This window comes from Oculina patagonica, chromosome 12 (genome assembly GCF_052425735.1).
Source record: "Oculina patagonica isolate OP01 chromosome 12, crgOcupat, whole genome shotgun sequence".
Taxonomy (NCBI): Eukaryota; Metazoa; Cnidaria; class Anthozoa; order Scleractinia; family Oculinidae; genus Oculina; species Oculina patagonica.
The window spans coordinates 29,929,745-30,041,725 of NC_135769.1; the positions used below are offsets into that span (position 1 = coordinate 29,929,745).

Below are 111,981 nucleotides of genomic sequence, written 5' to 3' on the forward strand. Positions count from 1 at the left end.
AAGCGCAGTCTCTCATATTTCTGGAAAGGGTTCAACGACTGTCCACTGCGTCGATTTAAAAACATAAACATTTGAAAAGGGCAAGCGTCGATTTAAAAACATAAACATTTGAAAAGGGCAAGCATCAAATTATCAACGTAATGTAATCGCACTGCTCAAGAGATGAATAGTAATCACGGATCACAAAAGTAGTTTCTTCTGTTGCATAGGCGGCGGAGCAGGGGGGCAGAGGGTCTGTAGCCCTCCCCCCCCCACAAACGAAAATTTTGGGGGGCTGAGCCCCCCACGTTTTGGTGCCGAAAATATCGCGAGAACAGCGTAAAATTGGTTTATCAAGATAGTTCGTCTCATGAGTGAGTTCAAACATCTTCAAAACTTCCTTGGAAGTCTTTGGGAAACTTCGTTTATCTTCGCAAAAATTCGGGAAATGATCGGAAAAGTTCGTATGGCCTTTGAACAACAATCGGAAAATCTTCGGAAATCTTTGATCTAGAAACTGCTAAAAAAAAAAGCAAAAACAGTTGCTAGAACGGAAAAATATGCATCAACCAAAGACCTGCCGAGCATTTTTGGGTCAGTCTTGAAGGTTTTTGTGGAAGGTGGGGGGGGGGGGCGGGGAGGGTCACCACCTCATATAGCTATATGGATATGTGCCTCTGGGATGGAGTCTCATTTTTGATGGCAGCAATTGAAAATGAAGAAATTGATTTCGTGGTTACTTTCTCTCTGGATCTCTCGAAGAAATGTGTGTACTAGACGTCACTCAAAGTGTTAAAAAGTCTGCCTATCTTCATTTCCGTCGTACTAGCCTTGCAAAGTTCAGGTATATTTGCTATATTTGAAGGTGTAGGTGGTGGTTGGGGGGGAGGGGCGTCATAGTTTTGGGGAGATTTGGAGGGGGGTCAGAGCTAATTTGCCTTTTCCAGTGCAATATTTCTCCTTGCGAGGCTCATTTTTCGCCCCCCCCCCCCCTCTCCTGATAATTATTGCACACTCCCTTAAGTTGTTTGTTCTACTCATTTTTGACCTTCCAGTTCTGTGATCAGTCCAGATTGTCCTAATATATTAGGACAACTGTGACGTCACGGAGCTATTGTTATCGACCAAAATGGCGGCCATTTGTACAAGTCGCCAAGAACAAAAGAAATCCTTTGTTTCCAGTCTCCAAAGAGTGTTAATCCGGGACTTTTTTGGCGTAACAGAGACATGAAGCGTCGGCGGCCATTTTGAGTGTTCGCTCGTTTGCGTTCTTCAAGTATTTCGACAGAAAACCGCGATTTATGACGCCATTTTCCTGTTCGTTGTTCAAGGTAAGTAAAATCTAACCTTTATTTTTGGCATTTACCCATTTTTTACTCAGCTGGTAGTATTTTTTTTTCGATTGAAGTGTTGTTAATGTGTCTTCATGCAAAAGTCTGAGGTAACAACCCTGATTTTTAGTAAACTCTTTTTGAAAATGTGCCAGTCTTAACGTAAATATATCCAGGCGACTGTATTTGTATGAAACATCGGCCATTTACGCGTTAGCAGCTGCTGTTCAGCAACAATTATGGAAATGACAGGAAATTATTTTGTGTATTGATAAAGGATATCTGAGGATATAGAAAACTTTCATGTTGCACAAATTGACCGGGTTGTAAACCTCATCTGCGGGGCATGCAACTGTATGTTAGAATTTCATCAGACAATTTGGTACTGGAAGGACTTGAAACGACCACAGGAAAAAGGAGTAGGCTGTATTATTTAGCTCATTTGGTTCATTCTTAAAAACTTCCACTTGTGTAAATTATATGGGTCTTTATATACCATGGCAAGTTCAAATGTGAACCAAATTGAATTTTGAAGAATGCATAATACAAACGAGATCAAGCACTCTTAAATTCTCACTTGTAAAACACCTATTTGCTTGTTGAGATATTCTTACAATGTTTATCTTTGGCCACTTATGGAAAGACATCACTCTTGAAAGGTTCATAAAATAATTTATTCCCCTTAACCACCTCCAAAACAACCATGGTCAGTCACTAAGAGTATGGAAAGTGGGATAAGCAACAGTCTTATCTGTTTATGGACCACTAGGCTCGAACATGCATTATACAGACTTGACTATCAGCTGTTCTGCCCTATCATCCTCTATTGCAATATTTGTACAAAATTGTTAAATTCTAATGTAGATGTATTTTATTTTTTGCAGGTCTGGCAGTTGCTAAATGGCAAAAAATTGATGCACATGTTCACTTAATGTAACATGAGAATAAATTTGATTTTTTCCTCTTAATCTGACTGATAGTTTTATGTTTTGTACAAGTTTCTGGGTAATGATCATTTCCAGCCCACACCTCTTTGCATTTGTGTGCCTTAGAAGGTTGAGTGTGTTGATTTGCAAAATATTTTTGTTTTGCATTTGTTTTGGTGGATATGTAAATGGTTCAAAGTACTATATTGTACCTCGTCAAGATAACCTGAGTACAACACAGCTAGATGCTGGACTGCAGATTGAATGTCCAGGTTCGAGCCCGGGCTAGTTTGTTTACTGCTAGGGTAACAGGGCTCAAAATAATTTTTGGATACTGACTGGTCATGTTGACCGGCCAAATCAATTTTTGCTCGGTCATGTCTCGTTTTTGACCGGTCAAAATATTGAGTATTTACTTTGAATCAATAGCCTATTCTGCCAAAAATTTCACCTCATAAGCTAAAACACTCGTTAAAGAGTATAAGGCTTAAGCTTTAATGTTTTGATCGCTAAAAATGTCATTTTATTATGTTCGCTTTTTGAATTTCCATTTCTTCTGCGTTCTACTCTACATAAAATAAAATGCTCAGTAGCCGTAATGTTATGTTACTCTGCATAGTTTTACATTAGTTAACGACTTACGGGTGGAGGCGATCTTGGTTGTAAGCACTTTACTGGTCTTTATTAATATGCTCGGACTCGTTGTTCATCGAGCTTCCTAAAAGATGCCCTCTTTTAAAAGTTCTCTTTCTTCAAGACTGCCAAGAGATTAACGAGAAAGCCGTGTACGTGACCGGTCAAAATGACTGCCGAATCAAAATTTTGTCCGGACAAGTCGTCATTTTGGCCGGACATTGTCCGTTGACCGGCCGTTATTTTGAGCCCTGGGTAACCTTCAATGGACTACTAAAAACACGCCTAGTCGCTAAATGCTACAGATCAGAAACCGGGATAAGCTCCAGTAGTATGGGCCACCTTTAACTTGGGTCAGAGCACACTTTACAGTCTTCACCTTACCTTGGAACACAACAAACCATCCAAGCAATTTGTTATCTATGGCATATTGGCTGCATGCAGTTGGGGGTAATATAAGACATGCCAAAAAAAACAATACTCACAATTTTTTAGTGCATATTTCAATGTCCACCAAATAGCATTCAGTTGATGTTGTAAAAAAGAAAGAAATCAGTGTATTGATACACTCATGATGAGCTATTGTATTGGATAAATATTTTCCCTTTATGCAAGACAATGTGTACAAAGAGAAAGTAATTTTTGTTGAAAATGGAGCACATGCATAACACTGCATTCACAAATGTATGGCCATATCTGTGCACCCTACTCTGCCTACTGAACATTGGCATTTTGAAAAAGCTACAAATAATTACTTTTAAAACAGATTCATCATTTATTTTATCATTTTTTTTACCAATGTAATGAGCCACAAATGCCAGAGAAAGGTTCGATTTTAGGTTCAACGATAAATGTACCCGGGAACTTCGTTAAGCTGACATGAGTGGGAAAATAAATTAACACGAGTAGAGCAATTTATTGTCGAACGTGCAAGATGTTTGATCCAATGGCAAACCAATACAAATCTGTTATTGTTACGGAACGAAAATATTTCACCTTTTTCCAGTAAAACAAATCCTGCAGCTGTAGTGGGAAATACGGGACAATATTACTTACCCGATTATTTGATTGCATTTCAATGATTGAAACAGTTTGATATCCGAAATGGGCTATCGATCGATCGGCGCGTGGTAGTTTTCTTGATGCTCCTCGCCCTCACGGGCAATGCTTAGTGTGATAATGTAGACTCGAGCACTGGCATTTTTAAAAGATTTCTTACAGAGAAAAAATGTATATTTGTATTCTGCAAATATACGTCAAGAATGCGGCATTATAACTCGGGAAACCGGCGCTAAGTTCTGCGTTCGTCGCCATTTTGAAAATCGAGGATTGTTTTGATACACGATCCGCGAATCAAAAGGCGGTTTCTGATTGGTCGAGAGACAAGTTGGCCGTGTCCTAATATATTAGGACAATCTGGACTGGTGATGGCGTGCAATTTTGTTTTGTGTTTTTTTAGTCCAAGGTGGGTTCACAAAATTGGGAGAAACTATGTCAAATTCATTTATTTTTGCTTACGAAATCATGTGCGAAATGTTTTCAACTTAGCTTTAGGCGTCACCAGAAGTATGGCGCGCCGTTTGTTTCAAAATTATTTTTGCTGGTGGAACACAATATTAGGTAATTTGTTAAGAAATATATTCAACCTTGACGTCATTTAACTGTTGTAATGGGAGAAATCTAGCCGTTATAAAGAATGCCTATACTTAAGTTTACTCCCGTGATGAAATAAATTCATCCTTGATGTCAATTTACTACCGCGATGAAATAAATTCATCCTTGATATCAATTTACTACCGTGATGAAATAAATTCATCCTTGATGTCAATTTACTACCGCGATGAAATAAATTCATCCTTGATATCAATTTACTACCGTGATGAAATAAATTCATCCTTGATATCAATTTACTACCGTGATGAAATAAATTCATCCTTGATGTCAATTTACTACCGCGATGAAATAAATTCATCCTTGATATCAATTTACTACCGTGATGAAATAAATTCATCCTTGATATCAATTTACTACCGTCATGAAATAAATTCATCCTTGATGTCAATTTACTACCGTGATGAAATAAATTCATCCTTGATATCAATTTACTACCGTGATGAAATAAATTCATCCTTGATATCAATTTACTACCGCGATGAAATAAATTCATCCTTGATATCAATTTACTACCGTGATGAAATAAATTCATCCTTGATATCAATTTACTACCGCGATGAAATAAATTCATCCTTGATATCAATTTACTACCGTGATGAAATAAATTCATCCTTGATATCAATTTACTACCGTGATGAAATAAATTCATCCTTGATATCAATTTACTACCGTGATGAAATAAATTCATCCTTGATGTCAATTTACTACCGTGATGAAAAAATTCATCCTTGATGTCAATTTACTACCGTGATGAAAAAATAGGGCCCCAATGGGTCCATGTGTTTTGCTGCTAGAGCAAAGTCTTAGGGAACATGTTGATGAAAGACAAGTGAGTCGAGATTGAAATCCAACGTCTTTTATTGTCTGTCACTTGTGTGCAGGTTAATAATTGCACTATATTGTAGTCACTTTGTGTTAATTCAATCCTGATAATTTTACTGATCAATGTTATGTTGAAATCAAAGACAGCAAACATAATTTAATTACTAGTAAGTTAACGTAATGTCTGACATGATTGTCTCTTTGATAAAAAACAGTAACTCTTAACATTATAAAAAAATCTCAATGAACTCAATGTGATTCTTTTAGTGGCGTTATCTCACTGGTTACCGTTAGTTGTATTTGGAATCATTGTCACAATGGTAGCGTTTTAACAACAACGAAAAAGACAGAATCTATTGACCTTATAAGAACTCAATGTGATATATTTATTAGTGACAAGACAGTGGTTCTTTAACCACTTTCACCCAAATTAAACACTGGAACAACTAACTCTTAACAAACTTGTTGTGTCACCCTGAGTTAAATATGCAAAATTCAGAAATTATAAATAATCGCACGCGCACCGGCGTACAACAACAGAAAGACGGCGTTGAACGTAACGCAAAGTTCATTTTGAAAGCGAAAGTTTACAAATAATTATTATCATTCGTCAGTCATCCCTTCACGCATGAACACTCGTCGAATTTCAGTGTCTTCACAACAAGATCGGAAGATCGATAAGGACCAATTTTTGATTCTGCGAAAGTTCGTTTTCTTAAAGTTTTAGAAATTTGTGAAGTTGGAGGATTCACTGAGGACTGCGTAGCCGAAGATGCAGTGGCTCGCTGGACATCAAATTCTATTTTTCACGGCGTTTAATTAATCTTCACAAAATAAACATGTGGCGCCAGCGCGTCTGGCAGTCAAAAATTCATTTTTCAAAAAACTTTCCCTTTCCAGCTATTTTAGCGGGGCTTATACTATAGTACCTACCTGTCAGTCGTAGAAAAGCTGAAATTTAAGGATGAACTGTTTATTAAATGAAGACCGTATTATTTTTTAATAACTAGTAAACAAACTGGTCGCCACGCATTTAAACACGAACTGACGAATGTTGCATCTGATGCAGTGAATCTGGTGAATGAGAACTTCCTTTAATATTTCTTTGTTTTCGACGGTGTGAACCACTGAATAAGTTTCTTTCCCATTGTGATGTTACTAGTATTAATTCGTTTCTAGCTGTCTTTTATATAGCTCGAATACAGCTACAATTAGCGGTGCAGCCTACCAGCATGGTATATTCCTTTCCAGCTGTCTTTGCGTGACAAGTTACACGTTCATACATTTTATTTTAAAATATGAAGTTCAGAGTTAATACAGTACTAGTATGCTGTAGACAGTGTAGACAAGGTGAGGGTAAGTTTATTTTCAAAGCGAAAGTTTACAAACTGTGCACTAACCGGTCCTTTGGAGAAAATATTTATGACCTTCGGCGAGGTTCCAAGTCTTCGCTCTTTTCGTAAATGATGAAAACTGCAGAATAATTTTCTCATAAAACTGGAGTGGTCGCGCCACAGTTTGTTTTCTTTCCCAATGCGATATACTTTTAAATCGGTTTTCTGTTTTCCAACGTGTCCAACGTGGTTTGCGTTCGAATACTTTGGCCCGTAACTTCGAATGCGATCAGCGCTACGGTTCATTGGTTTCGATTTTGTTTGTTCATGGATTTGATTGACATCGGTAGTTCAGATTTCTCCTCTGTTACGGCACTTACACCTTACGGCACTTACGGCACAAACTTCAGTGTGTTTTGCTTGCAGCCATTGCGGCTGCAGCAAAACACAATAAATTCATCCTTGATATCAATTTACTGCCGTGATGAAATAAATTCATCCTTGATATCAATTTACTACCGCGATGAAATAAATTCATCCTTGATATCAATTTACTACCGTGATGAAATAAATTCATCCTTGATATCAATTTACTACCGTGATGAAAAAATTCATGCTTGATATCAATTTACTACCGTGATGAAATAAATTCATCCTTGATATCAATTTACTACCGTGATGAAATAAATTCATCCTTGATATCAATTGATATACCGTACTCTAGTTTTCCGTCAAATTGATTCACGCAAAATTGAAAAGCACAGACATCTAATCTGGCATTAAATTCTGCTACAAATCCGATCACCTTCACGAAAAAGTAAACATTCAAATAAACACTTCCCGCAAAACCTCAACGCTCAACTGTCCAGAGTATTAAAAATAGCAAGATGAGGAATTATTTTAAGAAAACGTGACAGCCTTCTGGCGGCCATCTTTGGTCTTGTGTGGCGTTAACTCCGAAATTCAAAATGCTATATCTTACAGTCGGCAAATGCTATTTATTTTTGTATCCATATGGGAGGCGCGGTGACCAGGGCGTTCATACGCCCTGGCGGTGACCTATTGGTTAGCGCGCCGGCTGAACTCCAGATCTAACTGTCCGGGTTCGATCCCTGGCCAGGGTTGCTGTGTTGTGTTCTTTAGCAAGTCAATTTTTTCTCTCATAGCGCCTCTACCCACCCAGGTGTATAAATGGGTACCGGCGAAATAATGCTGGGGGGGAGAGGGGGGGAGAGGGGGAGAGGGGGGGAGAGGGGGGAGAGGGGGGGAGAGGGGGGGGAGAGGGGGGGACTGCGATGGACTAGCATTCTATCCAGGAGGGAGTAGAAATATTCTTAGCCGCTTAATGCTGTCGAAACCGGGATAAGCTGTGACAGTATGGGCCATTTGGCTCGAGGCTTCGCTTTTATTTATTTTTAGGATTGATTTCTTTTTAAAGAAATCAATCAAAATTGCGCATGCTTTCCAAATTTTGATTTAAAAATTTTTTGGTGGCATTTAGAAGTCCTTGTTGGCACAAGCGATCAGCGGTCTCCCCATTTATGCGGACCTCTGCGGAAGCAGCATCACACGATACTCGATTGTCGAGATGTTCGCTGTAAATGGTGATGTTTCTTCGGAATTCAGACCTCAAATCGCGGCTATGTTCTCTGAATACCAGTCTCGGAGTGTGTTTTGTCTGATTTTTGAAGAAAAACGGCTCTGAAACGGTGTTTAATGGGCTATTTAGTGCGAAATGTAGCCTTGGATTCAGGCTTTCGCTCGCTAACAAGGGACTCGATAGATGCCGTGGTGCTCAAGTTTTGAAGACAATACCTACCAATTTGCGGGAGTTATTGTGGGATTTAGCAATCTGGGGATTGTTTACCGTCTAACGTTGGACATAAACCGAGATGAGAAGCAGGTAGGCTGCATGTGTGTCAAAATCTGCTCGAGAGAGTTCGATTTCAATATAGGCGAAAAATCGAAAATGCTGGTACATCATGCTGATAAAAACGGTCACAACTTTTGAAATATTGAAAACGTACATGGGATTTTGCACATATTTGCAGATAAACGACTACTCTAGTCGGCTGTATAGGCTAGAAGTATCAGGTTGGTCCCAAAATTTAAAAAATAGCCTCTAAATCGAAGCCAATTTACAGCCTTCACTCGATGGCGATTAGTAGTGGTCATAATACGCTCGATTTTGCCTTTTCAGGAGAATTGAGAGGCAAATTGTGACTGTCTTGGAAATTTAGAAAGGTTTATGAGCAAGTTGATATAAAATTTGCGGCTAGATGATGCGAAATAAATACTTTACAGTGTTACGAAAAGTGCCTATTTTTCAATTTTCAAGACGTTGTGACGGGGGCTGACAAGGGAAAATATTTTATGGCTCCTAACGTAGCCTGCGTTGCACTATACCGGGGTTTTGTTCGTCTGCAACGCAGGCTACTCCTAACGCGGCCAGAATATCATTTCAAATCAAACCAAATCTGTTTTAGTTCTTACCTTGGTAAAGTCTTTCAGTTGACAGAGTTTCAGGCAAAATTATTTTTTATGCGAAATTGAGTGGGTGTTTCTTAGAAAGACGCCCTCTTAAACCGTCGTTTGCTCGAAATTGAACTAAAAGCCGGATTTTCATTGTAAAATGACAATTTAAAGATAGACTGACTTACAAAGGCCCTTTGGAAGTCAAGTTGTTTTAAATGTAGGAAACGTGAACGATAAGAAATTTATGAAAAGTTGAATGAGTCGCCCGCAACCTTGAATTCGCTTTCAATTTTGTTGTTTTATTTAAGTCTTATTGATGCATAAAAAACTTGCAGGTCGAATCTGTTTAGCCTTTCTTTTACTGCTCCTCGATGGGACGATGAAACTGTGTTAGTTTGCAAAGCCATTTTAAACTTTATTTCCACAAAATGTCTCGGTGAAACGCATCTCTGAATGTTATAAAACTATAGATTCGCCCGCTTTTAAAAGCGCAAATGAATATTAATTGTTTTTCTTACCGTGTAAAATCTTCATTACATATTTCGGTACAGTCTTTATCTTCTCCAACATCGCCTGGAATAGTAAATAATCCAAGTCCTTCTTTACGGTCAATTTAAAAGCGAAAAAGCGGCGACCATTCTTTTGACAACCGCACGCTATTTCGCTACTCACCTTCTACAACAGAATAGATAGTGAGCCAATCAGAGAACAGCATTCGTGATAGAACGCTAGTAGATTTATACTAAAACTCGATAGAAACACGGAACATGTTTTCTATTTCTTAAATACAAATATACTATTAATCAATACTAATTCCTCGCGAAGCGAGGCCGAAGGCCGAGCGTAGCGGGGTGTATAATTTTGTCCCTCAAAGGGATCAGGCGGAATGAAATCTCGTGTGGAGTTTACGGTCATATATATTTCTATATATATTTGTGAGCTTGGTGTGTGGCGGAAATGACGTCACACGGCCGCCGCGCGCTGGTGGCCTAATGGTAAGGCGTCGGACTTGAAATCAGATCTTCGGGACTAAGGCCGGTGGTTCGAATCCGGCTAGGTTTTTTTTTTTTTTTTTTTTCTTTTGTGGGTTCGAATCCTGAGCTTTTCATTTTTATCGTTTTTCTTTTCGGATTAAAATAACACTGATTTCACAATTCAATTAAAGGTCAACTTCAAAAAATCCACTCCTTATTTATAACCCCCCCCCCCCCCCCCTCCCCAACCCAGAGCTTCGCGAGGCCTTGCGAGTCACGTATTACTAGTTAATAAAAATTGAAGTAGTAAATCCATTAAACTAATCCTGTTTTCCATGAATGTCGTGTCTAACTTTACTTTTAAATTGATAAAAGGATTTTATCATCCTGAGATTACAGGGTAGGCTGTTCCAGAGAGTTGCACCACTGTAACTAAAGCTATTTTTCATAAAGTTAGTTCGTGGATGAGGTACAACCAGTTTGTTTTCGGAATCCCTTAGAGAATAGTGCATTCCATTACGTTTTAGAAATTTAGACGATAGGTATTCAGGAACCAAGCCATTTAAAGATTTATATACCATTAAGGCTTTCTGAATTTGACGCTGGGTACACAAATATTTCCAACCCAGTTGTCGTATTAGAGATGTTTCGCATAAGCCCACTCCATACGCTAATGATCCGCTATTAGTGGGTTTAGCAGAAATACCCAGGAGACTACCCTTTGCTTTGTTTAAAGGACATGAACAGAACTTTGTTGGGCAGATTGTTAAATTGTCGTTATAAAAAAACAACCTAGCAGTTGAAAACTAATGGCGCCATCCTAGGTGGTTTCTGCCAGTCAACTATCGCACAGAGGCATGTTGTGCAAAAGTAAAGTTGTGTGAACGTAAAAAAAGCGTAAGATGTTTTGAACGTATTTTTCATTAAAAGTTAACTGTGATTCCAGTGGGAATATGACAAAGAATTCGGAAATAAAGATGATTTTGTGTGAGGTTACACGAAACATGCATGAGCGCATACATAATCACGGTTCGCAAGAATTTTTTATTAAAGACTGCGAGTCATGGTCCAGCCGTTAGTTGTTGTTGTTGTTGTTGCTTTTCTTTTTTGCCCGTCGCATTTCTGCACAAAATAGAACGCTTTCATTGTCATTGACAAGAAAATGATCGTCTTGAACAAAAAACAACGGCTTGTGCATGTTCCTTTGCAATCAAAACTGGTCTCTTGGGTAATTCTACTAAATCCACTAATAGAAGATGATTAGCATAGAGTGGTCTTATGCGAAACATCTCTATTAGACCTTTGGCATCAGTATCATAACTAGGGGGGGGGGGACTACTAGAGGAAGTTAACACGCGAGCGGCGCGGTTCTGAAGCTTCTGTAGCCTGTCTGACAAAGTTTTACGGCAATTACCCCAGACAAGATTGCAGTAATCCAGAAACCCATAAGGGTTGAAACGTGTAACGTCCTATGATTCGCATTGTACAAAGCGTTCGCACATTCGTTTACACTAAGTACCATATTTGGGAAATCACGAAAATCACTAAGTACCATATTTGGATTAAATTCACAGCGCGCGCAAGCTCGCGCTCGATGGCGTAATCTTGTTTTTGAACAAGCTTGGTTAAATAAAGTTAAATTTGGTTAAATTCTCCTTTTCATCTTCATGAGGTAGTCTAAAGACCTTCGCTTCGATACACTTAATGAATTTCTTTAGTTTCTGTAAGACATTTACGGCGTTTAGGTCGAAATTCAAGCAACTAACCGCAAAACCAAAAATTATGTTGCGTGTGTCATTACGTGTATAAAGCATTCGCGTACAAATTCTTTGTGTTTCCAAATATGGTACTTAGCAAAATGAATATTCAAACGCTGTGTGCGCGCGTTACACGTTTCAACCCTTATGGGTTTCTGAGTAATCAAAATGAGGTTGAATTAGAGCATTGTATATATAAAGCAGTGTAGCTGGTGGAACAAAAGGCCTAACTCGTTTTATGGCACCAATCCCAGATGCAATCTTTTTAGACAATTTATTAATATGGGTTTGCCAAGTTAGGTTTTCGTCGATCAACACACCGAGCGATTTGACTGAGGATACACGATTTATTGGAACATTATTAATTGAGAGCTCAAGTGTATCTGGAAGGGTACTCAATCTTACAAAGGTTTTAATTATTTTCTTTTTTTGTTCACTGCAAATATATGCTGGAAACGGATGATAGAATACTTAGTTTTTTAAAAAGTGTTGAATTTAAAACAACCTAATCCAAATCTCAGTAAATTCATACTGACTCGAAATCGTCTTTATCTATCTACACAAATAGTAGCATTGTCTACTTTTGATTTTTTTCTTTATCGCTATCATGCTAATAGTATAATTTAAGATCTGGTTTTTTACTTTTAAGATTCCTATTAAAGACGCTTCATACCGGCATCGGTGATCTGCCGATTAGTGCGATTACCAGTCAAATCTAGTGAGGTAACTTGACAGGCTGATGATTGTAACGCTTGAGATAGACTAACAACACCGGCATTGGTGATCTTATTAAATTTCAGATTTAGTGAGGTTACTTGACAGGCTGATGATTGCAACGCTTGAGATAGACTGACAACACCGGCATCGGTGATCTGATTAAAACTCAGATTTAGTGAGGTTACTTGACAGGCTGATGATTGCAACGCTTGAGATAGACTGACAACACCGGCATCGGTGATCTGAATACGACTCAGTCCTAGTGAGGTTACTTGACAGGCTGATGATTGCAACGCTTGAGATAGACTGACAACACCGGCATCGGTGATCTGATTAAAATAGAGATCTAGTTTGGTTACTTGACAGGCTGATGATTGCAACGCTTGAGATAGACTGACAACACCGGCATCGGTGATCTGAATACGACTCAGTTCTAGTGAGGTTACTTGACAGGCTGATGATTGCAACGCTTGAGATAGACTGACAACACCGGCATCGGTGATCTGATTAAAACTCAGATTTAGTGAGGTTACTTGACAGGCTGATGTTTGTAACGCTTGAGCTAGACTGACAACACCGGCATCGGTGATCTGATTAAAACTCAGTTCTAGTGAGGTTACTTGACAGGCTGATGTTTGTAACGCTTGAGCTAGACTGACAACACCGGCATCGGTGATCTGATTTAAATATAGACTTAGTGAGGTTACTTGACAGGCTGATGATTGTAACGCTTGAGATAGACTGACAACACCGGCATCGGTGATCTGATTATCAGCCAGATTTAGTGAGGTTACTTGACAGGCTGATGATTGTAACGCTTGAGATAGACTGACAACACCGGCATCGGTGATCTGATTACCAGCCAGATTTAGTGAGGTTACTTGACAGGCTGATGATTGTAACGCTTGAGATAGACTGTCAACACCAACTGCAGTGATGCGAGTATTAATAAGTATCACTTTAGTTAATTTACTTGAAGCTAACCCTGTAATACAGCTGACACATTCATCATTCAATCGGCGACAACTAATCAGCTCCAGTTCGGTAACGGCACAGGAGTCTTTAGCCAATGAATTACAGATTCGTCTTATTTCAGACTGTGTTAGATTTGAATTGTTGATTTTTAATCTGCTAACAGTTATTGTCTGTTCAGAAAATTTTTGTTGTCTTGTGTTGGCTTCTTCATTCAATGCACTGAAGGCATCTAACAAAAATGATACAGCAATACCGTCCACATCAGCTGTCCTACTAAATTCAATTCCTCCTTTTCCATCAGAGTATTGACGGGGATGTTTCTTTATGATATTTTTAGCAAATTCTTTGTCTTCGTACTCACTGAGACATCTCAGTCTTTTGCTTCTGTTTCGTGGAGCTTGCAGTTTTTTAAGTAATTTATTCATCAATGGGTTGTCTTTGGTCTTTGATAGAATACCAGACATGAATTGGATAACCATTGAGGAAACACGTCGTGTGGAGGGAATCTCTTTTTTCTTCACAAACCAACGAGCCGCCAAATACTCCTGTAGTGTTAGGTGAGTGAAACAAAAATGTTTCGTCACTTCAGAAAAAGATTTCCTGAAAGGAGGACCGCAATGAAGAAGACCGCTTGCTCTTAGGCTTTCCACCTCTTCTAAACTAAACTTTTCCATTTCTTCTTCAACAAAAAGAAACCTTTTCTCCTGAAGTAATTGAGCTGCTAGCTCGGAAAGTTTGTCAAGCGTAACTTCGGAAGGAACTTCCTTTTTATTATGCTTCTTTACAAATCTGTTTACAACTTCATAATAGAGGTCACTTGTTTTGACGGGAAGAGCATCAAGGCTCATTGATTCCTTCAGCATATACTCCATGTAGCAGCACATCAGGAAACAGAGCACGGGAATATGTGCAAAGCTAACGAGTTCCTCATTCTTGGTGATGTGATCAAGTACAGCGTTCTTCATGTTTTCGTTTCCTTTGAAATACTTGCCAATGTACTCTTTGACTTGTTGTTCGGAAAATCCTGTAATTTCTACAAATCGATCAAAGTGAATTCTGTTCATCTTATCAGATTCATCGGGTCTTGACGTTGTCATAACAGCTGAACCTCTCAAAATCTTGCCTTTAATTAACTTGGCACAAAGTGCGGCTACTGGCATTTTCTCTTGCGCGTTATTCGGATACTGTTCATCCAAATCACTTGCAATGCAGTTTTGGTGTGAACTCTCATCAAACCCGTCAATGACAATCAAAACCTCCTCAGAATGATTTACCATGTATTCAAACAAAGATTCATCAATGCTCGAGTGGTCATCCAGTACTGAAGAACGGTTCAAGAGTTCTCTCAAAGTGAAAAGGTCATCTCCAAGTAAATTCAACTGACGGAAAGTCAGCAAGTATGCGAACTTAAAATCCGGGATTTCTACATTTGTTTGCACCTGAAATAACTTGTCGTCAGCCCAATCTCGAATTAACTTTTGGGAAAAAAGTGTTTTCCCAATGCCTGCTTTTCCAGTGAGAAGAATTGATTTCGGATTCTCTTTCTGATCAGTAGCGGGAATGAATATTTCTTGACAGTGCTTTACTCGATGAGTCTCACTCACTTGACCGTACCGACGAAGGCGTTTCTTTCTTCCCAGACCAAGGCCGTCCGCAACAGGCTTCCTTCCACGTTGTATGAGGAGATTGGTGAATATTTCATCTGTTCTCACACTAGAAATGGAGGGAGAGGCCATGAATTTGGTGTGAAATTCCGTTTGGCTTTTAATTGATGCCTTTAACGCGCTTGTGTAGGCAGTTACATCTGAAAAGCAAACAGGAAAAAGTCAGAATAATACTTTACAGTTAAGAAGTAGGTAATGTTATTATTCCGGGAAATAACAATTAAGTTGCAATAATTATATTACCTCTTCAAGATCGTCATATGATAAGGCTACTACTTGTGTTATGTGAAACCACATTGTATATACGGTAGTTGCTATTTGCGGTAGCGTGGCCGAGTCATGTTTATGGCGCTGGCCTGTAGTCCGGAGATCCCGGTCACTAGCTACCCTGCCCACCCTTGCACTAGCTCAATTTGTTCTCGACAGCCCTGAGAACTTCACAAGACGTGCCTGTTCCATTAATTTTTGATTTTATGGACGTAACTAAAGCAATCAGTTAACGTTAACTTTTTCAAAAGATTATTCCAAACTGTTTCGGTATTTCTGGCTTCAGGACATGTTTATAAAATTGGTTTTGTATTCAACCTCTCTTCTCCAGCCTGAGTTTATCTCCAGTATACACGGGAAAGGGAGAGTTCAGGGACTAAACTACGGCTTTGAGAAGTTGTGCCAAGCTACTTCTGATAAAGGCTCTAACCTCACACCTACGACCTCCTAAAATATGAAAACTAGCTCAAAGCTAAGTACACGCCCAACATTTGCAAAGGTGTGGGATATTTACTGTCGTTTGTCCTTTATTTGAGTGGCGTTGGATAATAATTATGTTACGCTGGGAAACTGTTCCACGGAAGGCCGTTAGTGATTTTCGTTGTGAAAACGTTTTATCGCTTGATTTGATTGTTTTGTTTCGGCTTCCTCAGATCAGCAGCAAAGAAATTTAAAACGTCCCGGTTGCAATGTGGTGAGTAGATTGTATGGTAAACTTCCATTTATGTTTTATTCTTTATTATGAACATATAACAATCGCTGTCATGTCCTTTTAAAATCATTTTATACATTTTAACGTTTTGAATATTGTACGCTTTTTAATCATTTATACTCCTAACCTTCAACAGTTGCTTTGCTTTCAGGATTGACGATTGATTCTTTCAAGTCATCAAACTTCCTTCCAAACTTCGCTTCGATTTCATCGAGTCTGTCCTTAATGCTGACCTCATCTTTTACCCACTGTTTTAGAAGCTCTTGGTAGTGTTCTTCAAAATCAGGGTCCATGCATTCATTCTTCAGATCATCAATAGCATCTTGGTAACATGCTCCTCCCAGTCTCACCAATGCATCTTGGATGTCCTGCCAGTATTGATTGAATGTTGCATCATCAACTGAGGCTTCGCTGGCATGACCGTAAACTGTGTTTCTGTAGCACTTGATGCGAACAATATCAGCTTCAAGGGTTGTGTCTGTCACAGATGGAAGACTTTCCCAACCAGTAGCCGGAGGAACAAGACCACAAATATTCCTTAGCAGGACCATGAGAAGAGTAATGTCAAAGTACTTTGATGAAACTGAAGATTTGATGGCAGGGTACAGTTTGCCCCATTGTAAAGGATTCAGGACTCTCTTCTTTCGAAGTGATTGCAATATGGCGTGTGCTGGAGGAGTTGACAAGACGGTGTCCAGGCTTCCAGGTGGACGCTTCTTGTCAAATGTCTCTCTCAGGACATGTGCTCCCACATCTACCAGAAGCCGACACAACCGGGCATAGTTGGTCGTTTCTTTAGTGGAATGAAATGTTGGAGCTGCAGAAGCCATGGATGATGAAGCCTATAGTCATCACAGAAAAACAATGGGTTAAGCTTTTAAAAAAGCTGGAAAGTAGAGAATTAACTCTAAGATAATTTTAAGTTCTGGTAAATGTCCAGGAATTTTCTTCTGAGCTTTAGCCCCAGAAAGGATTTAAGGGCCAGTCATGAGGTAAAGAAAAATTCTTTGAATACGTTTGGAATTTTAATGTCATTTTAGCGGTTTCTTGTGTTTGGGACTGCAAATGTGAGCTGATTTTTTAAAACGTGGTTTTGTAAAATTTACATTATCGGTGCGTAACTAGCGCCAGCTCCAGACAACGCAAATTCAAACGTTTGAATTGCCAATCGGCTTTCATATAAATAATTTAAAGAGCGACATAGACAATGTTAACAACGGAAATAAGGTATTGCAAGTCTGGATCCTACTGTTGTTGTTAGTTCATATTCCATGGCAAGAGTTCGAACTGCTGAGCCGGATAACATTTTGGTTAGCTGGTTTAAGGTCGCGGGGGAAACCTACAGCATGAATAGATTCATGAAGGGAAATTTTGCTTGACCTGCATCTTTTCAAACGCTTATTTCTCAGCTGTTATGCGTGCGATTAAGCTCAAATTTTACAAAGACATAAAGAAATGATGAAAGATTGTGAATGTCATCTTTTATTTGGTAGATTGCATTTAACGGCGATGTTATAGCCGCGTTAGTGCCAAATTGGGAAAAACATAATTTTGTGGCAGAGTTTGCGGAACGAGTAGGAGACAGCACACTGTGATCTTGTCAGAAACTAATCAGTCAATACCTCTAGGGTGTCATAACAGAAGCGGATTTTTTAATTTAAAGTTTGCCAGCAAGTTATGGCGGTTTAAGTGCGCAAATTAAAATTTAATGTCTTCTACCTCTTTCTAAAAGCGCTCTTTTAAAATTCCGCCTCTGTTATGACACACTACAGTATTCATAGTTTACCTATCTGCAGTGGCAAGTCATGAAGATCTGTATCCGTGCTGTATTCTCTGCCACAAAATTGTCGGAAAAGTCCAAACTTTGAGATTTCCGAAGGTGTTCCGACCTAAATACGATCATTTTGCCAAGGAGAGATGTAATTTAATATGGTAACAAGAAGCTTGAGAAGCTTGAGAAGCTTAAAATCGGGCGCTTAATAATTAGCTATCTGTTTTGACTTGAAAAGCAGGGTACAGTACAGTAAAAATCACTGGAAAAACAGCCTCTTAAACCTATTCAGGCCGGGGGGGGAGCTTTTGAGGCCCGCGCTGACTTTGGACGCTTATAACTTTTTCAAGATTCAACCAAACGCTGCCAAACTTTGCGCGTTTATCTAAAATTTATCTCGCAATAATTTGGTAGGATTAGTTATTGTGCCAGTAACTTGAAATCACCATGGCAACGTCATTTTGACAGGCTTGTTTCCCAAATTTGAATTTTTCGTGTTTCTATTTAATAATGAAAATCTGGAATGTTTTCAAGATTGCATTATTACTTAATGACATATGGTCTCAATTTATAAAAACATATTTCGCACAATATAAATAAACGATTGAACTAGACGTCTAGAAAATATAAATTTGTAACACTTAGCAAAGTGCAGCCTTTTCGCAATACTTAATAAAGGCGGGGTTTTTACCTGAAGAACAATTTTTCCAACGCTTTAGGTGGCTGACGCATTTCAGTATTTTCCAGCCCTTACACTAATCAGGCAACTACTATTGTCAAGAAAATGATCTCAACTTATTGACCAATGATTAGGTATTTGTTTCATACCATTACTGTAATAGCAACTGGTGAAGAATAGTAGTACTGACCCAAAGTATAAGGGCTGGAAAACACTGAAAACCATTTCAGCCGCGTTTCAAGGAATCCAAAAAAGCTTTACTCGTCCCATATATATTTGTTTTGCAATATTTTGTCTATTTTTGGACGATTTTGGGGGATGTCTGGGAGGCGATAGTTTTTCTCAAAGGATTAGTAAAATTTAGACAAATAAGAAATATTGGAGATTTAATGTGATTTTAAAATTTGAATTTGAAGTTAAAAATTGGTGGACGGACACCAAACAGTCTCCTGACAACCCGGAGTGCTCTTGCGAGGGGGTCAACTGTTTGGAGGTGTTTCCATTCTTTTCTTCAATCCCTTCTTTAAATCTCTTAAAGTTCCATTCAAATTCAGGTAGAACCCCACCTTAAGTTTTGTTCTTGTGAAAAAACAACAGAAGTCAAAGGTTGCGTGATATAACCAACCATGGATTTTAATTCTCCCTCCCTTTCCATCTCCTTAGCCTTTCATCCCCACCTGTCCCTCCCTTTCTACTCTCATTCAATTTAATGTTTGTTTACATTTCCTAACCAATTCAGTATCGTACTAACCTGTGCCAAGCAATCAGATAATAACAGAAATTTGCCTTAATTTTGATCTCCCATACCAAGACCTTAGAGTATAAACCGCTAATAAAACAAAACACACTTGATAATAATTCTCTGAGGTTATACACCTTGCAGTATGAAGTACTAACGAACTTGATAACAAACCCCATGTCGTACTAAGGATTTTTACTGATCAACATAGAAAATAAGTTCACAATGGTTTGTTCCCAAAACGTTTTTTACTGTACAGAGGGTCTGTATATTGACCGATAACTTGTATACCGTATTGAAAAATTCAGAACGAACCGACTTCTGCCCGCTACCATGATATCACGTTAAAAAATTAGCTCGTTCGAAACCGTAGCAAAATCGTTAGAGACAGACAAGATACAGCCGTTTACTGGCAGTCTTTGAAAATCCTGAATTTCGTCAAAATGAGCCAAAATAAAGTTTTAAAATTTCCTTTATCAATATGGTTCTTATCTTTTTATTCAATTCTATGAACTGCTTTTATGCAGTACTGTCCACAAAGATTTCAATTTCCTCAAAGTTTCGGGACAAATGGATACAAAATATTTCGTGCAGAATGCAATTTGATTAAGCGAATGTTTTCACGTCTATAAATACTCCAAGCAGTGAATGGAAAACCGTTTTGTTTTAATCGATGAGTACCACTTTCAAATAGTTAAAATGCATAAAAAATAACAATCAGATCAGAATACAGTAATTATTAATGTAAGGTCTCGCTATTATGTCTCGGCAGAGATACTTCTTTTTAGCTCATTCTCCAGAATGAGTAATAGAGTGCTACAGATGTTGACGGAAGTGTGCGTGTACAAAAATTGTGTGGACGGAAGTGATACAGATGTTGACGGAAGTGTGCGTGTACAAAAATTGTGTGGACGGAAGTGATACAGATGTTGACGGAAGTGTGCGTGTACAAAAACTGTGTGGACGGAAGTGATACAGATGTTGGCGGAAGTGTGCGTGTACAAAAATTGTGTGGACGGAAGTGATACAGATGTTGACGGAAGTCTGCGTGTACAAAAAATGTGTGGACGGAAGTTGTAGAACGGAAGTAATTTTATATGCTACCCCTGCCCCCTTAGTAACGCCAAAAATAATTTCAGTGAAGCTCCGATGCAAATGTGAAAAGAAAGGAAATCATTGTATAGTGTAATAAATAAATTAACATCAAATCACATTTCGGAACTTTTAAAAAGGGAAACGTGTATCACAAAGTCGAAATGTTGACAACCTGGGGGTTTATTTTATCATGTGCTGACACACGTAATCAAGGTTCATTTTAACGTGCGCTGTTACACGCAATGAAGTTCCGCCAGGCAGCCGGAAGTAAATTTAATACGCTACCCCTCTCCTATTGTTGAGATTCTACATCTACATCTACATCTACATTTAATTTGGTCGGTAAAAATCTAGAGATATCGCGCCAAGATTTGTTCATGGAACTTATTTTTAACTTTTACTATGGAGTTACGCTTGCCATATGACTCGTCTAAATAAACGTTTATAAAGCTCACTGATAAAAACACGACTTCCGAGCAGCACGTTTTTGTCTTCTGTAACGTCATCTCATTTCCCGTGACTCACGTCATCCGTTTCAGTACACGACGTGTTCGTGTGCATCTTTCTCTCAAATTTCATTCGCTGCTCAATCCATGAACAATGATTGTCACTGCCCGGTAGATGCGTGCTGACAGAAAGGTTATTCAAAACGCAATTCAGTAATTTAAAACGGTAACAAATATTCATTTCATTTCTTTTCACATGTGTATCTGAGCTTCGTGGAAGATGTGAACTATTTACACACTATCCAACCAGAAGAAAGCTCGTAACCACAATGTCCACACGTTTTAGCAGTAAAAACATGTTCTTCAAATATCGAAATTATATTTGTCAAGAAGACGAAAAGCTTTGCAGTTTAATTACACAATAGAAATACCAAACGACTGCGATCCTTCTAAGATCGATTAAAACGATGTATTGGTGAAAAATATTGTGAACAGTGCGAAAGCCCTTTCCGTGTTTAATTGTTGAACAGTGCGAAAGCCCTTTCCGTGTTTAATTGTTAACAATTAAACACTGCTTTCGCACTGTTCAGAATATTTACATAACGGTTATGTAAATATTCTAGCTTTTCTGTCTATGTTGTTGTTGACTTTGTACATTTTCCATCAATAATAGCGCTAAGAAGAGCAAACAAGACAGGATGTCTTCGGATGTCTCGTGTTTGCTGACACGGAAGGGTAAAGGAATGTGCATGCATGCAAAAAACTTGACTGTTTCGCAATTCCTCCCCGCGTAATACTGATTCTCGACCTAGGATCTTCTCTTCTTATCATTTATATCTTTATTATGCTTATCGTACCGCGATCCGGAAACGAAATACTATTTCTTTTTTAAATAACTGCTTGTGGACTTTTACGTAGCGGGGAATGGGGCCATGTAAAATTACTTCCGGCTGCCTCAATGGACTTGATCGCTTGTGTCAGCGCGTGTTAAAATACGTGAAAATACGTTTAGGGTCCCTAAGGTCTAAACAGCTCGGCAACTTGATTCACGTTGCACCATTTTTAGAAGTTGTGAAATTGTGATTTCATTTCTTTTCACATGCGTATCTCATTTTGACTTTACAGGGGACTGTACTTGACTTAAGTAGACTGTACCAGTACATTTTCATTACCCACCACCACTCCCAAACCCTACCCCCCCCCCCCCCCCGAAAAAGGCAGAAGAATGAGCTGGCTCTAAGTGCCCTTTGATTGCAAGTTCAAATGTATGCAAATTTCGTGTAAAATGTAATTTGATTCCATTGTCTTGTTTACAAAGTCTTTCTTAAGAAAGTTGTATTTTCGTGAATAAAACCCATTGGCCTGTTTTGTTTTCCTGATCATGTTTGTCTGTGATTTTTACAAAACATGTGGTCTTTTTTTTCGGAACTTTAAGTTGTACAAAAATTCCTATTTTGAACACAGATGTCACTTCCGGAATTTCTCATCTAAAATTCAATTGGTATTTAATTAACAATTAGACTACGAGCCCAAGTTTTCTATGAGCAAATAGTCAACGAGGCGCAGCCGAGTTGACTATCGCTCATAGAAAACGAGGGCGAGTAGTCTAATTGTTTTAGTAGAAACTCTAAAGGATTGCAGTCCAAAACCTACAATATTGTGCACTTTGAAGACAAAAATCAAGAAAATTTACCGCTTAAAGAGCTACGCGAGCGCGCGACTGTTTTCTATCGGCGAATAGAAAACAGTGAGAGAACCAATCAGATTCGCGGATTTCCATTAGAACACAGCTGAGTTTCTACTAATTATAATTATTCGAAGTTTTCATTTTCGAGTCATCTTTTCATTCGATAGCTTTACTGATCTCGTAAAAAATTCCATTCAAGCTCACACCAATACTGTACATTGCCAATGTTTTGCTGACGTCTTAAGAAGTGTCTTACTAACGTCACTAGTCAAATCTAAAATATATCCAAACCATGTGGTGCAAACATTCTACTCTTTGTGACAGGCGACTTTGACGCCCAACTGTGCGGAAATGAAAATCGACATACTTCTTGCTAAATATATAAAAAATAGTTTTAAAGTGGAGTCCGCCTCAAAAAAATGTACCGCCAGATCACACTGCTATTTGTAGAAACCAGCAAAGCGTCTAGTTTCAAGTTTCCCACAAAAACATTGCGTGACATGAATGACGTTACACCTTTTGTTTACAAAAATAGCTTCAACTTGTCAAAGCAACTACAGTTTCACAATGGTGATTATTAGTACTTTGCCCCTTAAGCTGTTTTCTCTGTTCTCCCGCCGAAGCAAAGAAGAGAATTAGATTGCAGATTAGCCCAAAAGTCGACCCAGTGTTCCTACAACGATTTACTGTCAAAACTGAAATGAAACCGATTGGCCCAGGCTATCCCCGTCATTTTTAGCTGACAGGAGACTATCGTCTAGGACGACCAAAGGGTAAACTATAAATCGGCCACGCCCGATTAATTATATTCCACGCTTTTACGGTAAGAACAATGCGTTTTGAAAAAGGACACGATTGTTTATGCCGAATATTTTTGTGATTACACTGAGTTGCAGAAATATTCAAATTTAAATGAAAATAAGCTCAAAGACTTCCTACAATCTATATGAACGTATATCGCTAAGTGTTGTTTTAAATTGGTTTAAATATCAAAGAAACGGGGATTTTTTTTTACAAATCACGCGCACGTGCCCATATTTTTGTCCAGTCATAAATATCTCGTATGGTTGTCGATATCAGTCGTTGTACTTCGTGCATACGCTTTAAATAAATGCATAATGATAAGCCTAAGGTGTCCCCCGCGACCTTAAGCAAAGGATGAAGGTATTAGCCAGGGGCACGCACATGAAAACGCGCGAGATGGGAGAAAAATAATAAGCACCAATTTTTCTCCACGCGCGCAATCTTTCCAAGCGCGCTAAAAAACTCTAGCCCATACAAACTCTTGCGCCAGCTTCCAAGGATAGTTCAAATCGAAACTTATCAACATTCATAAATCAAAATTATATTATTAGAATAGAACGATTGAAGTCCAAATGCGTTCGTCGATCGAAGACAATCGAAGATCAAAGCAAAACAATATTGTGTGCCATTGCGTGCCATTTCCGAACGCAATCTAACAGCCCTAGAATGATGTCAAAAAACAGAGCAACTCCTGCCTGACCTACACTCCACAAACAGCACACATATATGAAATGCACTTGTTTGAACGGTACCGTTGATTATTTATTCAACTAAACTATGTACTACTGAATTAATTGCTTCGTCGTTTCCGGACATTTTACATGAATTCGACTGTGTTCGGTGAATAACACAATCACGCCATTTACTTCGACAAGGTTCGCTAAAACTCGTTCAGTTTCAAACGCTGGTTCGACTTTGTTCGAAATCTGTTGTCAGGAGCGCTCTCGTTTTAATTTCTAATACACTTTCTTGTTCATTATTTGTCAATTCTACATGCATGCATGGCTGCGACTCTTGCTCAAAATGAATATAAATCGACGATTAATTTTGTGATCATTTTAAAAAGTTCCGCAAAGACAAGGAACATGACACGATTAAATAAGGAAAAAGTGATCTCGCCTATTTTCTCAATGAGAGCTGTTCAAGGTGGAACAGAAAAATACTTGAAGTCTTACCTTTATATAGCTGACTTAAAGCTTCAAGTTGAACACTTCTTCTCTCCGAGATATGTTAATCCAGCTTAAGATTGGTTCGTTTTCGTCCAAGTCAAGGGGGAAATTCAATTCAATCGTTAGATATCAAGAAGATTCAAATTTAGATCATTCGTAGCAAACAGATAAACAGATGAAGGTAGCTTCTACAAACAACTGATTGAAATTTAATTTAAGGTGTGGTATTCACTAATATATATTCTACTTTCGCTTTCGAAAGTGTATCGAAGTGAAACCGCTATTGTGTCCCGCTTTCAGTGCTTTTTGTCCTTTTGCTAAATGTAAACTCAAGATATAATTAACATCTCAGAACTAGTACATAGGCTACTTTTTAATATCTAAGGTAAATCGTGGAAAGCTATTCCATTTAATAGCGAGACTGTTCGACAGTTACTGAGTTTTTTGTTCGTTTCTTTCTTTTGATACTTGCAAAAGACTGAAGATCTTTGGCGCGGAACGCGACTGAAATTAATCGACCGTGAACAAATCTGCGTCATTTATCTTTGTTAAGAATAATTTCTCTTTCACTTGACAAAAGCGTAATGCTGGCGGGATCAACATTCTCGTATGTTTGGAACATTTGTGTATTGTGGTTACCATGGATAATGTAAGCGCGTGTCGCGAATTTCGCGCGATACACGCGAGCGAACAAGTCAAGGGTATAATGCGTCTCGGGAACACTACATGCATGACTCCGTGATTTGCTTCGTGCTTTGTTTACAGTACTGCATTCTTTTGAAGAGACGTATTGCCTGAACTGATCTATCGTGGAATCGATTGCTTTTGGCCTGGGACTTGTCCCTCTGGCCCCAGACAGTACTTTCCATGTCGTCAGGGCCCCCGGGGGGGGGGGGTACTCAAAAAAGTTTGATACGGGGAGGCTCCGCCCCAAGTTCTAACCTCTTACCCTTTTATATACCATTTTTGGCAGAAATTGTACCCCTTTCGCATACCTTTAACTGAAAAAAGGTACCCCTTTCGTATACCTAAGAGACATGGGGGGGACTTAAAATAGGACATTTCCTGTCATTTTTATGTAGCGCTTAATAAATTATAATAATACAGCCAAAAAATGCGTCTGTTCGAAATATTTTAATTAAAGGCCCTTTTAAATAGCCAAATGACAGATTTCCATACCCTTTCATATACTTTAACTCGTGAAATCCCTACCCTTTTATATACCTGAAGCCTGAAAAAGGTACCCCTTTCGGGCGGAGCCTCCCCGTATAGGCCATTATAGGGAGTACCCCCCCCCCCCGGGTCAGGGCCCTTCTGATCGGAGTACGAGTACGAGATTGAGTACGAATACGGCTTTTCAAACCTAGTGCTTATGCTTTCGATTATCACATTTCGCAGCAATCTTGTACCAATAGTCTTCTTTTCAACTGGTTAGCAACAAGGAGGAGTGAGGGCTCTGGGAACGTAACTGGACTGAAATTCGAAAATTCGTACTCGTACTCGTACTCTGATCTGAAGGTCCCTACTCTTTCTTTTTTAGCGATCTTTATTTAGTCAAAGTCTGATGTAGGCTAGCAACCTAAGAATGAAGTGGGTGTGGTTGCTATCGATCTCTCCAAGGCCTTCGACTGCATTTGCCACAATCTACTGCTAGCAAAGTTAAAAGCGTATGGCTTACAAGAACCAGCCCTACAACTTTTAAGATCATTTTTGCATGACCGTAAACAAAGGGTAATATGCAATAATACGTGCTCTAGTTGGTCACTTTTACAGTGCGGCGTCCCGCAGGGAAGTCTCCTTAGCCCCTTACTGTTTAACATCTTTATGAACGACATGAACGAATCTGTTTCCGTCTCTTCCCTCCGCCTCTACGCGGATGATACAACCGAATATGTGGCGGACGAAAGTCCTCTTGTGCTTCAACACATCTAAAATCAAGACATGGAAAAACTATCTACCTGGCTTAACTACAACTATCTTCAAGCCAACAGGGACAAGACACAAGCGATGATTCTTGGGAATTCAACATACAATTACGATTTGGAGTTTGATGGCACTTTAATCGATCAAGAACATTTAAAGATCCTTGGAGTATGTCTGGACAATAGGTTATCTTTCAAAGAACACACAAATGTAATGCTGAAAAGAGTATACGCTAAGATTGCCGCACTTCGTCGCCTCAAGCCCTTAGTGCCCACAGATACTTTATTACTTTTATACAGGAGCTTTGTAATGCCGCATTTTGAGTATTGTAATTCTTTACTGATTGGTATAGGTAAAACGCTCAACAAAAAAATGGAAGACGCTAACTACTACGGTCCGCGAACAGTAATGAACACGGGGAAAACTTCTAAACTTCTAATTATGAGTCATTACTCAAACTGCTGGGCATGAGAACGCTAGAACATAGACGTATTGAACAATATTTAATAATATTTTTTAAGTGTTTTAAAGAAAATGGCCCACGCTATATCAACAACTTGTTCAAGTCCCGGGTCACGCCATACAATCTGAGAAGCAGCGGGCTAAACGTAGAACAATGCCCCTACAATAGTAGATTCCTCCACGGCTCGTATTCGTATATCATCTCCAGAATTTGGAATCAGTTACCGCCGGCAGCAAAAAATGCAGCAAACGTTCCGGCTTTTATCAATCATCTCAATACAACAAACTTTGGTGGCTGCCAATGCAGTTCTTGTTTTAAACGATTCTGTTATAGACATGTTGTATTTTTATCGTTTTTAACATTGTATTTTTAACGCATATTTTCAAGATTTTAATAGTATAATAATATTGTATTTTTTAATATATAGTTTTTAAATCTTTTTTAACATGTATGTCAAACACTTTTATCATGCGCCTCTGGCTCGGGAGACTGGGCAACCACTCCCCGTGCTTTTGACGTAAAATAAATTACCCTTACCTTTTACCTTACTTTAGGATGTGAAAGGCCATTTTTTTATTACTATCATGCTTAAAATTAACGACATTAAATTAATTGGATACCATTGTCTCATTTGCGCAGAGCCAGTTAGTAGAGGGAGACCGATCAAAATAATGTCAATAAACAAATTTTACATATTTCTCATAGTACTAGTTGGGACATTTCGTCTAAATATCTGTCGGCCACTACTAACAGCTTATAACAATAACAGTGATCAACAACCGAACAAAACAGCGATATTAAAATTCTCTGATAGGAAGCGTACTATACCAGCGCCGGTACTATAAGCTGCATGCCTCCTGACTTGTTAACTTATCTACCCGCCAGTAAATAAAAAAGTGCACCATGAACATCAGTAGGCAGTCTCCTAACGTCTCAGGTTTTGGCGCTTGTGTCTATTTTTTACACGCAGTTTGGAATTCTCGATAGACGATTACAGAAGGTTAGGTACGGACTGCTTCCAGGCACGAGCTAATTCGTGTTCTTTGACTTCCGCACTCAATTTCGAATTCGTGATGGCATACACTTGCACATCATTGACGGCACGCTTTGCATGCTTTCAAAGCGTGGAGCTCATGATCTCATGTTTTTAGTGACATTCTACGTAACGATTTCTCGCATATTCACGCATCACATTTGTTCTTTTTATTTGACGTAGTTCACTTCTTCTCTCGTATCACATGCTCGTTTTTGCGCCAAACTGAACTCGCTTCACTGAACTTCTACTAATCTAGTACCCAGTTGTTACCTCACTTGAAGAGTGAGAAGAGCTGGGTATAAGTTTGGTTTTTACTTACTCGCATTCCCGCATCACGCGCTGAGCTTTGTGAGTAGTACTGGTACTGGTTTTTACGAGCGACGACGTCGGAGTCGTAATCAGAAGCACAGTGAGTTACTTTCTAGTGAAAACTAAACCGACGTGTCGTAAGCAGGGTTTCCAATCTATTCCGCTCCTTACTCCTTCGCTTATGATCTAGTAAAAACAAGATTCTGGAGTTGCGAGCAGAAAGGAATCCCTTAGAGGTCGGCTACTGGTCTGTTCCTGTTCAACTGGAAGCTGTGTTCATAGCTTACAGAGCTTACGCTAACGCAGGTGGATTTCCGCTAGCCGATAACTTAAACCTGGGGGGGACTTCTTATAATGGCCTATACGCGGAGGCTCCATCCTAAATACGTACCTTTTTAACGTTTTAGGTATAGAAAGAGGGTAGCGATTTCACAAGCTGAAGTATATAAATGGTAGAGAAATCTGTCACTTAAGTATTTATAAGGGCCTTTCACTAAAATATTTCAAGGGTTTAGGAAAGGGATGCAGTGTTCTTAAGTAGGTAGGCAAAACCTAGATATACCAAAATTATATGAAAGGGGTACCTTTTCTATCAAAACCGTAAATGAATTAAAGGGTAAGGGGTTGGAACGCGCGGGCGGGGTGGGACTTCCCAGTAGAAAACTTTGTTGAGTAGCCCCTACCCCATCCTCCGCACTCGCCCAGGAACTTAAAAAAAAGAGCTCAGTTGTTCAATTCAAAGAGTGGATATCGTATCCACCGGAAAAATCACTATCCAGTGGGTAAGTGTTGACAAAATACGCCACACTATCCACTGGATAGTGATTTATCTGGGACCAGTTGTTCGAATGGAGAATAACTCTATCCTCTGGATGGATCGCTATCCAGTCGATAGTAAACAATAGCCTGAAAGGATGATTTTTGACTAGTTTATTCCTGTCAAAGCCTTACAACTGATTTTCTCGCGCGCGTTGCTCGGAGGTGAATAGTTAACAATTATCCTGCGAAATCGTGCGGAATATCGCCTGATACTTAGCCGACGAGGCCGTAGGCCGAGTTGGCTAAAATCAGACGATATTCCGCAAGATTAAGCAGGATAATTGTTTTTCTTTGCCTCGTGTTGTCTCCGAAATCCTCTGTACGGCTTGCGCTCACAGGTAAATTCCCTGGTTATTTTTCAGCACTTTAAATAACCAGCTACTTTCCAGCTTCTATATACCAGTGCTGGGTGGCACAACATTGCACTGGCAAATTGTTCCCTTTGTAAAAACTGCCTATTCAAATAAAGAAAGTCCGAAAGTGCTTCCTGGTTTGAGAATGAGAATGAGCCTTGTTCGTAAAACATCAATTGGTACTTTCAAACATGCTCTCAGTAATTGTGTGGCAGGTTTTTCATTTGTCCAATGAGCGCGCACGGAAATTATTCGGTGGGTTATATAACGTGCAGTAATCCAGAAACATTCCTATTAAAGCAGCTATGCAGTCTGGTATATTATGTTCAGGTATTCTCCGTCAAGACCAGTCTGGATTACAATCTTCGAGATATTTCTTTAAAATCACCTTAATCAAGTGCAACATGCCAAGTTATGAAATGCTTATTGAAACACTCTTGAAAACGAAACTCAACTGACACGTTAAGGCCGAATACTGGTGTTTTCCTGCTCAACTGGGAGTTCATTTGGGAAAGCAGCTGTTTTGAGTAAATAAACCCCTTCAGGCGGCTGGCATATGAGGATAATGCCCGAGGCTGAAAGATTGTCGAAAAATGAACAGTCGGCCGAGAAGCGAAGCTTCGAGGGCAACTGTGAAATTTTTTGAGGATAATCTTTCAGCCAAGGTTATTATCCTCCAATAAACCAGCGAGCCAGAAAGGGGTTTATTTATTTTGTAACCCTCCAATTTATTTCTACAACGCGCTTTATCGCCAGTAAATGTAACTGTGGTTGAAACAATGATTTAATGATGGTTAACGTGATTTTTTAACTCTGTGATTTCATCAAAAGTTATAATTGAATAAGATGTCTTCATTCGTTTGTTTTGTGCTTGCCTACAAAATCGGGCGACGGATATCAAATCGGACGAGGTATTATTCGCTGATACCCGTCGTCCGATTTTGTACCACGTGATGCGTTTTTTCCAATGAGCGCGCGCAAAAAAAAATGAGTGGGTTATAAGTTAAATTAGTATATACACACTCAGTGATCTTGGTGTTTCAAGCAATCTGATTGGTTCGCTATCTCGAGCTAATGAGCATTATTCACTCCCTACGGAGTGAATAATGCTTGATCCAAACTGAAACAAAATGGCCGGCGTAAACTCGCGTTTCGCCGGCGTTTCTGAATCCCAAATACTAAGAATACAAGAAGATGCTGAACCAGAAAAGACAAAAAAAGGCTAAGAAATTTGGCCTGATGGTTTTCAAAGTAAGAGAAGACTACATATTTCGCAATTTGCAGCACAATGTCCACACAACTCGAGTACTAAAACGATAAACAATTGCTTACCGTCAAGTCGCTCTTCGCCCGGCATCGGCAGAAATGAATACCGCAGATTTATCGGCAGCAACATCAAGTGTTATTCAACCAAGATCCTCCACGAATATTCAGGAAAACGTCTTTGTGCAAGAAAACATCCAGTTTTCACCACAGTTCTGCACACATTCAGTATAATCCAAACTTTCAAGTGGATCCTTCGCCAATACAACTGCTCTTTCAATTTTCAATTCAAGTGAACTTCAAAAGCTTTGATTCAACGGTCAAAATGTTTTGCAAGCAGGTTTTTGATTCAGATTGCAGGTTTGAGTGGTGTTAAAGGACCATTTTGCTAGATTGTGACGAGGATTTTATCGAAGATTAACTAGATTTGCCATGTTTGAAGATTAATTCTGTAAACTGTTTCGCGCATGTCGGTTAGTGCCGCTTGTATGTACGTTTTCCACGCATGAATTGAGAGGTCAATTAAATCGACTTTAAATGGTTTCCTTCTGAAAACTTTGAGATCGCTTGCTGTTGAGATCACTTCGTGTGTATATACTAAAACAATTATTCTTTGAAATCTCGGTGAATAGCGGCAGAATATTCACCTCGATTTCAAAGAATAATTGTTAAATAGCCTACATAGCTAACGCTTACACAGATGGATAACTTTGCCCTCGGAAGTACAAGCAAATTCATACCCCCAACCGTAGTACAAAGGGGCAGAGGGTGGATGAAATCCCCAAGGCTTTCGTTCTATTAATGCACAGCGAAATTATTTTGCACTGAGTAAAAAGCCCATTTACTCAGTGCAAAGTAATTTAAAAATTATTCTACAAGATGACATAATTACTGCAAGCGATGAACGAACAACAACTGCAAGTTTCAGTATCATAGAGTAAATCCTCTTCTCAAAATTACGAAAAAACCTAAACCTCACCCCCTGTACGTCTGAGTTGTATAAAGAGGAAAAAACGATATCTACCGAGTAAATTGCTATCCAGAAGATAACTGTTCACAAAAATTAAGCGCACTATCCACTGGATAGTCATTTATCCGGCGAATAGCATTATCCATCCTTTCAACAACTGGACATACAGTCCCCTGTGTCTTCGCTGATATACATAGACTTCTGGTCTTTATTTAAAAACACCCAAATTAGAGGGGGGCCGTGTTCTTGGTAAAGTCTGCTAAGTGGAGATTGAACTCTTAGTTGATTTAAAGTGTTAGAAAATAACGCGGGGATTTCCTTACGAGCATTATCCCTTCTTTGCCCTCCGATTTCCTCTCTACGGCTTTCACACAGAGGGAAATTCCTGGGTTATTTTCCAGAACTTTAAATTACCTTAGAATATAGAGTTAATTTTCTTCTTTCCAGCTTCTAAAACCAGTGCTGGGTGGCACAACATTGCACTCGCAGTTGTACCCTTTGTAAAGACTGTCTAGTTAAATATAAGGAAAGTCCGAAAGTGCCTACCGGTTTGAGAATGAGAAGGGAGCCTTGCTCGTAAAACGTCAATTTGTTTTTTCAAACAGTCATGCTCTAGGTAAATGTACGGCCCTGTCAGTTATCTTACAGGTCTTTCAGATCTTGTTTTATTCTAAGAAAGCAAAAAAACACGCAAGCACATTTCCTCAGTTTTAATTTATATTGGCGAAAGAAACAGCAAGTCACATCGAATGTTGGAAAATAAATTATTGTCAATCGCCTTCGCTCGTAAGTTTGTGATCGTAATCAAATTAAAGTTTTATTGTTATTTATTCTTAAAAATTCAGTACAGAGCACAATCAATGCTTGGAGAAAATTGGTCAATTCAAGACTTTTTAAAAAGAAGCTCTGCTGATGTATATTAGCTTCTTGCAGGTTTCAGCGGAATCCTGATTTATCGAGCCTACAAATGGAGACAAAAATTGGTTCGAAAAAATGGGGAGTTTAAGAAATCTGGGCCTGGGAGGGAGGGGGGGGGGGGCATTGCCGTTTTCGACTAAGAAATAAAATACGAGTAATCGGGAGTTTCGGAAAATCGACGGCTCAGTAAATCGAGATTCCGCTGTATTTTAATTATATTGCCAGGATTGACAATCTATTTTATTTCTACTGAAATACCCCTCCCCAGCCCCACCCCGGTAAAACAGCTTTTTATCCTGAATCAAGATGAAACAACTATTTATTACAAAATAATTTTTTCTCGAGACGAAAGACAAAACATGCTTTATATCTTTATTGGAATCTAGGAAAACCTCAGTCATTATATTTAACAACTACGAGGGTCAATTAATGTTTATTTACAAGGTTAAAATAGTTTCCTATTTTGTTTTGTTCACTCCAAACAATGCTAAAAACGGATGATAGAATACTTAGTTTTAAAGTGTTTAATTTAAAATAATCTAATCCAAATCTATCCATCTTCACAAATAGTAGCATTGTCTTCTTTGACTTTTTTCTATATCGCTATCATGCTAATAGTATAATAAAAGATCTGGTTTTTTAATTTCAAGATTTTCAAGACGCTTTCTGCCGGCATTGGTGATCTTTGCATTACTACTCAGACTTAACGACGTTACTTGACAGGCTGGTGATTGCAACGCTTGAGATAGACTGGCAACACCAGCATCGGTGATCTGATTACCAGTTAGATAAAGTAAGGTTACTTGAGAGGCTGATGATTGTAACGTTTGAGACAAACTTTTAACACCGGCATCGGTGATCTGATTATAATTCAGATAAAGTGAGGTTACTTGACAGGCTGATGACCGTAACGCTTGAGATAGATTGTCGACACCAACATCGGTGATCTGATTACCATGCAGATATAGAAAGTTTACTTGACAGGCTGATGATTGTAACGCTTCAGATAGAGTTACAACACCAGCATCGGTAATCTGATTAAAACCAAGATTTAGTGATGTAATTTGACAGGCAGATGACTTTAAAGCTTCAGATAGATTGACAACACCGGCATCAGTAATGTGATTATAACTCAGATCTAGTTTGGTCACTCGACAGGTTGATGACTGTAACGCTTGAGATAGGCTAACAACACTGGCATTGGTAATCTGATTGCCAATCAGGAGTAGCTCGGTTAATTTACTAAAAACTAATTCTGTGATGCAATCAACACATCCAACATCCAATCGACAATAAGACAGTTTCAATTCGGTAACGGTACAGGCGTCTTTCTCCAATGAATTACAGATTCGTCTTACTCCAGTCCGTGTTAGAACTGAACTGAGTATGATTTTCAACCTTTTAACAATAAAGGCCTGTTCAGAAAATGTTTGATATCTTGTATCGGCTTCTTCATTCAATGTACTGAAGGCATCTAACAGAAATGACACAGCATTACAGTCCAAATCAGTTAACTTTTTAAATTCAATTTCCCCTTTGCCATCAGAGTATTGACAAGGATGTTTCTTTATGATATTTTTAGCGAATTCTTTGTCTTCGTACTCAGTAAGACACTTCGCTTTTAGAAGAATGTCTTTGCTTGCGTTTGAAGATGGCAGTGCTTCAAGTAAGTTTTCCATCAGTTTGTTGTCTTTTTCTTTCGATAGAATACCACTCATGAATTGCATAACCAGCGGGTGCACACTTTCTGTGGGGGGTATTTCTTTTCTCTTCACAAACCAACGAGCCGCCAAGTACTCCTGTAGTGTAAGGTGAGTGAAACAAAAATGTTTCGTCACTTGCGAAAGAGATTTCCAGTAAAGAGGACCAGAATGAAGAAGACCGCTTGCTCTCAGGTTTTCAACTTCTTCTAAACTAAACACTTTCATGTCTTCTTTAACAAAAAGAAACCTTTTCTCCAGAAGCAGTTGAGCTGCTAGCTCAGAAAGTTTATCAAGCGTAACTTCGGAAGGAATTTCCTTTTTATTATGGTCCAGTACAAATCTTTTTAGAACTTCAAAATAGAGGTCACTTGTTTTGACGGGAAGAGCATCAGTGCTCATTGATTCTTTTAGCTTATACTCCATGTAGGAACACATCAGAAAACAGAGCACGGGAATATGTGCAAAGCTCACGAGATTCTCATTCTTGGTGATGTGATCAAGTACAGCGTTTTTCATGTTTTCTTTTTCTTTAAAATACTTTCCAATGTATTCTTTCACCTGATGTTCGGAATATCCTGTAATTTCTACATATCGATCAAAGTGAATTCTGTTCAGCTTGTCAGATTCGTCGGGTCTTGAAGTTGTCATAACAACTGAGCGTCTTAAAATCTTGCCTTTAATTAGCTTGGCACACAAAGCGGCTACTGGCATTTTCTCTTGAGCGCTATTCGGATACCGTTGATCCAAATTACTAGCGATGTAATCTTGTTGTGAACTCTCGTCATACCCGTCAATGACAATCAAAACCTCCTCAGAATGATTCTCGATGTATTTAAACAATGATTCATCAATGTTTGAACGTTCATCCAGCACTGAAGAACGGTTCAAGAGTTCTCTCAGAGTGAAAAGGTCATCTCCAAGTAAATTTAGCTGACGGAAAGTCAGCAAGTATGCGAACTTAAAATCAGGGATTTCTACATTTGTTTGGGCCTGAAATAATTTGTTGTCAGCCCAATCTCGAAATAACTTTTGGGAAAACAATGTTTTCCCAATCCCTGCTTTTCCAGTGAGAAGAATTGATTTGGGATTCTCTTTCCGATCAGTAGTAGGGATGAATATTTCTTGACAGTGCTTGACTTGCTGAGTTTCACTTACTTGACTGTACTTACGAAGGCGTTCCTTTCTTTCCATATCCAGATCGTCCGAAACGGGCTTTCTCCCACGTTGTATGAGAAGATTAGTGAATATTTCATCTGTTCTCACACTAGAAATGGTGGAGGAGGCCACTAATTTACTCTGGAACTCCGTTTGGCTTTTAATTGATGCCTTTAACTTGCTTGTGTAGGCAGTTACATCTGAAAAAGAAACAGAAAGCAGCATGTACACTTTTAGAAAAATATTTTAATATGTACGATAACCAACGTAGTGGCTTTTGTTTGTCAAAATACCTGTTTGTGCTTCTCCATTTTGCTTAAACAGAGCTCCAAGAAATACAAAAAAACAAGGAGTTTCGACTATTAAAATTTTCCCGCCAAGCTTCAGACTGAGCTCTTTGACGTCACGCATACATTACCAGCTCCAAGATAGCGGCGTTCAGTTGTCGAGTTTTGGGAAAGATTACGTAGGGTTATAGTGAACATTGGAGGCTGAAATTTTGGTGAATAACATATCGTTGTGTAAACGTTTTACTGGCGTAAAGAAAATAAATGGCCATTCTGGAGTGAACTTCTCCTTAAAGCCTGCCGCACACTAGAGCAACTAGCTGAGCTAACCGCCTCGCGTGCCCGTTTGCTCAGCAGATTTCTCTCGTGTGCGGACATTTTTCGTGAGAATTTTGCCTCGCGAGGCCTTGAGGAAAATATCTATCGTGTTTGATATTTTTTGCCTCGAGAGGCAAAATCCTCAACGTGTGCGGGCGACGTGAGCAACTTGCTCAGCCAGAAATATCAACTGACCAATAAACACACGCAGAATGCTCACGTGATTCAACATGGCGGCTTCCAAATCAAACTTGCTAAGCACTTTCCTCACTGTCTGCGGTGAAATGTGCAGTGAGTAAATGGCTGAGCAAACAGGCACGTGAGGCGAATAGCTCAGCTAGTCGCTCTAGTGTGCGGCAGGCTTTAAGTAACACTCAGGAAAGGTTTGCGTGAGTCACACGGTTTGCATGAGCTGTATTTCGGTATTTACCAGCCCTTACACTTAAGTGGGATAGTACAGGTAACAACTTATGTCAAGAAAATAATCACAAATTGTTGGCCAATGATTGGGCATTTGTTTCATATTATTACTATAAAAGCAAATAATGAAGAATTGTGGTACTGACCCAAAGCAAAAGGGCTGGGAAACACTGAAAACCGCTACCAGTCAACTTAAACGGAAATATCACGTTCGTGTATCAAGAAATTCAAAAACGCTTCACTCATCTATTTCCATATATCTATATTTTGCGTTTTTTTTTTAATTTTTTGGGTGATTTTTGGAGATTTTTGGAAGGCCGATAGTTTTTCTCAATGGATTACTAAAATCTAGTCAAATAATAAATATTGGAGCAATGCGTATATATGGAGGGGGGATGGAACCCCTCCCCAGGGTTTTCGTTCTTTTAAGGCACAGTGAGATTTTTTTGCATTGTGTAGAAAACCCGTAGCTTTCTACGCTCATGATGACATAATTTTTGTTGGCTGTGGCGTTATTAGAGTCGCCATCTTGGATCCGCCATCTTGGATTTCACCATTTAGCGCCCTTCTTTCAATAAGCACCCCCTTCCAAATAAGCGCCCTCCCCCTTCCAATGTGTTTTTGTCAATAAGCGCCCTCATTCTTATAAGTGCCCCCATTCTAATAAGCGACCCCTATTGTGGATAACTGCCCCTACTGAAGTCATTGAGGTCGAATAGATAAACGAATGAACATTTACCGTACTCCTGACATGTATATATCAACTGATAAAATGAACGATTCTTTTAAAAAGTAGCTGAACTTTCAACAATTTGCTACTGTTACAGTTTCTGTTATTGTTAGTTATCTTAATATTTATTTAAGTTTTGTTTTGAAAGAAAAATTAAATAAGCGCCCTGTCCCGGGTGGCAAAACGAAGAGAAAACTCGCCCCACTTGGCAAACTGCCCCTTGGTCTCGGAGATCGGTAAAAGTAAATAAATCTGAAAAATTGACAGAAAATTACAGTCCTTTAATAAACGCCGGGCCCCGATTAAACGCCGGCTTCAAATACACGCCGGGTCCACCAAGCCAAGTTTGAAATAAACGCCAGGGGCGTTTAATTGAGAATCCCCGTTTAGCAGGACGTTTGCCTAGGTGAGGCTAGGGTTTTGAGAGAAAAACGAGAGTTATATTGTACATTTACACCCCGTAACTTAAATGCACATTATTTTACAATTGTGGACGTGGTCAGTCACGTGACCACTTAGAGCTGAGCCAATCATTGGAAAGTTTCATTTCCTATATAAACAAACAAAAAGAAGCAACGTTTTTGAGGAAAAGAACAAATCACGAAGAAATGACCAAAACGTTGCATGAAAACAAGAACCATGCCTTAATTCAGGTGAGGACCGTTTTAAGGGCCTTTTGGCCCCAGCGATAAAGAAAAATGTTAAAAACGACGACAATTTTTTTCCAGACTTGCTTGTTATAATAACGTTGTCATGGCAACGTCAAATATCATGGAGACATGGTTGACATATTAAAATTTCTGCAAGGGATGAATGGACAGCTACGGAAAGTTTCAGCATTGTAGAGTAAATCCTCTCTTTACAATGTCGAACAGAACACATGGGGGTGGCATCCACCTCCACCCTCTTGTACGTCCGAAGGTTAATTAACATTTTCAACGTTGTGCTATCACATCATATTTGTACTTCTTACCTTCAACACCTGTTTGTCCTGTTTTGCTTTCAGGATTGATGATTGACTGTCTCAAGGCATCCAACTTTTGTTCGATTTCATCCAACTTTTCCTTAATGCTGACCTCGTCTTTTACCCACTGTTTAAGAAGCTCTTGGTAGTGTTCCTCGAAATCAGGGTCCATGCATTCATTCTTCAGATCATCAATAGCTTCTTGGTAACATGCTCCTCCCAGTCTCACCAATGCATCTTGGATGTCCTGCCAGTATTGATTGAATGTTGCGTCATCAACTGAGGCTTCGCTAACATGACTGTAAACTGTGTTTCTGTAACACTTGATGCGAACAATGTCAGCTTCAGAAGTTAAGTCTCTCGCTGCCGGAAGATCATCCCAACCAGTAACTGGAGGAACAAGACCACAAATATTCCTTAGCAGGACCATCAGTAGAGTGATGTCAAAGTTCTTTGATGAAACTGAAGATTTGACGGCAGGATACAGTTTACTCCATTGTAAAGGATTCAACACTTTTTTCTTGAGCGATAACAACACAGCATGAACTTGGGGACTTGACAAAACGCTTTCCAGGCTCCCTAGTGGACGCTTCTTGTCAAATACTTCTCGCAAGACAGTTGCACCCACATCTACCAGAAGCCGACACAACCGGGCATAGTTGGTCGTTTCTTTAGTGGAATGAAATGTTGGAGCTGCGGAAGCCATGGTTAATGTCGCCTAAAATAATTACATACAAAATATCGTTTTATCGTTTATATTGAAAAACGAAGTGAAGTTAATTAATTAAATTCATGTGCAACGTGATAAAGGGATGAAAATATTTATATTTATTTGTGTTCAGCGGGTTTTTTTGTGCCCGGGATCGAACGCGATTTTTTTTCTTTTTAACAATTAGACTACGAGCCCGAGTTTTCTATGAGCCAATAGTCGACGAGGCGCAGCCGAGTTAGCTATCGCTCAAAGAAAACGAGGGCGAGATGTGTAATTGTTTTAGTGGGAAATCTAAACATTGCAGTCCAAAACCTTCAATTTTATGTACTTTTTAGCAAAGATAAAGAAAAATTGTCCATTTGACGCGCCATTGTTTTTGTTTCACGCGAGTAAACGCGCGCGACGTGACAGAAAGGGTCAGCTTATATTTATTTTCCTACTCGCGCACTCTTTTACGCACTTGTCCGGCCCAGCATAATATAGAACGAGTCGTTTACTAAAGTAAGTAAAATTAAAATACTTGGAAGTCTATTCAGTGTGTACGTTCGGTGATCGATGACAATCGAAGCCAAACAATATTTTCAAACACAATCCGACAGAATTAAAAAAAAAAAACACACACACACACACACACACACACGCCAGAACGAATCCTGAAAAGTTCTACATTCCAAAAACTGCACAGAGTTTTGTTTACCACGCGCATGTGGCATTGCACTTGTCTTGAACGTTACCGTTGGTCATTTCTTCAAAATGAGCAATGTGCTAGCTACTCAATTTTTTGCGCTCTCGTTTCTTGACATTTTATATGAATTCGATTGTATTCAGCAAAGAATCCAATCACGCGATTTTCTTCGACGGGGTTTGATAAAATTCGTTCAATCTCAAACGGTCTCTCGATTTTGTTTGAAATCAGTAGTCAGGAGCGCTCTGGTTTGGAATTCACAGATACTTTCCTGTTCACTATTTGTTTACTTTACATGCATGCACGCTTTTGCTTCTCGCTCAAATTAAGCGAATATATAAAGCCAAGGATTATTTCCAAGGCATTTAAAAACGTTCCGCAACGACAAGGAACATGCCACTATTAAACAAAGGAAAAGTGATATTGCCTCTTTCGTAAATAAAAGTTTGTTCAAAGCGAAACTAGAAATACTTGTAGTCTTACCTTAAATGGCTGACTTTAAACTTAAAGTTAAAAACTTTCGGCTCTCCGAGATGTGTTAATCCAGCTAAAGATATTTCCTTTTTTGTCCAAGTCAAGAGACAAATTCTATTCAATAGCTAGTTATCAAGAAGAAGTTCATTGATAGCAAGCAGATAAACAGATGAAGGTAGATTCCATACACTGCCACAAACTGATATAAACCTTTATAAACCTTATTTGAGGTGTGGTATTCACTAATATATACATATAATTAGGCTTCGGTTTCGAAAATGCAACGAACTGTAACTGCTATTGTACTCCGCTTTCAATGATTTGTGTCATTATGCTAAATATAAAACAAACAAGATATAATTAAACGTCTGAGAAAAAGTATAGAGACTACTTTTTAGTAGCTAAGGTAAAACGTGAAAGGCTCCTCCATTTAAAAGCGACACTGTTCAACGTTTACTGAGATTTTCTTCGCTTTTCTTTCAGCTGATACGTGTAGACTAAAATTTATCGACCGTCAACAAAACTGTGTCAGCAGAAGCGTGATGCTGGCGTGATCTCGTGATATTTATGTAATGCGGTTACCATGGAAATCGCGGTAGCATGTCACGAATCGCGCACGATACACACGAGTGGACAAATCACAAGGATGCGTGGGAACACAGAAACAGTGACTCGTTCTGAGTTGTCCTCTTGCTTTTTTTGGCTACTTATTACTCGGACAGCGGAAACGATTGTTGTTTTTTTTTTTTTCAAGTCTAATCAGTGGTCTTTCGAACTTGGGGAAATCGGGTCACTATGCGGACTAGCCAATCAAAGAGAGGCAGGGAGGGAGAGCGTGAACGTGACTACCTCTCGTAAAAATGTTGACCATTGACTTTGGAAACAAGAAAAGAAAATGGCTTACTACCTGTTCGAGATCATCCATGGCAGCATCAACATTTCGCTCCTATCCTCTTCCATCAAGAGTTAAACAGAGAGATCTCTTATGACCTCTTATATAGATTACGTTTGTTCCCATTCTCCCAGCGGAAAAACAGGGATACCCCTCTCACTTATGTAGAGCACAGTTGTTTCCATTCTTCAGGCGAAAAATAGGGATACCCCTCATAGTTATATAGAGCACAGCTGTTCCCATTCTCCCTCCATGGACAAAAAAGGATGCCCCATTTAGCACTTACGTAGACCAGGTGGTTCCTTGTCTCGCGTCTTGAAAAGGGATACCCCTCTGACTTATGTAGGCTGCAGTTTAGTGTCACAGGAGGGATACCCCTCTTGCTCTTATGTAAACCTCGTATCGACTTCCCACGCCACGCTCCGATTGGTAAATAATTTTTACGTCATCGAGTTAAGGGGGGGATACCCCCTATCCCCCAATTCTTAACGGCGAAGAAAAATTTGGTCACGCAATTATTAAGGTTAGGCCATGAACTCACTCCTTCTAGGGCTTTCCACAAGTTGCTCGAGATTTCCCAAAAAGTTGCCCGTAATTTCTCAAAAAGTTGCTCAAAAGTTGCTCCAAAAATTCAAAAAAGTTGCTTCTGATAATAAAAGTTGCTCGAAAGTTGCTCCAAAAAATCCAAAACGCTGCTTCTAATCAAGAGAATTTCTCTAAATATATGCTAATTTCCCTTTTTTGGTAAGATTTCTAAGCAGTTTAACAGCAAATTAAGTATATAAATAACATATTAAAGGGGAAAGTTTGTTTAATAGCAAGAATTCCTTTAACTGAGAAAAATCGTGAAGATATCAATGAGTCATGTTTGCTGACGAGTTTTGTAATGTTTTAATGCAAAATGAGCCGAAAGTTGAAATGTCTTCGGATGCTCCTCGGCAAACTTCGTAAATCTTCGGAAACGTTCGTATTACCTTTGAACAACACTCGGATAATCTTCGGAGATCTTCGGTTTTGAAATTGCTCAAAATGCAACAAGTTGCTCGAAAGGAAAAAAGTTGCTCGAAGTGGAAAAAGTTGCTCGAATCACGAAAAGTTGCCAAAAAGTTGCCGAGCAACTTGTGGAAAGCCCTAACTCCTTCACGCTCAAGATCACACAACACGTAACGTATTTTAATCAAAGTACATTTACAAAATTAAAATCACGTCAATATTTCACTAAGCGTAATCACATGTTCGCCGGAAATTGAACTTCTACATGCACTTTCGCAGACACTCGGTCCCAGGTCCCATCAACTACTAACCCAAAACGTGTGATATCATTCTGTCCTTTTTCCGCTTGTTTTTTACTACGAAGACTTTGATTGATCCGTTCCTTGTTCTTTGCGTAATATTGTCTCCATCGTTCATTGATCCGTTACCTGTTTTTTTCAGAGTATTTTCTTTGGTAACCGCTGATACGTTCCTTGTTCTTTTTACGATATGCTCTCTGGTTCCTGTTGATTTGTTCGCGCTTTGTTTCCAGACGGGCTTTGATAATCTCAGCATTCTCTGTACGCCATTGTTTTGCCGCGCTAGGATTCGCTCCCTGTTCTCTGCGTTATATCTTTTGTGGTAAGCCCTTCTACACAAGGTCTTCTCGCCCCCTTCTGGTAAATGATTGGAGCAATTTATCCTACAATCACGTTGTCTTATTGGCTGACACTTCCACCTCTTCTTCGTCATCATCCGATTCGTCGGAGAGTAACTTCTTTCTCATGACTCTGTTTAACAGGAATTTCCGTTTTGCCGCCGCTGACTCAGCTGCTTCGTTAAAATCCATGTCGTCTTCGTCAATAAAGCGTTGAAGAGTTTTCATGACTTTACGGTGTAGTGCGTCGCGTTTGATACGATGGGTCCATTTTAGACGCTCTAAGAAGGCCTTCCGAAGCCTTCTTTTACTCAGAGGTAATAGAGCATTGAAAGCGGCATTCTCGGCATAGTCTTCGGTTTTACTCTTGTCGAGACACCGTTTGACTTCTTCCATGTACGATTCTTTGAGATCTTCCCCCACTTTTTTACGTAACGGATCCCACGGATCATAGTCTGGGTCATTGTCCTCTACTTCCTCTTCCTCTTCTGAGCTGCTACTATTCTTTCCTTCTTCTTCTTTTTTTCTTTTTTTTTTTTCAGGTTCCTCTTCAGGATCCTCTTCCTCTTCATTTTCTTCATCGCTTCTACCTTCTTGCTCGGTGTCAAAAATATCTGGTGAGTGATCAGCTTTTTTCTTTTTTTCTCGTCAATGTTTCATCCAAGACAGCGTGCCTCAACTGAGCTGGAGTCGTTTGAAGTGATTTCTAATGTACAGTTTTTTCAGCAGTTAAGCCTCCTTCACCTTTCCTCGATACCAGCGTGGGTATCCTTCGTGCGTCAACAGGTGTCTTAACACCCGTCTCCTGTCATCACTGGCTGGGTGCAGGCCAAGTACCCGATAGGTCGTTCCGCCACTTTCTGATATACTGTCATTATGTCTGGCCAGAAGGTGGGAAAAACTTGAAGCAGTAAATTCCGCATAGCTAGTTGGTCGCGTGGATTCTTGAAGGTTATGATGTAATGGACATTCCTGGAAATACTTTTGGCGTATTTACCTGGTGGGAACATGTCTTGACATAAAAACAGGACGGTGATATTTTTATGGTGTGCGTGTTTAGTGCTCAAATCCAACAACTCCTTATCTTCACTCCCCTCTGTAATGAGATCATCCAACACAAGGAATCCACCGTTTGGAAACCACTTTTTCAATTGGGAGTTTGAAGGAACCCCTTCGCGAAATTGTACCCCAGCCTCTTGCATGTCTCTGAATCCATCTTGCCAGACCCCGTAACAGTAATGAATGGTCTCAGGGGGTGTACTAAACAACTCTGAGTGATCCAAAAGTAACGACCCGATAAAGTACGTCTTTCCGCAGCCAGAGGGACCCACGTGAGGGACCCAGAAGGACCGCAGCCAGAGGGACCCATTATAACCAGATATAAGTCGCACTATAGCAGCGCCGGTACTGATAAGCAGCAAGCCTCCTGCGATTCCTGGAATTGGAACAGACATGCTGCATCTACCCGCTAGTAAATAGGAAATTAAACAGCTAGGAGTCCATAACGTCTCCAGTCTTCGCGCGCGGAATTTCTTTTCTCGCTCGTTTTGGACTTGTCGCTCGTCGATTACAGGAGATAAGGTACGTACTGCTTGCTGATATTAACAGGCACGAGTTCGTTCGTGTTCTTCCGCACTCAATCAGTTCGTGATGGCATACACTTAAACATTATTGACGGCAAGCGTTCTATTCATTCAGGATGGTTAGAGGGTGGGTGGGTGGGGCTCATGATCCCCCACCCCCCCCCCCCCCCGTCAAGTCCCTGTGGAGTTAAATGAGACTCGCATATTCCGGCATCACAAAAACTCTTTTCCTTTGACGCATTTCACTTCTTTTCTCGTATCACATGCTCGTTTTTGTCCCAAGCTGAACTCGCTGCAATGAAGTCGTACTAGTACCCAGTCGTTAACTCACTTGAAGAATGAGAGGATCTGGGTACAAGATGGCTTGTTTACTAACTTACCTTATTACATTAAATTTTCGCGACACGTTAATTTCGCGAATTTCGCGATTTCAAAAAATCGCGAAATTAAAGTGAAGCGAACAATAAATGTCGCGAACATAACATGACGCGAAAATTAAGTGACTCACATTATGTCAATAATCAAGAAAGAATAAGATAAGTACCACGGAAGGAAGGAATTTTCAATGTAAATGGATTTTGTGTCAGTTGCCTCGATAACAGTAACTCATGCACGTACAAGAATGACCTATTTGTAGACATTGTGAGAACTGCTCTGTTGTTGCTATTGCCGAGATTAAGCATCGCCCTTGCGTTTTTGTTAATCCTTTGATGAAGTCGTTTTATTTATTTCAAGAGCATGTTTAATCATATTGCCAAGGAAAAGTAAATTGTGTCTTACGTAAAAACGCGAAATTAATTTGATTAAAAATACAAAATTTTCGCAAAATCGCGAAATTAATGTGTCGCGAAATATGCGCACCTCAAAATCGCGAAATTAATGTGTCGCGAAAATTTCATGTAATAAGGTACATTCCCATATCACTCGCTGTGTTTAGTCACACTGACCATGAATATATTCACAAAGCAAAATATTAATAGGGTGTTATTTTAAAAAGCGATGTATCATAAACGTTTGAAAGCTGATTCCGCTAAAATATTTACAGGGATATTGGGAAATAACGGGGGTAATGGAAGCGCAAAAGGATCGTTTTTTATTGAATGAATCGCGCTTTGTGGCAATGCTATCAGCCATTAAGTTAACTTTTTTAAAAACGTAGTTTTGTGTTCAAGTTTTCTGCTCGAGAAGACCACACAAAAAACGCGATTTTACCACTCAGTGATCAGTTAAAATCTCTTTGTGTCATATTTGACTCGGATTTTTTTAATTTCAAATTTCATGGAGAGTTATAAGCTTTTACAGGCGAAAAACTTATCATTATAGAATTCTAAGTCTTCAGTCTTTTCTACTAATTAAAGCTTATTTAAATATTTGGCGTCCACTATGACAATCTACACTGCACATTGTTTACCTCCCTTTTGTGTCAACTCGTGAAATTTTCTATCCGCGCTGAATTCTTGGACACAAAATTGCTTTTTTCTACTCTTCCGAAGGCTTCCCGAGCAAACAATAAGGAAAAAAGTAAGTTTGGAAATTTGGTTAGCGAAAACAAGATTGTCGGCGTCGCAAGCACTCGGAGGGCTCAGTCTAGAACTAGCATCGTGATTGGGTTGTTCTTTCGCTTCTGCTTGCAATGCGACTCCAACAATCTTGTTTCCAGTAGATCATAAGCAACGGAATAACAAGCGGAATCGAAAGAAAATGGGAATGTTCCGATTCTACGGACTCCGATTCCGTCGAGCTTATGACTCCTCTTACGACTCCGATTTTCGATTTTACTAGATCGTAAGCGCTCTTACGACTCCAACTCTTTTGCTTGTCGCTAGTGAACTGAAACCAACCTTAAAAAAAGCTAGCGGACTACTTACTACAGACTTCAAAGTAATGGTTTGAGAATGTGAAGGCAGGCCCGTATGGAGGGAGGGAGGGGTGCGATGGGTGCGTCAACACCCCCCACGAGCCTTGGAAGTCCGCGCATTATGGTCCTTTGGGTTGAAGATCCACCATTTGCAGATTCATGTGGTATATTTTGGACCAAATTGTGTGATTTTAGGTTTATTTCAACGATACATTTTACTTAATGTCCTTCATAGTCGAACCGTTCGAAGTTTCCTCAGGCGCTACCAAAAAGAGAGGATACTGGGTACTTGTTGGGCTTGGAAGCACCTTAGAAGATCGAAGCTTGCCAAAGTGCTAAAAGATCAACAAACCGACTCTGGCTGATTTATGTAATTACCATTTGACACTTAAAGGAAGAAACCTATCTTTTTCCCGTCTTCCTACTATGAAGTGCCGTCACTGTTAGCTAAATAAATTGTAAATTACGTCACCCCTAAGGTTCTGTTTCGAAAAATATGATTTGAATTTAAAAATGAACTAGAACTATTGTCGATGTCACCTTCACTTTTACCAGCCTTTTTTTCCTAACAAACGGTCTTCAAAACGCACGAAATGCTGTCTCAGATAAGCTATGTTTTCCAAATTTCCTGGGGGAGGATACCCCCAGAGCCCTCTACGTTATCGCGCCTGCGGCGCTCACGATTTCGCGCCGAAGGCGCTCAGACGCACCCCCATGCAATATCCTGGTTACGGGCCTGGAAGGGAGCCTTTTTCTTAAAACTTCAATTTGGATGCTGTATAAACTGTATTTTCAGTAAGTTTGTGATAGATTTGTCGTAATCAAATTGAAGTTTTATTGTCATTTATTCTTAAAAATTCAGTACAAAACACAATCAATGTGTGGAGAAAACCGGTCAATTGAAGACGTTTTAAAAAGGATCTCTGCTGCGTATTAGCTTCTCGCAAGTTTCAGTGGAATCCTGATTTATCGAGCCTCCAATGGACACAAAAATTAATTTGAAAAATCAGAGAGTTCAAGAAACGGGGTGGAAGGGGGGGGGGGGGGGTGGAATTGCAGTGTACGACTGAGAAAGGAAACGACTTTTGTTTCGAGTACTCGGCAGTTTCGAACAATCGAGGTTCGATAACTTGGGATTCCACTGTACTTTATATTGCCAAGATTGACAAATTTCTTTATTTATACTTAAAAAACCCCTGACCAACCAACTCCCCAGAAAAGCAGCCTTTAATCAATCAATATGGAAACAACTGTCTATTACAAAATGACTTTTTCTCGAGATAAAAGTAAAAGATAGAACGTGCTTATCATTACGAAAATCTAGGAAAACCTTAGTCATAATTAAGTTTAACAACTACCAGAGCTAATCATTGTTTTTTTTACAAAGGTTTTTCTTTACCTTTTTTGTTCACTGCAAAAATATGCTATAAACGGATGATAGAATACTTAGGTTTAAAGAGTGGAATTAAAAAAAATAATAATAATCAAAATCGACCGATCTATATCCACGCTGACTCGTGAACGTCTTTATATATTTACATAATATTCACATTGCCAACTTTGAACATCTTTTTTATCACTATCATGCTAAAAGTATAATTTAAGATCTGGTTTTTCACTTTTAAGATTTCTGAGACGCTCCTTACCGGCATCGGCGATCTGCCGATTACCTCTCAAATCTAGTGAGGTTACTTGACAGGCTGATGATTGTAACGCTTGAGATAGACTGACAACACCGGCATCAGTGATCTGATTAAAACACAGATTTAGTGAGGTTACTTGACAGGCTGATGACTGCAACGCTTGAGATAGACTGACAACACCGGCATCAGTGATCTGATTAAAACACAGATTTAGTGAGGTTACTTGACAGGCTGATGATTGTAACGATTGAGATAGACTGACAACACCGACATCAGTGATCTGATTATATCTCAGATCTAGTGCGGATACTTGACAGGTTGATGATTGTAACGCTTGAGATAGACTGTCAACACCGGCATCAGTGATCTGATTATATCTCAGATCTAGTGCGGATACTTGACAGGTTGATGATTGTAACGCTTGAGATAGACTGTCAACACCGGCATCAGTGATCTGATTATCACACAGATTTAGTGAGGTTACTTGACAGGCTGATGATTGTAACGCTTGAGATAGACTGTCAACACCGGCATCGGTGATCTGATTATTATACAGTTCTAGTGAGGTTAATTGACAGGCTGATGATTGTAACGCTTGAGATAGACTGACAACACCGGCATCGGTGATCTGATGATTACTACCCAGATCTAGTGAGGTTAATTGACAGGCTGATGATTGTAACGCTTGAGATAGACTGTCAACACCGGCATCAGTGATCTGATTATCACACAGATTTAGTGAGGTTACTTGACAGGCTGATGATTGTAACGCTTGAGATAGACTGTCAACACCGGCATCGGTGATCTGATTATTATACAGTTCTAGTGAGGTTAATTGACAGGCTAATGATTGTAACGCTTGAGATAGACTGACAACACCGGCATCGGTGATCTGATTATTATACAGTTCTAGTGTGGTTAATTGATAGGCTGATGATTGTAACGCTTGAGATAGACTGAAAACACCGGCATCGGTGATCTGATGATTACTACCCAGATCTAGTGTGGTTAATTGATAGGCTGATGATTGTAACGCTTGAGATAGACTGACAACACCGGCATCAGTGATCTGAATATTATCCAGTTCTAGTGAGGTTAATTGACAGGCTGATGATTGTAACGCTTGAGATAGACTGTCAACACCGGCATCGGTGATCTGATTATTATACAGTTCTAGTGTGGTTAATTGATAGGCTGATGATTGTAACGCTTGAGATAGACTGAAAACACCGGCATCGGTGATCTGATGATTACTACCCAGATCTAGTGTGGTTAATTGATAGGCTGATGATTGTAACGCTTGAGATAGACTGACAACACCGGCATCAGTGATCTGAATATTATCCAGTTCTAGTGAGGTTAATTGACAGGCTGATGATTGTAACGCTTGAGATAGACTGACAACACCGGCATCGGTGATCTGATTACTACGCAGATCTAGAAAGGTCACTTGAGAGGTTGATGATTGTAACGCTTGAGAGAGGCTGGAAAGTACCGTCTTCAGTGATCATATTATTAAAAAGATTTAGTGAGGTTATTTGACAGACTGATGATTGTAACGCTTGAGATAAACTGGCAGCACCGCCATCGGAGATCTGATTACTACCCAGATCTAGTGAGGTTACTTTACAGGCTGATGATTGTAACGCTTGACTGAAAACACCGGCATCGGTGATCTCATTATCAGTCAGTTTTAATTCTGTCAATTTACTGGAAACTAATCCTCTAATACAATCAACGCATTTATCATTTATTTGACAATGAAACAGATCCAGTTCGGTAACGGCACAGAAGTCTTTCTCCAATGAATTACAGATTCGTCTTACTCCAGACTGTGTTAGTTCTGAAAAGATGATTCTCAACCTATCAACAACAGATGACTGTCCAGAAAAGGTTTCAAGTCTTGTCTCGGCTCTTTCTTCATTCAGTGCACTAATGACGTCTAACAATAACGAGACGGCAATGCAGTCCACATCAGTTAAGTTCTCAAAATAAATTTCTCCGATGTCAGTAACGTATTGACGGTGATATTTCTTTATGACACTTTTAGCGAATTATTTGTCTTCGTACTCAGTGAGACATTTCAGTCTTACAAGAATGTCTTTGTTTTCAAAGGAAGGTGGCAGTGCTTCAAGTAATTTTTCCATCAGTTCGCTGTCTTCCGCCCTTGATAGAATTCCTGACATAAATTGCATAACCAATGACGATACACTTTCTGTGGAGGGTATCTCTTTTCTCTTCACAAACCAACGAGCCGCTAAATACTCCTGCAGTGTAAGGTCAGTGAAACAAAAGTGTTTCGTCACTTGCGAAAAGGATTGCCTGAAAGGTGGACCACAATGAAGAAGACCGCTTGCTCTCAGGCTTTCAACCTCTTCTAAACTAAACTTTTCCATGTCTTCTTCAACAAAAAGAAATCTTTTCTCCAGAAGTAGTTGAGCTGCTAGCTCGGAAAGCTTGTCAAGCGTAACTTTGGGAGGAAATTTCTTTTTATTATGCTCCGTTACAAATCTGTTCACAACTTCATAATAGAGGTCACTTGTTTTGACGGGAAGAGCATCAATGCTCATTGATTCCTTCAGCATATACTCCATGTAGCAACACATCAGAAAACAGAGCACGGGAATATGTGCAAAGCTGACAAGTTCCTCATTCTTGGTGATGTGATCAAGTACAGCGTTCTTCATGTTCTCGTTTTCTTTGAAATACTTCCCAATGTACTCTTTGATTTGTTGTTCAGAAAATCCTGTAATTTCTACATATCGATCAAAGTGAATTCTGTTCATCTTATCAGACTCATCGGGTCTTGACATTGTCATAACAACTGAACCTCTCAAAATCTTGCCTTTAATTAACTTGGCACAAAGTGCGGATACTGGCATTTTTTCTTGAGCGTTATTCGGATACTGTTCATCCAAATCACTTGCGATATAATCTTGTTGTGAACTCAATCCCAATCCCTGCTTTTCCAGTGAGAAGAATTGATTTGGGATTCTTGCTCTGACTTGACTCAGGGATGAATATTTCTTGACAATGTTTGACTCGACGAGTTTAGCTCACTTGACCGTACTTACGAAGGTGTTCCTCTCTTCCCATTTCCAGGTCGTCTGCAACAGGCTTTCTTCCACGTTGTATGAGGAGATTAGTGAGTATCGCATCTGTTCTAACACTAGACATGTTGGCAGAAGTCATTAACTTGCTCTGGAATTCCGTTTGGCTTTTGATTGATGCCTTTAACGCGCATGAGTAGGCAGTTACATCTGAAAACAAACAGAAAGCAGCATTTACACAGTCGGAATACTACTTAAAACAGTTGATGAGTGTATGTTAGTTTTATTATGTAGGGAAAAAAAACAATTCAGTTACATCAACTGTATTACTATTATTATAATTATTTCTTTTTTCTAAGTTGTGTGTTTACACAGGGAGTCCTCGCATGAGCTATGAGGATAAATAAAAAAATCATTCTTACTTGTTATCGTCGCGTTGTTTTGCGTTTTATCAGCCATTTTGAATTTTTAATACTCGGTCAGCAGGTTCGAGGTCTGGAATCGAGAAAAGTGTGGGGTCTGGGACGTTCGAAACATTCGTAAATATTAGTTCTCGGGACGACATCCGATCAAGCTATGAGTGCTCTATAGTGACAATGGGTGAAACTCTCAGCTTTCATGGTTCCATCTTTCTGCCAGTTGGGGGTCACGGAAGTGGAATACCATCTTACAACGTGAAGTAAAAATGTAACTTGCGGAAGCGACAGCAATGCGTGCAAAATGGCCTAATATCTTCCCGAGTTGTCAAGTATAGTCTCAATACCACTTAAAACTCTAAATTTCTTTAAATCCTTACATATAGTTTGCTTAAATAACTTCGGTGACGGCCTTGAGTTGCGTAAAGTTTAAAAAAATTGAAAGAAACTACTGTAGTCAATCATGCTTTTGTTTAAAGGCATTCCTTTGGTCTGTCGGTTCAGTGCCGCCCTGTAGTTGGATATTAAGGTCGCGGGGGATACCTACGGTATGAATAAATTCATTAGGCGAAATTTTGCTTGACCTGCATCTTTAAAAACGCTTATTTCTCGGCCGTTATGGGTGCGATTAAGCTCACCTCACATTTTACAGAGACGTAAAGAAATGATGGAATATTATCAATGTCATCGTTTATTTGGAAGATTTCACTTGACAGCGGTAAAATAGCCTCGTAAGTGACAAAGTGGGAGAAACATGATTTTGTGGCAGAGTTTGTGGATCGATTAGGATACAGCACACTGTGATCTTGTCAATAACTGATCAGTCAACACCTCTAGTGTGTCATAACAGAAGCGGATTTTTTAATTTAAAGTTTGCCAGCAAGTTATGATGGTTTAAATGCGCAAATGTGAATTTAATGCTTTCTTTCTCTTCTAAAAGCGCTCTTTTAAAATTCCGCTTCTGTTATGACACACTACAGTATTCCTAGTTTGCCTCTCTGCAGTGGCAGGTCATGAAGTTCTATATCCGCGATAAATTCTCTGCCACAAAATTGTCGAAAAGTCCAAACTTTGAGATTTCCGAAGGTTTCCCGATCAAAACACGGTTTCCAAATGGTAATTTGGGTAGTTATATTCCACGCTTTTATGGTGAGAACAATGCGTTTTCAACATCAAATCACGCACGCGTGCTCATATTTGCCCCCGCAGGGTTTTGGCCCAGAGGCCAAAACCCGAGGAGGCACCTTAGGAGTCCCCGGGTGTATACATACAAGTATACAATATTTGTTGAAAAAAATGTGTTTGTAATGGGCGAAGCGTTCTCGATTTGACAAAACTAGGCGCGCACGGTCGTGACGGGTAATATTTTAGCAAGCGCGCACGGTGGTGTCGGGTACTTTCAACCACGAGGTCGCGTTTCGTCACCTTCGAGCTTCTACATCTTTCAGCAGCATTTCGTTTTCCGGTTTTGGTTTACGCGTGTTCACAGATTTGTTCGAGCGGTTTCTCTGCTTTAAGTGATATTTGAAGCAGTTGTTAGTAATACGTCGAAAGATTTCGAGCAATTGGTTTCGTATTCTTGGCTACGTGTGTTCCAAGAGCTGGCTCGAGCGTCAACGTTTGCTTTCGGGGGTTTGTATCGTATACGGATAATAAACAAGAGAACAGTGCGATTATGGCTAAATCGGAGAATAGTATACTCCGATTTAGGGGTAATATTCTCCGATTTACCACATGATGGTAACTGATTGCGGTTTAACTTACTGAACGACATTGTGACACAAGAGCGACTGAGTAAAACGGCTTGTAGACATAAATATATAGTAAGAATCATGAATCTTGTAACACATTGTAGCATTGTTATGATACTACATGGATACCCAATCAAAAAGTGTTATTTTTTAATGCAAACAAGGATTGAAAAATCAAAAGAATGCTCATGTGCCGCTTACCAGTTAGCAGTTTAATTTTAGATTGAATGCGTGACAAATCTTGTCACGTATTGTTAGTCAAAGTCCCCAATGGCGTGACAAACCTTGGCACGTATTATTATTTGAAGCGTTCAATGGCGTGACAAATCTTGTCACTTACTGTTATTCAAAGCGCTTAATGAGTCGGCTTGGCTTAATGAAAGGAGAAAAACTGCGGCGGCGGCTTTCGCTTCCTTTATCGCGTCAATATGTTTGTATTAAAATCGGGCTTTTTGATTCCTCCAGATTGCTTAAAAGATTAGAGGTTGGGTTTGTCACGTTCTGTCTCTTTTAAGTAACGAAATACTGAAACCTGAAGTTGACTGAAGATGAAGGATAAGGTATTGAGTTTTTCTCAGTTGAAATCACTGTTATTCGCTTTGGAGCATTTTCCGGAAAAGTTAAGATGGTCATTGATTGCAAAGTATGTTAGTGAAAGCAAGGTTGAAGACAAGACAACAATTCGTATCGGAGGATCACTAAAATCGAAAAGTGGAGAAGTAGAAGAGTTCAATCCAACACCAGAAGAATGTAAAACGGTATCTCAGTGGCTAACAAAGAATCATCCACAACTACTAGAAAGCTTCGATGAGAGTAAGCCCTTCTTTAAATCGTCGGAGAAAGATGCCTTTAAACCGATTGTTTTATTGCCGGGCAAATTAAAGTGCTGTGGCTCAAGCATTACTATACGCAACAGACCATCTTTTCCAGTAGTGTACACCAGTCATGGAACGAACGTAGCCGCATCATTTAATGGTAACTGCAAGACGTGCAGGAAGGTTTACTACTACAGCTATTTTGAAGATTGTCCCGTGTCAGAAGGCGACAGTAACAAGGACTCGAAAGATCAGCGGAGGGTGTATTATGACTTTTCACCCGACTCGAAATACTTCCAAGTGTCAAATAAAACCATGTTTGAGACGCATTTGGTGAAAAACATTGTTTACAACGTTGAAATTTGCGCAAGCGCATTCGAATCTCGTTCTGATGTATACAACTTTATGCATCGTGAATTGGACAAGGGTGTCTTGAGCAAACTGGAAAACTTTTCAAGAGTGAAAGGCAACAATGAAGACAATGTGTGGAAATTGAATGCAGATCGAGTGGAAGAGTGCTATTTTCTTTGGAAGACAATAAATCTTTTCAGAAACAATGGATCTCTTTATCTCTTTACTTGTTAAACGTGAAACAAGCTGATGTGGAGGGCAAACGGCGAAGTTTAGAAGAAGTTTGTCTGGAGTCATGGAGGTTGATATGTAATTCACCGAACAAGTGGATTCATCACAAGTGTGAAGTTCCTGGCTGTACTGAAGGTTACGTCAGTGTTGACGGCCTGGAGAAAGTACGTAGACCAATGTGTGCCGCGCCTAAAGAAAAACTTTATGTAAACAAGGGAGAAGGCAATTTTATCAAATGTTGCACCAATACACCCACTCTTGGAGGGAAATCGCAAAAAGCGTCTAAATTCTGCTGGGAGCATTTGCACCTTCAAGAAAATGATCGCGAGGAGGTGGATAAAACCGAAACTGACAGAGACGAAACCAAAAACAGGGACGAAGTAATTGGAAAAGTAGTTGAAAAGGAAGCGCACATTTATCCCATTTCAGCGGGATATATTGACCAGAAAGCTGTTGGAGACATCCCTGAACACGACGGATTAGATTGCGAGCAAGGCGGTTGTAAATCGAAAGAGAAGGTAAACCGATACATGGACCGCACTGCAGGACTGCTTACAGCGGTACGACCTTGCGGGATTATTGTAAAGGCACAGGAGATGTATACTTGTGAATCATGCACCCAAGTATATGCGTTTTTGTTGTTAACGTTCGGTAGGACAACAGACGATTTAATGAGACTGAAGTATGTGGGGTATGATAGAGCGTGTGATCTTCATCCCTTCTTGAGCAACCTCAGTAAGAAGGGAAATGTCGGTGCAAAAATTCTTTTAGATCATGTGAAGTTTTTAGTGGATATATTTCATGTGATGAAGCACAAAGAGCAGCGCTGTATGCCTCCGGACAATCCAAAGTGCCGCTATCATCCTCATCTGGAAACATTCAAAGAAATCAGAGGAACAAACACTGAATCCGCAGAACAGAGCAATCGCTTTCTTAACAGATTTAAACACATGTGCAAACGAATGGCTGAATTTAAGTTTAAAGCATTCATGTGGTTTGTGATCGAAACACATAATGAACTTATAGAGGAACGCTTAAAAGGCAAAGGAAAAATGAAATAATCTTTAAAGTGCAAGTACAAGAGGCACTTTATTCAAAGTGTTTTTTAGGCTATCATGTTGTAAAATAAGTTTAAAAGGTTCAAGTTCACTTTTACCGCGTAGATTCAAAGCCAAAGGAAAAATGAAGTAATGTTCAAAGCGCGAGCACAAGAGGCACTGTATTCAAAGTGTATTGTAGCTATAGGTTATCATGTTTAAAATAAAAGTTTAAAAGGTTCTAGTAGTTCACTTCATACCGCGTAAATTCGTAGAATAATTATAAGAATTATCAAATCGGAAAAATAGGTAGAATCGCGTAGAACTCGGGGAATCGAAAAAATCGGAGAATAACAATCGTATAATCGGAAAAATCGCACAATCGTGTAGAACTAGGAGAATCGGAAAAATCGGAGAATAACAATCGGAAGAATCGTATAATCGGAAAAATCGCACAATCGTGTAGAACTAGGAGAATCGGAAAAATCGGAGAATAACAATCGGAAGAATCGTATAATCGGAAAAATCGCACAATCGTGTAGAACTAAGAAGAATCGGAAGAATCGGAGAATAACAATCGGAAGAATCGTATAATCGGAAAAATCGGAGAATTGTGTAGAACTAAGAAGAATCGGAAGAATCGGAGAATAACAATCGGAAGAATCGTATAATCGGAAAAATCGGAGAATTGTGTAGAACTAAGAAGAATCGGAAGAATCGGAGAATAACAATCGGAAGAATCGTATAATCGGAAAAATCGGAGAATCGTGTAGAACACGGAGAATCGGAAAAATCGCAAAATAACAATCGGAAGAATTGTATAATCGGAAGAATCGGAGAATCGTGTAGAACACGTAGAATAAGAATAATCGGAGAATCGGAAGAATTGTACGTCACAATTCATATTTTACTATTCTCCGATTTAGCCATAATCGCACTCTTCTGGAGAATAAACAAGAATGTAATACAAGGTAATTCGTTTCGCTAACAAACTGTCAGATTATTTGATCCAAAGAGTGGGTTGAATAAGAATCAAAAATCGGTTTTCTCGAATCTTTGAACTGTGTCATATTTTGTTACTCGCGGAATTTTTAGGCTTTTTGGCCTGGAAATTATTGTTAGTATTAAAGTTATTTTGAATGTTATAAGCCAGGAAATAAGCTTGCGTGTTGTCACCACGAATAATGTGTTGTGTGTATTTCCGCTAGGTTAATATTTCCGCGCGCTAGGTAATATATTCGACTTGAACTTGTGAATTATATTTTCAGGATGCAACGATGTCACACAACAAGAAATTCCGCAGCAAACAATGTCATGAAGACAAAAGACTCCACTAATCCTAGATTATTGCTGTAAAACAAATTATAAAAAGGCGGGTAGCTTTATAGTAAGAACTATTACTAGTTTTAGGCAAATATCTTGTCGTAAAGTTGTCGATGTCAGTCGTTGCACTTCGTGAATACGCTTTAAATAAATGCATAATGATGAACCTAAGCTGTCCCCCGCGACCTTAAAAGCAGTGTTCAAATCTCAATAAACATTTTTGTAAATTTACACGTTCTGTAAAAAGTGTAACCTGAATTTTTCCATTCTCGTTGTTGTTTTGCATAGACCACAGGCGGCCCAAGCTCTCTATCAGATTACCTTTGGACGTGACTCTTACGAGCGGCGTTGTGTTACAAAGATTCGAATTATAAGGGTTTGTATGGGAAACAACGGTTTTGCTTTAAAAGTTAAAAAAAATGTATATTTTGTGAATAAAGTTGACTTACCCTGATTCGTTGTTTCATTCTTTGTTGTATTCCAGCTTCTCAGGTCGATTCAACGCGTTTTCGGCGAGTTATCGTTATTTATTTTAGCAGTGGAACACCTAAATAACGATAACTCGCCGAAAACGCGTTGAATCGACCTGAGAAGCTGGAATACAACAAAGAATGAAACAACGAATCAGGGTAAGTCAACTTTATTCACAAAATATACATTTTTTTTAACTTTTAAAGCAAAACCAATGTTTCCCATACAAACCCTTATAATTCAAATCTTTGTAACACAACACCGCTCGTAAGCAAGAGTCACGTCCAAAGGTTATCTGATAGAGAGCTTGGGCCGCCTGTGCATAGAACGTGCAGGCAGTGTTCAGCTAATTACGCCTTTTGTTTTGTGACCTTCTGATTTGCAATTCTCATTTCGGCTTAAGATGAGTTTGAGAAATGGCGGTGTCTTCCTCGACAAGTAAATTCAAACTAAGAGATCAGAATTAAAATGGTAGGAATAAAAAAAAATTCAATCTTGTCCGCGGCCAATTTGTTTCATTGGCAACGATGAACGTCGCCTAGGAAAAGGTTTAATTAGCAACCACCGTTCTGCACGTGCAATTGGGTTTTAAATCTTTGCATATTGCAAATCGCATCTGAGAACGAAATTAAATATTCAGTCATTATTCTAATTCCGAAACAAAAAGAAAAAACTTTCGGAATTGAAAAGCACCAATCAGAACAAACAATGTCATTTACTTCCGCCTTAAATCTGTCAATCAATGAATCGAAATTCTTACTTCCGTGACCCCCAACTGGCAGGAAGATGCAACCAAATCAAAGATTTTAAAACGACGCCAAAATATTGTATACCTTAGAAACAATTGGGTAAAATAAGCTCATGGATATCTAGTTCGACCATTCTCCTGTCGGCTGAGTAAGTATAGTAAAATTTAGACAGATATTTGGCTGCGAATTTTTGTGAAATTTGAGGGCTGTCATTTACAGTTTCACCCCTTGTCATAAACTGAGAGATACGAGCGGTTCCGAAGATTTCTCGGTTCCAGTCCTCGTTCAGGCTGAACGCGAATAATTTTTTCGGCTCAAGAACACCAACTTGCAGACCGCGTAAAAAGAAAAAAAAGACAGGACAAAAGCAGGTAAAGTTATATTTTTATTTATCCTCTTGACTGATGTGTGGGCCCCCTGTGTGTTTATCGGTTTGTATGAAGTTTTTGTCATGCAAATAAAACTACTTGTGGCGCTATGCGAAGAGGCATTGTATTCAATCCTTATTGGAGGCAGCGGGCCGAGTCAGGTTTAGGGCAGTGGACACTAGCTGGCCCGGCCCTAGCTGCCCTGTCCACCCTACGACTAGAGCTGGATTTGTTCTCGATAGTCCCAAGACAAGAGAAGATGTTGTAAGAGAAGATGTGCCCCTATGATAATTTTTTAATCTATCTATAGTTTCGCGCCATACTTTGGCAAGTTATGTTAAGCAACTTCCGACCTCGCTCCCACAACCGCGCAAACAAAAAAAACAAATGCAAATCCAAGCAGTAGCTTACGTTCCTCGAATTTACAAATCAGGTAGCATACTTAATTAAAGTCGCCTAGTTGCGGACTGGAGGAGAAAACTATTTTCAATAAATTATCTCAAGAAAAGACCTGTGTATGAGGGAACCATTCCCTTAGATAATCCTCTTTTCCGCGGGCGCGCTTTGTATTTTTTTGGGGGGGGGTAAAATTTGTTTCGCCCGTATGTGGAGATAAACTTAAGTCAACGCCAGGACTCGAGCCAGGACTCGAGCCAGAACTTGAGCTCAGGACATGAGCCCAGGACTCAAGTCAGAACTATTGTTGTCCTTGTTGCTGTGAAATTCACATGATTTATCACAATATATAGTAACAAACAAAAGCTAACCGCAAGCAAACCGAAATGAAAGCTAACCGTACACAAACTGGAGTAAAAGCCATACGGTCCTCTCATGGCGCTAACCGAAGCGCTGTAAGAATCCTGCCTCGAGTCGTGGCTTGAATTCTTAGCTCTAGTTCTGAGCTCGATTCCTAGCTCGAGGGTCTCAATGGGGTTGTGGCAATTACCGTTAATTTTTTTGGCTTTTTTATGACTAACGGTTAATTTATTTCTTTTTCAGTTAACGGAGTTGTTAAAAATTAATTTGTATTGGTATAAAACATATTTATACAAATTGAAGTTAATTTTCAACTTGTTAAAACAATGGAGATTATTCTTTAGGTCTAGGACCATTGAATTTTGAAGATATAGAGATACAGAGCAACAGTCAGAGCTGTCAAAACGTCTGTCAACTCGTGCCAAGACACATTCGGCAGACACTTCTAACACTTCCGGTTTGCCTAATTAAGAGTATCGGCCTTTCTAGGTAACAAGACACATAAAAGGCAGACCAAAAAGTCTTGACAAGAGATCTTGAGACCTTCATTTTAGTGGCTGGAATTTTTACGGTCAACCTTTTTTAAGGCTAACGGTTAAGTTTTTTTTTCAATTCTTACGCCTAACGGCTAACGTTTTGGCTGTTTTACAGCTAACGGCTAACCCCATTAAGACTCTCTAGCTCGAGTCCTAGCCGTCGAATCTTAGCTCGTGTCCTGACTCGGTATTTAAGAGTGCACCCGTTTGATTGCATATTTTGGAAACTAGCTCAAAGCACAACCCCTTTTATAGTGCATTTCCAATTTAAATTACAGAAAGTGTAGATGGGGTACAGCTCTAATCAGTAAAGAGCTTAAAAATAGACATTTAGTCATTAAACTATTTAAAAATGGATTTAGTCAGTAAACAGCCAAACGGCAGTTAATTTCTTAGATGTACTTCTTCAAAGCGCTGCAAATGGTGTCCTATTGCAAAGTAAATGATAAAACAAGGCAGCGGTTTTAAATTCTTTAAAATGGAATAAGTTCACGAACGGTACAATTTGTATTTCAGGAGCAGTGGCTTCTTCAGATGATTCTGGGTGCAGATCACAAAATGTTTGCAGTCACTGGCAGAGCTTGACAGGGCTTGTCTATTCTAGTGTCGTTCTCGCCAGACGAAACAGTCTCAGGGAGTTTCGGCTCAACGAAATCTACTGAAAAGCGAGACAGTTAAGGTTTTAGTCCAAACTTCGCACTGATTTACATTGCGCGTGGCCAGGCAAACGAAGAGTACAAATGTTTTCCTCCTTTCGCCCGTTATTTGTGCTCAACAAGCAGCTTCGTGCCCTGTGATGAGAAATTTTCCTCAGTTTAAAAACCTCCTAATTCAGTGTTCCACTTTATTACTCCTTGATGCTCAGAATCTGTTAAACGTCCCGGTGTGGTGACTGATTTGAGATGAAAACCTTCATGCATGTAAACTTTTATTAAAAAAATTCTAAATCAAAAATTATAATTTCTGACAATTACGAACACATTTTAAACTTTCGAACATTACCCCATTTAGATCATGTATACTTCTAACCTTCAACAGTTGTTTTTCTTTCAGGACTCACGATTGATTCTTTCAAGTCATCAAACTTCCTTCCAAACTTTTCTTGTCTTTCTGCGATTTCATCAAGTCTTTCCTTAATGCTGACTTCATCTTTTACCCACTGTTTAAGAAGCTCTTGGTAGTGCTCCTCAAAGTCAGGGTCCATGCATTCATTCTTCAGATCATCAATAGCATCTTGGTAACATGCTCCTCCCAGTCTCACCAATGCATCTTGGATGTCCTGCCAGTATTGACTGACTGTTACGTCATCAACTGAGGTTTCGCTGGCATGACCATAAACTGTGTTTCTGTAGCACTTAATGCGAACTACATCTGCTTCAAGGGTTGTGTCTGTCACAGATGGACGACTGTCCCAACCAGTAACTGGAGGAACAAGACCACAAATATTCCTTAACAGGACCATGAGAAGAGTGATGTCAAAGTACTTTGATGAAACTGAAGATTTGATGGCAGGATACAGTTTGCCCCATTGTAAAGGATTCAGGACTCTTTTCTTTCGAAGTGATTTCAGTATAGCGTGTGCTGGAGGAGTTGACAAGACGGTGTCCAGGCTTCCTGGTGGACGCTTCTTGTCAAATGTCTTTCTCAGGACACTAGCACCCACATCTACCAGAAGCCGACACAACCGGGCATAGTTGGTCGTTTCTTTAGTGGAATGAAATGTTGGAGCTGCAGAAGCCATGGATGATGAGGCCTATAGTGATCACAAAAATATAGATAAAGACATCTATAAAAATGAAAGAAAACGTAAACTTACGCATTTTACCACGTAAGTGGTAAACTGAAAAGGGCTGAAAGTAGAGACTTATTCATTACGATAGTAATTAAACCATGTATTTCCTTTTTCACTTTAGCCCTGGAAAGAAAGAAGAGGGGGGGGGGGGGGGGGAGGGCAGTTACGGGGCAAAGAAAATTTATTTAAACTCGTTCGGATTCTAATGCCAAAGACCGAGTTTATTCTTAACTTTTTAGCTTCCAGTATTGCAACTGCAATTGCACCTTACATATTAATTTACCAACAGTAGTAGCACTTTATAAACTAACGGTAAATCAGTATATATGTTGTAAACTGGCCAAATGGATTGCATGTTTTAGATGTCATTTCAGTGTTTTTTTGTGCTCGGAACTGCAAATGTGAGCTGATTTTGACGTGGTTTCGCAAAATTTAAATTACTGGTACGTAACTAGCGCCAGTTCCAAATCATGCAAATTCAACCTTTTGAATAACCATCGGTTAAAGACCGATCCAGACAAGCTTCGACAGTTTTAGTGATTTTGCCAAAGGAATAAAGAGCTCAAGAGCTCGACATGTTGAGCCGGAAAACATTAACGGTGGCTTTTGGTTAGCGGGTTTAAGCAGGCGTGAAAGTATATTAGCCGGGGGAACGCGCGAGGGAACTCGTGAGATGAGAGGAATCAATCAGCACCACCTTTTCTCCCCGCGCGCCATCTTTCCAAGCGGGCTCAAATAACTCGAACCCATATTTACTCCTGTACCAGCTTCCCAGGCAAGTTCAAAACGTGTTGTTTACTTATCAACGTTCGAAAATTAAAATTATATAAAACGACTGAAGTACAAATGAGTAAGGTGATCGAAGACAATCGAAGATCGTTGCAAAACAATATCATGCGACCGATTACATGCATTTTCCAAACGCTATCTGACAGCCTTAGAATAACTTCAAAAGAACAGATCAGCACCTGACTTACATTCCACTAACAGCACAAAATGTAACTTAGCAAGCACATGTGGTTTGCATCGTACTTGTTCAAACGTTACGTTTGATCGTTTCTTCAACTGAACTATATACTACTAAATAAATCGCTCCGTCGTTTCTGGACATTTTACATGAATTTGATTGTGTTCAGTAAAGAACCAATCACGCGATTTACTTCGACGGGGTTTGCTAAAATCCGTTCAAACTCAAACGATTGTTCGATTTTGTTTGAAATCTGTTGCCAGGAGCGCTCTGGTTTTGATTTTGCAGACACTTTCTTGTTCACTATTTGTCGACACTACATGCAGGCATGCTTTCGCTTCCTGCTCAAAGTGAATATAAAACCAACGACTAATTTTTAAGGCAGTTTAAAAAGTTCCGAAAAGAAAAGGAACATGACACTATTAAAGAAAGTATTGTAATGTTAGGCTAGCGCCTTAGGGTACCCCCATAGAGAACTATTTAGTCACGTGACACGTTGATGGTGCAATACCATGTGCTGAGTTATAGATTCGAGTTGTTGTGATTAAACAAAGTTATAACGCTGAGTTTATCGGAGAATTTATGGCGTTACATTGGTGACAGCGGTGAAGAAAACCCGAACATTACGGTAACCTGTAATCGATGGAACTATTTGGATGGTTTGTGCGACCGAATTTTGTCGATTTGTGAGGTTCTGCCTCGAGATTTTGCTGGTGTGTTTACTTGTGTGATTTCGTCCATTTGCAATGACGGAAAACTCAATTGTGGATTCAGGAGTCAAAGGTATGAATTGTTCAACGCCAGTTAACCCTTTTAAATCTGGAAACCCGTTTACACCTACGTCCGATTTATCTTTGGATCGATCAGTAAATTTAGAAAGCTCAAGTCGCCGAGTCCACTCTGCAAACCCGTTCGCATCAGAGAACCAGTTGAATAATTCAGGTACTTACTCTTCAAATCCGTTCGCGTCGTCAGAGAGCGAACCGAGTAATAACTCAGCTGATTTGTTTACAAATCGCCGAAAGTTTAGCAAACCTGTAAAGAATCCCGCAGATTATGATGGTACTCAGTCGCTACGAGATTATTTAAAGCACTTTGAGCGTTGTTCTGTTGTTAATGGTTGGAACGAAGATGAAGCTGCTGTATTCCTGGCCGCAAGTCTTCGCGGCGAAGCTCAAAAGGTGCTCAATGGCATGTCTGATAGCGATTGTAGAAATTACGCGAAGATTGTAGACAAGCTGGAACTTCGGTTCGGTGTTGAAAAACAACGCGAGTTGCACCAGGCACGTCTGCACAACCGTCGCCAGCAGGAAAACGAAAGTGTTCAAGCTCTTGCTGCAGATATTCGGAGTATGTCCAGTCTAGCTTACCAGGATTTGTCTCCTGATACCCAAGAGCGATTTGCCGTTCAGCATTTTATTGACGCTATCAAAGATCAAGATGACAGGCTTAGACTACGGAGGGATAAACCAAAAACTATGGACGAAGCCCTGACACTGGCCTGTGAACTGGAAGCATTTCGTCTTTTGGATGGTGATTGGCGAGGAAGCTCTTCAAAGGTTCGCTCAGTGGATGAAGTTGGAAAGAAGCCTGATTTGATGAGAGCCCAGTTGGACATGTTACGCTCTGACATTCAAATGCAACAACAGCGTCAGGAAACACAGCAAGTTGCTCTCCAAGAATTAGTCCAGCAGATTCAGCAACTTTCCCAGACTATGACCCTGAACACCTCTGGAAGCCCAAATGCTTGCACGTTATCCTAATCGAAATGGTCAATGCTGGGATTGCAAAGAATTTGGCCATTACCGTCGTAACTGCCCAAAAAGCAAGTCACAAGATAGAGTCAGTGCAGACTCGGGAAACGCGAGCAGGGTGTCACCCAAGGGCCCGGGGGATGCCTGAATAGGAATGATGTTGGCCCTACACTTGGACATGTGGTCACAGAAGAAGGCATTACTGCAGACCCTGGAAAGGTGGAACAAGTTCGTACGTGGCCCATTCCAGAGAACAGCACAGAGGTCAAAAGTTTCCTTGGACTTGCCTCGTATTACCGCCGGTTCATCCCTAATTTCGCAGCCGTAGCTCAACCACTGCATAAGCTAACAGAAGCGAAGACAGAGTTTGTTTGGACAGGGCAATGTCAGCTGGCCTTCGACAGCCTAAAAGGTTTACTTACGTCCTGTAGAGTCCTGGCCTATCCGACCAGAGAGGGGAAGTTTGTGTTAGACACCGACGCATCGGACCATGGAATTGGTGCAGTGTTATCACAGCTTCAGGACGGGGTGGAGAAACCTATTGCGTTTGCGAGCCGGACATTGTCTAAGTCTGAAAGGAACTATTGTGTGACTCGTCGTGAGCTATTGGCAATTGTTGAGTTTGTAAAGCAACATCGGCATTACTTACAGGGTGCAAGATTCTGCGTAAGAACTGACCATGCCCCTTTGCGTTCCGTCATTGGGGCAAAAGATCCCGAAGGGCAACTGGCACGTTGGATTGAATTCTTAAGTACCTTCGACTTTGATCCAATATCGATCAGAACAGCAACACCAGAATGCTGATGCGCTCTCCCGTCGACCTTGTGATGACCTTTGTAAGTGGTGTGTAGGTTGGAAGTCACAGAAGCAAGTGACTTTTGTTCACGTGGGTGTTCAGACTGATGTGCATGCCCCACACCAGGACAGTGAACAGCCTGCAAACTGTGGGGGTCCTGTTGGTGATCGTTGTGGGACCGTAAAGTTAGAACCAACGTGGACTTCCACCTTCTTGAGGGAGCAGCAGGAAGCAGATTCTGATCTCAAAGTCATTATTGGATGGAAGAAAGCCAGTGAAAGGAAACCATTGTGGGAGGATGTGTCACCTCAGAGTCGTGCGGTAAAGGCCTTGTGGGCACAATGGGACAGGCTGCTCTTCAGAAATGGTGTACTTTGTCGGAAATGGGAAAGTGACGCAGGAGATCAGACGACTAACCAGGTTGTCCTTCCAGAGAGTCTCCGACAGACTGCTTTTGAAGCTCATCATAGTCACACGACAGCTAGTCATCGCGGTGTACGAAAGACCATAGGTGCTCTTCAGTCTCGTTATTATTGGCCAGGACTTACTTCAGCAGTTCACTCACTGGTTACCAGGTGCCATGTCTGTGCTTCAAAGAAAACATGGGGAAAGAAACGTCGTGCTCCGTTGAAACAGTACGTGGTGGGAGCTCCCATGGAACGTATTGCGGTTGACATTCTTGGCCCACTGCCAGAAACTCCACGGAAGAACAAGTTCATACTGGTGGTTAGTGATTATTTCACTAAATGGACTGAAAGCTACCCAATACCAAACCAGGAGGCCACTACTGTTGCTGAGAAGTTAGTGGACGAGTTCATTTGTCGCTTCGGTGTACCCCGTCAACTTCATAGCGACCAAGGGACTAACTTTGAATCGAAGGTGTTTGCTGAAATTTGCAAGCTGTTAGACATTGAGAAGACTCGCACCACTCCACTGCATCCCCAATCTGATGGGCAGGTGGAACGTTTTAACCGGACTCTTGTTGAAATGCTGCGTGGAAAGATTAACGAGGACCAAAAGGACTGGGATCTTCAGCTTCCAGCTTGCATGATGGCATATCGAAGTGCTGTACACGAGTCGACAGGGGTTTCGCCTAATCTGTTAATGCTGGGTCGAGAACTGGAAGTTCCCTTGGATGCCATAACAGAGGCACCTCCTGATGCGTCGCCGCTCAAGATGGACTATGCCCAGGCTGTTCAAAAGAGGTTGGCCAGTGTACATGATTTGGCTAGGCGACATTTGAACAAGGCAGCCATGCACCAGAAGAGGAACTACGACAAACGACTCGCTGGAAGACCATTCAGTACTGGTGATTCTGTTTGGCTGCACAATGTGAAGAGAAAGAGAGGGAGAAACCCTAAACTTGACTGTCCTTGGGAGGGACCTTACCTGGTGATATCAGTGCTATCAGATGTTGTTTACTGAATCCAGAAGAGCAAGAAGGCAAAGCCAAAGGTTGTTCACTCAGACCGATTAAAGCCTTACCTTGGGCCTCCACTGGAGGGATGGATTACAGAAAGGCAGACAGAGTTATCGAATCAGCGAGAGGAGAGTAAAGAGGCATCGGATGTTGATTCTCCGGTTTTTGTCGAAGATAGACAGTCAGCTCCAGTTAGTGATGGAGAGGGAGTTGAGCTTGTTGAAACGGAGTCGACGTTGGGAGGAGAGGAAACTGGTGCTGCTCTGAGACCTGAGAATGACGATGCTACCCCGAGACTTCAGAGTGATTACAATGGGGGTGATAACCGTGACCAGCCTGATGATGTGAGGGAACCCGAACCTCAAGTGGAATTGCCAATGGCTAGTGCAGATAACAGTAATCCAGAGGATTTCAGTCGTCAAACCGTGGAGCCAACCGGACAAGTTGTACCTGAGGCAGATTCCAGTGCTCATGGAAGACCCTCAAGACAGCGGAAGCCACCAAATTGGTACGGGACTTGGGTGGCTGGTTAACTGATTTTTCCAGTGATGTTAACATGAAATGACTAAGAACTGATAGACTTTATGGAACAGATAAAGCAAATTGACAAGTTCAGGTGTTTTAATGTTTGCCTGAGAACTGTGGACATGACATGTTCATGAACAGTCGTTAGAGACTTTTAGTTTGTTGTGTTACATTCAAATTGCTTCAGAACACTCGGAAGTGACTTTCATAGTGGACACGCACTGCGACAGTGCTCATAAAGGGGGGAGTGGTGTAATGTTAGGCTAGCGCCTTAGGCTACCCCCCTAGAGAACTATTTAGTCACGTGACACGTTGATGGTGCAATACCATGTGCTGAGTTGTAGATTCGAGTTGTTGTGATTAAACAAAGTTATAACGCTGAGTTTATCGGAGAATGTATGGCGTTACAGTATGTGATCTCGCCTCTTACACTGTAAATAAAAAAATTGAAATTGTTCAAGGTGAGAAGCAACAATTGAAATCTTATCATAAATGGCTGACTTGGCGCTTTGTAAGTTCAAAACGTCTTCTCTCCGAGATATGTTAATCTTTTGGAATCGTCCGAATCAAGAGACAAATTCTATTCAATCGTAAGATATCAAGAAGAAGTTCAGTGCTAGCACACAGACAAATAGATTCCATACACAACTGATATAAACCTAATTTAAGGTGTGGTAGTCACTAATATATATTCTACTTTCGCTTTCCAAAGTGCATCGATGTTTAACCACTATATATATTGTACTCCGCTTTCAATAATTTTTGTCATTATGCTAAATTTGAATACACAATATATAATTAAACATCTGAGAACGAGTGTAGAGAATACTTTTCAATTTGACATCTCAAGTAAAACGTGGAAAACTTTTCCATATAACAGCGAAACTGTTGAACATTTACTGAGTGTTAAATTAGTTTTTTTTTCTGCTGATGAATGCTGATTTTTGCGCGGAACGCGTTCTGATATTAATCGACCATTAACAAACCTGCGTTATAAATCTTTAATTGAAAATAATTTCACTCTCGTTCAACAGAAGCTTGATGTTGGCGTGAACCACAAGCCTTCATATATTTGGAACATTATTTTGTTTAAGGTGGTTACCATGGATATAGTAGACGCAAGTGTTGAAGGCACAGGTGTAATAACTGATCACATTTGTTACAAAGCCACAAGTGTAATAAGGTTTGGTCACAATTTTTATAAATATTTCAAACATAGGCACAAATGTAGCTAAATATGAACGACACCTGTCATTGAAACTTGTGTTGTCAGTCACCATCGCTTTACATTTACACAATAATTATATTGTACTTTCAACAGCGTGTCACAAATTTCGCGCGAGCTACAACTAATAAGCAATTATTGGATGAGGTTGAGCATGATATCGTAAATTATCAAAACCGAGGTCTGTGTTATCTGCCGAAGCCGAAGGCTGAGGCAGATAACACAGACACGAGGTTTTGATAATTTAGCTATCATGCGAAAACCGAATTCAATAATTGTTTTATTATACGTTTTCAAACAATTTGCCATCACTTTTTCTAGCGCCGGCGAAAAACTTCGTCAGAACATTGGCCAAAGCGGTTTTATCTTGTGGTTCCTCCAGGTTCTTCTCCCTCAAATAATCATTCAGAATTTTTAAACTTGTTCTTGTTGTTCTCTTGGTGTTTTTAGAATCTTTATTCTCGATGAAAACTTTTTCAATTCCTCTTCGGAAACGGAGTCGAATCGCTCAGCCATATTTTTGAAAGTTTGACAGCACTACACGGACGAGGGGCTTCGAAACTATGCGGACTTTGAACTCGACATGATAACCCAATATCTGCTGCAGATATTGGGTTATCATGTCGAGTTCACATGCTACTGTATATTGACTGAATGCTCTCGACCAATCACATGTTTCAAAGTAATTCTGATGTATAATAATGGGTATTATTATACATTGTAGTCACTAGCTGTCTTCTCATTGGCTAAGAGCCTTCAGCTAATTCTGGGAATCTGCGCAACCTACAGATAAGTGAATAATCTGCTGCAGATTATTCACTTATCTGTAGGTTGCGCGCGCAATGCATGATTTCCAAGAGCAATGTGTCAGGCATCTGGCGACGAATGAAATTCATAGGTTGTCGATTCACTTCTTCAAACGAGAAATAGTTTGACCAAAGTTTAAAAATTGCTGGACAATAAAGTCTCGGAAAACACAAAATTACTAACAAAAATTGGGAAGGAACTATTCCACGATTTAGTAGGACGATTACTTACTTTTCCTGAAAAACAATGTATAATAAAACAATTATTAGATTCGGTTTATGTGATATTCGGAATAATCAAGGTCTCGGTAAGTGTTATCAGCCGAAGCCGAAGGCTTCGGCTGATAACACTTACCATTCCGGATATCACAAAAACCTCCTCCAATAATTGTTTATAATGTGTCGCGGGAACCGTTCATGTATGACACCTTGCTTCGCCTCGTGATTTGTTTACAGTACTGCATTCTTGAAAGAGACGTATTGCTCATTTGTTCGATCTGTTTGATCGTGGAATCAATTGCTTTTTACTCCAATTTGTCCCCAGAATTTGTCTCTCAGTTAAAGACATGTATTTGGGCTGGACTTAGTGTCCCTCCGACCACGGAAAGTTCCGTTCAGTTGTTCTCTCGTTTGTAGCGATTTTTATTAGTCAAGTTGTCGGTAGCTGCGATGCAGGTATATGTTTAGCAAACTTACTTTCAGTTGATATAATGCTTAACCGCAACAAATTAGTTGGATACTATTGTTTCAATCAAAAGATCAGACTTGACCCTTCTACTAGGTAAATTTTTCAATGACAAAAACAAATTCTCCTTACTGGTCTCACACCTATCTCGTAGTACAAGTTGGGAGAATTTGTCTAAATATCCGCCACTACAGTACAGTTTATTTGAGAACTGCCATATATTTTTTTTTACTTTAATGCTTCAGAAGACTAACACTACAGTACATTGCATTTTTATAACCCTACATACATTACATTACACAGTACATTATATTACACAAACATACCACATTACTTACGTTATACGTTACAAAAGTAATTACGGTACATGTTAAACACCAAATCTCCAAAAAAACTTCATAATTCCTCGCGAAGCGAGGCCGAAGGCCGAGCGTAGCGGGGTGTATAATTTGATCCCTCAAAGGGCTCAGGCGGGATGAAATCTCGTGTGGAGTTTACGGTCTATATATATATATATATATATATATATATATATATATATATATATATATATATTTGTGAGCTTGGTGTCTGGCGGAAATGACGTCACGCGGCCGCGCGCTGGTGGCCTAATGGTGTGAGGCGTCGAACTTGAAATCAGATCTTCTGGACTGAGGGCGGGGGTTCGAATCCGGCTAGGGGTTTTTTTTTTCTTTTTTTTTGTGGGTTCGAATACTGAGCCTTTCATTTTTATCGTTTTTCTTTTCGGATTAAAATAACACTGATTTCCACATAATACTCCCTCATTCCGCCTATTCAGGCTATAAACCTTTCATCGCCATCAGGGGCGCGCGGGCGGAGGGTTCGAATCCTCCTGCCGTTCGTTCTTCTTTTTTTACTGCAGTCAAATAAATGTCCAAAATGCGACTATCCAATAATTTGTCGATGATTTTGAAAATAGCCTGCGATTCCCAACGCTTTATACCTCTTTACGAACCAGAAAGAGCCGCCATCTTCAAAGCGGAGTAGACCCTGGGAACGAGGGTGTCGCGGCCATGCCCGTTACTAGGCAACAAAAACAAATCACCGGTTAAAATAATCCACTCCTTATTTATAACACCCCCCCCCCTCCCCAACCCAGAGCTTCGCGAGGCCCTGCGAGTCACGTATTACTAGTCTTATACATTATATTACAGAGAGTTGATAATTGGCTTCCACATTTCAACGTGAGTTTTCAGATTGTTATTTTTTAGGGCAATTGATCGCTCAATTGATTCAATGTATTTTATTTTTATGATAACATGTGGCAAAAGGGGTAGAATATTCTTGAGCCGGTTCACAATCACAATCTTTAGTTAACGTGGTCTGCACGCTTAGCTAAAAAAGCTAGTTTTCAGATGCGCCACGAAATAAAAATACAAAATAGAGAAAAAAAACTTCTTGGAAGTGTATGTTTACCAATAATAATAATATGATTTAGAAGGGTCCAATTAAGATTTTTTTGAGCTAGGCCGAAAATGATATCGCAATCATTTAAAAAATCAATATTTATGATCGCTAATGATAAAACAAAGTGACTGTTCGAGCGGTCCACAGATCTGATAAGTTTCAGACAGTGTGAAACAACATTCTTTTAAAAGAATGATTAAGGACTTTCAACTAAACATGCCACAGAAGTAGCAAACATAATGGCATTAATATTTCTACTGAAAGTCTGAAACAGCTCTAAAGAAAGTAAAATACTTATTAACTAAACAGACTGAAGGCTAACTTTAAGCGATCAGTCAACGGGAGTCGTGTTTTGCCTAACAGACATTTATTCAACAAGCAAGTCGGTCAGGTGCGTTCAATATCTCATTTGACCTTTTCATAATAATTTTCAAGCTTCCAGCGTTTATATCAACATTTTCGCGTTTTTCAAAATTTTTCGCGTTTTTGAACTTTTTTGGCGCTTTTAATTTTCAAGATTTTTCGACATCTTTCAAGATTTCTCACTCGAGCTCTTTTCTAGATTTCTCGCGTTTTTCAAGATTTCTTGCCTCTTTTTCAAGATTTCATGTTTTTTTTTTTCAAGATTTAAAGGTTTTTTTTCAAGATTTCATGTCACTTTTCAAGATATTTTAAACGCATGATACTCATCGTACACCGTATAAAAAGAGAAAAAAAATCTACACACTACATTTCTGTTCTGTCTTATCTAAATCACTATAAAATTATAAATTTTAGTACATTAGTAAACTTACTAGACATACACCTCTGCCTCAAAATCAATTTTCTCAACATTGAATCCCTTTTCTACCTGTACCATTACCATCCATAATTCAAGATCTGGTTTTACACTTTTAAGATTTTTTAGAATCTTCTTGCCGGCATTGGTGATCTGACTATAAGTCAGATGTAGTGATGTTACTTGACAGGTTAATGATTGTAACGCTTGAGATAGACTGGCAGCACTGGCATCGGTGATCTGATTACAACTCAGTTCTAGCGAGGTTACTCGACAGGCTGATGATTGTAACGCTTGAGATAGACTGACAACAGCGGCATCGGTGATCTGATTACAACCCAGTTCTAGCGAGGTTACTTGACAGGCTGATGATTGTAACGCTTGAGATAGACTGACAACACCGGCATCGGTTATCTGATTACCACTCAAATACAGTGAAGTTACTTGACAGGCTGATGATTGTAACGCTTGGGATAGACTGACAACACCGGAATCGGTAATCTGAGTACTATGCAGATCTAGTGAAGTTACTTGACAGGCTGATGATTGTAACGCTTGGGATAGACTGACAACACCGGAATCGGTAATCTGAGTACTACGCAGATCTAGTGAGGTTACTTGACAGGCTGATGATTGCAACGCTTGACACAGACTGTCTACACCGGCATCTGTGATCTCATTCTATTGATGTTACTTGACAGACTGATGATTGTAACGCTTGAGATAGACTGACAACACCGGCATCTGTGATTCCATTAACGCTCAGATTTAGTGAGGTTATTCGACAGGCTGATGACTGTAACGCTTGAGATAGACTGACAGCACCGGAATCGGTGATCCCATTAAGACTCAGATTTAGTGAGGTTACTTGACAGGCTGATGATTGTAACGCTTGAGATAGACTGTCAGCACCGACATCGGTGATGTGATTTATACTCAGAATAAGTTCAGTTAATTTACTTGAAACTAGTCCTCTAATGCAATCAACACATTCTCCATTTAATTGACAAAAAGACAGGTCCAGTTCGGTAACGGCACAGAAGTCTTTCTCCAACGAATTGCAGATTCGTCTTACTCCAGACTTTGTCAGATTTGAAAGGCCGATTTTCAACCCGTTAATAATAAATGGCTGATCAGAAAATGTTTGATGTCTTGTATCGGCTTCTTCGTCATTCAATGAGGTGAAGGCATCTAACAGAAATGATACGGCAATACAGTCCACATCAGTTAAGTTAACAAATTCGATTTTTCCTTTGCCATTAGAGTATCGGCGGCGATGTTTCTTTATGATATTTTTAGCGAATTTTTTGTCTTCATACTCAGTAAGACACTTCGCTCTAAGAAGGACTTCTTCCCTTTTGTCTGACGATGACAGTGCTTCAAGTAATTTCTTCATGAGTCCGTTGTCTTTTTCCTTCGATAGAATACCAGACATGAATTGCATGACCAGTGGGGATACACTTTGTGTGGAGGGTATCTTTTTTCTCTTCACAAACCAACGAGCGGCCAAATACTCCTGAAGTGTAAGGTGACTGAAACAAAAATGTTTCGACACTTGAGAAAAAGATTTCCTGAAAGGAGGACCACAATGAAGAAGACCGCTTGCTCTCAGGCTTTCAACTTCTTTTATACTGAACTTTTTCATGTCTTCTTTAACAAAAAGAAACTTTTTCTCTAGAAGCAGTTGAGCCGCTAGCTCAGAAAGTTTGTTAAGTGTAACATCGGAAGGAATTTTCTTTTTATTATGGTCCAGTAAGAATCTGTTTACAACTTCAAAATAGAGGTCACTTGTCTTGACGGGAAGGGCATCGGTGCACATTGATTCCGTAAGCATATACTCCATGTAGGAACACATCAGAAAACAGAGCACGGGAATATGCGCAAAGCTAACGAGCTCCTCATTTTTCGTGATGTGATCAAGTACAGCGCTTTTCATGCTTTCGTTTTCTTTGAAATACTTCCCAATGTACTCTTTGACCTGTTGTTCGGAAAATCCTGTAATTTCTACATATCGATCAAAGTGAATTCTGTTCATCTTATCAGATTCATCGGGTCTTGACGTTGTCATGACAACTGAGCCTCTCAAAATCTTGCCTTTAATTAACTTGGCACAAAGTGCGGCTACTGGCATTTTCTCTTGCGCGTTATTCGGATACTGTTCATCCAAATCACTTACGATGTAATCTTGTTGTGAACTCTCGTCAAACCCATCAATGACAATCAAAACCTCATCAGAATGATTAAAGATGTATTCAAACAAAGATTCATCAATGTTTGAGCGTTCATCCAGCACCGAAGAACGGTTCAAGAGTTCTCTCAGAGTGAAAAGATCATCTCCAAGTAAATTCAACTGACGGAAAGTCAGCAAGTATGCAAACTTAAAATCAGGGGTTTCTGCATTTGTTTGTGTCTGAATTAGTTTGTCGTCAGCCCAATCTCGCAGCAACTTTTGAGAAAACAGTGTTTTCCCAATGCCAGCTTTTCCAGTGAGAAGAATTGATTTGGGACTCTCTTGCCGATCTGTAGCAGGTAGGAAAATTTCTTGACAGTGCTTGACTCGATTACTTTCACTCACTTCACCGTACTGACGAAGGCGTTCCTCTCTCCTCATATCAAGGTCGGACGCAACAGGCTTTCTTCCACGTTGTATGAGAAGATCAGTGAAAATGTCATCTGTTTTCAAACCAGAAACTGTAGGAGAGGACATTAATTTGGTCTGGAACTCCGTGTGACTTTTGATTGATGCCTTTAGCGCGCTTGTGTAGGCAGTTACAGCTAAAAGGTAACACAGAAAACAGCATTTACAAAGTTAAAGTGATAATACATGATAACTAACTTTTTGTTAGATTTGTACTTTTTCAATAGGAAAGGGTGATGAGATGGTATGTATTTAAATTAGCAATTAATTTAGTTGATGTGATAAAGTTGACATAGGACAAACATATAGGGCAGTTATTTTAATGGGGTGGCGAGGGAAGGCTAGAAGGATTTGGTGGACATTCCCTGCAATATATAAGGGACGGACCATTACAAAAATGATAAGTGATGGGTGGATAAAATAGAAAAGAAATTCATGCAAGGGAAAATGCCAAAAAAAAATTCGTGCAAAGGGGAAGGCAAAGAAAAAAAAAATCATACAGAAGGAAAGTTCCTATAAATCATTAAACACCTGTCATGTTACACTTGATGAGATCAACGTTTTCGACGAAATATACCCCTACAGACTAGAATCTCCAGCGTTCAACTTCTAGTTTCATCAAAGCACATTACATTCAGCCTGGCCTCCCGACAAGCAAAACTTTTCTTTCCATACGCCGGTGGTTATAGAAATTCACTTTCAAGTCTTGCCTTCTGGCTATTGTACGGCCCGCTAGGAATCATTTGCGGCCCGCAAAGCGCGTGTTTTCAAGAGGGCGGTTTTCAATTTGGCCGCGTGCATTGATAATACTATGGTAACAGTACATGGCATTCTTAATATTTAAAAAAAAAAAAAAAAAAATATTGATCAAAGATGGTCTCTAAGGGACTGGTTAATAAGAGGGGGGCGGTCATGTAAATTTGATCTGCACATAGGGGTGGGACATCTTAGTACTGGTATTTATCAGTACAAATTGATAAATTTCTTGACGCGAGCAGTTTTTTATATTTCTAGAGATTTTAGAAGGCTCAAATATAAAAATTTCCCAGGGGAGCATGGACCCCGGACCACCTAAGATGGCTTGTGATCATAACATCGGTTTTGGTGGCCTCTTCCCAGCCGCCCCTTTTGCAATTGCTCCAGTCCACCCCGAGTATGTATTGACCAGCCCCTAAAGGATTAAATCAATGAATAACAACTTTTGATGGAAATATTTAAACTATTTAGCAAATAAATGAAGAAGCGTCAAAGTCAAAGAGGGAAGGGGGAGGGGTTCATTTATTTTCACTTTATCCAAGTCACCATTCCGTAAACAAAGCAACATCTGTCAAAAGCATGGTATAAAAAAAGAACACGACTAAATAAATCGAGCAGAGGGTTACACCTGCAAAAAACATTCCTGCACAAGCAATGGGCTTAAAAAAAATCATGCAAGCCGAGAATCCTCCGCCCGCCCCCCACCCCCATCACTTTTCTAATGGTCCGTCCTTAATGATCCCCCTCTTTTAATCAGAGTATTAGTCATTCACTAAAAGCACCACCCAATAAAGAGCTATGAATACCTCTATTCACCAAAGGAAGATCGTCAGTGGACATTCGACTGTATTTGCAACCAATTAGTTGGTGGGGTTTAGTTGATACTGTTTTTTATACCATGCCATAGAAAATACAGCCAATCAGAATACAGGAAAGCCGTTGTATATTCGACGGTATTCAACCCAACCCTCTCATCGTGCGCTGCGATTATATTCTCGACGAAATTTAGTAAGCGTATTTTCTATGGCATGGTATAAAAAAGTTACACAACACTTTTTTGTGGTATACTATGGAATATCCCACTTGTCACTTGTATTTTCTTGGTATACACACTCGCCTAAAGGCTCGTGTGTTTACCTAGAAAATGCAAGTGACTCGTGGGATATTCCATAGTATACCACTCGAAAGCGTTGCATAACTAGTATGTACGTTATATAAGAGGGGTGTCTGGGGGCATGCCACCGCCTCTCCACTTCCCCTTTTCCCAAACCAGAAAATTTTGACCTTCATTGTTCTCCTGCCTCAAAATGTAAAAAAACATATAGAGACTGAAAACTTCTTCCCCGGAGCCCTAGGTGTTCTTTCACTTTTATATTTATTAGCCTTCAGGTTTCAATTCTTGGTGCTAATCAGTTGGATTGGGGTCTCTGGGAAACGCGACCAGTTAGACGCCGTGCAAATTCTCCTTTTGTTCATGCGCAATACAATCATAGGTAGGCAGTGCGTAATACTTCTTACCTTCAACACCTGTTTTGCTTTCAGGAGTAACGATTGATTCTCTCAATGCATCCAACTTTTGTTCGATTTCATCAAGTCTTTCCTTAATGCTGACCTCATCTTTTACCCACTGTTTAAGAAGCTCTTGGTAATGCTCCTCAAAATCAGGGTCCATGCATTCATTCTTCAGATCATCAATAGCATCTTGATAACATGCTCCTCCCAGTCTCACCAATGCATCTTGGATGTCCTGCCAGTATTGATTGAATGTTGCGTCATCAACTGAGGCTTCGCTGGCATGACCGTAAACTGTGTTTCTGTAGCACTTGATGCGAACGATATCAGCTTCTAAAGTTAAATCTGTCGCTGCCGGAAGATTATTCCAACCAGTAACTGGAGGAGCAAGACCACAGATGTTCCGTAACAGGACCATGAGAAGAGTAATGTCAAAGTTCCTTGATGAAACTGAAGATTTGATGGCAGGATACAGTTTACCCCATTGTAAAGGATTCAACACTTTTTTCTTAAGCGATAACAACAGAGCATGAACTGGGGGACTTGACAAAACGGTGTCCAGACTTCCTGGTGGACGCTTCTTGTCAAATGTCTCTCTCAGGACACTTGCACCCACATCTACCAGAAGCCGACACAACCGGGCATAGTTGGTCGTTTCTTTGGTGGAATGAAATGTTGGAGCTGCGGCGGAAGTCATAACGATTCCTGAAAACACAAATGTATTTTCGGGTGTGAGCAGAAAATGAAAATGGTAATTTCCTCGCTCGCTCGTGTGCTTGCCTTCTCGTCAGAGCCCGAGAAACATATAAACGGATTACAGAATAAACACAGACGATCACTTTCGAAGGCATGAAGTTTTATATATTCATTCTCAACAAAACGTTTTTCATTCGATCAGCAATCAATCAATCCAACGCAATCGAACGAATAGTGTTAAAAATGAGCTAGCGCTCGCTGCGAGATATTTACTCGGCAGTTTATTTTACAAACCGTGAACGTGCGTTCCGTTGTAGCAAAGGTTGATCATTTCTTTTAACACTAATTGAAACAAATGATAATTAGAATAGCTAGAAACAACAACACTGCTGCCGTTTCATGCTCAAGATGATTTTTCAAGATTTTATAAAACGGGAAATAGCTCAAAACCGAGGAACGTATGCCTTAAACACAGTAAAACGTTCGCACTTTCTTTAGAAATGAAAGCTTACTCAAGACGAAATACAACAGTCTCTTCTTGAATGGTGGACATCGACGAGCAGTACTACAACTACTGAACGACCAGTAGCTACCAGTGTCGCTCCAAGTGTCGGTAATTGTAAAGGATACCAGTCAAATCACATGCAATCACGCGATCGACTTCAACTCGTTTCGTTATAATTAAAACATCACTATCGATCGATCGATCGAACGTTCGAACAACATACCACTATATGGTATGCATTAACTGCTTTGATTTAATTTCCTAGAAACAGCAACTTTTCTGTCCCTTCTTGCTCATTCAAGATTATTTTACAAAACGACCAAAACCGATAAGTTTGCTAAACAGCTCAAAAACGAGGAACGTGCCACGACTAAACCGACAACAAAAGTGTTCGACCCCCTTTAGTAAAGAAAATTTTACACTCAAAATGATCGAGATAACATGTCTTACCTTGAATGGTGGACTCAAAGCTCCACGATCGATGGGGGGAGTGAACGATCAGCTTGACGGAGCTTGCTTGGGCTTACACTCAATATCAAGTCGACAGAGCTTTGTTCATTTGTGGGAAAACGCGACTAGATCCAGAGAAACCAGGAGTATAAAGCGATTGTGTAAGCAGATTCCTTATTAAAGGTGTGGTATTCAAGAAATAGCGTCGCGCACAAATTATAAAAATAGATTTGGTCTCATGAGACCCCCCGCGTGACTCAGACAAACATTGCAGTCGGCCATAAGCGATTGTATGCGAGAGAGCGTCAATACGTGAAGAAAACAAGTGAAAAGTTAGGTAAATCGGAGTGTATGCTTTCTCAAAGGGTCAAGAATGGTTAGTACAAAGCACAGCTGTCATGGTGAGTGCAAAACCGACTCAAGGTATCCTGAACATTGGCCAAAATCGCTCTTAGAGCTGGAGGAATCGGGGAAGAAAGTCTTCATTCCATTCGGCTTACGGTACGAATTGCGAAACGAAACGGTACTTTACGAAATGGTACTTTGCGAAACGGTACTGAGGTAAAAATATTGTAAAAATATTGAATGGGGCAAATAAACATTGATTGCAAAACAGGTATAAGTCATGATAAGTCGACCCAGGTTTGTGTGAGGGATAGATGTGATGCCTGCTTTTGAATCGAAACTTGTCGTGTCGCAAGAATTTATTTTTGAACATGAATCAAAAATGCAAAACGTGAATGAAAGTAACATCAAAAATAAAAAATAAAGACGCCTGTAAAAGCACTACTCTCGCTTTAGTCATCCGAAAATGAAGAAAGCGAAATCTCTCTGCCGCCGAGGATTTCTTATCTTTATTATAGTGCATGAATGTACGCCGCCCGGCGCGCCAGGTTGTAAATAAAGGTCGCGATGGTCACGTTTGTCATGCTTTCTTGTAATGTGTAGTCATGAAAACGAATGGATTAAAAGTCTATTTTTTAACATGGCGAACGTTTATTAAGATCGAATAAAAGTTTCACAGAAGGTTCAGGAATTTTTGGCTTTTATTTGCGGGAAATGTGTTATCTTTCGGGCGACAAACGCCGACAACTGTGATAATGCAAATGACTGCTATACCGTTCAGCTACATTTTTGCTGATAAGAATTATTTCGAGCCGATCAAAATAGCTATTTACCGTCAATACTAAATTTGACGCTAGGTTCGTGATTAGTGTTTAGTAATACGATTTTTATGGCTCGATAGTAGTCCAGCCTTTATATATTCCGTAACATGTTTCACAATTTGGTCGTCACGAAGGGTTGTCGTTTTCCGCTTAATTTTAGCCCTCTGCACTTCAGCCATCGTTTTAACTGATCCACAGTGTAGTTCTCTGCTTCACTTTCAAATTTCGAGCCAGGAACGCCATCATCTTGCGTAAGAACGGCCAAAGACCAAAGCGAAGTGCTCGAGAGTGACATAATTTCTTCATATCGCTCGTGTAGTTTGTCTGAGTCAAGTGGGGGGTCTCAATTTTGGTGACGTCATTTGTGCGCAACGCTATTGAAGCTTTCAGCAAAAATAGGAAATGCAACCTTTTGCCCTCCAATCAATAAGTGACAACTGACGTCTCCAACATCTGAAAATTCCAGGTTTTATGCATCTAAGTAAAACTTCAGAAACTATTTTAAAACGGAAAGTGGTGCATGTTTTATACATTCTCTTCTAACTATATGGCTGTAGTCATGTCGAAGAAACATTGTCGTTGCACGCGTTACATTACCCGTGATCGCGTGACCATTCATTCCCATTTTAGGGTGAAATCTACTTAATGGCCTGATGATTGACGTATTAGTACAGATCTCGTGATTGGTCCATTACTCAGAAACGGACATCGCTTGCGCAAGGGACAATTCCCTTTGGAAGTTTCTAATGACCCAGGTCAATAAGGGACGACAATTCCCTGTCAGTATTTTGAAAGTGAAACGGGACAAATCCCTTACCTTAATGCTTGTCTACACAATGCGACGTGTTGCGCTAATAAACTCACCTTCCTAAATACGTCGCCAGATGACACAAGATTACACATGGCCTACACAAGTCATGTCAGTGATAAACGTACCAGCCCCCCGGGCGTACCAGTTTAGGAGAATAGATTCACACAAAGCCTGGATATTTACAAATGTTTTATTGCAGTCATTGATTACAAACCTACACGCGTTACACTGATCATGAGTTTTAGGAGTATTTTCTTTTCAGTTTCCTTTTTAAAATCACAGCTACTTTAAAAGTTTCACAAATATAGTCTTTGTAAACTAAACGAAAAAACTAAACTATTAGGCTGCCAAACAAAAACCTCTGAGGCAAGACAAAATAATTCATAATTGCGCAATATGAAAAATAATCCAAACAGACATTTTAACAAAACAAACCTGTTGGAAGTCTTCCATGCATTCTTAATTTAGACTCGTCACGCAATATTTCCTGTTAGGAAGGAATACTTGCGTGACGCGCCAAAGTAGGTCTGCATGTGAGGCTGTCCTATCAAGGGCTTGCTGAGATCAATTAACAAAACTAGAAATTAAGTTACTCGACAATTTCGCCAACATTTGAAATAAGCCATAGTGGAAGTACATCGGGTACAGCGGGTTGGAATATCCAATGTGACGGCTGATGTTCCATTTGTTACCAAAGCCCTAATAAGGGGTGGATGGTTGGAACGTCAACTCCACGGTTAATTTCTCTTGTTGGCAACACTTAGTTTAAAACAAGTTTAGAGTTGGAGGATAAGTTTCTTTTGAAACTAATTGCTGAATCCAATGTGTAACATTCGATACCAGTAAAGTCGAGTGTGATTAGTAAAACACCTAATCCATATTTTGATACAGAGACTAAAACGTCTCGAAAACTACACCCTTTGGGGTGGCACAAATATCTAGCACAGTACCACCCTCCCCCAAGACCTTATCTAATGCAATGAGAAATAAAATTGCTTGAATACTGTTACACTAAAAAGATTGTGATACAGGAGGCAAGATTCTATCCTCAAGGGGAGGAGGGGTCACATACCCCCTGTAGCTCCTACAGAATTACCCAGGGAATGATGTACCCTACTGACGTATACAAATCATTTACAATTCTTCCCCAGTTGTGTTCTTCTTCAACAGAACTCTGTTCAATTATATGACACGTCACAAAGTATTCTTCCTACAAGAGGCTTAATTTACCTTATTTCTTATATTAATTTCTTTGAAATCTACAGCTCACAAAATAATTTAAGCAAATTTTTTTCATCTACAATATATTAGCTTTCCTCATAAAATAATTTCAGCCATAATGCCGACGAATTTTTTACATGATCAATAAATCTCCTAAATTAAATATGAACTTAAAATCATAAACGATTTATGTACACGTAGACTACTATTGCTATTATTCCACTAAAACATGGCAATTGAATTAAATTGATTGAGCAACTACAGTATATCTTTTTTAACGAGGTTACACTGCTCTGTCAATCATGAATGTAACAGGTCTTTTTCAAGGGCTGGTCATGTGACCAGGTCAATGATGATTATGATGACGATGATGATGAGGACTACGATGATGATGATGATAATGATGATGATGATGACGATAATGATGATGATAATGACAGTAATCAGCAATGATTTGATTCCTGTACTGAAACCATTTTCTATCCAAATGAGACATAGCCACTCTGAGCCACATAAGAGACTCTCGTCTTTTTTGTCACACAATACACGGTGGTCTTTCTGATTCCTCACAAAAAGTTGCCTCTGTCACGCTGATTCTCTGTGAGTGTATCAATGTTACAAGTGACTCACATCTGGTGAATTACTTGTGACTATGGATTGTGTGTCAGGACCAGGACTATAAGGAAACAAAGCAAATCACAGTAAGATAAGAAAAATAAGACGAGTTAAGATTATAATAAAACTGTCAATTTGCTAAAAAAAAATTAGGCCACTTTCAAAAAGGTTTGTGCAACTCTAAACAGAAGTTCCGGTATAAAAGGGGGCCTGGCCTGGCCTGGCCATTCACACACCAATTTGACAGTCAGCTATCAATGCATAATCAGCTGACAAAAAACTCTGCATATTATTTGTGACAGCTAATGATAAAATGTGTTTTAGTTTTGCAAAGAATGAAAGACAGAAGAAAATCAGGGTGTGAAGACATTCAGTTTTCCAGCTTTCCCTTCGGGCAAGCTGTAGCCAGAATGTACTAGCCTAAAAGTCATTTTTACTGGCCCAAAAAAATCCTTAGAAGCGTGAATAATTTCCTCAAAAAATTTTCCCCAAAAACTTTTACTTGCCCATTGGGCAAGTGAAGAATAAAATCCACTAGCCTGGCTGCAAAATTCACCAGCTCCGGACTATCAGACATGCACTTCTTTGCACGCTAATTTTTTTTATCACTGACTGCTTACTTCTTTGTGTTGTTGCTTTCCCTTTCTTCCAAGCGAATGTTAGGAGGTGGGAGGGGTGGTGGGGGTGGAGGTGGTACCACTGGTGACCTGCTGGCCTGGGAGGTACTGTTGTTCCCATTTAAACCAGGGGAGTGGGGTGCTGTGGAGGTGACTGGTGTCCCGTCTTGGTTTTCTACAAAAAAAGGCAAATAAATAAACAGCAAGACTCAAGGTTTTCTAGAAGTGTCTTAAACCCTTTAAACTGACAATAAAAATTGAAAAAGAACTGACTCACTAGACATTACACTGAAGCCAAAATAAATTATTGAACAAATCATTTTATGTTATTTTGAAAATAAAATATGAAGAAAAATTAAAAATTAAAAAGAGCCTTCAATCAAAGACTAGTGGAACTTTGGCACTTCTTGTGGTTTAAACATAGCATGATTATGTTCCCAACTAGCAAAGAGTACATTACATAAAAGGACTGTCCTAGACTTTTAAAACTTGAACATTGATTTTTTTTTAAATGCAAACAAATGAAACATAGCAATCAGGGCAAAATGAGTCCATGTCAACTGAAAGAATCAACTTTTTCAATCCATGAACTAAAATAGTTTTTTTTTTAAGCTACATAATACCTGTCTGATTAACATTACCTGCAGATGATAAATGATTGGCTTCCACGTTGTTGACCAAATCAGTATAGTCTGGAGGAGGTAAATGCATGGCATCAGGTCCAGCACTTGAATAACGCTTTAACAACTTGTGGCTACTGCTGACCTCTAATGAAGGACGGGGATGCACTGCTCCAGCAGGCAGTGTGTGACTAACAGAGGGACTGCAAAAAATAAAAATAGTAAAATAAATAATATCGTAATTACCCGGTAATGCAATTTTAAGGAATATAAAATTAATATTTAATCTTCAATTTTGTGCCTAAACTCATAAACTTGAATAATGTGCACTTGCAGACCATGTCTGATCTTAGTTTTATCAGGGAAGATGTCAAAATTCATGCCGCTAACTTGGCCAGGCTGGTTAATATCGGGCTTATTTGAAGAGGTACTGGAAGGGTTAATTTCAATTAAGGGAATAGTGGGTCAAACTGGTTTTTCTTGTAGTTAACCTGTGTGTAAAACTGTATAAGGGAGCATTAATTTTGTTGCTAACATTTGGATATGTTATGGTTTAATTTTATATTTGGTTTAAAATTTTTCAAACCAGTTTGATTTTTATTTTCTTTTGTCTCCTATTCATTATCATAATCTGAAACAAAGGAAAATAAAAATCAAACTGGTTTGAAAAATTTTAAACCAAATAAAAAATTAAACCACAACAGATAGAGCGGTTTTCACTTGACTGTTGAAAGTTAATTGCGTTTGCTTTGGTTTTGCATTGCTACGCTTTGTGATTGGCTTAAAAATCTCGCGCCACTTTCTCAGCCAATCAGAACTAAAACCAAAACCAATCGTGACTCGCTCGCGCACGTTTTCCCGCGCTTCCTGCCGGCTACATGTATTTGCTTCGAGTTTTGATTGGTTCACTGGATTGTCTGTGTCCTTTGTGATTGGCCAGAGTTATTACTTTGGTTTTGGTTTTACGACACTCAATTGAAAACTGCTCTATAACTGAATCAGTACTTAGCCTGTCTGAAACTTACCCAGTTGAAACTGCCAGAACCTGCTCAGTATAAGCAGCTGGAAACCAGCCAGACCTAAAAAATTATTTAATGCAATTAACAAAGATCTAAACACATCAAGTTAAAATAGCAAAAACACCCACAATATTTTCACTTGGATAAATATAATTTTTAAAAAGCCCGGGCTGCTTAAGTACAATACATGTATGTATAATGTTATCTTCTTTTGCAGACCCTGTGGCCCCAAAAGAGAGCTCTGTGTCCATGTACATACTCGTAAGCTTTAAACTAACATGTACATAATTGAATGTGAATATTCCAAATGACGTTTGATTAAAGAAGAAATCGAAAAACGTTTCAAAAGAAAACTCAATGCTAGAACATGACGTTTCGGCGTCATTCTGTCGCCATTAATTATCAAATGCAAATTATAAAGTAATTGTTGTAAGTTTAGAATATATAGCAGTTTGAGTGTCAAAACATGAGAACAAATAATGTCAATTGATTAGATTTATTACGCATAGTTGGTCAACCAGGGTGCAAAGATAATAAATCAATTTGGAGCTAGCCTGCCGGGCAAGCTAGCGTGCACGTGCAACAAGAAGTCTCCTGAAATACTCAGTTACGCAAACCATAAACTTCATACAACGTACTTGCTAGTTTTCAAGTTTTCCCCATACTGCCATCCTGACACTACTTCACTGATTGGATGTATTAAATCTCCCTACAGGAGGAGAAAGTGAAAACACTGATAAATTTCAAATGTAAAGCACCATCACTTTTTTATATTGTGTTGTTCTGGAAAATAATATCCCTACCTCCCTGACAGGCAATTTTTTGGTTGTACCCACCCCTTTGGAAATATTTCCAGTTTTTACTAGCGTCATACTTTCCTGTAAAAAATTTGGCTTTTGAGACAACCCATGTGGGGTGTGTATGGATACTTTTTGGAACCACACATTGTAAGCAGGGCTGCAAATAACACTTGGTCATCGGACATTGGCCGACCAAAATTTGTTCATGTCTGACAAAATCCCAAGGGTGGTCAGACAAGATGTCCGGATAATTTTTTGATAGTAAATCATTTTACAGCAACAATGAATAAAATTCAACCTTTTGTTTTCAGTGATGTCTGACCACAATAATTTGTTTTGTTTTGTCCAACCAAGATGGTGTCTTAGTAGGGCATATGTTCTTTCAAGTGAAAAAAATTATTTGCAGCCCTGGTATAGAACCAATAATTAAAATAGGAAAATCTTTATTCAGTCACACATAATAACATAATCATAGCCCAAGAACTTTTGTATCATTTACCAACAACTATCTGTTAAACTATTTAAAACCGTTTATCGATTATTAAATCTTAATTGCACAATGCTCGAGAGTACATTCAACAACAAGTAGTAAACGGTACATACCACTTTAAAACTAAGCTGTGAAGTTTCAGCTGCCGTGTGCGCAAAATTTGCCTTTAGTTTCACTCTATCAAAAAAAACATACAGGTATTGAAAAATAATTTTACCATCTAACCACTAAGTAACAAGCATTTGGTTTTTAACAAAATGCATGTGCTGCAGTATAGCAAAATTGGGCAATTACACTGTTCTAATTTACATTTACATTTTAAAGATTTTTATAAAAAATTTAATTTACCGGTATATAATAATTATATTAATTATTTAATCTACCTTTCATTTGATGTCCCCAACTTTCCAGTCTCTGTATGCAATATGGAACCATTAACCTGATGAGGAAAAACAAAGGCAATAAATAAATATAATGTCATGCTGTATTGGATTTTTTTTTAATGGCCTTTCGGTTTATATGAAACCACTAATTATTACAACATTGTAGTCCTTTAAATATTGAGTAAACTTGCTTTTAAGCCTGGTGGCATTTCTTCTCCCCCTGGATGAATGCTGATCTATAACATGGTTACCTTAAGCATTTAATAGGGCTGCAACGATACATTTTTTCATAATACGATACATACCTCGATAAAAGCGCCACAATATGATACAAGATACGATACAACATTACATACTATTGACAAGTGCTATAATTTTACTAAATTCTGTTGGTAACCCAGTTTTTTTCCACTTTATCAGCATTATCATTTTGCTTGTGGGCACACAAGGCTGTGTCAGTCGACAACTAATTGTTCCATCTTTAATAATATGTGATCAGAAGTGATGCAGAATGGAACTTCCTAGTCCCTAAGTTTAGTAAATCACTATTGAGGGCTTTGACATGGGTTAAAGGCCATTGAAAACAATAATTTAAGAATGCCAATGAAGAATATTTTATTGTTTCACAATACTGCGATATTTTGTTCAAATACCGATATTCGTATCTTGACAAATAATATCGTGATTTACCGGTGCACCAGTGTATCGTTGCAGCCCTAGCATTTAATTTGCCACTAACCAGCTAATACTATAATGTACGGTCTGTGAGGCAGTGATCGAGAGGCACTGTACGTAAGAGTGAAACAAGTGGACTTGCGATATAAGGGTCACAGATTCAAATCCTTTACTGACCACTAGTTGAGGTTGTTCTTGGCAGATATTTTCCTTTTCTATTTTCTCTTAAGAACATTAAGTTATTATTTGTAATTATAATAGAAAATAATTACCGGAGAATCAGGGTCGCCTTTTCTTTTCACGTGCGAAAACCAAACTGGCAACTTTTCTCTCAGTATTTGTGCATTCTGCCAAAATAACACATTATTACAGATAAGTCAATTAAATTAATGACAAAACAGTAACAAAGACGTTTTAATTATTTTTTCTACACAGTACTTGAAACAAGCATGCCAAAAATTAATATCTCCTATTTTTTAACATAAAAATATATCCTATTTTTAAACAATATAAATAAATAATACATATATTGCACTTAATAAAAAACATAACAAACGTTACATGTAAAAATTGCTTAAACTTTATTGAATTATTAGATAGCCAGATTATACTTAAACCTTAATCTATTAATAAAACTATTTTTTTAAAAAAAATAGTTAAATATATGATATAACACTTTAATTCACTAAGTCACTTACATGTTCAGAAAATTCCATTGTGCTTTTAGAAACAATACTACATCTATCAAGAACAAAACAGTATCTTTTCCTTTCTTCTGCCATTGCCTAACAAAAAAGAAACTCAAGCATTAGAAACTGTGTGAACTCGGTAGTGACAGTGATTACCAGGTATAGACAATTTCTGATACAACTGTTCCAAGAGGTATACAAAACTGAAAAATTATCAAAGATGCTGTTTTGAAATTAATTTTAAATGATGATTTAAAATTATCAGTCATAACAAGTGTGCAATGATTGACGTCAAGTCAAAGCAATGACTGGCAGTACCTTTTTACAGCTTGTAAGTCTAAATTCTTGGAGTTCTTTCTTGTATGATTCCACCTGTTCTTCACACTGCAAAAAAGAAAATAAGCTGAAAATGTAAACTACATATTAATTAAAAACTGCAGCAAAATTGTCAACTTCAATTATTTGACTGTCATGCATGCATGGGAGATGCATGTGGATTGAGCAATCAGGGTTCAAGTGCTCGCCCATGGCAAGGCTGCGCTCTAAGAAAAATCACAAGGAGCCCAAAGGTTCCAAACTATGAGATCCAGGGTGCCCAGCAATATAAAGCTTATATGAAAGAAATAAGATTATCTGGTCGCCCAAAGAAAAAAGTTAGACGCCTGAGGCACCCGGGCACCCTTAGAGCACAGCCCTGCATGGTCACTGTGTTATGTTGTTGGTTAAGACACTCTGCTCAGCCTTATTAGCAAAAATGCTGAAATTATCAATAGTGTTAGTACCTGTTTCTCTTTTTCTTCATATTTCTCTGTTGGCTTTTTTCTTTGACTCTTTTTTCTGACCTTCAGCAATTCCCCCTTAGCTTTTTCTACCAACTGCAGCAAATAAGAAATATAGTATAATTTATTATTAATAATACATAAAAAAACAACATTGATCACAAGAGATTTTGTAATAAAAGCATATACATGCGAAAATAATAGTAAGCAGTTAACGTTTTGGCATCATCTTGACACCATTCTCAAGACCAAAAATTAAATAATTATGCGATTTTGTTAAAGAGTTTCTAAATTTGCATTTAGAAAACTGTCCGTGCAAAAGTATTCATCTAGGAATTTCTGCTTTATGCAAATTTAGAAACTCTTTAACAAAATCACATAATTATTTAATTTTATTTTGGTCTTGAGAATGGTGTCAAGATGATGCCAAAACATTGACTGCTTATGACTAATTTTGCATTATAATTATGCTTTAAAAAAACAACAACGATGACAATCACGGCTCTGCTAATAAAAAAATACCACTACCCCTATTGTTACTGAACCTCAGTCTGACAATAGCAACTTCTTTTCCATAGGAATAATTTAAAAACTGTTAACTTACATATAGAACATTTTCACACATATCTTTAACATTTCAAACTAACCTCAACTTTAGTTTTGTTCTCTTGGTTGTAGTTTTTCTGAAAAGACTAAAAGCAATAAATACATGACATTAATATTATTATAAATAATTTTTTCTTTGGAGATTTCACATACAGAGTGAAAAACCTTTGTACTTGTTACAAGGAACGACTTAGTATTACCACAATTAGGCATGCAGCTAAGATTTCCAACAGGCAAAATTTTCTTGATCAAAGGTGGAAAATTTTAGTCACATCGAAAGAAAGATCCATCCAGACATATGGTTGTGGTCCTTTAGCCAGAAAAATCAAGTCCTCAAATGTTAGGTTATTTTTTCTGCCTTCCTTTCGCCTATCATTTACATCCCTGCCACAACTCATTATTATAATTACACCAGTTGAGTGGTAATTAAGTAAAGCACCCTCCCCCCCCCCCCCAGTTTCAAATGTGTTTTTGATAATAAGTACCCAAGCAAGGGTACACTGTCAAAATCAATCATGGTTCCAACTGCTCACCTAATGCAGCATTACAAAAACAGCTGTGGTCTTCATCTATAATTATAAGTTCTTGAACTTCATCTAATTTTCTTATTAAGTGACACCGCAGCTATCAGCATTAAATAGATTAGTGAATTTCAAAATTTCCTTACATTCACTGTATATTTGCTATTTACCATTTCTCAATACGGAAATAACCAAACTGTGCTGAATTAGCACGCTGTCTCAAATAAGAGCCCTTCCTTGAAGTACCAAAGGTAGATTAAGTACCTGGGAGCTTAATCAAATTGTTATGGTAACATTGATTCTCTTTGTAAGATTTTTTAAGTTTAACTGAAGACTTCTAAATTTGACACAAAGTCCCCGGCGCCAAGATAAGTAAAGATCTAATGCTGTGGCATTCTGTTTTTTCAGTTTCATTTCAATTTTGCAGAGATAAAGTATGAATACAGTACATACCTTGACGTACAGGACATCTGACTCTGCAAGTCGCTCCAAAGGAGTTATTAAGTCATTCTGAAGGTACTTCAGCTAAGAGATACAAAAAGTACTTTTTGTACATGTATACTAATTACAAACAAAAAAGGCAACATGAAGAATTTCATAATGTCTATAACCAGACTGCCATTAGAAGGCCCCACTTATGCAATATCCTGAGTAACAGAAAACAATATTCTGAACTGGTGTGTGTAGGGTACCTGGACAAATTAAGCTGAATGAGGAAAAGCCATCCAGCCATGTACATAATCAGTAAGTCATTTGTGAGATGTGCAGTACATGTACACAATTCAGAATGTTTGTAACAGACATTTTGCTGTGAATGATTCAGTGATCATAGTAAATGAATGTGTTATAAAAAGTGCTTTTAATTAACATTAAAAAGTATTTTTTTAATGGATGGTATATATAATCATCAGCATAAAATGGTCAAGATTCAAGCTGTAATAACATACTATTAGTGTTATAAATAAAACAGTCACTTCGTTTGAAATATGTTTGCTCACCATACAGATAGCTTGAAATCCATAAATTATAGTCGCAAAAATTTAAATTTTACATTGATCATCATCTCAAATGGTACAAACTTTCATTAAAAAGGAAAAAGATACAGCAAGCATCACTTTCAGTTTTATTTTATGAATGCATTAAAAATATTTGGCTTTCTTATGTACACACTTTTTTCATTAGTGCAAAAAATATTTGGCTTTCTGTACACAAATAGTTTTTTAGTAGATATACATGTAGCTGGGGGTTTAATAAGAAGTTATTGTGAATGAAATCCACACCATATACATTCCACCCAACAAAACAAATACATAAACAAATGCATATTATTTTATGTTTCAACTGTGTTTTTGCAATAAGGTGTAAATTAAGGCCAAGTTGACAAGTTCATCAAAACAAGATCCCTGTTAAAGCCTGGGGTGGAAAGGATTACACAAAATTAATCTGACTAATAATCTCTTGAGCCTTTAAATCCAATTTTCACTCCAAGTTTACTTTTTTTCTTATCAAAAAAATGCATGATTGTATTCTGTCAGCTGTTAGCATGACCCAGTGACGTACTTTTTCTAGACAAACTCGCAAGCTGATTGGCTGCGCAAGAATGGTCTAATTTTTTTATAGACTGCCCTGGGAGTATGCGCAAGTAAACCAAAGCTATAATTAAAACCTCTTTCACTGAACTTTTTCATTGTTGAATAGATTGGTCTCTGGATTATGCTAAAAAAATTAGAAAGCTCAGCAATCTGAGTTTCTATCGGCTTTCGATAGTTGGTTTGGGGCTTTGCCCCTTGTCAACTATCAGCCAATGGAAATCCCAAGTTAATTCCCTTGCAGTGTAATGGTTGAATAGAAAACAATGAGAACCAATCAGATTTGTGGATTTCTAGTTGAACATGGCTGAGTAACTTATAATTTCTTTTATGGCCTGTAAATCCAGCAAGTCTTCAGTAGCTCAAAGATCAATTATGGAAGAGTATCCAACTTCTGTTGGGAGAGTTCAAGGATTTTTTTTTTTCGAGTACCAGTAGTTTTTGTGACTGACTGATTAACATTCTTGTTGCTAATTACATACCACATCAAGGTGCCTTGTTTCCATGTCTCTTTTTACAGCAACCAAGTCACTTATAGCATCTCCTGTGTACAGCAATTGGACAAAAATAAAACTAATGAGGAATGTATATATTGGCATGATGAGCAGTACTGTAATGTAAGGTTTTGATTCTTAGCCCGCTATACAACTGTAGACCCCAGAACATAAAAAGTTACATGTAGCATATAATTTGGCAAAGGAGCCAGTCACAATACTGTATTTTGAAATAGTGGATTAGAATGAGCAATAAGTTCCTACAGAGTGCTGACATAAATACAGGCAAGCGTTTACGTACGGATACCTCCAAATAAATACAGAACACTGAGCTATTATGGATGGTTCATCGGTCCAAGGGAAACCATAGTTCATATATCTACCTCTACAATACAGACGCCTTGCTGAACTTGCAGATAAGAACCTCTTAGTCAGTACAACAGTGCAAAGACAGTGGATTTTCCAGCTTGCCCTTTAGGCAAGCTGTAGCCAGGATGTACTAGCCATTTTTACTACCCCCCAAAAATTTTTACATATAAGCACCATGCTTATGATGCTTCCGTCACTGGATTAAGTCCACTAGCCTGAGGGCACTTAGTTAAACGCTGGAACGCTGGCACTATCTTCTTTGCACACTGCAGTATTGTGTCTTTTAAGACCTTTTAGTCCGAGATTTTATTATCTCAATCAATCTTAAGAGACATTTTTAGCTGTTTGCAGCAGGACATGCTTTGATGCATTCAAAACAACATTCTGGTCTAGCTTGCAGAGGAAAATATGTGGAATGAAAATCCTTTATTTTGCTTTCATTTCTAGGTAGAGATTTAAAATCCTCTACTTTGTCACTTTTTATAAAAATGCATGGCTCGAATATCAATCTTAACAATGGAACAAAAATTTAATATTAGCCAGTTCAGTAGTAGTGTAACATTAAACTGTCAAACTGTAACAATTTATATAATTTTATTTAAACCAGAATTTTTTTTTAATATTAAGTTTGCAACTTCAAGACAAATAGTGAACAATAACAGCCATATAGCCTGTATATTCGGTACATATGCTTAATGCTTATTTTGTAAAAAGCGTGTGGAATGGTAATATATTATTTATTCATTAGTCTTCAAATTCTTTGACACTATTAATTCCACCACAAAAGATGTCTTGCCTGAACACAGAATAATAACCTAGTAAATGAATATAAGCGGTACATACACATCGACGTAAAGACTTTTTTTCACACAAAAAGCTGATCGAATCAAAACTCTAATTTACTTCGACTGAACACTTCAGAATAAATAAGAAGCAATACAATTAGCTTAAATTTATTCATAGACTTGCTATCTCGAGAGGCACTCATGGCATAATTTGTATTGTTTTTCGGGATTCATCGTTACTAGGCATGTCTAATTGGTCTTTCATTTCAAAGAAAGGTTTTCATGTATCTTGAGAGTGTTTTTGTATCGTCGAATATGATCACTTCTATACACAAATGCCCAGGATTTAAGTTTACATGCCTTGTAAAGCTTTTTAATTCATTTAGTCACGACTGTCTCATAATGAACTCGTATGATTCAGGGCTTGAATATGTGCATTTATAGTGCTAAACGCTTGACTAAGTATTCCTCGTCCATACTCGATTGCCCAAGAGTTAAATTGCATTTTAACGCGCCTTGCTGGAATCTTCTGCACCGCGAACCCTCCATGCATTATAAGCTTTTCTAGTTTCCATCATAAATATAAACAAATCAAAGAAACTTCGGATTACAATAACCTTAAACACACGGACAATCTTTAAAAGCACTTGTAAAACACTGAAAATTTCTGGCTTACCAAGGGTAGAAGCAGTTCCTTTCGACTGAATCGCCATCTGCGACACTTTGGCCAGAGAATCGTAGAATGAAAATGCCATTTGCCGAACATCTGACAACAAGAAGATTCACCGGACATCGTAAGAAAGTAGGATGGAAATGCTAGCTAGCAATCGCTAAGAATAGAACTTAAAACCCCACTCTCTTGACTATTAAAATGGCACCAAGAAATGCTTACTTTGCAGTGATTTAAGGTAATTCTTGGCGTTTAAGGAGAGCTCTTTCAGAAGCGGTGATAGGTCGATGACATTCTGTGGTTGAGAGCAAACGGGACAGTCAATACAACTTCAAATTTGCCGAAGCGAAAGGGAACGATATTTGTCTTACTTGGTATGTCGATATCGTGATATCATGAAGCTGTTGTTCAGTTTTCGTCTCTAAATCCTTTAAGATATCCATTTTAGCGACCCAAACCTCAGGTGTTTTTCATAACAATTGCGAAAGTTTTGAGAGCTGCCGGCGGTGTCTCGCTTTCATGCAGTGAAAATTGCACGCCCAACCGGTCAGCAGCAGAAATTGTTGACCACTTAGAAAAACACCTCGCGGTATCTAATTACACCGGTTTGTTTGGACAAAACTTGACACAAACTCAACGGCGTAGAATTAAAATTTTCACAAGGATTTATGAGCTTAAATCGTCAACATTGTGATTGGACAACAACCGAAACTTTACTATTCAAAGTATAACAAAAAACTCTTACTAATTCGGCTTACTTTTTAACCCGCTAAATACATCCGTTATAAAAAGATTTTTTTTATATATCTGCAAAGGCCGTCGTAATTAATATTAGCCGATAAAGATCATAAGATTTGACAGATTTGAATTTAAATCAGCTGCCATAGTGTTATAGATGGAGGGCTTTTGTATGTCGAGAAAAAAGGTTGTCTTTTTGTTTATTCATTCAAACGCCAACGCAGTAAGGGGTGGATTCTTCCGAAAGGTCGTCAGGTGCACGAGTTAAAAGAAACACACGTCGTTTTAACTATTTTCAAGGTTATCGCTCTGTGTTTATCGAAGGCTTTATTAACACAAAAGCCTGCTGAACTTTTAAAGAAGTTAACATACAACTGATAAGCTAGAGTAGGTAAAAAAAGCGAAAACAAAAACCATGACATTGATTGGTTTAGTTGCCGGTTGACAGAGAGCACAGAGTCAAAACGACTGGATTCCTTTCTTTTTAAACAAACGCACAGAAGATAAAAATAAAAATTCAATGTAGGGGGGTTTCGAATTTAGAATAATAATTTTTAGTCCCTTGCGAACTCGACGTGATCATGAATTTTCCAGCATCGTGGTTTGTGACACTGATGTGCCGCAAGGCATTTTCAAGTCTCAGTACAACAAGTAAATTCGTAAAATATTCTTAAAATAAGACTCCAGATGCTCTTACCCATTATACAACAGCCACACTAGCTTCATTTACAGTTTAAACGCTTAGCTGTTTTTTTTTTTTTTTTATTGTTTCCATGGTTCCCTTTCGTTGAATTTCGACTCGAATAACTATAAGCCGTCACTGACAAGGTGCAAAAAGTAAAGTCGAGAAATATAACACAAACAGCGGTGATAAACATTATGAAAAATCGCATTTTTATAAACTTGACGTTTCGTATGCTAAGCTACATACATTTTCAAAAGTAAGACCGTAAAATTTTGGCAACTATTTATATATTGTAATGAAAGGGGTCTGGAACCGAGACTGAGACAATTGATCTTCAGCAGTAACTTAATATTTACATTTAGGTTAATAAAGTAACAACCTCTCAACCTCTCATGCTCTCACTGCCGACATTGGCATTTAAAGAAGGTTGTAGTTCATGAATGTATAAGGTCTCTTTAATCTTGCAGTGGAGGTCAGTTTTGCCTGACGCAAGGATTTCAAAATGATCCCATTTGATGTTATGGCCTGTGGTTTTTATGTGATCAGCAATAGCTGATGGATGGTCACATTTAGTGAGGGCCTTAAAGTGTTCAGTTTTTCTGTCATGCAATCGTCGTTTTGTTTTTCCAATGTAAACATCGTCACAGTCCCAGCAGCTAGCTTTGTAGATGACCTTAGATCGTTGAGAACGGTTGAGGCGGTCTTTGTACGGAAAGAAGGATTTGATGCGGCGTGTGTTCTGAAAAATGATCTTGAGGTTGACGAAAGAGTAGAAGTCGGATACACAGGATTTAAGGCGTTTAGTGATTTGGATGCTCGAAAGACCTAAGTAGGGTAACAGGAAATTTAAATAAGTGTTTTTGTTAAGTTACTGCTGAAGATCACTAATTGTCTTAGTCTCGGTTCCAGACCCCTTTCATTACAATATATAAATAGTTGCCAAAATTTTAACGGTCTTACTTTTGAAAATGTATGTAGCTTAGCATACGAAACGTCAAGTTTATAAAAATGCGATTTTTCATAATGTTTATCACCGCTGTTTGTGTTATATTTTTAATCAAGTTACGATGGCCTAAAACCAAGAGTCTATATGATAAAGTCGAGAAACTAGACAAAGGAAGGTCTTTTCCTTTTTAAGACCGTTAACTGACGAAGGCCATTAAAAAAACGTTCAGTTCTAACATGAAGAATATGCGAACTTTCCAGTCAGTAAGTGCAAGATGATTAAATGCCGGAACACTTCGGTAAAGCCCATACCCGCAGGCGGAACAAAAACATAGTAAAAGCAGGAGCCCATGTAAAAACCACTTCCTTTAATAGTTCATGTGTTGCTTATATGACTGGATGCCGGAATTCAGCTTAAAGAATCTCATTGGAGAATATACTGTTAAGTTTTTGGAGGTTTTTTAATGAAAAATTCTAGCATTGTAAATTCTTATCTACCGTTCAAAAATCGGATAAAATCACTCATGAACTTAGAGAAATGTTTCGGATTTCTCCTCGGAAATCTCCGGTAGTCATCGGACATCTTCGGTAGCCTTTAGAAATCTTCGGCAGTGTTTGGGAATATTCGGTAGTGCTTGGAAATCTTCCGAACTTATCGGAAATCGTCGGAAAATGGCCGAAAACGTCTTCATATACTAAACAAAAAAATATTGGCCTTTTTGGAGCGGTTTTTAATTCTTTTTGGAGAAAATTTTCTGTTACAGTTAATTTTTTACTGTTAATGTTGGAATGCCTGAAATTTTACTGTTTCATGTTACAGGGCCAAAAAATTAGTGTTCAGTGGTTTTAAGTTACCCCCATTCAGACACTCATGGAGGGGAAACGGGTCTTCATTCACATGACGAGGTAGACTTGCCCCAAGTCGCTTGTTTGTCTTTGCATCTATAGTTACTTGGACTAGCAAGTCTAATGACGAGGATGCTTGCTGAAAATTTTGGGGAAAAGAATCGCCCTTATAAACGGTTTTTATAGACCGTCCGAAATAGGGATTAAAAAAGGGCCGTCCGTATTATGGCTTTGGCGTCTGTATGTATGGCCTAGTCTTCTTCGGAGCCGTTTTTTGGCCGGGATGTCTCGCAGATGCAGAATAGATAGAGAAGCAGATGTCTCACGCTGGCAACGAGCCCCTGATGGGGGGGGGGGGGGGGACCGGGAGGTGCGTAATAGTTATCTCTACGATATTACTCAAATAATATTATACGAGAGGAAAGCGACGAGCCATATAAAGGCGGAGAGAGGCAACGAATTAGTTTAAATGGGTTTGTTGGGGAATTCTAAAAAATTTTCTGCGAGAGGCCCCATGCAAAAAACACATTAGACGTCAAAAAAATCGCCTGTTCCATCCCATGCCCAGCGTGCGGTATGTGGAAATTTACTTGGAGCCTCGAAAATATTGTTTTGTGAAGGGGCCCCGCATCAGCTAACAGTCATATAGTGACAAGGGAGGAAACTCTCAGCTTTCAAGGTCGAAGCTTTCTGCCAGTTAAGTAATTTTTTTTTTTTTTTTTTAATCAAATTTTTTTTTTTTTACAATCACTTCACAACTTTTTACAATTCCTTTACTCATTGATTACACTCCTAATGACAAAACTACAATAAGCTAACAGTTTTTACACGTTTACATTTTAGTGAATTCATACGTTTCCTACGTTCTAACTAGTTATTAATTAATTTCCACCTTTTTTTTCCTCAGTTTGATTTTTATCTATTTTTTATCAATAAGTACCATTTCATTGCCTTGCATAACATTTTCGTTACATAACATTTTTTAAACATAATTCATTACACTTTTAAAGAATCTTTTCCTCAAACATTTTCCATTTTTTCCTAAAAGACTTTATATTATTTGATTTGACAGAAATATACCTTTCGGTTTGATATTTATTTAATAAAATTCTCTCAAAGTGGCTGAAAATGTTTTTTTTACATCGGCAATCCACAGATAACTTTTCCTAAGATAGTATATTTTCAGATCCATCTCCTCTTAAGAACCCTAAAATAATCTCCCTATATTTAAGAGAGGCCTACGCAACTAATTTAAAATTTCCACTTCATCCAAAAAAAGGTCGAAAAATAAAGAAATTTTCTTTATAGTGATAAGAAGAATGGACATGTTTTTAATTAATTTATAATAAAAAATATTCACATCACACCCCGAATTTTTATCCTCAAGATTAAATTCTTCTCTCAACTTAGCATCTTTAAGAGAGATATAAATTCAATTTTCTCGTCGGGCGCGTAGACAAGGAGCTAAGACCGGTCCATACTAAAATAGATTCAACTCACCACAAAAATATTTAACAAAATTTATTAATATATCAAAAAATTTTTAGAAGACATTTCATATTTCATAAAATGTTTATATGGGTCTGACTTTTTTGACCACCATTCCATAGTTCTCGGTAAAAATAGATTAGACACATAGCACTGGATAAAAAATAACCCCCTTTGTCTACCAATAGATGATCAAGATATGACTTCCAAAATCCAGAGTACTCTGGGTCAACTATTTTTAACCAGCTTAGCCTTAAAGCTGTAATCATATTTTCATATCTAGCATTCTAAGGCCACCTTGGTCATAAGGAGCATATTGATATTCTAATAACCTTGTCGTTACCGTTCCACAAAAATCGGAAAACAGACTGTTGAATTCCTTTATGACATCGATAGGAGTACATAATACCGAACTAGGATAGATCATTATTGGTAATAAAAGTTTTTAATAATGCTTACTTTGCCGTGAATTGATAATCCTCTTGACTTCCATAAATTTATTTATTCTTAATTTTTCAGCCTCTGCTTAAAATTCTTTTCTACTAATATTTTACATATATGTAATATATATTCCTAAAATTTGACACATGTTTTCCACTTGACCCCCAGTGGTTCATTTTCACAATTATGAAGTGACCCAATCCACATTGCCTCTGTTTTAGTTACATTAAGTTTAAGTCCAGAAGCTTTCTCAAACCGTGCAAGCAATTCAAACAGAGCTCGCGCTGAATCCACATCCGATAGGACAGCGGTCGTGTCATCAGCAAATTGAAGTAACTTAGTTTCTAAACCGTTTATAGTTATTCCTTTAATATCTTCTTGGCTCCTTATAGCTATTGCCAGCGTTTCAACTGCAGTGACAAAAAGGTAGGGGGAAAGGGGATCCCCCTGCCTCACTCCACGTTCTATATTGAAATAGCGAGAGCTCAGGCCATTGTTTATAACGCAACTTTGCGCGTTGTTATAGAAAACATTCACCCATTTTCTAAAATTCGGTCCAAAATTAAATTTTTCTAAACATTTTTCAAGAAAATCCCATTCTAGACTGTCAAAAGCTTTTTCAAAATCAATAAATAATAAAATACCGGGTAGTTTCTTGACTTTCGTATATTCCATTATGTCTAAAATTGAACGTATATTTTCGCTAATATTAATATTTCTGCTTGGGATATATCCTGACTGATTATTGTGAATTAACCCAGGTAGGAGACGCTTCATTCTTTCAGCGATAACTTTCGAAGCTATTTTCGCATCGACGTTCAATAGGGAAATTGGCCTCCAGTTTTTTAGATCACAACAATCTTGATCCTTTTTTTCGATAAGTGTTATTACCGCCTGTCTTTGTGACGGGCTCATTCTTCCTTCAACAAAGGATTCATTAAAACTTTTAACTAAAGGATCGCCCACAAGTTCCCAAAAAGTCATATAAAATTCTACTGGTAGTCCATCATTTCCGGGTACCTTATTTAACGGAAAGGAGTTTAAGACTTTTTTACATTCTTCTATGCTTATTAATCCTTCACCGAGGTAAGAAGAGTCATTTGAGAGACCTGGTATAGGCAAGTCTTCAAGGTGAAAGTTTGGCTTATTACTTTCGGAACTGTCTCGTCTAGTTTTATAAAGATTTTCATAAAAAAGCGCGCTCCGCTTCTAATATCTCAAAAGGGTCTGTTGAGATGACTCCACTCAGGCGAAGGGTCACGAAATGGTATACCATCTTAAAACCGGAAGTAAAAATGTGACTTGCGGATGAGACAGCAATACATGCAAAATGGCCTAATAATCTAATATCCTAATATCCTTATATATATAGTTTGCGTAAAGTTGTAAAAACGACTTCGGCGGCGGCCTGGAATTGAAGAAAGCGTAAAGTTCAGTAAATTCCTGTAGCTGGATACTAAAAGCAACTTTTCAAATCCAAATAAAAATGCTGTAAAATTACACGTTCTGTAAAAGGTGTAGCCTCCTCCTCTTCCCCAGGTCCACGCGTATTTTTTTTCTGGGAACGAGAATGGTATAGCCTGTATTTATCCATATAACGTGCAGGCAGTGTTCAGCAAATTACGCCTTTTGTTCTGCAAACTTCTGATTTGCAATTCAATTCTTGTTTCGGCTTTATGGCGATAAGTTTGGGAAAAGGTGGTGTTTTCCTCGACAAGCAAATTCAAAATAATGGAATAGTAGGTATCAGGAGGGCTCCTGTAGGTATGTATTTAAAAAATAAACAAATCTTGCTCGCGGCCGAAGTATTTCATAGGCAACGAGAACGTCGCCTAGCAAAAGGTTTTATTAGCAGCCACCGTTCTACATGTGCATTTTGGTTTTCAAAGCGTTGCATATTTTACAAGTTTCATCTAAGAACGAAATTAAATATTCAGTCGATCATTCTATTTTCGAAACAAAATCCAAAAACTTCCGGAATTGAAAAGAACCTATCAACACAAACAGTGCCATTTACTTCTGCCTTTGTCAATCGATGAATCAATAAATATTTTTACTTCCGTGACCCTAAACTGGCAGAAACGTTCAACCAAATCAAAGGTTTTAAAACGACGCCAAAATATCGTATACCTTAGGAACATTTGGGCAAAATAAGCCGATGGATATCAATTTCAACCTTTCTCCTGTCTGCCAAGTAAGTATCGTAAAATACAGAACATAGGGTGCGTTTCTTTGGGAAAAATCCAAATCCGGATTCTTATCCAAAAACGGATTTTGCGTTTCTTTACCTATATCCGAAAATGGATTAATCTTGGATCAATGATCTGAAGAATCCACACTCGGAGTGGATACATCAGATCATACTGAATCCGGATTTTTAGGATTCATGATCCGTGCGTTTCTTTGGGAAAGGATTCGAAAAAAGTACCTTGGCCCAGCGGTCTTTGCTGTGAAAATGCAGGTTTGCTCTTTTAAACATTGTCATACGGTACTTCACATTTGATAAAATATAAAATTTTCATGTTAAAAGGAAACGGTTGCTCCATAGGTGAAGTGTCATTTTAAACTAGATAAGGTTTCTAGACGCCACCGTTGCCTACGGAAGTTGTATCATTTAGAGTCAGTTTCATGATCATCGCAAACATTCTTCGCTCTCTGATGCTTTCTCGCCACACTGTGCTTGAGGCTAAAGAAGAACTATTCGACTGTCGTTTTTTAAAGATTTAGTGAAATTATTATCTAGGATACAAATTTTTTTTTTTTTCGTGGAAGTGTGGTCAGGCAAAAACTGGGAGCAAAGTATCATGTGACGGATCAATGATCATTTTGGATTTTTCCAAAGAAACGCACCCTAGTTGTCTGTGAATTCATGTCAAATTTGAAGGCTGTCATTTAAGTTTCCTCCCTTGTCATAAACTAACTGCCTCGTCCCCAGGCGCCGATTGGCCGGACGTTGAGGCGGTAAGGCGGGAAAACAGGGAGCGCGGGGATTGATGGTTAGGGAGCGAGCGTCCGCATCAGGCCCAGAACGCCAAGCGAACCGTGCACGACCAAGGACGAGGACGCCTGGGGACGAGGCAGATAAACTAAGAGTTACGAGGGTTTCCGTAGATTTCTCGGTTCCAGTCTCCTCACTCCGGCTGACCGCCTATAAATTATTCGGCTCCAGACCACCAACTTGCAGACCGCGTATATAAAAGGAACAAAAACGCGACAAAAGCAGGTAAACTTCTATTTTTATTTATCCTCTTATCTGATGTGAGAGCTCCCTGTGGGTTTTGCTGTATAATCTTAGCGCTTAAAGGCTCAGAAAGTAAAATGTTTCCTTAAGTTGACTAAATATAATCATGTAAAGTAAAATTTTATTCTATGTGTGCACCAAATTAGAAGAAATGCTAAATCTCCTTGACACTTGAATAAAGTTGTTGATGATGACAATGACTTACTCGACTTAGCCTTTGCCCTGAGTAGGAGAAATGGGCCAGACGACGATGACGATGATGACGATGATGATGATGATGATGATGATGATTTAGTTAGTGCCTGGAGTTGGGGGAAAGGGTACCGTAAAATTCCGGTTATAAGCCCCTCTGCTTATAAGCCCCCCCCCCCCCGGTTATAAGCCCATCTACCTGGAAACAAAAAATACACCCGATTATAAGACCCCCCAGATATAAGCCCGCCTCTGCCGGATGAGAGTACTGAAAGGGGCTAAATGTTGCTTTATTATGCGTTTTTAACTAAAAAACGCATTTTGATCAACACTCCCGTGGCCCGTTTCGAGCCGTTTTTATTTAATTCCGCTTATAAGCCCTCCCGGATATAAGCCCCTCCACTTATAAGCCCACCCAAAAACCCTTATGAAGTTGTATAAGCCCAGGGCTTATAACTGGAATTTTACGCTATGGGAACTGGTGCCGAATAGCATGGTAAATGGGAACTTACGTCCACCTGCCGCCATCTCCACTCGCAAATACCATACAACACATAAAATTGTGCAGCAAATGGTGGAGCCTGAAAGTACTATGGCCCGGGGGGGGGGGGTACTCCCTATAATGGCCTATACGGAGAGGCTCCGCCCGAAAGGGTCGAAAGGGGTCCCTTTTTCAGCCTTCGGGTATATAAAAGGGTAGGGATTTCACAAGTTTAGGTATACGAAAGGGTATGGAAATCTGTCATTTAGGTTTTTGAAAGGGCCTTTTATTAAAATATTTCGAACAGATGCAATTTATGGCTGCATTATGTCAATTTATGAAGCGCTACTAGAAAATGAGAAGAAAACGTCATGTTTTAAGTCTATACCATGACTTTCAGGTATATGATAGGGGTACTTTTTTTCATTAAATTAAGGTATACGAAATGGGTACAATTTCTGTCAAAATGGTATATAAAAGGGGGTAAGAGCTCAGGGCGGAGCCTCCCCGTACAAAACTTCTTTGGGTACCCCCCCCCCCCCGGTACTATGGAAACTTGTGGACTATGGCAAAGTAACCTGTAACAGGTGTCCATAAAGTAGGATTTATATTTACTCCATAACCTTTTTCTACATATGAACCTTACTTCAGAAAAACTCAGCAAGATCCATGCTCTGTGTTTAATGTAGAATGCAAACTAAGTTAAAGTTCCTTGATTAAATGAAAAACATCATTTATGAGTATCTGCATAGTCATCGGCGAACTCATGTAAACTAATTTAAATTTAATTTTAATCACTGCCAAGTGCACATCTTACTCGATTACCAGGAGGGATTGCCCTCAACATTAACTGTTCCACAGTAGGTACATCGTTTCTCAGTGAGACAAAAGCAACAGATGAGACCAAGAGGGAAGAACAAAATGGCTAGGCAAATGCCCAGAACAGTGAACTCGTCTTGAAGTGCTTCTCTGTGGCAAGCCTGACAGATCCCTCGAGCATAAACATTCGTTGTTGGCACTGGTTGTACTGGAATGGGTTGGTATTCCGGTGGCGCCCCACCCTGGTAATCTAAACATGTTGACAACAACACAGCAAACAAATTTCAATAACCATAATTGTTTCTCTGTACAAGAGCATACAATTATGCATAATAAAATTATATAAATACAGTGGAACCCCGATTTTACGATATGGCAAGGGGACAGCAAAATCATATCGTTAAATGAAATCCCGATTTAACGATTTTGCGGCAAAGCAACTAACGTTGTATCGGGATATGGTTAATGATTAATTTCTCCTGCAGGTGCAATCAGTATATGATACCTGTACTGTATGTATTTTATTGAATTGCAATGGGCACATGAATCACAAAACATGCAACAACTGAAGGAACAAAGCAATAAAGGCATTGGCCGAGAAATCCCAGCGACGTTCACTTTTCATCACAAAAACCCGTCAAAGTTGAATAATAATTTTATAATTAAGCTAAGAGAACACAAGGAGTACAAGACTGAAAAGTGACTTAGAACCCTTACTATGACAAGCTGTTGACAGGAACACTTTGTCTTATGCCGTACGGAACAGAGGATTTCTGTAACTAAATAAAACTTTGTGCTAGGTGTTTTTCACTCTTTCACGGTATATGATATTAGTTATATCGCTGTTACAGGAAAATTGTATGCTTGGGTGAGTCTCACCCAAGCATACAATTTCCGTAACAGCGTATAATAATATGGAACTCTAGCGACCCTATAGCAACAGCAACTATAGCAACTATAGCAACTAGTAGTTGGGTCGCTATAGAGTTCCATCGTTTTACCGGGAATATCATTGAACTGAATATTGTTAAATCGGGATTCTGCTGTATACAATTTACTGTAACTTTTGCTGGGACACAGAATGTTGATCAGTAAATCGAAGATCGTAAAATCGGGGTTCCACTGTATATTTATAGCTTAGGTGACCAATTACAGCCATGCATCAATATATTTTGAATATTATTAGTTGCTGATGTTTAATGAATTTAATTGGGTGCTAACAAGTACTGAAAATGACTCGAATGGCTTCCTAATGCACTGGAATGGTTTCCTAATTTGCATTTGAATGAGTTCCTTTCTGAGATCCTTACTGACAGTGGAAGGTTTGAACAACAAACAGAATTTTCCCATACATTAACGCCATATTCATTATTTTTTTTTTTACGCAAAAGGACATTGTCTCTTTATCACAGGGACTTGGTTGTTGACTGTTATTGTTGATGAACAGATTAATAATCTTACTTGGCATGTATCCTGTACCAGGAGCATTTGTAATTGGAGGTGGACCCTGCTGATATCCCTGTTGGTAACCCTGTGGCCCTGTATTGACCGGGGCATATGGTGGAGGAGCTGACATCTTTTGATTCTACCTTCAATAAACATTACTGTTAAAACAAATACAGTAGAACCCCGCGGTAACTCGAACTCTGAAGGGAAACGAAAAACAGCTCGAGTTAGCGGGGTACGTTTCGAGTTATCGGGTTCGATTGCATATTTAAATTGCCAAAGTTAAGAGTTACTGATTTTTCAGCACTTCAGTATAAATTACAGTTTGCAAATTAAACTTATCTCGTCAGAAACTCTAACACGATTATAAATTCTTATGATAAGAGTGGAAAAAGGCTGTTTAATATGTGATCTGTTTGTTGCTCTAATCAATGGGCAACCGTGGCAAATTGCAAGAATCGGAATTCGAGTTTTTGGGGTAAATTGGACTCAAATTTTGATCAAGGGAAACGAAATTTAGTTCGAGTTAGCGGGGCTTTCGAGTTATCCGAGTTCGAGTTAGCGTGGTTGTTCGAGTTATCCACACTGGAGTTACCGGGGTTCTACTGTATTTTCAGTCTACACATTTTATGTTATATGGTGCCCTCTGTCAATGTTGCATGTGTAGTTTCATGAATTATCGATACCTCTCCCACGGTAGGGATTTTTCCAAGACACCCCACCCCTTTGATGGTCTTTGATAACTCCGAAGAAGCTTCATTCTCCCCCCGGGGGCTCCTTTTTTTTTTTTTTTTTGTGGGGGGGGGGGGGGAAAAAAAAAAAAATGCCCCCCCCCCCCCCCCCCCCCACCCCCCCCCCCCCCCACATCTCCTTAAATTTTTTGCATGGGCTTTGAGACTCCTCCTACTCCCAGGAATTTCCAATCCCTTTTGTGGGGGAGTTGGCCTTGTCTGAGTATGGCCATTATCTGGAGTATGGCCATTATCTGGAGTATGGCCATTATCTGGAGTATGGCCATTATCTGGAGTATGGCCATTGTCTGGAATCACACAAGTTATCATCAAAGTGGACCTCTCAGAGAACAGAAATTCATTTCAACCTGTTTTTGAGGTCATGTCTGTCAGTTGTGATAGGCAGACATCAAATATTATAAATGAACAAATACATGTAAAATGGATTACCCATTTCGTTTGTTTTTTTTTTTTTTAAATTATGATTAATGCCAGCAAAAAACGTAATTGTTATTTGGGTTCAAACGCTACTGAAAGCTTAGGCGTTATAATTGCCAACGAGACAGGCGAGCGAAAACGCGAGCCTGTCTCGGCGGCGTAGTTCGAGGGCTATCAAAATCTCAGAATCTTTCAGCTCGATTTTCGTGTAATCCGGATCCGTCAGTGATATTTTTTGACCATATTAGGATGCAGGCGGAAGTTGTCGAAAACACAATTTCCGATGTTTTTAGCCAATCCATTCAGCAGAATCTGTTCAGCACGTGCACACTTTGTTGTAGTTTGGCCAATCAGCGCGCTACTAATTTGTTTAGCACGTGCATTGGCAACTAAAATTCCCAGACAAGATGGAAAAGATGCGTCTCAGATACTCTCTCCTCCGCAGAGGTTCCCGATGGAGCGGTCGTTGTTAAAATCCGCTGGGCAAGGTGAGTGCAGGCGCACTCGAGATCGAGATCCACTTATTTCGCCTGCACTCTTTTCGTACAGCGGACACTCCCCACCGAAAACCTCTCTGAGGAGCCTCTGCGGAGGAGAGAGTCTCAGATAACAAAGAGGTATCAAATCTGTTCGCTTCAAAAAAAAAAAAAAAAAAAAAAATTCCCGAACTAGAGATTGAAATACGAAAGAAACTTGAATTAAACTTTGTTTAGAATTTAATTTCATTTAAGATGAAGGCAAGAAATGCATTACAAAGCTTCAAGATTTCCGAAGCTTCGAAAATTTCGAAGTCATACAAATTTGCATGCGTAATTAAGTTAGGTCGGGCTATGAAATCAACACGGAAACGAATTTCGAATTTTGTGTCGTGGATTTTATCGATCAGAAGAGAGCTATTTAGAGTTTTTTTTTCGTTTCTCGAATTTATAAAATAAATGCCCTATACTTCATTTTTTTACTGGAGTGTCTAGCTTTTTTTTTTCTCGGACAACCGGGCCTTGAATTTTCCTTAAAGCTGTCTCAACAACAACAGTTTAACGTGACATTTGAGACGTCACGCATTGCGCGTGATGAATTATTCTCGGAACGGTGGTAGTAAAATAAAATAAACTTGTTCCATCTTTGGCCACAAAGATGGAACCTCAAATTTGTTGGATACTTACGTGTTGAATGGATTTAACTGCAGTGTGGAAAGTTTAAAATGATTTGTTTTGGCAAATCTCTGTAAAAGTTTGCTTTTTGTTTCGTAATTTATTTTCCGAGTTCAGTGGGTCATAGCAACTTTGATTAAGACCTTTGGGACGTTAAAACAACTAAAACAGCAGAAACTTTTCCAAAATAGCGGCATCGAACAACATTGGCTTGAAACTCTCAAAAAGCAAAAGGTTAAAAGATTTCTCACTAAATCTTCACTACTTTGGTATTATTTTAGAACTTTTTCCTCATTTAGCCTTCACAAAAGCGCATTTTATTCCAGAAACATCCAAGATTTTCAAAGAAAACACCTAATGTTTATTGATCGGACCAAAATCATAAAGCGCACTTTCAGCCAAACATTTACAATTATCCTCCCTTCTTCTCTCCCGTTGTACTCGTTGGCATTTCTACCGATAGGTACCAATAGTTAAAATCGTTAATTGTGGCTGCAAAGAGACAGGAAACACTAAGGAAGAGGGAAGGGGGACAACCGGGAGTAAAAGGCACAGAGGGCAGGATATGGAATTAAATCCCCCCTCCCCCCCCCCCACCCGGCCCCCAAATCATTCCTTGACAGCCTAGCCAAGATGCGGAGGCTGCGGAGCAACCTTGATCACAAACAGTATATGGTATGCTCAACTTTGATCGTTATACAATTTCTAATAAACCTTGCTTCAGGTAGCAATTTCACATAATTTCGTGGTCATTGTCAATCCGCTCAATCAATCCGCTATGGAAACAAACAAATTCAGCGTATTTAAACCTCTAATCATTTACCTACAAGTTAATTATTTCGGAAGGGCGTATTAATATTCGTCTAAAAGAAGAGCAGGTTTCATTCCCTGGGTAACGTTGGTGGTTAAAATTGTAAAACACAAGCTAAATCAAATTCATAACTTACCTCGATCTTCGATTAGCAAACTGCAATCACTGGCAATATTGTCATGTGACTGACGTTTTGGTCTGCGTTCTGGTCTCCCTCGCAGCCGCTTTTAGTGTCGTCACGCAACGATCCTCGTTTTGTCCATGCGATAAAATGTTCGGACTGGCTGTGCCTACCACATTTAAGTTATTTTGCTTTGCGAGACTCACCGTGACACTTTGAATTTCTTGTTCCCCGAAACACGTGATGTGGCAGCGCGTGATTCGGGGGACAAGTGAGTTAAAGTAGGAACTTTATAGTGGGAGTTCAAAGTACGGAACTTGATACAGTGTACGGGTTATTGGGCAATTTATTTGCGTTGGCTCTCCGAGCTGGCGTCATTTAGATTCGCTACACCGCACTGAAGAGTCGCAATAACGACGAAACAGCTGTCTGCGGTTGCAATCCTGCTGTATCGGTTCTAGTCGTGGTGTTGTCTCGCAAAGTCTTTTTTTCACGTAGTATGATCAGCCTTGCTTTCAGTTGTCTGTTAGCCGGAAATACGTCTGTTCGAAGGCTACCCATTTTAAATACACCCTAGACAGGAAAAAATGCTATCGATGTTCTGCCTTTTGAAAAGTTAAAAACTTTAAGTCATCATGCAGTGAAAATTGCACGCCCAACCGGTCAGCAGCAGAAATTGTTGACCACTTAAGCCTGGTTCTCATATAATCGTCCCGATCGTCTCTGTCGCTTCTATCGCTTCAAAAAGTTTGCTTGCTCCAATCACCTCAGACTTTGTAAACGACAGAAGCGACAGAGACGATCGGGGCGATCATATGAGAACCAGCCTTTAGCAGGGTCGGCCAGGGTTTTTAGGTATACGGTATACAGGGGGATTTTAAATTGGATATACAGTATTTTACACTAAATTTGGTCCTTTTATGGGGATAACTTATGTATCATATATGTATGTATATAAAAATGTTCGGGTTGTAGCCAGGCATGTTAAAAATTTGAATTAATAAGTTGACACTGGCTAAAAATATTGTTTTTGGACGTTTCGGCCACTACAGTTGCCTTCTTCAGCAAGATAAAAATGCAAATGTTCAACGGCGTCCTGTTAAAATATGTAACGAATGTGTGATAAAAACTAAATGAACTTTTCGAGTGCAACAAAAGTCTCTAGAGCATTCTTAATGAGTCTATGAATTCTTCATGCTATTGTAAACGTTTGGTAGCGCTATGTGTTCGTTTATAGCGTTCTTATCTCGCACAGAATGCCAAGCTTCAAGAATTAGTCGTTGTTTCCACACCGTTGACCTGTCAACAATTTCGACGCCCTCCAAATCTATTTGATGGTCGTTAAGCATATGGTGTTTTGCCAAAAAAGAGTTTTTATCCAATGTTGCGATGGCCTTTGCGTGTTCTTTCATACGTGTTTACAGCGCGCGTGATGTCTGACCAACATAAACACAGTCGCAATCGTTACACTTGATCTTATATACAATTCCTCTGGTATCCTCTTTCTCGATCCTGTCTTTTGTTTTTTTCAGTATGTTCGAGATGGTACGTATAGGTTTATGGGCGACCTTGATGTTGAAGCCACGAAGAACGTTTGCAATTTTTCTTCGGAAAAACCTTTTGGCGTAAGGATTAGACGGGGCCGGGTTCCTGGGGTCGGTCCCGGGGTGTGCAAAACACGGGGTGTGGAAAACGCGGGGTCCCGGGGGTCTGTAGAAAACGCGGCGTGTGCAAATCGTGGGGGGGGGGGAAAAACGGGGTGTGGAAAACGCGGGATTCTACGTATTTTTATTCCGAAGTTGAATTTGTGTTTTGTTTTGAAAACGGTTACTAGTGGCTTGTGAAATGTTTAAAAGTTCTTTTTAAAAATCGCTATGCAAAGCTCTCAGACTGTTTGATATAAAAAGGCCGGCTCGTTCCAATGTTTTGTGGCGTTAAAAGAAAAGGATCTTTTACCGCATGTTAAAAAATTATCGTGTCTTAAAAAAAGATGTCATTATTATGTACATGTTTTCACGTCAGGAACTTGTAAGAGTGATTGGCCAGATGATCGAAGGGAACGAGCTGGACAAGTTAGGTAGGTTGGTGAATGACCGTTAAGGGCTTTGAAGATTAAAAGTAGGATCAGTCGCGTGCACTCGCGCCGCAATGTTTACCTTAAGGTTACTATTTTTAGCGGCTTCTAATTTTAGCGATTTTAGCGAGTTGGGCCAAAATCGCTAAATTTTGTACTCGCTAAAATTTGTCTCTGTCAAATTTAATACGCGTTAAATTAATACCCTCGCCCGCCAGAGAAATACATTATTAACTATAGTGGCCTTGTTCAACTATATGACAACGTAAGAAGGTAGGGCAACAATTAACAAGGGTTGGGAGAGAGCTGGGATCGCCGGTATCGTGGAGAACAAGACTGATTTCCCTGACAAGAACCCACTTTTTTCGACGTTTTTCGACGTTTTTGCTTGTTTACAAGCTAAAATGGTAGAATAGGGGTTATGTGGACAAGATTTGGAACCAAATATTTGTAAACTCTCAAGGGACTTTTTTAATTTCTCAAGGGATTACTTTCCGCTGTGGGTGATCACTTGCAATCTCGTCGAAAAAACGTGACTTGTCACATTTACAAACGTTATATAACAATTTTAAAAGTGACATGTCAGCTTTCTTATCTCAACGCACGTGTGTCTGAAAGGCGATCTATAAAAAGCGTCGCACAAACAATGTATTGCGTAACTAAAACACGAATAAATAATCACTAGCACTTACATCGTTAAAAAATTACAAACGTCAAAAATAAACCATACCAAAAAACTCGCTCTTTTCAAAGATATTATTGAAGTTAAAACAAATGCAAGAGATGGGGGCTTCTTTTAGCTTAGGAGCGGTTAAAAATTAGGCCAAATTTGGTCGCTACATGCATCATCAGCCTAGGTCGTTAGGGACGAGACCTCGCGTTGAGCCGTTGACAGCAATGTTGCATGAATCGGCTTTACAACATGCGATCGTATCTACGCAGTTCGAGTGGAATTTCAGTCAAAGACAGCAAAATTCTTTCGTATATCATCTTCAAATATAATTCGAAAGCATTCACTGTATACCTTATTGTTACTTATTTTCGCGGGGCTTAATTTTCGCGATTTTCGCGATTTTCAAAAAATCGCGAAATTAAAGACCCGCGAAAATTAATTCTAAACGATTTCTATTGTATTTTTTATGCTAATCACGTATTTTGGGCCAAATCGCGAAAATTAAGTCTCGCGAAATATTCCTGTTCCATTTTCGCGAAATTAAGTGCCCGCGAAAATAAATAACAATAAGGTATATGGCTTTTGTTTAATCCTGGGTCTTGATATCCGACCCTCGCAGAGCCTAGACAAAACGCAGCTTGAGTGTAATATGCGCAATGTTTTCTCCGACAGTAGTCGGAAATATCCGTATTTTTTTTCGTGCTTTTTCGTGGAGCAATCGTAACAATACGGCCTTGAACACATTGAACAGCGGTCTACCTATAACAATTCAAATATGGCGTCGCAAAAACAAAGCGTCGAACGCATATTTTGCTGTTTCATTTGCTAATTTCGCTGCCGCAATCGACTGCCTCGAAAGGTCCTTGCAATTTTAAAGTATAGAATTGTCAGATCTCGGTGAAATTTGCACTGTTTATTTGTGTAATGTTAAGGAATATGTGTATAAATACCCGGCGCGGACGAGCCATTTTTGACAAAATTATATGGCTGCATTTCCTCCGCGAAGATAGGAAATTGTTAAGCTAAACTACAAAGAAACTGTAATGATAAGTTCGAAGAACAATGCACAGGATAAACCTTCGACTCATACTTCATGCAAAAACGTCGATATCTCGAAGAGACTTTGATTAACATTTGCAAATCACTTTGTTCTTTCTGACGATGATAACTGATGTTCGTTCAATTTTAAGTGACTTTGTTCTATTACGGAGCATTTTTGCCTGCGCATCTTAGCTATTTATTACATTTTTTTAAAAGTTTTAAAAATTTTAAAAGTTTTTTTTTTAATTTTCGGAAAATCGCTAAATTTAATAGTCGCTAAATCTTGCTTAGAAAAAAATCGATAAAATAAGTAGTCGCAAGAGAGGATAATGGCCTCTCTTGGTAGTCGCTAAAAATAGTAACCTTAAGGTAGTT

The 111,981-nt window shown here is 39.0% G+C and overlaps 4 protein-coding genes, 1 long non-coding RNA gene and 2 pseudogenes across 7 annotated transcripts; 1 reads left to right on the forward strand and 6 right to left on the reverse strand.

Moving 5' to 3' along the window:
• Window positions 1-1,044: 1,044 nt before the first annotated feature.
• On the forward strand, window positions 1,045-2,278 carry LOC144634085 (uncharacterized). Its single transcript, XR_013567150.1, has 2 exons — window positions 1,045-1,310; window positions 2,195-2,278. It is a non-coding gene; the product is annotated as an uncharacterized LOC144634085 (long non-coding RNA).
• A 9,791-nt stretch (window positions 2,279-12,069) lies between these two features.
• On the reverse strand, window positions 12,070-17,168 carry LOC144634031 (uncharacterized). The gene is made up of 2 exons (XM_078492969.1): window positions 16,368-17,168; window positions 12,070-15,401 (listed from the first exon to the last, which is right to left on the reverse strand). Exons 1-2 carry the CDS (start codon window positions 17,068-17,070, stop codon window positions 12,562-12,564), a joined length of 3,543 nt encoding a protein of 1,180 aa, XP_078349095.1. The 5' UTR covers window positions 17,071-17,168; the 3' UTR covers window positions 12,070-12,561.
• Window positions 17,169-33,295: 16,127 nt separating this feature from the next.
• On the reverse strand, window positions 33,296-35,578 carry LOC144633542 (NACHT, LRR and PYD domains-containing protein 12-like). Its single transcript, XM_078492391.1, has one exon. The coding sequence runs from the start codon at window positions 35,576-35,578 to the stop codon at window positions 33,296-33,298; it is 2,283 nt and encodes a 760-aa protein (XP_078348517.1).
• A 42-nt stretch (window positions 35,579-35,620) lies between these two features.
• On the reverse strand, window positions 35,621-79,264 carry LOC144634032 (uncharacterized; annotated as a pseudogene). The gene is made up of 4 exons (XR_013567143.1): window positions 78,326-79,264; window positions 76,681-77,379; window positions 71,847-74,543; window positions 35,621-35,742 (listed from the first exon to the last, which is right to left on the reverse strand). The product of XR_013567143.1 is annotated as an uncharacterized LOC144634032 (transcript).
• On the reverse strand, window positions 47,490-50,787 carry LOC144634082 (uncharacterized; annotated as a pseudogene).
• A 1,214-nt stretch (window positions 79,265-80,478) lies between the features above and the next one.
• LOC144631627 (BAR/IMD domain-containing adapter protein 2-like) lies at window positions 80,479-93,772 on the reverse strand. The gene is made up of 17 exons (XM_078490109.1): window positions 93,616-93,772; window positions 93,467-93,539; window positions 93,251-93,340; window positions 91,409-91,470; window positions 89,791-89,862; window positions 88,858-88,902; window positions 88,214-88,306; window positions 87,750-87,815; window positions 87,441-87,527; window positions 87,015-87,089; window positions 86,068-86,123; window positions 85,798-85,861; window positions 85,033-85,103; window positions 84,401-84,454; window positions 83,397-83,578; window positions 82,759-82,930; window positions 80,479-82,199 (listed from the first exon to the last, which is right to left on the reverse strand). Exons 1-17 carry the CDS (start codon window positions 93,685-93,687, stop codon window positions 82,139-82,141), a joined length of 1,395 nt encoding a protein of 464 aa, XP_078346235.1. The 5' UTR covers window positions 93,688-93,772; the 3' UTR covers window positions 80,479-82,138.
• Window positions 93,773-102,967: 9,195 nt separating this feature from the next.
• On the reverse strand, window positions 102,968-108,054 carry LOC144634080 (uncharacterized). Of its 2 annotated transcripts, none has more exons than XM_078493036.1 (3): window positions 107,834-108,054; window positions 104,582-104,705; window positions 102,968-103,370 (listed from the first exon to the last, which is right to left on the reverse strand). In XM_078493036.1, exons 2-3 carry the CDS (start codon window positions 104,694-104,696, stop codon window positions 103,123-103,125), a joined length of 363 nt encoding a protein of 120 aa, XP_078349162.1. In that variant the 5' UTR covers window positions 104,697-104,705; window positions 107,834-108,054; the 3' UTR covers window positions 102,968-103,122. The 2 variants fall into 2 exon arrangements, with proteins under 2 accessions (XP_078349162.1, XP_078349161.1); XM_078493035.1 differs by having other exon boundaries at window positions 104,582-104,709; window positions 107,834-108,052.
• Between the last annotated feature and the right edge of the window lie 3,927 nt (window positions 108,055-111,981).

What these genes read in the sequence shown, in the direction of transcription:
- LOC144634031 (XM_078492969.1), bottom strand. Translation starts at nt 17,070, where the DNA reads ATGGCTTCTGCAGCTCCAACATTTCATTCCACTAAAGAAACGACCAAC. An exon ending in AAGCAAAGCAACTGTTGAAG is followed by an intron (nt 15,402 to 16,367) that starts GTTAGGAGTATA and finishes TTTGCTTTTCAG; the next exon opens with ATGTAACTGCCTACACAAGC.
- LOC144633542 (XM_078492391.1), bottom strand. Translation starts at nt 35,578, where the DNA reads ATGGAAAGAAAGGAACGCCTTCGTAAGTACAGTCAAGTAAGTGAAACT.
- LOC144631627 (XM_078490109.1), bottom strand. Translation starts at nt 93,687, where the DNA reads ATGGATATCTTAAAGGATTTAGAGACGAAAACTGAACAACAGCTTCAT. An exon ending in GACTTACAAGCTGTAAAAAG is followed by an intron (nt 87,528 to 87,749) that starts GTACTGCCAGTC and finishes CTTTTTTGTTAG; the next exon opens with GCAATGGCAGAAGAAAGGAA. An exon ending in GAAAGCAACAACACAAAGAA is followed by an intron (nt 82,200 to 82,758) that starts GTAAGCAGTCAG and finishes GTTTCCTTATAG; the next exon opens with TCCTGGTCCTGACACACAAT.
- LOC144634080 (XM_078493036.1), bottom strand. Translation starts at nt 104,696, where the DNA reads ATGTCAGCTCCTCCACCATATGCCCCGGTCAATACAGGGCCACAGGGT. An exon ending in TGGTACAGGATACATGCCAA is followed by an intron (nt 103,371 to 104,581) that starts GTAAGATTATTA and finishes CAACATGTTTAG; the next exon opens with ATTACCAGGGTGGGGCGCCA.